This window comes from Lacerta agilis, chromosome 15 (assembly GCF_009819535.1).
Source record: "Lacerta agilis isolate rLacAgi1 chromosome 15, rLacAgi1.pri, whole genome shotgun sequence".
Taxonomy (NCBI): Eukaryota; Metazoa; Chordata; class Lepidosauria; order Squamata; family Lacertidae; genus Lacerta; species Lacerta agilis.
In genome coordinates, this window is record NC_046326.1 from 983,174 (window position 1) to 1,105,069 (window position 121,896).

The 121,896-nt window shown below is 44.5% G+C and overlaps 2 protein-coding genes across 10 annotated transcripts; one reads left to right on the top strand and one right to left on the bottom strand.

The window, feature by feature from the left end:
* Window positions 1-3,769: 3,769 nt before the first annotated feature.
* Window positions 3,770-22,002, bottom strand: LETM2 (leucine zipper and EF-hand containing transmembrane protein 2). Its single transcript, XM_033171987.1, is given in 12 exon segments — window positions 3,770-4,082; window positions 4,687-4,761; window positions 5,026-5,112; window positions 7,363-7,445; window positions 7,448-7,469; window positions 9,952-10,071; window positions 13,720-13,923; window positions 14,575-14,712; window positions 16,150-16,293; window positions 18,490-18,937; window positions 19,706-19,785; window positions 21,945-22,002. Coding segments are annotated over 11 exon segments (1,419 nt in total). The 5' UTR covers window positions 19,753-19,785; window positions 21,945-22,002; the 3' UTR covers window positions 3,770-4,031.
* Window positions 22,003-36,084: 14,082 nt separating this feature from the next.
* On the top strand, window positions 36,085-121,622 carry NSD3 (nuclear receptor binding SET domain protein 3). Of its 9 annotated transcripts, XM_033172074.1 has the most exons (24): window positions 36,085-36,278; window positions 53,033-53,754; window positions 66,231-66,302; window positions 67,411-67,570; window positions 70,608-70,759; window positions 73,750-74,262; window positions 75,070-75,196; window positions 79,115-79,215; window positions 81,564-81,609; window positions 84,462-84,592; window positions 86,224-86,352; window positions 89,473-89,599; window positions 90,076-90,273; window positions 92,754-92,927; window positions 103,759-103,908; window positions 107,038-107,194; window positions 109,201-109,403; window positions 110,735-110,847; window positions 111,431-111,700; window positions 113,924-114,040; window positions 117,113-117,254; window positions 119,321-119,427; window positions 119,812-120,016; window positions 120,996-121,622. In XM_033172074.1, exons 2-24 carry the CDS (start codon window positions 53,077-53,079, stop codon window positions 121,235-121,237), a joined length of 4,314 nt encoding a protein of 1,437 aa, XP_033027965.1. In that variant the 5' UTR covers window positions 36,085-36,278; window positions 53,033-53,076; the 3' UTR covers window positions 121,238-121,622. The 9 variants fall into 9 exon arrangements, 7 of the variants coding, with proteins under 7 accessions (XP_033027965.1, XP_033027966.1, XP_033027967.1 ...); XM_033172075.1 differs by lacking the exon at window positions 103,759-103,908; XM_033172076.1 differs by lacking the exons at window positions 84,462-84,592; window positions 86,224-86,352; window positions 89,473-89,599; ... (10 more) ...; window positions 119,812-120,016; window positions 120,996-121,622 and adding an exon at window positions 82,053-82,162 and having other exon boundaries at window positions 36,086-36,278.
* Window positions 121,623-121,896: the final 274 nt, after the last annotated feature.

Consider the following 121,896-nt stretch of genomic DNA (forward strand, 5'->3'; position numbering starts at 1 on the left):
GAACAAGATTTTAGGCATATGATGATTATGATTTGTGAGATTAAGATTAGTTGTGAGAAAATTAATATCTGAAATTGGAATCAGAAGAGATTCAGGCTACAGTAATCATAAGTTAAGTTAAGAGAGGATATAAGAAGTTGGAGTTGTGTAATGTTTTTTTATTAGGAACAAGATTTTAGGATATGATGATTATGATTTGAGATTAAGATTAGTTGTGAGAAAGATTTTATAATGTTATAAAGTTACTAAAGAAGATTAGAAATGAACGCAGAAGAGAGGATGCGAGGAAGTCCCAAAATAATGATTATAAAGAGGATAAGTTTGTGTGTAAGTTTTCTTTTTTGTATTTTTGTATTGTTTTGTAGTTTTTTTGTAGTGTTTGTATTTTGTATGTTTTTATGGTTAAAATCCAATAAATTCTTATTAAAAAAAAGGAATACTGTGTACAATTCTGGGCACCACAGTTTAAGAAGGATGTTGACAAGCTGGAAGGTGTGCAGAGGAGGGCAACCAAGATGGTCAAGGGCCTGGAAACTAAGCTTTATGAGAAGCGCTGGGTATATTTAGCCTGGAAAAGAGGAGACTGAGAGGAGATAGGATAGCCATCTTCAAATATCTTAAGGGCTGTCACATGGAAGAGGAAGAAAGCTTGTTTTCTCCTGCTCTGGAGGGTAGGACTTGAACCAATGGCTTCAAGTTGCAAGAAAGGAGATTCCGACTCAATATCAGGAAGAACTTTTCTGGAAGAGCTGTTTGACAGTGGAATGGTTTCCCTCAGAAGTTGGTGGACTTTCCTTCTTTGGAGGTTTTAAGCAGAGGTTGGATGGTCATGTGTCACGGATGCTTTAGCTGAGATTCCTGCATTGCAGGGGGTTGGACTGGATGACCTTTGGATCCCTTCCAAGATTCTATTATTCTATCTTATGTTGTTTATTGTACACACACACACACACACACACACACACACACAGGCAAATATGCCAGGTATATCTCCTACTATTTCCTAGCGAGCATGAACCACGAGCATTCCTTGGAGGAATCCCAAAGGTGTCCCAGCATTGCTTCTTGGTAAACATGTTAAGTGATAGTCCTGTCCACAGCAATGTCCACAGCAAGTCTTGTAACAATATATGCATACAGGATGAAATCCCTTGTTAAAACCTCTCCTGGGTAAGATCTGCTCAACAGAGTCATAGGGATAGTGTTGCAAGTGTTTACTGAAAGGGCCTGGGAAAGTACACAGGCTCTATGCCAGAAAGGAGCTTCCTCTGACTTCTCCAAAACAATTGCCAAAACCATTTTATTTAGAGTTGGTTTAATGATTTATTTATTTTTTGTCTATTCATGTTTGCTTTATTTATGCAATGTGTATAAAATTGTCTTGTTATGGATTGGGTTAGTTTTCGACAAATAGATTGATTTTTGCTTGTATCATATTATCTGAAAAACAATCAATAATGCTTCATTCGGATGAGCTTTGATTCCTTTGCAAGATGCAGTTATAAAACCAACAGGTTAAAGGCACAATATTAAATTTCACACACACACAAGTGCAGCTTTGTGGACTGGCAGAGCTACTACTGCATCCACAGCCCTGCCGCTCATGGTAGAAGGGGTGGAGGGAAACAAATCGGTCCTGGATTGGGCCTCATGCTATTATGCAGCGGCAGTGATATTGGCTCAAGAGCCCATGAATCTGGGGCTGGCTCAGCCCTCCGCTCAGAACACCTAATTTCAGGGGTTTCTGCTGCCTGCTACTGGGAGGCAGTGACCCGCCTGCACATTTAGAGGGCACAAGGGGGAGGTAAGTTTGGACAGGAAAACTGGGAGGAGGGACAATTTAACACCCACTGCAGCCAGGTGTAAAAAAGGTAAAGGACCCCTGGACAGTTAAGTCCAGTCAAAGGCAACTATGGGGTTGCGGCGCTTTCAGTCTGAGGGAGCCGGCATTTGTCCACAGGCAGCTTTCCAGGTCATGTTGCCAGCATGACTAAACTGCTTCTGTTGCAACAGAACACTGTGCATGGATTCGAACCGCTAACCTTATAATCTGCAAGCCCAAGAGGGTCAGTGGTTTAGACCATAGCGCCACTCGGAGGGGGCTGGAGGGCTCTGCCCATCTGTTTTCAAACTGGTGTCTGTGGGAAAGCTGACAGGAGCTGTAGTGTCTGGTTCAGAATGAATCTTCCCTAAGGGAGGATAGTGAACCATTTAGGAAAGCCCAAATGGGAGCAGGTAGAGCCAGGTAAGAAAAGTGCTGGGGGACATGACAGCAACTCTAAGAGGCTAATGTGCTGTAAAGTCTATGTGTCATACACTCTGCCCAGGCTTGCGTCCTGTGGAGGTCACCTCAGTGCTGCTAACTTCACCCCCAAGGCACACTCCATTGTCTCTCGAGGCAGATGGATGCCACAAGATTTGGAGAGGAACACAGTCTCTAGGTGTTTACATGCTGACGATAGAAGTCTCTGAGCCAAGATGGGTGAGCAGGCGTGCTTGGTGGAGTATTGGAGGTGGTACAGCTCTGAATACCAGTTGCTAGTGAGCCAAGGTTAAGGAGAGGGATGTTGGGCTCATATCCTGCTCACGAGCAGTTTGAAAACACGATGCTGGCCTAGATGGGCCTTTGGTGTGACCCAGCAGGGCTCTTCTTGTAGTCCAAAGAAACTGACAAAAAGAAACTTAAAGGTAGTGAAGATGTTTGTGTTTTACCTTTCTCAGTAACATGGAAAAATTAGGTTTCAAAACAGCTTTACGAGCCAAAGTGGTTGTCCATAGAATGCCGAGGACAGAGAAGATTCTCAAGAAGGGATGTACATGCATGCAAGGCAGGTTAAAAAGCAGACAGGCAAAGGATGCATTAAACTCCCAGTTAAGGCGTGGGAAGCGGCCAACTATTCCATATACATCACCAGAACTTCTCTCTTGCATCGAGTGACTCAGGACTGGATGTTTGTTTTCACTGCCTTCAGTGACAGTCACCATTCTTCTGCTTAGGAAATAGTATCTTTTCCCAGTGATTTGCAAGGATGACTCCTCCAAGAAATGTTGTACTCTGCTGCTCTCTGGTGATACTAAGTAGGAATAACTGTTCAAACAGCATTTTGAATTTCCTCCAGTGAGTAATCAGATGTTGTTGCTTATAGAGGGATGCAAATTATTTATTATTTTCATTCATTGTACCCCACCTTTGTAAAATAAAATAGTTACAGTAAAGCTGCAATCCTATGCATGCTTATTTGAAAGAGAAACAAAATAGAAAATTCTTTCCAGTAGCACCTTAGAGACCAACTGAGTTTGTTCTTGGTATGAGCTTTCGTGAGCATGCACACTTCTTCAGATACCACGAAAGCTCATACCAAGAACAAACTCAGCTGGTCTCTAAGGTGCTACTGGAAAGAATTTTCTATTTTGTTTCGACTATGGCAGACCAACACGGCTACCCACCTGTAACTGGAACTATTTGAAAGAGAGTCATCCAGAGCTTCCTTCTAAGGTCATTTCCACACCATACATTTAAAGTGCATGGCTTCCCCGAAAGAATCCATGTGATTGTGGCTCTGGCTTAAATCTGTTTAGACTGTAAATCAGTTTAAATTCAAGGTGTGTCAGGCTCTAAGTTGGGAAGCCCAAAATTATATACTGTAATGTCCACAAAGAAAAGTACTTGTTATAGTACTGGTGCTTGTCAGCTGTTTGCACACACACACAAAACACCACCCAACTAATAATAAACCAGTTTTACTAAAAAAAGAAATACAAATCTTAACACCTGACAAGACTGCATAAGTTACACCTTCTCCCAATCACAGCCTATGTACATATTTACAAAAAAATAAGTTAAACGACACAGAATAAAATAAATGAAGAGAGTGACACTGTATACAACATGCTCTTCAGCCTGGCTTAGATGCAAAGAAAAAGCATCCATATCAAATCAAAGGAGTGGAAAAGGGGCTAGTCTACAAAAGCTGCAACTTCAGAGAATGGAGCTTTTAATCCTAGAGTGCCCAAATATTGCTGGAGAACAGCTAGACTCCATTAGCGCTGGCTTTGCTGCTCCGAGAGGCTTCTATTTTCGTCTAGAAAAGAACAAGAGGCAAACCTGAGTAACAAAGGAAATGCTGCTGATGTACAGTTTTGGAATACTCATGCAAATGGTCACATTCTGATACAAAGCACTTGGAGATCAGTTCCAGAGGCCTGGCTTCCAAACAAGTGTCCTCAGGGAAGTGCATATACAGAGAGGGAGTTTTATAGCTACACAGGCCTAATACAGCAGCAGTTCTTTTGCAGTCCAGCATTCCACTGATTTCACGGTGGTTCAGTCTTGGGCAGCTGAAAATGCACTTCTTTCATCTGAAGAGCTTTCTAGCATCACCTCTCTCATCTTAGTCATTTGCTCCCTAACTGCATTTTCTAATCAACTTGTATGAGTGGTGATTTGTTAATAAAATGTTAAATCACCATGTTATATATGTTCAACAGGTCAAGAAAAACAACAACACCATATTGAGGTCTTGGTAATTAATGTGTATATTTTATCAGTAATTTAAATAACTATTTTGTTTGGTTAAGATGATAAAACAAAAAATCTATTTGTGTGGTACGTAGTCTTAAATACTGTCAGCTCCGGCAGTGTTTATTTACAAGCTGTAGTGCAAGAGCCAAAGAGGTAAAACTCACCTCTCCTGCAGGAGGCTTGACTGACACCTCAGGAACTGCTAATTTCTCTGTTGGCTGCAATATAAATTCTTCACTCTTCAAGAGGGAGAGGGAGAAATAAGGTCAGAGAACTGGTTTGTATGCTCCTATCCAAGATTCAGAAGGAAAAAAGTAGAAGAATGAACCCAAGCAATTTTGTTGCCAGAGCACTGGTGTTCTCAAGAAAGAAATGCTACTGCACCATTAGGGCAGCTGGTTTCTGCCTTATGTAGCTCATGATGAACACCCTTTTAGTTACTTATGCGCCAAATTACTGTAGAAGCTTTGAGAAAACACTCAAAGAGCACACCCACTTCTCACCTTTCTTTCCTGTACTTTGGGGGCAGAATCCAACAAGGTCTCATGCTCCTCATCATCTGTGTCTGCATCACCCTCAGTCTTCAGAGGCTAAGGCAAGAACAGAAAGCTTGGTGTCACTATTTGCTTCCTAGATCTCAGTGAAGCAAGACTTGCCATCACCCTAATTATTAAGGCTTTCCTGCAGTGCTAATTTCGGTTTGCAGCACCCGCCTCTGAGACTTGGACCCACAAGAAACAAGGTGTGTCACTTGGGAGTAAGGAAGAAGTCTGTGAAAGATTTTATGCATACTGAGATCTGCATTCTTGGGATAGCCTTGAAGGAAGCAGCAGTGCTGCAGATACCCATACAGAGGACATTATTGGTGGAGGCTATGGGAGAAACACGGGGTTTCCCAAACTGTCCTAATTAACCCCACTCAGGAGGTGCCATTTCAGTTTTCAGGTGCAGAGGAGGGAGGAGAGAGATTAGAGTTCAAGAGCCAGCTTTTGAACTTCACAGACACATTCAGGATTAAAGCTGCAATGCTATACACTCTTGGGAATAAATCTTACTTAAATGAAATTATGAGCCAACAGGTACAGGATTTGGCTGCAAGTTAGTTGGACTTCAGTTCCAATGACTTCAACAGGAACTAAAAAGTCATGACAAAACTGTCATTCAACTAACTTAGACTGGACCTAACAAGGTGTGTATTAAGAGCATTTGTTATACAGGTGATACTCAAAAAATAGAATATCGTGGAAAAGTTGCAGTACTCAATCCATAACACCTGCAAAGGGTTCCTGAGCCTTTAAATGGTCTCCCAGTCTGGTTCAGTAGGAATCACAATCATGGGAAAGGCTGCTGACCTGACAGTTGTGGCAGAAAACCACCTTTGAGACCCTCCATAAGGAGGGAAAGCCTCAAAAGGTAATTGCAGAAGAAGTTGGATGTTCCCAAAGTGCTGTATCAAAGCACATTAATAGAAAGTTATGCAGAAGGGGAGTGGTGTGGAAGAAAACGGTGCACAAGCAGCAGGGGTGACTGCAGCCTGGAGAGGATTGTCAGGAAAAGACCATTCAAACGTGTTGGGGACTTTCACAGAGTGACTGAGGCTGAGAGTTAGTGCATGCAGAGCCACCACACACAGACGGATCCTGGAGATGGGCTTCAGATGTCGTATTTCTCTTGTCAAGCCACTCCTGAACAAAGAAACAATGTCAGAAGCATCTTACCTGGGCTAAAGAAAAAGAGAACTGGTCTGTTGCTCAGTGGTCCCAAGTCCTCTTTTCTGATGAGAGCGATTTTTGCATCTCATTTGGAAACCAAGGACCCCCGAGTCTGGAGGAAGAATGGGGAGGCACACAATGCCAGATGCTTGAAGGCCAGTGTGAAGTTTCCACAGTCAGTGTTGATTTGGGGAGCCATGTCATCTGCTGGTGTTGGTCCACCGTGCTTCATTAAGTCCAGGGTCAACGCAGCCGTCTACCAGGAGATTTTGGAACACTTCATGCTTCCTTCCGCAGATGAGCTTTATGGGGATGCTGACTTCATTTTCAAGCAGGACTTGGCACCTGTCCACACTGCCAAAAGTACCAAAACCTGGTTCAATGCCCATGGGATTACTGTGCTTGATTGGCCAGCAAACTCGCCTGACCTGAACCCATAGAGAATCTATGGGGCATTGTCAAGAGAAGATGAGGAGATATGAGATCGAGCAATGCAGAGCTGAAGGCCGCTATTGAAGGATCCTGGTCTTCCATAACATCTCAGCAGTGCCACAGGCTGATAGCATCCATGCCATGCTGCACTGAGGCAGTAATTGATGCAGAAGGGGCCCAAACCAAGTACTGAGTACATAAGCATGCTTCTACTTTTCAAAGGTCCAATATTGTTCTATTGCAATCCTTGTTTTGTTGATTTCGTTTAATATTCTAATTTTCTGAGATTGTGAATTTGGGGTTTTCATCAGCTGTACACCATAATCATCACAATTATAACAAATAAAGGCTTGACATATCTCGCTTTTGCATGTCATGAGTCTATTTCATGTTAGTTTTCACCTTTTAAGTTGAATTCCTGAAATAAATGTACTTTTCCACGACATTCTAATTTTTTGAGTGGTCACCTGTATTTATTTCTTCATACCTTTTAGCTGTGAGTGCTCCTGAAAATAATCATGTGTAGTCTAAAACTGGGGAAGGAACAGTTCCCCACACCTATTGGTGGGTCTACCCCTCTTGTAAAAACTCTATTGCAGTGGTTCTAGGTCATCCCTGTTAGCCTCACAAACCCACTCCTCATCAGGAAGCCATCAGATCCATTTCCTGAACACTGCTGCTGTCGATCCTGCTCACCTCAGCTGGATTCACAAGAGGCTTGGGCTTCACCTCTGTCAAATATAAGGCACGAGAAAGTAGCAGCAGAGAAGGAGGAACATTTCTCTAAGATGCAGATCTAGCCACTGTGTAGCAGAAAGAAACAAGGAGAAAGACGGTGTCAGAGAACTTTGATTCAAACTGTGGTGGGGGAACTGCATTTAGTGAGCCTGAAAAATCCATACGCAAGTGTTGGAGCATGGGCCACCTTCCCACATGGACAAGCAACCTCCCTTTACATAGATATTCAGATAGAAGCCAGCATCTCAACTATCATTAGGCAGCCTGCCCATGCTTGCTTTATCTTCTGCCTGAGCCATATCATTCTTAATTTGTTTAAACTGAAAAGCAAATCCTGCAACATTCCTGTGTTCCTTTCCCACAATGCTTTAGAGTAAGAATTCAAGGCAAAGCAGGCCTCTGCAGAGATGGGGCTGCTGGAGTTTGCCCTGGAATATCCTATGGACTCGTGCTGGCCTGAGGTCAAGTCCAATGGGGAGTACACAGCAGCTCACCCAGGGGAAGGGGATACCTAAAGATGCCAGAGGTTCTTCAACGACATGAAAATATGGGGCTCCACCATTTCAGCATCCACCTGAGGCCACACACTTTCCTGTAAGCTCCCAGCAGAAAAGGCAGTGGGGACATGTGAAGGCCTCCTAGGGATGCAGGAGTGCAAAATTCCAAGGCAGGTTAAGCTAGCTTTCAGCAAGGTGGTGGAATTGGCTGATTAGCTGTGCAGATGTTGGAGCCATGTCTGTCTTGCTCAAGAGAACTCAGATCATTCAGCACAGGACCTAATCCTGGTACAGTCATACCTCGTGTTGCGAACGCTCCGTGTTGAGTACATTCGGGTTGCGTACTCTGCAAACCCGGAAGTGAAACACGGAGCGCGGACGCTTCTGCGCATGTCCGCGTGGTCTGTGGATGCGCAGAAGCGTTCTGCGCAGTTCACACATTCGCCTGGGTTGAGCACTGTTCGGGGTGCGAATGGCTCCCTGGAACGAATTACGTGCGCAACCCGAGGTACCACTGTATGCTGAATCTCCTACCCATAACTGCTGACTCATGTCAGATGGTACCCAATCCAGCTCATTTGGGCTCTCACCTCATTTGGAACAGGATGTTTAAATATGCAAGACTAAAGTCTGAAAATGGGGAATAGCACTGGGAAAGCTAAGTTGATCCAATTGGGATTTACCGTATTTTTCGGTCCATAAGGCGTTCCGGAAAAGACGCACCTGTTTTTTAAAGGGAAGAAAACCAGGAAAAAACATTTTCCTGGTTTTCCTCCTCTAAAAGGCAGGGAGGGGAGCGCTGGAGGGGGAGCCCCTTCTCCCTTCACAGCGGCTCATCCCCTCTTGCTTTAAAGGGACATGGGGACGAGGGAAGAACGCTCCATTTCTCCCCTCCTCCCCATGTCCCTGAAAAACAAGTGGGGATGAGGCTGCTTTTGGCATCGGCGTACGGGGCGCAGGATGGTGGAGAAAGCAGCAGCATCCCCGCTGTTTTCTCCACCACCCTGCACCTTGCACTGATCCCAAAAGCCTGCTTTTGGGATCGGCGGGCAGCGCATGGGGTGGTGGAGGAAATCCTCCACTAACCTCCCTGCTACCCGATCCCAAAAGCAGGCATCACAGCTGCCTCCCCCCACCTCCCGCCGAATGTGGTGGGGGAAGGGGGGAGGCAGCAGGAAGCGAAGGGGATCCAGCAGGCATCCCCTTCGCTTCCCGCCGCCTCCCCCCATCCCCCGCCGCGTTCGGCGGGAGGTCGGGGGAGGCAGCGGAGATGTTGCTGGATTGTGCAAGGAGCTCCGCTTACTGAAAGAAGCTTCTTTCGGTGAACGGAGGTGCTGGCATGAACACGGCCGGGGATGGGGGAGGCAGTGGGAGTGAAGCGTTCGCTCCATAAGGCGCAGAGGGATTTCCCCTTCCTTTTTAGGAGGGAAAAAGTGTGTGTTATGGAACGTAAAATACGGTAGCCATAAAAGCAGCACTACTTTCTGTTAGAGACCCTAAAGGTCCTGTTACATCAGAAGTTGTACTGTTATGACATAAGAATAGAAGAGCCTAGCTGCTGGATCAGGCCATTGAACACAGCATCTTCTAACAGTGACCAAGTAGATGCTATGGGAAGCCTGCAAACAGCCGTGTTGTCCCCCCTCTCGCAATTCCCTGCCACCACCTCACTGCCCACAGGGGCCAGCTCCTCTCCTGAATCTGGATGCTGCAGATATCCATGAATAGATCTCTCCTCCTCCATGAATCTATGTAAACTTGGGCTTAAGCTTTGAGTATATTTTGTGCAACTCTAGGAGATGCAGGGGGGAAATTATTCAGAATAATGAATGCTGTTCATGGCAACCTTGAAATTATTAGTTGTGAGGGGTAGTTGACTGTTTTTAAATGTTTTTAGCTTTCTTAATGTTTTGCATTATTTTAATTCTTTTGCTCCTTTGTTGCTTGCTGCCCTGGGTTCCTTTAGGAGGAAGGGTTGAATATTAATTAAATACAAAAGAGTAATTCTCTTCTTGGAGCCGACCCCCACCCTCCCTCATCCCCAACCTGCCTGTTTGAGTTGCTCTTTCAGCTGCTCCTCCGTGAGGCCCAAGGACCTCATTCCTCTGGCCCTGCAGGCACTTTGCAGCTCAGACACGCTCAAGCCATTAACACCTTCCTTGGCAATCATCTGCACATAGCAAAGAGAGATCAAATTAGCACCATCTCCTTCTTTCGGAAATCAAGCCACCATCCCATTCAGCAATGGTGAACTCAGAAGGTAACTCTCTCTCCCTGACACAAACTGAAGCACTAAGAAAAAAACATTACACCATTCCATTCATATGCCATGGAATGGAATGGCATACAAAAGATGAACAGGTCAAATACACTGGGCGGAAGACTTGGGACATAATATACAAATGATACACTGGGAGAGGCTATAGAAAACAGATCTGAAATTTACGGCATGTTCTTCACTGAAAGAAAACTATATTAAAATGATGTACCGGTGGTATTTGATCCCAGTAAAATTAGCAAAAATGTACAGTATAGAACAAGTACAAACATATGCTGGAAATGTAAAGAAAAAGAAGGTACCTTTTATCATATGTGGTGGACTTGTAGTTAAAAATTTCTGGGAAATTTTATATAATGAAATGGAAAAAAAATGTTTACAATAACTTTTGTTTAAAAAAAACCAGAAGCTTTTTTATTAGGAATTATACTGTAGGTACCAAGATTCCAAAGGGCCAGAAAAAACTATTCATGTACGTGACAACAGCCTCACGGATGTTACTAGCCCAGAGATGGAAAGAAGAGAAACCCTAACCAGAGAAGAATAGCAAACCAAGTTGATGGACTATTTATAATGTATTATTGTAAGCTGCTTAAAACATTGGCAGGATTTTAAGCACACTTGTAATGTAACAGAATGTATGGATAACTTAGAAAGATAAAAACAATTGGAGAGGTATTGATATGCAGTTGAAAATAGGATGGGGGGAAAGTCAGGAGATTCAGAGTAATCTCGATATTTGGATTTGGAATTGGTTTTGTTATATGTTTATATTCTTGAAAATCAAATATATATTTTTTTAAATAAAAATATTACACATGGCCTTACCTTCCAACAACAAATCATAGCTTTGGGTTTATTAGGTTATCGTGCTTCTGTCAATACGTCAAAAGTCACCTCTATCCAAGTTTTAGTAATGTGCAAGTTTAAAATCAGCCTACTGATTAAAAATCAAAATCTGTATTTGGTTCCGAGTCCTAGTCTTAGCAACTGAAAGCTGTAGTTATATCCAGCTGTGGTTATGCAAGTTTGAAAATTTGTGACTACAGATAGAGAAGAAGCGTTACTGACACACTTTAGCTGATTCAGTATAACTAGCACTCAATCAGTTTCAGACAAACAATGGGTGCCCCTGATTAACTAACCTAAAAGACCATACAGGAACTATTTCGGGACTGGGGTGTGAGTTTAGTGTTTCTGACCCACAACCAAAGAAGCAGAACCTGTGAGTTTAGCACCAAAGTAGTTGTTTAACTTGCTTGAAATGAGAATTTTGTGAAAATGCCATAAGGAGCTCTATGTAGCAGTGTGATTCACTCAAGCTGAAAAACTCTAAGAAACCCCAAGGTTTGTTTACTTTTGCTGCAGGAATTCTTCCTGCAATTATTTTGTATTATTATTATTATTATTATTATTATTATTATTATTATTATTACCCCACCCATCTGGCTGGGTTTCCCCAGCCACTCTGGGCGACTTCCAGGAAAATATTAAAATACAATTAATTCATCAAATATTAAAAACTTCCCTAAAGAGGGCTGCCTTCAGATGTCTTCTAAAAGTCAGATAGTTGTTTATTTCTTTGACATCTGATGGGAGGGCATTCCACAGGGCAGGCACCACCACCAAGAAGGCCCTCTGCGTGGTTCACTGTAACTTCGCTTCTCGCAGTGAGGGAACCGCCAGAAGGCCCTCGGAGCTGGACCTCAGTGTCTGGACTGAACGATGGGGGTGGAGACGCTCCTTCAGGTATACTGGGCCGAGGCCGTCTTTGCAACAGATTTTGAAACACAGGGTTTTTTTTTTTGCATGTTTATGATTTTTCACTGTTTAACATTTTTAGAATTATTCTGTTTATGTGTTTGAAAGCTATTTTTGTAACGCAGATCAGGCTGGAGCAGGGGTTGGCAATTTTTTTTAGCTGTGGGCCGGTCCACTGTCCCTCAGACCTTGTGGAGGGCTGGAGAAACGGCACCGGGGGGGGGGGAGCTGGAAGAAGAGACAAGGGGGGCAAGTAGTTAGTCCTCCTTCCCACCAGCACCCGCTGCGCATACCTTCCCAGGGGCTGCCGCTGCTGCTGCTTCTCGTGGGTAGGCAGAGCGAGCTCGTCCGCTCCGCTCTCTGGCCCACAGGAGCACCAGGGCGGCGATGGCAGAGGGAAGATGAGCGGCGTGAAAGGGCTGGCTCCAGAGAGGGGGTGCTTAAAATGGTGCTCAGCCAGCTCAACCCCCTTCCTCCTCTAGGCAGGGTGGGGAGAAGCCAGGAGGAGGGAGGGAGGAGGTGCCACCGTCGCGGTGTGTGTGTGTGGGGGGGGGGGAATGGAATGGCGCAGAAAAAAGTGGTGCAGCCTGAATGAACAGAATCCTCGTGCTGATCCACGGACAGTCCGCGGGCCGGATCCTGAAGGTAATTGGGCCTGATCCAGCCTGCGGACCTTAGTTTGCTGACCCCTGGGCTGGAGTATGCACCAAGAAGGAAGCAGGAGACCTGACGTAACCTTGATGGATTGGGAATAAGCTTTCACCATGTTGGGTTAAAAGTGTAATTGTGTTATGATGATGTTGGTAATGTGTGTTCTAATGCCTTTATTAACCATTTGTTTTTCTAAATAAGAGCTGCATTTGGTTTATCACACATGTGATGTCAGATGTGATTTTCTGAGGGGGGATAGTGCTATGGGTTTGCAACTATTTGACTTTAGAAGACACCTGAAGGCATTATTATCATCATTCTGTTGGGAGCAGCCCAGAGTGGCTGGGGAAACCCCGTCAGATGGGCGGGGCATAAATAAATAAATAAATAAATAAATAAGTTGTTGTATGTGGCCTGTCTTTTTAATTCTCCTCGCCATCTAACTTATTCACACCTGCAATATCTGCCTACACCTTGAATCTCTGTGCCCGCCTTGCCTTTTCCTGCCATTGGCTGAGCTGCTCTGACCTCACATTAAGACTGCATATGGGTGGGAATGAGGTGGCTTCATGTCTCCTGTCACTGTCATTGGTTGAACTGTTTCAGTATTAGCGGGGCAGCAAACTGATTAAATGTACCTTGGTGGCAGAGAGGATAGAACCACAGAATGGTAGTGTTGGAAGGGATCCTGAGGACAATCTAGTCCAACCCCTTTCAGTGCAGGAATATGTTATGGCACAGAACCACACTGCCATATCCATTAGAGGGTGACCTTGCAGACATCTGTATTAAATTCCAGCATCCATGGGCAACTTGTACAAAGCTTAACTTTTTCAACTTTCTCTGAACAACATAGGTTTTTAAATGAAAGCTTGTCATGTAGACCAACTGAAATATTCTGGAGTCTTATGATGGCGAGAAAGAAAATAGGCAGCACTTGCTGCTTCCTCTACATGAAAGTAATTGGGAGTTCAGACATACCACTTTGTGTTTACCTTCACAGATTGTGGAAAACATAATCTGTCAGCCCAAAGCACTGAGACTTGGGCATGATTACTCAGGTATCAGAAGAGAGAAATGACTGGCAGAGAGCTGTAAACAGGGGTTGTTGTTTTTTTGGTCTCTTACTTCATCATCTGTTTTGATAGACCTGAGCTTCATCAAAAGCTGGAAGCGGAGGAGGTTATTAGTGCCAATGGGCTGCAGTTCAAGCAATTTGCAGAGGACCACCAGCTGTGGCCGCTCCAAGTGTTCCAGGGTCAGCTCATCCTCAAAGAGCTTTGAAAACCGCACGATCTCCTTGGTGCTGGGCTGTTGGCCACTATGCCGAACCTGTACAAAGCAATGAATAAGATTCCAGCAAGAATGTGTCCTCCTCCTTCTCCTTCCACACATGCTCCACAAACAAGTGGAAGTTCTTTCCTCAGTGCACATAATGTTCAGGACATGCTGAATCTCTTCTCAAAAGGTCCTGAAATTTGGCAAGACCAACAGATACATTCTATGGAGGCCTCGGGATTACTCCATCTCTAAAGATTGTTGGAAGTATAAGCTGAGGAATGTGCTGCTACAGACACCCGATGTGGCATGTATGTACAGTACTGACTTTGAGTGCAACTGATATATTGCACTAAACCCATAAGTAATGAGTAAAAACAAAAACAAGAAAAGAGTGTTGGGAAGATTTCCCTATGCCTAAATAAAAAGCTTCTATGTGGTCTCCAAAACCTACCTACATTATTGTGGCGAGGGGATTCAAATACTTTCTGCTACAACAGGGTTGAGGAATCTCCAGCCTGCAGGCCAAATTTGGCCCACAAGGCCAATTTTGGGAAGCCAAGCCCAGCCGCCCTCAGCAGATGTCACCCGTGATGTCAGGTGGGGGTGGGGGAGTAACCACGGGGCGTCTGGTGGTTCCTTTCTTTGCTGAAGCAAGGCATGCTGCCAACCAGCCACCAGCTGATGGGCAGTAGAAGTCTGTACCTGCTGAACGTAAGAAGAGAATTGCTTCGTGGCTTCTCCAGTACTGGCTTTGTTTCTTCTGGCCAGCTCTGCGATGGTCTCCTGCAGGAATTTGGCTAGTTCCAACTTTGCACTCAGTTTCTTTTTCTGCTTTTCTTCCTTAATACAAATAATAATAAACATTTGCAGTTATCTAACGATTTTGAATGTTCAAAAGCTTTTTAAGTACAGTCATACCTCATGTTGTGAATGCTGCGGGTTATGCGTTTTCGGGTTGCGCTCCACGCCGAACCCAGAAAGAGTTACTTCTGCTTGCACATGCACAGAAGTGCTAAATCACGCTTTGTGCATGCGCAGAAGCACCGAATCACAACCCGCACGTGCGCAGATGCGGCACTGCGGGTTGCAGACGCGCCTCCTGCACGGATCATGTTCGCAACCCGAGCGTCCACTGTACTTCTTACAAGAACCCTATAAGGCAGCGTCGTGGGACAAGAAATAACCTGGGGTCCTAAAGTTGCTGTTGGACTCTAGTTCCCATCATCCTCAGCCAGCATGGCCAATGGTCAGGGACGATGGGAATTATAATCCAGTAACATCTGCAAGGCCACAGGTGAGCTTTCTGTGCTGTAAGATATGTCAATATTATCCTTTTGCTCACAGCTAGTCAGTTTCTGTTCCACTGTTATTTTTCATGGCTTAAATTTATAGGAGATAACAAGAGATCAAAGACTTGCTAGAGGTACTACTGCAGGTTCTTAATTAGCATGAACGCTAAAATTGCCTGGGAGATACAGAAGTACAGTTTTCCTGACTGCTGCTTTAACTGCTAGTTCCATCAAGGCAACCATTTTGCGTGCAGGTTCTGTTCCTGGCCCCCACGCACATTGGTGGAGCACGCATAAACCCACCTCATCCCATTCCACCCTCTTCTGGGTCCAAAGGGAGCTGCGCATCGCTGGTTGTGCATCAATTGAACGTGCACAAAATGGTTGCTGCCTATATTTTATTCTATGGTCTCATTCCCAAATCCATTGTTGGGCAATACTTTGGGTGAGTGAACAAGCTTTCGCGTTTCCCAGAACTCTTCATCAGCAGGATGCTATAAAAGGAGGCGGGGGGCTGGATCTTGGCGGCATGAAGTCTCCGTTCCATTTGAGACTCTATTCTGAGATGTAGATTGCACACCTAGATTGCTAAGTGTTGCAGGTATAAAGTTATACCTAGGATTCTCATCCCCACTTGTGAATGCATAATGCCTGGCACTTACCCATATCTGACTTATCCTTTTATTCCATCCTTCTTTCAGGAAGCTCAGAGCAGTGTATAGGATCTCCCACTCATCCATTTTTTCCTAAGAATAACCTTGTGGGTTAAGAGAGTGTACATGCAAGTGTGTCAGCCCAAGGCTGAGAGGATTTGAACCTAGGCCTCTCTATTCCCTATTCCCCTTCATAGAGCTTATGGAGACATTAATTCCCATATCGCAAACAGATGCAGCGGAGTTGGAGGCAGACAATTCCTGACACAGTGGCGCCACATCATGCTATGATACACTGTGGGTGTAGCGAAGGCTGAGCTGCTTTTCATACTGACCTTTTTAGATTCGGTTTCAAAGGTTGATGGCAGCATCTCAGGAAACAGTTTCAGAAATACAGGTAAGAGGAATTCCATGAAGGGCACAATGATGAACACCAAAAAGGGAACCAGCCGGAAAAGATCAGCAGATGTTCTCATCAGCTGCAGAGACACAAAGCAGAACAACAGAGTCTCTTCCTATGCATTAAACTTGTCAGCTGAGGCCCTGCTCAAAAGACCCAGGAAGGGGACATCAGCAAGGCTAAGGCCTTCACATAAGCGGCTTTTTGTTGCTCTGGAATTTCAGAGCAGCTTTGCCATGCACATCCCTACTTGTTTTTAAGATGTCATTCAAATAATTTTGTTGAGGCAGGACTTCAGTCTCCTATATAGCTGGAGAAATGTTAAGCTAGCTCCCATTTTCTTGTTTATGGCACTATCTTTCATTTTGCTAAAGCTATGCTGATATGATTTTAAAGTTATAAGCTACACTTATTTCAGATTTATTTCAGGCAAGGCTAGGCAATCTGAGAAGAAAAGGGCGCCTCAAACAGCATCTCCATATAAATATAAAATTGCACAAAATCTTGAAAGCATGAAATGGAAAAAGGAGTCTCTCTCTTTTGCAGGAGCAGTTAAAACTGAGTTATCTAGAGGAGAGGACCCCGTAGCTCTCCAAAGTCTGCTGAACTAGAACTCTCCTCATGTCTGATGCTTGTTGACATTAATGCAACATAGTAATTCACTTTTGTTGAAAGAAATGTAGCTGCACAATTCTAAATTGAGGTAAATCCACTATTGTTTTTCAATAAAAACTGAAATCTATCTTGTATAAGTAAGTTTTCCTTGTTCATACAAATCAAAATACTAAACTGGCATATAGCAGCTTTAAAATGCTTTTTATTTCAGTATTTCATGCTTGTCAAACAATGTTTGATTTGCTTAAGTACTATGCTTCAAAACCAGTACTAAACTGTTGAGATTTGACTTCTGTGAAAAGGTTCCTTCAAGAATTATAGAACTGGGCTTCAAAGAATAGGCCATCAAAGGTAGGTACATCCTTGCAACATACACTTTTAGGAGCTGAATATATACTGGTAATGAAAATTCTGCCAATTAAAAATAGGACAATAACATGTATTTGGCCCTGAAGAAGGGAATTTACCCTTTATTCACTTTAAATTAGCAACCTTAAGAGCCACATTAAAACAGCATTTCCCCTTCTACATCTTAAAATATATTTTAAAAAGCAAGCTCAGTTGGTTAGAGCTTGGTGCTGATAACACCAAGGTTGCAGGTTCGATCCCCGTAAGGGACAGCTGCATATTCCTGCATTACAGGGGGTTGGAGTAGAAGGTCCTCAGGGTCCCTTTCCAACTCTATGACTTTTTGCCTATGTCTATCCTTGATCACTGGCCACAGTCGCTGGGGCTGATGGGAGGGGTTGTCCAACAATATCTGGAGGACCAAAGGTTCCTTACTCTGTCCCGCAGGGATTAACTTTGATAGTACACAATATTTTTTAAAAAAATTGAAAACATTATTTTGTCGCAGCAAGCCAAATGCGCAATTTTATGCATGACAAGAAATCACAAATTGAACTGTCCTATAAATTAGCATAATGATTTCAGTGTGCTTTTTTCCTGCACAAGTTAAAAACTCTCAGGCTTATTTCGTTGTGTGGGAAGAGATAACAACATTAACTTAGGATTGTTTACATAATTGTGCCTTTCCCTGCTCCCCCAACAAAAGTAGCATTTGTATGTAGCTGACGTGTGAAGCATTTGAGTATTTGAGAAAGCAGCTGATCAGAGACCACTCATTTCTCATAGGCCATGCTGTGTCAGACAGTTTGCTCAGAGGTGCATGGGAGGGAAGGGTGACATTCTCCCCTCTTGCAGCAGCAATCCTGAGTTTCCCCCAAGGAGAAAGGTGAAGCCTATGACTTAGCATCAAATACTGGAAGCAAGACAGGGATAGAAGTCATCATCACGTCCTGCACGTGAACGCAGAGAGGCATCGGAGTATGTGTGTATGTTTGTGTGTAATCCGTATTGTGTGATTTCCACAATCAGCACATAGCTGACATCCTATGGTAAGCATAAGGTTGCCAGGAATGATTGCCTCTCTAATTTCCATACTCCCCCCCACATGGCAGCCACTTTGTGAGTGGCACCCCCAAATCTGAAATGTGCCCACTGAGCCGAAAAGGTTGGCAACCTTATCAGACTAGTGAACAAAAATTTGGAACCAGCCCACAAATCAGATGGTAGGGGCCAGTCAGCTCCAAAAATGCATTTGATTGCTTGGTCCAGTGGACTCCCGTCCACTGCTGAGGGCTGTCCATTCAATGCTCACCCTTCGCCTTTCCCTCCGAGTGAGAACTTGCCCATGTAACAGCCTCCACACCATCCTAGCAGCAACTTTTGTGTCAATCCAAAGCAGATGGAATCCATTGTAATAATGTTTTAGTTCATCTATAATCCTCTGGCGTAATGGTATCTTGGCAGTCTCTGTCGCTTGGTCCGCTGGAACCTTGGCCAGCTCAGTGTCCTTTGTTACAGTACTTTGGCTAGCCTGAGTTTTGTCCTGAAGCTCTTGGTGCCAGGAAGCTGACGTGTGAAGCATTCGCATGGGCTTAGTTAGCAACTGAGGTAACCCAATGCCCTGCTGTGCACCGAGGATGAACTGCTGGCTCTCAGAGTCCTTCAGGTATGTTCGGTTAAGGTGGGAATCCAACAGCTGGGCAAACACAACCGATGGGGAGAACGGGGAGCAGATGGAGTGTACAAGAAGATGAGGTCCCCTGTGAGCGGTAAGAGACAAAACAATAATTGCTGTAACAAAATACCAAAAATGCTGGTGCTGCCCAAATTTTGGGAGGCCTTTGGCATCAATTAAAGATGCACTAGTATGCCCATGCCTGTAGAGAAGGGTGATTGGAGTCTGATAGAGCAGTATTCCTCACCTGCTGTACTGTGCAATTTTGTGTGTGGGGTGTGTGTGATCTTATTCTGTACAGCTGTTTTTAAATGTTTTAATTGTTTTGTAATTGTAGTTTTGTCTGCATTGTACTGTACCTCTATGGGAGAAAGGGCACAGCAGAAATACAAGAACACATCTTTAAAATATTGTGATCAGTACTCACCCCTCTCCTCAGCTTAAGAAGGAAATTGGGTCTTGCCCATGCTGGGTTTCCGAGGTACCTGGAAGCAGAGTAGTCTTTGCTACTTCGGTGCATCTCTGAAGTCCAGTGCAACAGCATAGACAAGATCCTGCCCTTATCTGGAATCCTCTATCATTATATTGGGGTTCAGAGGTACACAGAAGTAGAAAGACTCCTTACTGTATCTACAAACCCTTGAAGCTCAGCACAAGATCAGGTATGAGCAGTATACCAGGCAAATACATTCATTGGCCCCTGAGTATTCCATTAATCATTCCTGCAACCCAATGTGTTCAATGAGTGGTGCTGTCTCTCAGTACAATGATGGCGCACTTCTTCCAAGCTTTAGGCAACTGAAACATTGATGTATTATAGACCACAAAATAATGTCAATAATTAATTTCTTACCTGGACCTAGCTACTGCAAGGAATACGTTACAGCTGTAGAAGGCCATGTTCACCTGGAGTCAGTCTGTTTGGTCTATGGCCTGACAGAATGAAAAACAACATTTTAAGCTAACATTTGCCTCTTAAAAAGGGAATTCACTCAACTAATGTAGCAGTAAACAACTTAAAATGGAAGTTCATTAAACAAACTACTCCTTTATGTAGACTTCAACAGCAGATATTATAACAGGTTAAAACAAAATAAAAAAATTCCTTCCAGTAGCACCTTAGAGACCAACTAAGTTTGTTCTTGGTATGAGCTTTCGTGTGCATGCACACTTGGTATCTGAAGAAGTGTGCATGCACACGAAAGCTCATACCAAGAACAAACTTAGTTGGTCTCTAAGGTGCTACTGGAAGGAATTTTTTTTTTTTAACTATGGCAGACCAACACGGCTACCTACCTGTAACTATAACAGGATAGTAAGCATTCTGCTTGTTACAGACACAGCTTCCATCTGCAATGGTATTTTAAGCCAATATATAGGATCAGGGCTGTTTTGCTCATTGTACATCAAGAAATGTGTTTTCCATTACTTAGTCATAAGGTGGGAAGCCATTACTAACCTGTGCTCTCTGGTTCTCCCAGCATGAAAAGAGCTCTAGCTCTTTTCCCTAGTCTTGCTTGCTAGGGATGCTCACATAAGATTTTGTTGCAACCCAAAAAGCCCTGCGAGATCTTGCAAGAGCATCCCAAAACTGGTGAGCAGAGAGGACGTTGCCTTCTTAGCGAAGCAGAGAGCTTAAAAGCTCTTTTTGGACCAGGTTTCACCGGCACAAAAAAAAGCTTTTAAGCTGTCTGCCTTGCTTTCATTTAACATGTTGAATTTCAACCAGCCGGCTTTCAACTATGTATAGTTGAAATCACACGAGTTAAATGCACATAACATGTGATCATACTGTAATCTAGGAGAGAGGCAGAAACCCTTTGGCTCTTCAAATGTTTTGGTCTCAAACAGTGATGGGAGCTGTAGCCCAACAATATCTGGAGAGCACCATGTTGACTGCCCCAGATCTGTATCGGCATGCTACACAGTGGTCAAAAACAAAAATGTGATTGCCCCAAATGAATTGGCCTTCATTGGTGTTTAATTCCAGCAGTTTGTTATGCTTTAACTCAGCTTTCAAAATTTGCCAAGCACTTTTTGCACCTGGCTATTAGCCACTTGCAACCAAGTGAAGCTGCCTGAGCACCAAGATGGCACCTGACATCTCCACCCTCTGTAGGTCCATGCCTGGGGATCCTTGGATCTGGACTGTTTTCACACACTAGCAACACACCCTGTAGAATTCTATCTGTTATATTTTATCTGCACAACCAGAATAAATTTCAGGAATCAAAAAATCTTATTGAAAAATATGACTTTTGAGCCTTCTGGCCCAAAAATGACAACTAGGTATTCCATTTTGGCGACTGCAACCCTGGTTTAAGGAGCCATTTGGCATCTAGCTCATATATCTGAGTTTCTAACACTGCATTAATTTTGCCCTGGGTTATCAGCTGCATTCTCCTTTTTATCTGTATTGACTTTAAAGTGGCTGCTATATTTTTATGTTGTGAACTGCTCTGAGATCTATGGATGAAGGGTGGTCTGCAAATTTAATAAATAATGTTGTATGCTGTCTTGAGATTGATAAAGAAGTGTTTTAATTAATAATAAAATTATTTTAAAAACCACCCCAAAGGATGGAATACACCAGAGGCAAGAACAGGACTGAGTCAAGTTCAAAATTAAACAGACACTTTTTAATATTGTGCAACAACCTAAAGCCCAGGATGCTGAAGGATAAGATATTCACACAATGTATCTGCATGAAAACCGCTGCTCAGTTTATTTATTCCTGCCATAATGCAAGTGGATCTGCACTCCAGTGAACAGACCCCGCCGCCCCGGTCTCTTCTCTCGGCAAGTCTTCTCCGGGAACAGCGGGGCTGCCCGACCTGCTTCTAGTGCGAATCCCCCATCCTCGGGCCTCAGAAGACACGGAGCCTTCTACGGGCGGGCCTCCCTCTCGCCTCCCCACGAAGACTCCGCCCTCACGGGACCCTGTTGCTGGAGGGAAGCAGGGAAGGGATCGCGCGCGGAGAGACGCGCCCGCCGCTGCCAAACTCCCCCAGCGCCTCCGGGCACCTCTCTCCCCCCGCCACACACGTGTATGTTGCCATTTAGCGTACACGTGACGCCGCATCCCCACGTACCCTCGTTCTGCATGGAGCGACCCGCCTCCTCTCCGCTGCCCGCGACGGGCTCCCCTCCCCCCGCTCTGCCACCGGCCGCTTTCGGCCCCAGACTCCCCCGCGGCAGCCGCAAACCCCCTCTTTTTCTCTCGCGAGCGGATGTCCGCCAATAGGGACGCAGGTCCAGGGATGGGAGGCGGGCGCTTCGGAGGGGCCAGGAAAGGGGGCGGGGCCTCCCTTTGGCCGGGCGCTGCCAGGAGCCGAGCGCGGGCGGCACTCATAGACCGAAGTGGAGAGTGACGCGCCAGAGCCCACTTCCGGGTCCTTCGCCAGGAATTTCTGAGGAGGTGAAACTGCCCCGAGGAGTCAATGGAGGAGGGCGAGCTTTCCTGCCCACGGAGCCTCCGCGCGTTCGCTCAGAGACGGAACGCGGCGCCCCACACAGCGAGCCCGGCTTTCTCCAATGCGGGTAAGAGGGCGGGCGGGGGAAGGCGGCGGCGACTCCTCTTCTTCTTCATCATCACTTTTAAAAGATTGACCTGCTAATGCCGATTTCAAGAAAGTGCCGCGCGGGGTGGTGAGAGAGTCGCTTACAACAGCCCTGCAATGTAGCACATGGCTGATACAGCAGGGAAGAGGGGCCGGCGGGCGGGCGGGCGGGGAATCGCCTCGGGCGGGCGTGCATTACAGAAAAAATATATTTCGGACTTCCAGCGCGAAAGCTGGACTTTGCCTATCGCTTTGCAATGCTACAATAGTGTTGTCGCCATTTGCTTTGTTCTGGGGCTTTTAAATCATCGAGGTTTTGAAATTTTGCAGGTTTAACATTTTTGTTTTAAGTTTTGTAGAATTTCATTGTTGTAAGCAGCTTTGAGACTAACAAGGGGGAAAGCGAGATATAATTTCTTTAAATAAACAAAATACACTGTAAAACAGTAGCTGCTGCAAATAGTTACTTAATTAAATGGTTACAGATAGTGCTTTTTGCATTTGCCATTTAATCCCACTGTTTACGGTTTGCCCTCTTTTCTGTTGCATCCTTTTGTGGGAGACGCACCTGTCATCTTTTGAGGGCCAAGCTAGATGTGCCTTTAATGTCTCTTTGCAGTTTGCATGCAAGAGCATCCACTGTGAAAGGGGCAGAGAACTCACAGGATGGCAGTGGTCAGGGATGGGGAGCTTTAGGTGATGCTGACAGCAATGGCTTCCCACAAGTTGGTATTCTTGGCACAAGGAGGAAGCCCTCCATTGGCACAAATATACATTTAATGTCACATGCAAGTTGGCATTTGAGGAAAAAGATTTTCGTCCAGGAAAGCATAAGCCATAATAAATGTGTTACTTTTGATGCCATGTGACTCTCTGTTGTTTTTTCTGCAGCCAACTTAACACAGCTACCCCTCAATTGTATGAACCAGGTTATTTGGCCGTTTTCATTCCTGTGTGTGACGGATGGTGACATTTTCCTCTAACAAGGGAATGTGTGATGTCGTTTCACTTTGCTACACTCCCATTCACCTTGTTTTGCATGACATTTTGTAAATTGTCATGGAGACTAGCGGGAGGGTGAACAAGTGAGCCAAGAAGGGAGCTCTAGCCAGGCCAGTAAGAGGCTTGCTGGTTGGCAACCCTCAATCCAAGCCAGTTGTAGACATATTTTAGAAACAACTGAGGATGATCCCATGTTTCGTAGTTCTCCCACCCATTCAGGTGCTCACGTATGCACAGAGGTGGCTTCTGACATGTACACGGGAAATTTGTGATGCTTGAAGCAGCCATTAGATAGCCATTTGGAAGGCATGACTGACGGGGTGACTCCAGCAAGCAGCAAAGGGATGGTGTGATGTTTTCACCCCGGCTGAATGTGTTTCAGGACTTTCAGCAGACTTTCACATACCAGTAATTTTGATTTGAATTGTGAGCTGGAGGGACAGTCAAGCAACTGCAACATGGCTACTTGGCTTATTAATCTAACCCAGGGTTGGGAATTCTTTTTGCATCCCAAGAGCCACATTTCTTTCTGGGCAACCTGCTGGTGGGTGGAGATAGATGCGAAAGCGGGCAGAGCACTGAATGTACATTTTACCTTTGTACAGTTTCCACATGCACTCAGACATCCCTCTTTAAATTCTGGTGAGGGAAGCCAGAGATATTGTAAGAGTTCAAGGATGCATTCCAGCCAGGAGGGCGTGCAGCAGCAGGGCTGGTGAGGGGCCTGGCCAGGAGAGTGTCCCTGGGGCCGGATACAAAGCCCTCACGCTTGAGATTGACCACCCCTGACCTAACCCAAATAAAAGCATGTATGAAAGCTGAAGTCCATGTTCCATTGCCAGTATAACTTCCTGAATTTCAGGGTTTCCCCAACGTGAAGAAGACTGGTCTGAAAGGCCAAGGGAAGGCTAAGTTGAGCATAATACTTATTTGGTCAATTTATAAACTGCTTCTAATGTATAAAATATCTCAAAGTACTTTACCATAAGCAGTCAAAGACTCTAAAGCATCCAAGAAATTCAGTACTGGATTCATATACAGATTACAGTGGTACCTCGGGTTAAGAACTTAATTCGTTCCGGAGGTCCGTTCTTAACCTGAAACTGTTCTTAACCTGAAGCACCACATTAGCTAATGGGGCCTTCCGCTGCCACTGTGCTGCCAGAGCAGGATCTCTGTTCTTATCCTGAAGCAAAGTTCTTAACCTGAAGCGTTATTTCTGGGTTAGTGGAGTCTGTAACCTGAAGCGTATGTAACCTGAGGTACCACTGTATATAAATAGAATCAGATCCCATCTGGGCATCTGATGACTTGAATGAGCCCACATGCTTCCAATAGATTTTGCTTGTCCACTCGTAAATAAACCATATCTTTCAAGGACACCCTTGTGACAAAGCCATGCCCACAACTGCATTGTGAGGTGGGCCAGTTGTATGTACAACTTACATTTTTAGCATGTTTTGGCCACCTCCTTTTCCCCTTAACTCTAACCATGAAAGAATGCCAGTGCCGTGAGCCAGATGCTTGCCTGGGCAAGACAGGAACCAGCTACATCTCTCATATCTCCACAGGATTGGGCAGCTTGTTTTCCTTGCATTTAGCCCTAGGTGCAATTAAGTCGTGTAACTCAAAGCTGCTTAGATAGTGTGGGAAAAATCCCTCGGGCTTGGGCTCACTCCAAAGTCCAATGCCAAGTTAAAGAAATTAGATAATTCAGTGTTTTTCAACCACTGTTCCGCGGCACACTAGTGTGCCGCGAGATGTTGCCTGGTGTGCCGTGGGAAAAATTGAAAAATTCAAGAGAATTACTTTATATATAGTCAATATAGGCACAGAGTTAATTTTTTTAACATTTTCTAATGGTGGTGTGCCTCGTGATTTTTTTCATGAAACAAGTGTGCCTTTGCCCAAAAAAGGTTGAAAAACACTGAGATAATTCAGACTAGGATCTAAAAGGGAAAGGCGAACAACACTTTAAGAAAATTAGAAACTGTTGAAGACATTATATATCCTACACAAGGAGAGATAGTATTCCTGGATGGTCAAAGGTGGTGGCAAAATGATACAATGACCATAAGTATGATACTTAAGCCTGGGTGGCCTTGACAACCCAATAACATACACTCCCGTATTTATTTATTTTTAGCTATCAAGGGATTGAAACATGAAGGCATTGAAAACTATTAGTATGTTAATTTTGGACATTGCTAAAGAGCTTTCTAGGGCAGTGTTTTTCAACCTTTTTTGGGCAAAGGCACACTTGTTTCATGAAAAAAATCACGAGGCACACCACCATTAGAAAATGTTAAAAAATGTTAAAAAATTTAACTCTGTGCCTATATTGACTATATATAAAGTAATTTTTCAATTTTTCCCACAGCACACCAGGCAACATCTCGCGGCACACTAGTGTGCCGCGGAACAGTGGTTGAAAAACACTGTTCTAGGGATACTTTCCTGGAAAAATAATTACCGTAAAGCTTTGAAACTGCCCAGTTTGACTGGTTGTTGTTGTTCAGTTGTTCAGTCGTGTCCGACTCTTCGTGACCCCATGGACCAGAGCACGCCAGGCACCCCTATCCTCCACTGCCTCCCGCAATGTGACCAAACTCATGCTAGTCGCTTCGAGAACACTGTCCAACACTGTTTGACTGGTACATGTTAATAATTTTTTTAAAGAGTGCATTTTTGTAAATGAAAAGCTTTTCATGCAAAAATACAGCAGTAGAAAAACATCCCATTATGCTGCATGTAGCTCAAGCAGATGCATGTTTGCTGAAAATAATCCCACTGAATTCTATGGGTTTCACACCTAAGAATGTGTGCCTAAAGGAGATAAATGAGAGTGGGGAAATGCTAAGCAATCGTGTATCTTCTGCCTCAGTACCCTATGTCAGCCTAGCTCTGCAGGGAGACCCTTCCAGAGGGGGAAGAGAAGGCAGTTCTCTATTTGAAGGGCTATCGGGTTCAACTCTGGTTCAAAGATAAAAAAGCCACCTGGCTGGAGCGTGTCCTCTAACTCTTGCTTGGATGGAGAGGGGTGTGGGTAGAAGCCTCCAACTTGTGGGGTTGTTTAAAGGTAAGAGTCACATCTGTGGCCCTACTCAACCTGAAGTGAATGTGGGCTGGAAAAGGTTTCCCATGCCCATGCAACCTATGCAGTTAATGTAAACCCCTGTGTCCTCCATGGTCCTATTTTGGGGTAAAAATTGTATATTTTGGTAATGGTCGTTTGTTCTGTAAGAACAGCAGGATGATGAAGGGAAGTCATTCCTAAAACACCCCAACCTATGATTTTAAAATAGAATATTTGCATTAAAATATGGTTACCAGATTTTTTTCAATGAATCCGGGGATACTTTTTTTTTTGGTAAGCTGTGCAGGCCAGTGGAAGTGATGATATTCCAGCTGAACTATTTAACATTTTAAAAGAGGATGCTGTTAAGGTGCTACACTCAATATGCCAGCAAGTTTGGAAAACTCAGCAGTGGCCAGAGGATTGGAGAAGATCAGTCTACATCCCAATCCCAAAGAAGGGCAGTGCCAAAGAATGCTCTAACTACCGCACAATTGCACTCATTTCACACGCTAGCAAGGTTATGCTTAAAATTCTACAAGGCAGGCTTAAGCAGTATGTGGACCGAGAACTCTCAGAAGTGCAAGCTGTATTTCGAAGGGGCAGAGGAACCAGAGACCAAATTGCAAACACGCGCTGGATTATGGAGAAAGCTAGAGAGTTCCAGAAAAACATTTACTTCTGCTTCATTGACTACGCAAAAGCATTTGACTGTGTCGACCACAGCAAACTATGGCAAGTTCTTAAAGAAATGGGAGTGCCTGATCACCTCATCCGTCTCCTGAGAAATCTCTATGTGGGACAAGAAGCTACAGTTAGAACTGGATATGGAATAACTGATTGGTTCAAAATTGGGAAAGGAGTACGACAAGGCTGTATATTGTCTCCCTGCTTATTCAACTTATATGCAGAATTCATCATGCGAAAGGCTGGGCTGGATGAATCCCAAACCGGAATTAAGATTGCCGGAAAAAATATCAACAACCTCAGATATGCTTGATGGCAGAAAGTGAGGAGGAATTAAAGAACCTTTTAATGAGGGTGAAAGAGGAGAGCGCAAAATATGGTCTGAAGCTCAACATTAAAAAAACTAAGATCATGGCCACTGGTCCCATCACCTCCTGGCAAATAGAAGGGGAAGAAATGGAGACAGTGAGAGATTTCACTTTCTTGGGTTCCATGATCACTGCAGATGGTGACAGCAGTCACGAAATTAGAAGACGCCTGCTTCTTGGGCGAAAAGCAATGACAAACCTAGACAGCATCTTAAAAAGCAGAGACATCACCTTACCGACAAAGGTCCGTATAGTTAAAGCTATGGTTTTCCCAGTAGTAATGTACGGAGGTGAGAGCTGGACCATCAAGAAGGCTGATCGCCGAAGAATTGATGCTTTTGAATTATGGTGCTGGAGGAGACTCTTGTGAGTCCCATGGACTGCAAGAAGATCAAACTTATCCATTCTCAAGGAAATCGGCCCTGAGTGCTCACTAGAAGGACAGATCCTGAAGTTGAGGCTCCAGTACTTTGGCCACCTCATGAGAAAAGAAGACTTCCTGGAAAAGACCCTGATGTTGGGAAAGATGGAGGGCACAAGGAGAAGGGGGCGACAGAGGATGAGATGGTTAGACAGTGTTCTCAAAGCTACCAACATGAGTCTGACCAAACTGCGAGAGGCAGTGAAGGATAGGCGTGCCTGGCGTGCTCTGGTCCATGGGGTCACGAAGAGTCGGACACGACTGAACGACTGAACAACAACAAAGCTGTGCAGCGACAGGGAGTCACTAGTGGGGATGGTGAGGCAAAAGACCCTGGGCCCAAGCACACATGCATATTGTATAAAGGTGCAAAGCCCTTCTTTTGCACCCTGTGAAACATAAATGCGCAGTTTTTTAAAAAGGGCAATGATGCGCCACCCACCCGTGACTCCCAAGCAGGGGCATAGCTAGCTGCTGGGCTGCCGGGGGCGGCAAGCCAAGCGGCACCCATGGGGGCGGGGCGCCGCTCAGTGCGCATGACGTCATGATGCATGCGCACGGAGCGATGCCTCCGTCCGGGCCAGCTGGCCCGCCCCTCTCCTTTCCCCGCGGGCTGCGCTCCCTGAGCGGAGCCGTCCCAGGGAAAGGAGAGGGGTTGGCCAGTCAGGGGGGTGTCATTGCCCTCGCTGGCCCGTCCCTCTCCTTTCTCCGCGGGCTCCACTCAGGGAGCGGAGCGGCGAAAAAAGCCGCTGAAAGGGGGAAAGCCCCCTCTTTCAGCAGCTTTTTTCACCACTAGCTGAAGGCGGGCCGTGCGCTGCTGCTCCCGGGGTGAAGGAGGGAGCGGCGGCGTGTGGGAGTGGCGGGAGGGGCCGCCGCTTGTCACCCCCACCCACCACTTGTCACCCCCACCCTCTCCTGTCGCCCGGGGCGTACCACCCCTACCGCCCCCCCTAGCGACGGCCCTGCTCCCAAGCCTCCCCCAATCTCCTCCCCCTTCCCCCTTTGTTTTGATTGATGGGGGAGGCTCGGGAGTCGTGGACGGGCAGCTGTTGCCCAGTTTTTTTAAAAACTGCACATTTATGTTTCACAGGCTGCGAAAGAAGGACTTTGCACCTTGCCTGGCAGAGAAACTGCACGCCTTGCGCCCCTGAAGCCAGCCACAGCCAACTGCGCTACCAGGCCAGCTCCAGGCTGCTGAGACTGCCGCTGCCATGTTTCCCAGGGACAGATTTGCAAATCTGGGGACGTTCTGGGGACAGAATTTGTCCGGGGACAGATTTGCAAATCCGGGGACTGTCCCTGGGAACTGGGGACGTCTGGTAACCCTACTTTAAAATGCATATTCATATAGTCTGGATTACCCAAGAACACATATAAGGCAAATATATTGTTTATTTGCTTGTTGTTGTGAGAAATAAGGGAAATGTGGAGATCCACATCCAGCCTGTTAAGCAAGTGATAAAACCTTTCATCTCTTATGAGAACATGTATCTTGTTTTCCCTGGCACTTTAGGTTTTTTATGATTATTTTGGAAACAGGTACCACTCTTTTCATGTCTCCCCTCCCCTCAAAACCAACATCGCTTTTTCCTTTTTTTCCTTTTTACTGTTGCTGGATGTAAGGTTTTTTCCCCCCTCCACACATGCCTCTTCTGCTTTCCTTTTGGCTTAGTTACAGTAGATTTCATTTCCAATGTATTTACTTTGGATGTTTCAGATTTGAGCAAGAGTGGAATGAATTGCAAATGATTTCCTCTGCATCTTGCATTCACGACTACAACAGAAAATGATGGTATTTATTCCCTGTCTCTTGCCCAGATGTCAAACCCCAGCAGCTAAAAGCAGAACCTGAGACAGATGCTATATCGATCCTCCAGAATCTTGCATGCTCCCTGTCTTTATGCAATGCATTAGTAATTAAATGCAATCTATTAGTAATTAACAGCATCCTCCATCTCTCTGTGGTGTGTGCACGCATGTATTTTCATTTAAAGAGAATGTAAATGGCTGTGCCACTGATTAGCCATTCTACATCCTGACTTGCTGTCGTTTCTATATCCAATGACAGGTGTGCATTCATTAATTCAGTTATATCTTAATTTCTGTTTCCATATGGTAAGGGTTTGACATTACCAGTGACTACTTTGCTCAGCCTAAGCAAACATTTAAGATTTTAGCCTTTTTCACACCTGAGCAGGTTATACCATTTTAATCATAGACTCACCAGAAATCAGCTTCAAAAATTTAAGAAAAAAAACACTGAAAAGCGTTCATCTTATCTTCTTTTCCACCTATTCCCAGGCTTGTGTGGAAGATCTCTCCTTGCTCTAAACCCAGGACAAAATAGCACACTAGTCCCCCTATTGCTGTGATTCCCAGTAATGAAGAACCCCCCTTCTCATGCTGTGCTCGGGGACATGTTAACCGCAGCAACACAGTTATTTCCTGCATTATTGCAACCCCTTACATAAAAGTCTCCACTGCAGGGAGAGCATCGGCTTGACATGCAGGGATCTGTGTACATGTGTGTGAGCATTCAGAATGACACCCCACCTACAGTTTCAGTCTCCTCCCCAGATGGCAACCATCCAACAGGTAGAGCTAGGAACTCAACAAGATGCTGTAATGCAAATTGATTCACCGGAATCTGGAACTGCCTTGTGTATAATACAAAATGAGTCTGTAGAATTTCTTGGCTACATCACTCCCACCCAGGCTGTGACCACCTCGTGTTGTAATGAGTAAGGATATACTAACACACTGAAGCAATTTAAAGCCCCTCGCCCCGCCCTTGGTGCTTCAGTCTACCTGCACCTCCCTCCAAATCAAGAAGCATCAGATGTAGCCAAAGCCTCCGAAACAGAAAAAAACACAACCTGCTCCTTAGCTTTGTTTATCGAAAGCATTTTATAATCTGCCTTACAAAGCAGTGTATAACTGGGGGAAATCCATCTGAGAGAGATGTGTGAGAAGTGGAAAACTGAAGACTCCAGAATAGTAAAGAAGCATCAAGTCTCAGGAATCTTTGACAGAAATAGCATTGTTTAAGAAAGGCAAATTAGAATATATGAAGGGACTTTCCAGGTTCTGTATGGAAGGGAATTCCATAACCACGGAGCCATCACTGAGAAGGCCCTATCACTTGTGGTTTCCAACCCAAGTATCCATTCTTGTGGGTGCAGGAGGAGGGCCTCTGTAAGCTGATCTGAATAAACAGCCAGGTTTTTCTTCTTCATGGCTTCCATCTTCCTTTATAGGTTGTGGCAGCCTAGCAATCCACCAGTCACCCTCTGAATCCTTAATGTTGCAACTCCCTCCAACTCCAGACCACTTCCCCCTCTTTCAGACTCTAGTGCAGGGCTGGGGAACCCTTTTCAGCCTTCTGGACAAGGCATGCAAGAGGCATCATCACCAGAGGTCAAGGATGCCTTCCAGCCAGCCAGAAATATTCCAGGAGAGGCAGCCCAAGCACCAGTGAGAGGTGAGGCCTGGGGAGGGCTTATAGTATGGGGAGAGTCTTGAGGGTCAGATAGAGAAGTTTGAAGGGCTGCATTTGGCCCTCAAGTCTCTGCCCAGCCTGCTCTGTCCTGAAGGGAAGTCTTATCAAGTCTATGCATATTCCACACGGTCATTTCTCCCACAATACCTCTTTTGAACCCCACTAAAAGCACATGCAGTGGAACTGCTTTGTAGAGGCCAATCTCCAGGCCTATCATAATTTACATTATGCATCACACTTTAGATTGTTTTTTCCAGTCAAATACACTCTACCAACTGTCAGTTGCTTCTGGCATGCTCAGATATTTCCCAACCTTTAATGTCAAGAAATTAGCATCCACTATAATTCTTATGAATATTTTCCAGATATGTTTTAATGGATTTGTTTTACAATCTATGCTTTGATACTCTCTGGAGTAACAGGCAGTATAGAAGTATTTTTTTAAAAATAAAATAAAAAGTTTAGTGCAACATTTTTACCTCTTAAAGTCTTTTGGTAGAAGAGGGGGCTGGGAAATCATATTTGAGAAATCCTGAACAGACAAGTTTAACTTTTTAAGGGCCGGGCTGTAGCTCAGGAGTGGAACATGTGCTTTGCATGCAGACAATTCCAGGTCCAATCCCTGTTGTTTCTAGGTAGGACTGCAAATGTATTCTTTCTGAAAGCTACTGCTGAATAAACTAGACGCTATTGAGCCAGATGGGCTGGTGACTGGTAAATGTTGTCCTAATCTTCTATATTAAAAAGTGGGTTTGGGTAAGAAAGTTTGAGAAAACCACAGAATCACTCTGACTGGGAAAGGTACTAGAATAGATATGGAGTGCACAAGTTGCTTATTTCCTCCTCCCTCACAATCAATTTTCCTTTTGTGTCATGCCTTTTAGATTGTAAGTCTGAGGGCAGGAACTCTATTATGTCTGTTGGTCTGTAAGCTATTCCGGGAGTCTTTCTGGGACTGAAGATCAAGGTAATTTTTTCAAGTAAATAACTATGCAGTGATTAGTCAGGGCCAGCATGGACTGTCAAAAACAAACCCTGCCAAGCTAACTTTATAGATTTTTAAAAAAATTGGGTTACTAGTGTAGTCAATAGTGGGAATGCTGTGGACATACTTTATTTGGATTTCAGCAAAGCATGGGGTAAAGCCCCCCCCCTGATATTTTGATAAGCAGCATACTTAAACACAGGCAAAGTTTTATCAATGACTTAGATTAAAGAATAGAGGGAACACATCACTTTGGAAATTACACAAAACCAGGAGGTATTGCTAACATCTCAGGAGACAGGAATAAAAATTAATAAAATGATATGCAGCAGAATGAAAATGCAAAGTTATCGACTTCCGGTCGTGTACGACGGGAGAATGGCTGACCCGTAACACCTGTGCCATCCATCACGAGTTAATGTGGCAGCTGCGATAGGAGTAAGCAGCCTCCCTTACCTCCCCGGGATGATGGGGAGGGCTGCCTCGCCCACAGGTGCCCCTTAACCCACTTTGATCCTTTGGGACCGAATGGGGGGGGGGGCCTGGGCGCAAAGGGCTCGTGGGGGGATGGAGCTCCCGGACGCTGGCCCTGTTTGTGCACGACTCCCAGAACTGGAAATATAAATTTGGTTAAAGGTTTTGGGCATGCCTCGGACAAAGGAGTGGGAAGAATGTTGCTAACAGTTCAGCCCTGAGCTGTTAAGAATGAAAATTGGAAGAAGATATGGACTTTACACTGGTATGTGAAAGAGGGAAAGGAAGGGGGGAGCCCTGGACTCTGCCTCAATATTTTACTTAACACGGGCGAAACCTCCCCCAGAAAATCCACTTTCACAGGGAAATAGCAAGCAGACCTTAAAGACTGAGAGTGAATTAGGCAGAATTGGACGTCATATATATAAACTGTATGGACTTGAAACAAGATTTGGAATGATTTAATAGGAATGGAGGACTTCCGGCTGGTAATGGCGCAGCAAAGATTGATTGTTGTGGAGAGCCCGTGAAGCTGAGCACCACTTCAAAGGGAGAAGCCAGCTCTGGTGGATGATTGATATTGGATTTTATGGAGGTGTCTGGCTCTCCTGGAAAGGAGTGGATGTAATGCGAGCGGGGGGAGCGGCTGTGCGAAGAAGTTTGGTTTGCAACAGAAGGAGAATATGGTGACGGCCGGAATGTGGCATTTGGAGAAGAGTGACCTTATCCATACAGAGACATTATTCATTATAATCTCATCTGCTTGCTGGCATATATCAGAGGCTGTGAAAGTATTAGGACTATGAATGCAACTGAACGAGAGGTGAAGATTGCTCCCGAGTCCGAGACATGGGGAGTCCAAAAAAATTGTAAAAATTTGGCATAATTGGAATTGTTTTAATTGGGAATTGTATGATTAATTTGGATTGTAATTTGATTGGTAATTGGAGATTTGTATTGGAAAATCAATAAATATGATTTAAAAAACAAAAAGCAAACTTATCTATTTAGGCACATGAACCAGGTGTATAAGAATGGGGGATATCTGATACAGCAGTAACATGTGAAAATGAGCTTGGGACTGTAGTCAGTCACAAGCTGAACATGGAGTTAGAAGTGTGATGTGGCTAGAGAGAAGGCAAATGAGATTTATGGCCCCATTAACAGAATCATTGTTTCCAAATCATGAGAAGACCTACTTCCACATCATTCAGCACTATTCTGAATACATCCAATGGACTGTGCCCAGTTTCTGGACTTGCATTTTGAGGATGTAGATGGATTAGAGCAGGTGCAGAGGAAGGCCATGAAGATGGCCATTGGTATAGAAAATAAATCCTGAGGAAAGGTTGATGGAGAAGAGATGACTGAGGGGAGACAGAATCTGAAGGGCTGCTATATAGAGGTAGGCAAAGGCTGTTTTCACAGAATCATAGAGTTGGGGGAAAAAACCAAGGGTCCAATTCCCCTGCAGTGCAGGAACCTTGACCCATTTAAGGTTCATATCCAATCTGAAACCATACCAGACATGGCTTAGCTTTGCAAATGTGCTAGCCGCTTTATTGCTGCATCAGGATGGGAAGGACTAAATCAAATGGGATTAAGTTATACGATGGTATACTATTTTAGCAAAACGTTAGCTGAAACCTTTGGACAGTAAGAACAGTTTGATAATGGAATCCATTACGCAGGGATGTGGAAGACTCCCTCACTGGAGGTCAAGCCACCAACACTTGGGTGGCTTTAAAAAAGAATTACTGTAGACAAATTCATAAAGGATAAGACTATTGATGGCTACTAGCCTTATGTCTTTGTTCCACCTCCACTGGGGCCTTGGAATGCCAGTTGCTGGGAAACATCCACAGGGGGAAGGAGAAGACTGTTGTGCTCAGGTCCTGCTTTGAGGCTTGCCATTAGGCACCAGGTTGGCCACAAGATGTTGCACTAGTTGGGTCTTTGGCCTGATCCAGCAGACGCTTACATTACTTAGTCAAAGCTGGCCAACCATCTGTTGGGGATGCTCTAAATTTGGATGTCCTGCCCTCAGCAGGAGGTTTGACTGTATGGTTTACATGCCTGCCTGCCTGCCTGCCTGCCCGCCTGCCTGCCCACCCGCCCAACGAGTATGAATCCAGGTATGCCTTAAGTTACTGACATGGGAGTATGTACATAGCCATTCTTTATTATGTTAGCCTTCTTTCTAAGTTCTGAATCTCATCTATGTCATTTAAATTTCTCTGTCTAGTTTCCAGAGTCCTGAAATCACAAGTCTGCTCATAAATGCCATTCTTGTCCAAACAAGACTTTAAGAGAGGTGACAATTATGCTTATTTGTTCTTAATTCAGCATTCTGTAGAACTGAGGGGAAGCACAGTCTATCCAGTCAAATGAGTATGTGAATTAAAACCAAAAAATCGGGCCTGCATGTTGGTGCAGAAGTGTCCATGCCACAGTTGGGCCTGTTCCCCGGAGCACAAACAGCGGATCTCACCCTTAGAGCTGCTGCGTCCGTTCCGTAGTGGAACAGTTTTGCGCCCGGGCACGGGGCACCTCGAGGGCTCACAGGGGAGTCACAGTCCTGTTGGGCCCACACCTCCGCCCGCCCACCCCACGGGGCTGCTTCAGAGACTGCCCTGGGCTATACCTGCGGCTTGCGCTGCCTTTTCCACCGGGACCCCGTCAAGCCTCGTGCCGCAGGCCAGAACCACGGCTTCCCTGTCCCCAAAGGCGCGTGCTTGCTGTTGCATCGGGCTGCCCTGCTTGTGCTTGAGGGGACTTGAACGAGCCACACAGAAAGCAGAGCCGCCGCCGCCGCCGCCCCCGGGACAAGAGCGCGCGCCCTCCGCCCGGCCCGTCCCGGCGCCGCGCTGGCCTCGTCCTGGAGGGAAACTGCAACTCCCAGCATGCCCGGCGCCTGGCGCAGCGCGGGCAGCCAATGAGGCGCCGCTTTCTTCCGGCGCTGCCTCTGAGGGAGCTTTGTGCTGCGCGAGAAGAAAGGCGGCGGCGAAGGCGGCGGGCAGGGCCGAGGCCGGGGCCTGAGAGCGAGCGAGAGAGCGGAGCGCCAGCGCCCCCTCTCTTCCCCGGACTCCTCGCCCGCCCGCCCCCGGTTGCTCCTCGCCCGCAGCCCCCGAGGCTCCTGCGCCGCCCGCGACGGAGGAGGAGGAGAAGGAGGCGGCGGCGGGAGCGCCGCTTCAATTGAGGCCGGGGATCGAGCGCGGCCTACGGCGGGGCCTGGCCCGCCCCCTTTGCCGAGCCCGGCCCGGCGAGGCCCTTTCCCGCCGCGCTTCCTCCGTTACGCGTCCCGGTGGCAATCGGTCCGATACGGCGGGGAAGTTAGAATGGAACAGACTGACGGTGAGGCGCCACGGGGGGGGGCAGGGGGCGGAGACGTCGCCTTGCGAACGAGCCTACCCAAGTTGCTAGTCCTCAACGTTCTTCCGTGTCCAGTATTTACTTTTTGGAGAGCCCTAGGGCCCTCCATTTTTCCTTTAGTTTTTCCATCTACAGGACCCTTGATGAAAACGTGAGCTGAAGTGTGTTAGGCTTCTCATGATAGAACGGTAGAGTGGGAAGGCATCGCGAGGGTCATCTAGTCCAACCCGCTGCAATGCAGGAATCTTTTGCCCGATGCGGGGCTCAAACCCACGACCACGAGAGCGTGAGTCTCGTGCTGTACTGACGAGAGCAGTTTTGGGCCCCTCATCCCCACCTGGTCTTCCTCCTTTGCTCCTGCATGGGTGACCTCCCTCCCTTTGGTATTGGCTTGGCAGACATATTTATGTAGCAATTTGGGGACCTAAAAAGAGAGGACGTGGGAACCCAGCGCAGGAAGCAAAAGCTTCCCTTCCCGGTTTCCACGAAGCAAACCTTACTCGGCACAGACAAGCACAAGTGGGCATTTTCAAGGTCCCCCCCCCCCCAGTGCTTTAGGGTATATCTGTAATTCAAAGTAGCCCTCAGCAATCTGAAACTCGATGTGGTGTGCATTAGGATCAGTGGGTTCAAATCCTCATTCAGCTGTTAAACTCACTTTGTGACCTTAGGCCATTCAATATTTCTCAGCCTAACACTATGTGTGCTGCCCTGAACTCTTTGGAGAAAGGGCAATATAAAATTGTGACAAATAACCTGTAGTTATTATTATATCAGTGGGACGCGGGTGGCGCTGTGGGTTAAACCACAGAGCCTAGGGCTTGCAGTCCCTGCTCCTGCCCACCTAGCAGTTCGAAAGCATGTCAAAGTGCAAGTAGATAAATAGGTACCGCTCCAGCGGGAAGGTAAACAGCGTTTCCGTGCGCTGCTCTGGTTCTGCAGAAGTGGCTTTGTCATGCTGGCCACATGACCCGGAAGCTGTACACCGGCTTCCTCGGCCAGTAAAGCGAGATGAGCGCTGCAACCCCAGAGTCGGACACGACTGGACCTAATGGTCAGGGGTACCTTTACCTTTACCTATTACTATATCTCAGAATTTGATCTGAGAGACGGTGGGTTGCTGAAAGACCACATAATGAGTTCATGGCAAAGTGAGATTTAAAATACTGTATGTAAGTTTCCAAATTTGGACCTAATAGTCCCTTAGCTCTTGGAGTGAGCCCCAGTTACAGGTAGGTAGCAGTGTTGGTCTACCATAGTCAAAACAAAATAAAAAATAAAATAAAAAATTCCTTCCAGTAGCACCTTAGAGACCAACTAAGTTTGTTCTTGGTATGAGCTTTCATGTGCATGCACACTTTTTCAGATACACTGAAACAGAAGTCACCAGACCCTTATATATAGTGAGAGAGTGGGGAGGGGTATTACTCAGAAGGGTGGTGGGAATGGGTGATTGGCTGATAGGTGTGGAAAACCTGTAGAGGACTGTTAACGACTGCAATTGGTCTTGCAGGAAAAGGCAAGGGGTGAGATGGCTAAAGATAGCTTTGTCATGTATAATGAGCCCCGTTGAGCTTAGTGGGCCTCTTGGAGAGATGTGTAGTAAAGGTAAAGGTATAATATAGTAGTGAACTGGTTAATATACCACCAATTGAGGGAGAGCTCTAAAGAGTCAGGGGGTCATGAGATGTGGAAGTAAGGACTTTTCATAGTGGTTTTGGCTCTGAATACCATAGTATTTGTGTGTTTGGTAGACATTTAGCAGTAGCAGCACCAAGAACTTGTAGCGAAAGTACACCAACAAAGTATCATCAAAACATGGAACACTTTATTAAAATACATAAAAACCTTTCCACAGCAGCTTAATCCCTGACAGTACAGTGGTACCTCGGTTTATGAACTTAATCCATTCCAGAAGTCGGTTCTTAAACCGAAACCGTTCTTAAACCGAGGCGCACTTTCCCTAATGAGGTTGAGGTAGAGTTCGCAAACCGGGACACTACTTCCGGTTTTGTGGAGTTCGTAAAGCAAATCGTTTGCAAACAGAGCTGTTCTTAAACCGAAGTACCACTGTATGTGGTAGGTAGTGCAGAGGGGAGGTATTGGGCAACATATATATTTTGGGGGAATGGGGGTTTGGTGAGGATGTATGGGCAGTATAGGACTCTGAAACAGATGGAGTAGAAGTGGGATGATGACTGGAGGCTAGATCTCACATAGAGCAATGGGGTTGTGAGGATGCCAGAGTTGGGACGAAGGCTGGAGGCGGGTTGAGGCATTATGATTATACTCCTTTAGGTTCCAGACAAAAATGTTCCTCTTCAATCAGTCCTTTGACTGATGTAACATCTTACAGTATATGCCTTTTAAATTTATTTGTGGGAGGTGGGGTTATGGTTGTTTTTATCATGTATTTTGTGCTTCATCTGAGATCTGCAGATGAAGGGCAGTGTACAAATTTAATAAATAAAATAAAATGGGATTTATGAATTGATGATTTGGTGATAAATAATAAAGTCAGCTGGTATGCAAGGAGGTTATAGTCCTATAGTTGTGGTGGTTAATGTTGTCAACATGACAATGGAAACACAGTTGCTGAGGCATTTTAGGTGGTTTGGAGTATTAGACTCTTCAAGACTGTTGGCTTAAGGATATGAGAAACAATATAGGAAAATACATTATGAAATAATTTATAGACAAAGTGTTGTTATGGTTTGTGTGTTGTGATCAATATAATAATAGAATAACTGTGCTGGAGTCTGGAGAGATGGCCTTAATGTAGTGTTGTATATAAGTGTGAGAATGTGGACTATGGGTGTGGAATTGGTTATGTAGCATGCCATGGGGTTGCTGTTTTGCATGGCATTCTAACTAGAAAGCCATAAATAGTCATGGGGTAGTGTTGGCCTTGGAGTTGTAGAAGTCTAATCTGGGACTGTTAATAACACAACCCTTTGTGTACATATATACAGTGCCTGCCTACACATATAAATTTGCATGAATGCCCTATTAAGGCTTGAACCTAGAGTTCTAGAAAGTGATCTCGTTGCTAAAGGGAGAGGCATCCTCTTTGTTTTTTGAGGAATAATTGAGGATAGACCAGATATTACAGTAGTTTAATGTGATGGAGGAGGGCCATTTGGATTTAAAGGGGCAGAGGCAGCCATGTTTGCTGCCATATACTGCAGTGTAAATCTCTTTAGATCCCCTACTCCCCAAAAGAAACAAGGCTTCCTTTGGGTTAACAAATGATCTTTAAGATCCTTCTCCTTGTTCCTTATTCTCTATCTTAAAATCATACCATTCTGAAATTTATCGTAAGCAGGCTGGGAAAGGAACATCTTTCCTCCTTCTCATTCCTTTCTGCAGCCAGTACTGCTAGGGGACTGTGGTGCAGAAATTAACCCTTTTCAATACAAATCTGCAGCAGGATTATACAGACATTTTCCTCTCCATTTTCATGAAGAATTAAATAGGTAGCGGGGCTTTCTCTGTTGTAAATGGCAGAAGGCTGAACCCTCTTCAGCAATTTCTTTAAGTAAACAAGGAAATGACATTGCCAAGGCTGTCGACAAAAGGCACACTTGTTTGTGAACAGCAAGATGAAACTTACTTACTGATTGTGTTTTAAATATACACGAAGGAATTTCCTCCTACATTTTTCTTAATGCTTTTTCTTGACTCTATTCCTGTACAGATAGCAAAGTGTTCCTTTATTTTAAGTGCCATTGAACTGTGCAGATGCTGTTGTTTGTATTTCATGTAAAGCAGACAACAGAGATGTGAGAGAAATTGCTGTTCAGGTATCTGATTAGTGGAAAGCAGGTATATTTGTGTGATGCTTTGATAATTTTTTTCGAATTGATAGCATTCCAGGGTTTTTTCTGCAGTGGAGAGAGGCTCCACATTCTGGTTGTATCTGTAATGTTTGTAGTTTGTTCATTTTGTTTTTCTGTGTTGATATGACGGAAGTATAAATGTGAATGTCTTGTCAATCAGCCACAATCTTTGCATGTTTGGATAAATCCTGTGTCAGTTTGTTTTAAAATCAAAGTATCATATTTTGATATGCTTGCTTCATTTTTATGCATCTGTTTACAGGCTTCTCAGTGTTCCTGTTTTTGCCTTTAAAAACGCTAATACTCTGGGGGCAAAATATAGTTTATTACTATGATTGGCTACAATGCTGCAGCTATATGCAGAATAACAATATTTCATTAACATTTTCATAACTGCACCATGTTCTGTGTAACACTAGGCAATGTGCAACTCTAGTGCTGTTCTTTCTGGTTACTATTTTCTCTAAGCAAGTCTTAGTAAAATATGATCAGTGGATGACATCAGGTGCTGTTGAATCAGTTAAAGCAGTGTTTTTCAACCTTTTTTGGGCAAAGGCACACTTGTTTCATGAAAAAAATCACGAGGCACACCACCATTAGAAAATGTTAAAAAAATTAACTCTGTGCCTATATTGACTATATATAAAGTAATTCTCTTGAATTTTTCAATTTTCCCCACGGCACACCAGGCAACATCTCGCGGCACACTAGTGTGCCGCGGAACAGTGGTTGAAAAACACTGAGTTAAAGTAGTAATGTTTGGCTTCAGTAGAGAGGACAAGTACGTTGGCAAAGGGGAAGTTTGTAACAAAATACTTTCTAGGAATAATTATTTTTCACTTTAAATTGATTACTTTTTTACTTCAGCGCTATGTGTATGTAAAGTTGGAAATGACTCATAACATTTTGTATGATGGCTAGGTTGATTAACTGCTTTGCTCTTCATAAAACTGTTTAGACTATGCTTTCTATAATATAAAAATACAAAACAACCAGAGCGTTGGCAATTTATGTGGAAATGAGAAACCCCAGACCCATGAGATGATGCCTTTGTTGGACCAGCTAGGCTTTAAAATACTTGAATTGAGCTTATTTTGAAAACCTAATTGATCTAGTGAAAATAGCATCCTGTGTTTCTCGTTACATGAAGATGGTAAAATTTTTATTTTATTTTGCAAATAAATATTTTGTATACTTGAAAGACTATATACATACATATGAAAATGGTAGGCAGCATGAAGGCCTTTATTTTCTTCTCTGCTTGGCTGCTTGTATGCATGTGTGATAGTGTTAGACAGCTGACACCTTAGCCCAGACACACCTCTTTTGAAAGAGGGTGTCATTGATTTACTGTTGAAGCCTACTAATGGAATCCTAACCATGTCTACTCAGAAATAAGTCCTATGGAATTCATTGGGGTTAAGATTGCAGATTATGTTGTCCAGTCTGCTCCTCTGGTGGTATTGTTGCTAATTATTGTGGTGTATATATAATTATTCGTATATAATTTAGTAGCTGCTCTCTCTGTTACTCTTAACAAGATGTGAAAAAAGTCTGTAATATGATACCATAAAAATAGAATGCCGCAAAGCCATAACCAGCAGTGTTATAATCAGAGTTCAATAAATAAGTTGACCAGTACCCAGGCAGTGTTTCATCTGCTGATGGAAAGTGTGCAGGGAGGTTGCCGCGTTGAACTCCCTAGTTCAGATAGTAGGGCAAGCACAGAAAAGCTTTACTGAAGGGTCTTAGATCCAGGAGTCCACTGCAGCCTTATAGTTCTGCCTGTCTGGTTCTTTTCTTTTCAGGCCACACCCCTTCTCAAGCCCACGTTTCTCACTGGCCCTGCTCCACGCCTCCCTCCTGTCTAGATGCAGTGTAATAATGCCTTTTGCTTGCCTGGATGGAGACACGCACATGTAGAAATAGCTTGACTTCTGAATGACTGGGCTGTAGCCTCCAGTACAAAGCTACATGTCATGTCCCTTGGGCTACCCACCACTGCCATGTGACCCCCCAGAAGGTTGCAGTGCCTTTACTCAGAACAGTGCACATGATCAAATTTAAGCAATTCTAAATTCCCATTTATTTTTATTGTTGGACAGCTAAGTACTTGCTGGGACTTAAAAGTGCTTAACCGGCTGAATAATGCCAAATGATAGATAAACTACAAGTTAAACCTGGGCTTACTTTTGAGGTTAAATTTAACCTTTTGTGTGTGTCTAGAATTGAAGTTGAGTAGCATTGTGTTTATCAGATTGGGAAAAATACTACTCTTTGGGTACAAACATTCTAATAATGAATTAAATCATTTGTGTACATTCTAGAAAAATGCAGAATTGTAATTACAGTCGTACCTTGATTGTCGAATGGAATCCATTCTGGAAGTCCGTTTGACTTCTGAAAACGTTTGACAACCAAGGTGCGGTTTCCCATAGGCTGCAGGAGCTTCCTGCACTCAATCGGAAGTCATGCCCGAGTCCGACATTTGGCTTCCAAAGAACGTTTGCAAACTGGAAAATTCACTTCCGGGTTTGCGGCGTTCTGGAGCCAAAACGTTCGAGTTGCAAGGCATTTGGGATCCAAGGTACAACTGTATGATGAAGGAGGATGTAAAGCTTTGTGTTGACTTTCCGATATTCTGTTTCTCTCAGTCTAACCATGTTGAATTACTGTACTAATGAAAGGGTTATGTTCCTTCAGTGAAACACTGGCTGTTTGCCTACCATCACAAAATGGGATGCTGGAGTTAATGCAATATAAAGGTGTTGCAGGGGGGGGGTCAGACTCTCTGTCCTAGTTTGACCATTTGTTGACTCTGCTTTTTGCAGCCTGTTCCTTTGGTATTGCATCATGTTCTTTTGCAGGAACATTAAATATAAAATGTAACATTTTGATGTTTTCTGCCTTGAAAGGAAGAGTGGGATGCAGATTAATAAATACCAATAATGTAAAAATGTGCTTAAAGTTTTCATGTTGTTTATAGTTGTCATGAAGTTTGCTTATTGTTATATTTTGTAATAATGTTTATTTAATTACTTTAGAGCATTAATATCTTGCTTTTCAGGTGATTTCTGAGTTGCTAACGTAGCTGAAATACTAAAAAAGTAATAGCTACAGAAAATGCATCCTATAACAGTAGCAGAACAATGATCAATAAGCCATATTTTAAAATTTCATAAAACCCAATATCTAAAAGGCCTGGGTGAGTAAAAACTCTCCATCTGGCACCAAAGGCATTGAGCTCTGTGACAGATGAGGCATCTCTTCTCACCTCTGGGGGACCTGAAGGAGGGCTTCTGGAGAGGATCATGTGTGTATGATGCTAGCATCCACCCACTCCTAACATCTTTGGTTAAATACCTTGTTGGAAATTCGTGGAATCTTGATTTTAGCTGAGTGTTTATCAACGCAGCTGCACTGCATTGTAATGTCTTCTGCATAAAGCAAAAATAAAAATAAATGATTAGTTGTCAGAGCAAGAAAGTGTGTTACTCTGGAAGCCACACATATCAGGAAATGCTCAGCTACCCTGATTGTAATATGTAGTTCTTTTTCTTGCCTTGTAGCAAAACACATCACATTTCTAAAAAGTAATTTTAATATTCACCAGAGATCACTTTAACATTTAGGACCAGCACAGTGTGGTGTTAAAGTATTATTATCTACAGTCAACTCAAGTGCTTGTGACACACTTCTCTACAGTTTACTGTCAGTGTGGAGCATCCAGTGATTGAGGTAAACATGAATTTGCTTTTTATCCTTTTGAGGTTTTACACTTGTCACTGAACTCCTGCTGATTTTTTATATTGGGCGTGTGTTGGTTGGCAATTTCACATCTCAACCTGCAGAAAGTATCCTGGGAAGAGAACTCTTTGAATGCTGGAGGGATGACTTTTAAGGGTGGACAAACAGACCAGGATGTTGAGTGTCTGCTGTAGATTGTGATAAGAAGTTCCCTCCTCCTTTCTTCCTTTGTTCTAGGAACAGGAATGTCAGGGCGATAGCAGTACAACTCCCCCTCTGCTGCTGCTCTGCCAAAACTGCTTTTGCAGAGGAAAACCAATCTGTCAGCAGCTGTGGGTTCTCCTTTCTAAGCACAGCAGCTCCTTTCCCTCCTCCAACTTTTCTCTATTGTAGAGCAGTTCAGAAAATGGGGGAGGCATTATTTCCTCTCTTTGACTCTTAAATGGTGCCAATTATGTACGCTAGGATTCTCAGGGACATGGAATTGAATAATCCAGTTCTTTACATTCCATTCTTAAAGGTTTGCTCTTTAATATTATTTAAATCAAGAATTGAAGCCATTTCCAAAACTCTAAATGACAGGAAAACCAACAAAAGCATGAACTCCTGTGGCCTGATCTTCAAACCAGGGATCTGTCTTAAGAATCTTGTGTTGCTTCTTCCTTTTAGAATTTATGTCACCCTTACAAACCGGGTTCCCAGAATGACTTTCATTTTAGTTGCAGATGTAATTTGCCATAGCTGTTGCTCTCTGTTTTGAGCAATTTTTCCATTTTAAAAAAGGTGTGTGTGTGTGTGTGTGTGTGTGTGTGTGTGTTCATTCTGTAATTTCCCTGATCCCAACTGTGCTGGATTTATATTTTTTAGAGATGAGATCTATTTTGTATTTGTGTCATTAGTAAATGGAATAGTGTATGTGTCAGGAAACCGCCCCCGCTGCAGCGGGAAGAGATCCCGGGGCGGTTGCAGTACAAGGAACCCCCATCTCCATTGAGCAGTTCGTCATCCTCCTCCAATGGGGGAAGCGACCGCTCTTCCAGCGGGGAGGGGGAGATGCAGACAGGAAGTTGGAGCAGGGGCTCTGACAGGGATGGAGAGCCTCTGCACCAAGTGGATAGAGGGGGAGAAGAACCCTTTCCGTCACCCCGTTGACGTGGGGGGGGGGTTCAGGATCCCGCGCCTTTTATGCTGGACAAAGAACCGGAAACGGACATTCCCGGACTCTGCAGAGGGATGAGCTGGACGTCTTTATTTTAGCTCCACTGTAAATATCTGCACAATAAAGAACTTAGTGTTTAGAAGTTCTGCGTTTGGCTGATTTCTCATGAGCAACCACTGAAACTCCTTACAGCAGTCTGGGAATCACTGCAGGTTGCTCGTGAAGGAATTTGGAGAGCTCCGAGAGGCACCATGAGTAAGGAAGAGGGTGCAGCGGGCGGAGGAGTCATCGATCGGAACCTGTTGCTGGCAGCAGCGCAGCAGATCACGGCTCTCACCAAGCGCAATGAGGAGTTGTAAGCACACACGGAGAAGCTCAGCGCGAGGCTGGAGGAGCGCCGGCTGCAGGACCAGGAAGTGCGCACGGGACCCGTGGGGCGTAAGCTGGTGGTGCTGGTGAGCAAATTTGGCGGGAACCCCGGGGACTATTTGAATTTTAAGACTGAGATGCAATATGCCCTGAAGCTGCAAGATGAGGAATTCACTCACGATAGACAGGGTTGCGTTTGTGATTACGCATTTGGAGGCGGCCCGGGACTGGGTTTGCCCATTAATTGCGTCGGGCAACGACGCGTTGGAAGATATCCGGAAATTTTTTGAGGCTGTGGACACGATGTTCACTTCAGAGGTCCAGAAAGATGTGGCGCAGCAGGAGCTGTTAGCCCTCAAGCAGGGGTCAATGACGGTGAGAGATTATTGGTCGAAATTCTTGATGCTAATTCATAGATTGAATTGGGACCTGCTTTCAGAACAGAGCCAGGCAATGTTTGTGGGAGGGGGGGCTCAGCGCGGAAGTGAAAGATGAGCTGGCGCGCTGCCCCAGGGCCAAGGACATGAATGAACTGGCGTGCAACTGTCTGGCAGTGGGAGTGAGGCTGGAGAAGAGAGCCCGTGAGAAAGGCTCACACAGAGGAGAGCGTTTCCTTGGCAACCGCATTCCAGGCAATTTTGGCTACATGCCCACAGCGCAGCAGCAGCAGCAGGGACCGATGAAGATCGGGGGGCCCCTGTCAAACAGCCGCAGGTGCTTGGGACTGTTCGCAAGGCTGAGGGGAAGACCATGAAAAGCACTCTTAAATGCTTTGTGTGTTCCCAGCCTGGCCATTTTGCGAGGGCATGCCCCCAATGGCGGGGGTGGCAGGGAATGGCGGGAACAGTCCAACTGGAGCAGAGGAAGAGGCTGAACCGCAGGGAAATGAGGCAGCCTGGCTGGAGAAAGGCGGGGCCAGCAGCCAGGCAGAGCAGCAGTAGAGGTGCTCCGGCCAGAGTCACCGAAGCCCAGCATCGTGGTCAGAGTTATGCTGGAGCTTCCTAATGGCCATCCATTGGAAGTGCAGGCCTTGTTGGACTCGGGCGCGAGTGCCATTTTTTTCAGGAGGGACTTTGCTCTGGAACACTAGCTGCATTTGCTCCCTTTGGACTTTCCCTTGCAGGTGACCATCATTGACGGCAGGAAGTTGCTGGGTGGGGAATCACCCATCAGACCCCCCCAATGCGCATGCGGATAGCTGGGCATGCTGAAGTCATTGCTTTCCATGTGACCATGTTGGCGGGACCACCCATTATTCTGGGGATGAGCTGGCTCAACCAGCATGACCCAATCGTGGCCTGGCATCAGAGATCCCTAGCCTTCGGGTCTGCCCACTGCGTGGAACATTGCTTGGGCGGGGGGAGCTCTATGCCATGTCTGACCAGGAGATGGCGGACCTTAAGGAGTTCATCGACAAGAACCTTCGACGAGGGTTTATACGAGAGTCACGGGCAGTCGGGGTGAGCCCGGTATTCTTCGTGGACAAGAAAGGCACCTCCCAGCGGAGGCTGGTGGTGGACTTCAGGCGTGTCAACTCCATGACGGAACCCCTTACGTTTCCGATGCCTCGCATCGACGATTTGTTGACAAGAGTGCGCGAGGGCAAGATTTTTACCAAGTTGGACTTACGAGGGGTTTACAACTTGATACGAATGCGAGAGGGGGACGAGTGGAAGACCACCATGTTCACCCCCCTGGGCAGTTACGAGTATTTAGTCATGCCTTTCGGTTTGCAGGCCGGAAGCCTGTGTTTCCAGGCATTTATGCACCACGTGCTGGGTCCCCTACTGTACAGGAATTGCGTCTGTTATCTGGATGACATCCTGATAGAGAGCGAAGAGGAGCACGTTCAGCATGTATGGGCAGTCCTGGAGAAGTTGCGCGAGCACCAGCTATAAGTCAAGCTCGAGAAATGTCAGTTTCATACCAGGGAAGTGGACTTCCTGGGGTACTGCTTGTCAGACAAGGGCTTGGCCATGGACGGGGAGAAGGTGAAGGCGGTGCTGGAATGGAAGAGTCCTAGAACCAAGATTGGCGGCCTTGCGCCTTTCCCCCCAGGAAGTTGAACAAGTCCGGGCGCAACTACACGGTGTGGGACAAGGAACTGCTCATCATCTATGCGGCTTTCAAGCAATGGAGGCACTTTCTAGTGGGTGCCAAGCATCAGATCCAGGTCTATACTAACCACAAGAATTTGGAGTACTGGCGCACCGCCAGGGTGCTGAACCAGAGACAAATTAGGTGGGCAGAGTTTTTTGCAGGTTTTTACTTCAAGATCCAATACGTCTCGGGGGAGCAGAACGTCAGAACGGATGCCCTGTTGAAGAAGCCCGAGTGCATGGCAGATGAGGGAGCTCCGGAGCCGCGGCACATCTTTGGCCAGCAGCAGTGGGCCTGCGGGGGGATCTTGGACCTCAGGGGGGAAATTGTCAGGCTGACAAGAGACGACGAGTTTGCCCGCAAGCAGCTGCAAGCGCTCAGGGACGGCAACCCGGACGGGGACTTCACAGAGAAAGGGGGTTGCTGTTTCGCAAGGGGGCGCTTTACATCCCGGGTGGGGGGTTGTGGGCCAAGGTACTTTGACAGATGCATGACACATCCACTGCTGGGCACTTTGGGCAACGCAAGACCAGGGAGTTTTGGTGGCCGGGGGTGAGGGAGGATGTCAAGGAGTATGTGCAGGGATGTGACATGTGCCAGAGGGCCAAAGGGGAGCGGGCGGCACTGGCAGGGCTATTGGAACCCTTGCCCACGCCCAAAAGACCTTGGGAGGCCGTATCGATAGATTTTATCACCGATCTGCCAAGGTCTCAGGGGCAGACAGCTGTTCTGGTGGTGGTAGACCTATTCACCAAGATGTGTCACTTCGTGGCATGCCCGAGGGCGGTCTCGGTGGAGGAGACGGCCAAGCTATTCCTCAAGCACATCTTTCGCCTGCACGGCCTGCCGTCGAGGCTGATCTCGGACCGTGGAAGGCAGTTCACCTCACGTTTTTGGCGCAAGCTTATGGACTTGTTGCAAGTGGAGGTGACTCTGTCTACGGCCAGGCACCCTCAGACCAACGGTCAGGCGGAAAGGGCGAACGGGGTGTTGCAGCAGTACCTGCGTTGTTACGTGAACCAGAGACAAAGCGACTGGGTGGACAAGTTGCCACTGGCGGAGTTCGCTTATAACAACACAGAGCATGTCACCACGGGGATGAGCCCTTTCATGGCTAATTATGGAGTCAACCCCAGAGCCTTTCCGGGGAGGGATGAGGAGGTCCTGGAGGTGCCCGCGGCGCAGGAGTTGGCTGGGGAAATGGTGCGGGTGCACCAGTAGCTGGTGGACACGCTGGAGCGGGCCAAGGAGGCTTACAAATGGGGGGCGGACCGGCATCGGAGGGAAGGGGAGCAGCTTTAGGTGGGTGATAAGGTGTGGCTCTCCTCGCAGGGGCTGCCCCTCAGGGGGGCCTGCAAGAAGCTGGTACACCGAAGGTTAGGCCCATTTGAGGTGCTGCAGCAGGTGAATCCCGTCACGTTCAAGTTAAGGTTACCAGAGCACATGCGGATTCATCCAGTGTTCCATCATTCCCTCCTGTCTAAGTATAGAGAGAGGAGTCGTTTTCATGGGGAGGCCCGAGAGGAGTTCTATAATGAGGCCATGGAAATCCTCGATTCCAGGTGGAAGGGAGGGGGGTTGGAGTATCTGGTGGCGTGGAAAGGGGAACCGGAGTCCCCCAAGAACAGTACTTCTGTCTTGTCAGGGTTCAACCTCAATCTGTTAGCCGCCATCCATTCTCCAACCGCCTCCAGACACTCACACAGGACCTTCACCGCCTTCACTGGTTCTGATTTAAACGAGAGGTAGAGCTGGGCATCATCCGCATACTGCTGGACACCCAGCCCAAACCCCCTGATGATCTCTCCCAGCGGCTGCATGTAGATGTTGAAAAGCATGGGGGAAAGGACGGAATCCTGAGGCACCCCACAAGTGAGAGCCCTGGGGTCTGAACACTCATCCCCCACCACCACTTTCTGAACCACCACTTATTAAAAAGGCACTGCTGATCAAACATGAAGTTATAAGCTGTATGCATAGTTGCATTTTGGAGTTCATTTTCCCAACTGTAATAATAAGTCTGAGTGCGAAACGTATATTGTTGAATTCAAAACACCAGCAAGGAAGGAAGCATTGGGATGGTGGATATATTGTGTGTATTTAAAATGTTTTTTAAGCGGAGAGGAGGGAGAGCCATTATGCTTATTCTGTGCTGTATGTCCCATTGGCCTGGGATCAGCAATACATTACAGTACTGTAAAAGCTTATTCTTGGATCTGGTGTGTAGAGTGCTAATGCAAGCTGGTTGTTGATGTTGTTGTTGTTGTTCAGTCGTTCAGTCGTGTCCGACTCTTCGTGACCCCATGGACCAGAGTACGCCAGGCACGCCTATCCTTCACTGCCTCTCGCAGTTTGGCCAAACTCATGTTAGTAGCTTCAAGAACACTGTCCAACCATCTCATCCTCTGTCGTCCCCTTCTCCTTGTGCCCTCCATCTTTCCCAACATCAGGGTCTTTTCTAGGGAGTCTTCTCTTCTCATGAGGTGGCCAAAGTACTGGAGCCTCAACTTCAGGATCTGTCCTTCTAGTGAGTACTCAGGGCTGATTTCTTTGAGAATGGATAGGTTTGATCTTCTTGCAGTCCACGGGACTCTCAAGAGTCTCCTCCAGCACCATAATTCAAAAGCATCAATTCTACGGCGATCAGCCTTCTTGATGGTCCAGCTCTCACTTCCGTACATTACTACTGGGAAAACCATAGCTTTAACTATACGGACCTTTGTCGGCAAGGTGATGTCTTTGCTTTTTAAGATGCTGTCTAGGTTTGTCATTGCTTTTCTCCCAAGAAGCAGGCGGTTGTTGATACAGAGGGCCAAATTGCCAGCAAGTAGTTCACCTGAACAGTTTGTTCATAAAACCATCACAATGTGTGTCAAATTTAAAGGAGTGTTCTTCAGACTAACCTAGATTTATTTTGCTATCTTCATCTGCATGCTGCCTGAGGAGGTCTTTAAACATTTTCTGTACGGAGTCCTTCAAAAGATACCACCTTCCTAGCCTGGATTCTTACTAGGGAGCAGGGTGGATTTGATTTACATCAAACTGGTTTAAATCACTAGTCAGTAAGGCTCAGGGTGGATTTAAATAAAAAAAAATTCCGATTTAAATCAAAAAAATCCCATTTAAATCAGATTTTTAAAAAAATTTAAATCCACCCTGAGCCTTACTGACTAGTGATTTAAACTGTGATTTAAATCAGTTTGATTTAAATCAAATCCACCCTGCTAGGGAGAGAGCAAGACTGAGCCTCAGGCTTGTGCTTCCTATCCAGTGCACCTGTTTTTCTCACTGCAGGAGACATGGCTGCCTGAACAAAGAGGTTTTGTGGTTATTGCAATGTAGAATCTTCCCTGATTTCAGGCAGATAAGCACTCTAACAGTGCTTGGTCTCCCAGAGTAAGGAAGATGTACATTCAGATAATTAAGACCTAAGTTGGATGTTCTGCTCTTTCCCCATTAAGAATAGAAAGGGAGGGAGTGCATGAGCTGTCAGCAGTCCCTGTCCAAAATGGGATATAGGTAACGTTTGAATAAGGGATGTGGGTGGCGCTGTGGTCTAAACCACTGAGCCTAGGGCTTGCTGATCGGAAGGTCGGCGGTTTGAATCCCTGCGATGGGGTGACCTCCCGTTGCTCGGTCCCAGCTCCTGCCCACCTAGCAGTTCGAAAGCACGTCAAAGTGCAAGTAGATAAATAGGTATCACTCCAGCGGGAAGGTAAACGGCGTTTCCGTGCGCTGCTCTGGTTTCGCCAGAAGTGGCTTAGTCATGCTGGCCACATGACCCGGAAAAACTGTCTGTGGACAAACGTCGGCTCCCTCGGCCAGTAAAGCAAGATGAGCGCCGCAACCCCAGAGTTGTTTGCGACTGGACTTAACTGTCAGAGGTCCTTTAACTTTTTAATATTTGAATAGGTCCTAGGATGTTTTTTGCTGTGAGATGCCTCCACTTAATTTACCTTTATTATACAGTGGTACCCCGTGTTATGCACACAATCCGTTCTGGATCGCGCTACGTAACACGGGCGTGCTTAACACGAACGCCCCTCCCCCAAAAGAAAAAACCCGGAAGTAGCACAATTTGAGCGCTTCTGCGCATCCAGGGGGCGCGCGCACTCTGGAAACGCTTCCGGGTTGCGGGCATTCTTAACTCAAAGGTCCGCAACCCAGGGGGTGTGCAACCCGGGGTATGACTGTATATGCATGAATGGCACGGTTGTGTTTTTACTTCCATATCAGTGATTTTGTAAAATAATTTGCTGCTTCCTTGTCATGCCCACCACACAAATGGAGTTGCTCACATCAGTATGTAAGAAAACTCAGTTTTTGGAAGAACATGTAGCATGTATATACTAATGTAGTTTCTCTTGTCTAATAGATACATTCTTTATGCAAGATAAAAACGGGGGTATACTGGGGCAATGTATAGGTAGATAACTCTTGACTGAAAAAACAGTTCAGCCAGTGCCCTTCGCTCCACAGAGATACAGTAGTCATATTGTTCATGGTTCTTTTGGCACCTTGAATGGCTTAGAGATTTTTAATCCATTTTACACAAATAGGGCTGGGTGAGATCTGGTTTTCAACACCAGCTAACCATCACCATATACCAATATATCATGATGTCTGAAATAAGGTGGGGAAGAAGAAGCAGCCAAGGGTTGATTCCTGGATATGGACTTCAAACCGGTTTTGGACGATACATCACCCAGACCTTGTGTTGTAATCTGGTCTCTGCATATCGGCCATGCAAGACCCAGGCAGCTACATGGCAGGGTTCTCCACTTCTGTTGTGCATAAGGAGGGAGTGGACAGGAGGAGTGACCAGGAGGAAGGAGGCAGCCCACTTGCTAGGATATAAGCAGGTGGGCCGGGCGGGAACTTTCTCAAGCTCCCTCTGCCAGGAAGTGAGTGGGAATTCATGATATATTGCCAAGTCAAAAATTCTGAAACCATTATCGTAAACTGGACTCCTAATCAGTTTTGGATGACATTTCAACATGTCTCCCAGGCCTCCACACATGGGTACAGAGGGAATAAAATAAGCAGTGAGGGAAAAGGCTAAGAAATGCAAGAGATTCTAGACATGCATTTTTTCCCCTTTGTAACTCTCTCTGTGTTGTGTGTAGAGCAGAACCATCACGGCTATGTATTCTGTTATTGGAGGCAGTGTGTCTCTGAATGCCAGTTGCTGGAATCACAAGTGGAGAAAGTGCTGTTTGCTTGCATCTGACTGGCCACTGTGAGAACAGGATGTTGGACTAGAGGAGGCCAGAAGCACTCTTCTTAGGATCTTATATATACTTTTCTAACTGAAGGTAGCACTTCATGCATCTGATGAAGTGTACACTAAAGCTTATGCCATAAAACGTCTGTTAGCCTTTGAAGTGCCCTAAGACTCATTGTGTTAGCATGGAGGGAAATTCTTGCCCAGTCCACTTCCAAGCACTTGTCTTGGCTTCTTAAACTTTACCAAAGAACTTGCATCACCAACTGCTTCATCTTTTCACTTGTTTCTTTTTTAGGCCCTATGAGAAAAAGGGAAAGCTAAGGATGCTGGAGCAGAACAATGGATTTCTCCTTCTCTTTCATGCAAGGGATCATGGGAAACACAATTCAGCAACCACCTCAACTCATTGACTCGGCTAACAACCGCCAAGAGGATGCTTTTGATGCCAGCAGTGACATCACTGAAGATGGTAGTCAGACGCCATATGAAGCTGCTCTTGCCTTGCAGCAAGGTTTTCAGTACCCTACGCCAACAACGGAGGATCTTCCACCCCTCATTAATGGATTTCCACCAATTGGCATGTATGAACCCCAAGCCAAATATCAGCCATATAGTCAGTATCCTAATGGTTCAGCCAATGGCTTTGGCACTGTTAGAAACTTTAGTCCACCAGAGTATTACCACATGGAGAACTCTAGCATAAGGCCACATGAAAATCTGGAAAAACCATCTCCTCCACAGCAGCCACCTCCTTCAGTATCCCAAACGGTGATTCCAAAGAAGACTGGTTCACCAGAAATCAAATTAAAAATAACCAAAACTATCCAGAACGGCAGGGAATTGTTTGAGTCCTCTCTGTGTGGGGACCTTTTAAATGAAGTACAAGGAAGTGAGTATACGAAGTCAAAACATGAAGGGAGAAAAGAGAAAAGGAAAAAAAGTAGCAAACATGACTCTTCCCACTCAGAAGAGCGCAAATCACATAAAATTCCAAAACTGGAGCCAGAGGAACAAAATGTAAGTGAAATCTGAATTTTAGCCTTTTCCCCCAACACTGCTTTTATTTTCTTTGTTTTTGTATACATGTTGAAAGATTGTCAAAGCATCTACAGTTAGGCAGCACAGTTAAGATTGATTAGTGGTTTTCTTTCCTGAACACTTCACCATTATGGATCCCTCATTTTTAAATTATTTTTTTATCTTGGTGGATTGTTCTTTATTGCAAAAACAGAATTTGGATTTTCTTTGCGTAAAGTATGCAAATTCCCATAATGATTTGTCAGAAGCTTGACATCCTGACAGAGTAAAATTATCCTGATCAATGACATAATTTTTCTTTCAGTGATTTTATTGTTACTGAGTGAATGACTCTCCTGAAGCTGCATCAAACTTTTTCTTTAAGAAAAGTTTGGTATTTTTAGATTCAGTATAAATCACTTCAAGCTTTCTGTCTCTTAACAACCATTCCTTGCCTTCTCTTCTTGTGTTAATTAATACATACATAGGGTAGCTCTGTATGAAGGAAGCCTCTTCTAATATTGTAAATTTATTTCCTCTGTATAATTAACAGAAGATACCACAGTTAATTTAGACTTGTTTCATGTGATAAGAACTGCTGACTTTAATGCAAGAAGTCGTAAATATAATCTTCTGTGCCAAGGGCATTAGAATAATATTCTGTAAGATTCAGTGGAACAAAGGAGAAGGCAAGGGGGATTTTGGAGCAATTCAGAGCTTTTTTCTATTCTGTAGTGTGATGCTATGCATGTTTACTCACGACTCCTATTGTATTTACTGCGATATGTTCTCAGGTAAGTATGTATAGAGTTTTGCAGCTAGGCTACTTGTTTGGTGGCCTTGACTTCGGGGCTCCAACTTTTCATTTTGATGCACAAATCCATGAATGGCTGACCTGAAGCACCAAAGCCACAAGTCTGTGGCACCTTTGAACTGAAGCAGGTGCACTTCTGGCTTTCCCATAGTCAGGCTGATGCCTGCTCCTTAGCTCAGAAGATGAAAGGAAAAACCGGCCCAAGGCATGGGTGGGGAGGGGCTGAGCTGTATAGGAACTGTAGTTTGGACTGGAAAGGCATTCTTATACAGTGGTACCTCAGTTTAAGAACAGTCTGGTTTAAGAACAATTCGGTTTACAAATTCCGCTAAACCGGAAATCGTGTCCCGGTTTGAGAACTTTACATTGGTCTAAGAACAGAATCTGAATGGCGGAAGGGCACCAGCGGCGGGAGGCCTCATTAGGGAAAGCACGCCTCGGTTTAAGAACAGACTTCAGTTTCGGTTTAAGAACAGACTTCCGGAACAGATTAAGTTCATAAACCAAGGTACCACTGTACTGTAAAATGGACTTGTGGTACACATAGTTGGCGAACCATGTTTGCTACCTCCAGCTGTTGCCCAGTTAGTGTTGACCTGTGACAGGACCTTCTCAATGTTCATTCCTCATTTGTGGAATGCCCTTCCTGGTGAGATGTTTCTGTAATTATTATTGACTTTAAGGAGAAATTTAAAAACACCCAGGTAATTGATGGCTGAAAGATATTGGCCATTACAACTTTGAAATTGGTAATTATGAGGGTATGTGACTGCTTTTAGATGGTTTTTAAATTGTTGTGAACTGTTTTAAATAAGTTTTATTTTATTTTAATTTGTATTGTTTTAACTTTTTGAAGTTTGCCACCCTGGACTCCTTTGGGAGGAAGGGCAGGATGGAAATGTAATTAATAATGACAATGTAGTTATGCATATGGAGCAGGGGTTGGCAAGGTTTACCTCACCTGGGCCAGTTCACTCCAGCAGAGATCCCTCCTTGGACCGGATAGTGTGCATGCGTCCACGATTTCCAGTGTCTGCACAGATGCGATTTCCGGCGCCGCGGAAGCGAGTCCCCGCACTGTGCTGTGCTGATTTAGCGCAGCATGCAGGGACTCACCGAGTGGATGGCTTGGTTCGGGGGCGGCTTGGGGGCCAGTTAAACGACCCCTGTGGGCTGCTTGTGGCCCATGGGCCTTAGGTTGCCGACCCCTGATAAGGAGTTTATGGTGGGGTTGGGGATGTGTAGTACCTGGGGGGGGGACACATCGTGCTCCTTCCGGGGTCATTGGTGTACCTTTGCTTCACACTCTGCACTCACCAGTGTGTTCCTAGATCTCACCAGTGACTCCTAGAAGCTGTCAGCATGCAATAGCGGCCACAGTGCAATAATTGCTTCACCTGACCAGCTAAACCAGGTGAGGGTAGCCAATGGGTCTCAAACCCTCAGTGAGTTAGGGGCTTCCTCTGCATGTGAAGACAGGCTCGGACGGATTCAGCAAATGAGACCAATAGTGGGCTGAACAGTTAAGAAGACAGATTCTTCCCATGCTATAAAGGGAAGTGAGGGGGCTCATCAACCTGGGAAGGTAGCCCATCTAGGAGAAGGAACACTCTGATTCCAAACCTCTGCTACCTTGCAGAGTATCTTCAGGAGAATAAAAAGCTAAGGAGTAAACCCTAAACAAATCCAGAGTGGAGCCCCTAAGACGGTTGGATGGTGCCTTGTATGCCTCCTTCTGGCAAGTACTGTAGCCCAGGACACAAGTGGCACTGTGGTCTAAACCACTGAGCCTCTTGGGCTTGCCAGTCATAAAGCCGGGAGTTAGAATCTGCGCGGTGGGGTGAGCGCCTGTTGCTTTGTCCTAGCTCGGGGGTCAGCAACCTGCGGCTCCGGAGCCGCATGCGGCTCTCTGACAGGTCTCCCGCGGCTCCGGCATGCCCCCTTTCAATGCCCTTTCAATAATAATTAAATGGTTATCGGCACAAAAAAGGGCCAAAAAAACCATGAATAATCCACATCAACATTGAACAGCTGGGCGGTCTTTCTCAGCCCTCTCGGGGTTCCCGAGGACAGACCCAAGATTGATGTCCACCTTGACCACTCCCAGAGAGAGGAAGCGACTTCTTCACACCAATAAGCGTGTGGGGAGGGCTGAGCTTTTACCACCTCGGCGTGCCGATTGGCAGGACAGATCGCCCGCCTTGGCGCATAGGCTCGGAGCCGGGGCCTTACCGCCGAGGTAGCCACTGAGGATGAAGGCGGGAGGCGGGCACGGGAGAGCGATGCTTCGTCCGGCCAATGAGCCGCCGGGATGCCTGTTCCTGTTTGAGGGGAACATGCCAATGAGGGTGGCGTTAGGGCGGGGAGAAGAAGGAGCTGGGCTTTGCGAGTTATCGAGAGAGAGAGAGAGAAAAGAGTCGGGATAATAAAGGCAGTGGGAGGTGGCGGCAGCGATTGGAGCGGCCCCTGTTCTGAGCGGCCCCTGTCGGGTGGAATCCTTTTCAAAGTGGCCGCGCGGAGGGCGGAGCAGGCGGGCCAGGCGTCGCCGTGATGGGAGGGCGGTGATGGTCGCCGACAGGATGAAGTAGAGCTGCTTTGGGGCGGCGGCGGCGAAAACGTCCGGGCTGCTTCTGAAACCTCCGCCAACCGGTGCTTCGCCAGCGCTCGCTGCGGGCGGTGTACATGCTCAAGACGGCCCCAAGGGCGGCTCGGGGGCCCGGAGCCCCGAGGTCGGCGCACTGCAGTGCCTGGCGTGATTTCCTCCCCCCAAACCTGTTTTTTGCTTTTTGGCTTTTTGCCTTGCTCTCCCACCCCCCCTCTTTTTCTTCCTCCCCTCCTTTTTTAATCCAAGGGGAGAAATCCCATTTTTAAAACAAACAAACAAACAAACGAAAAACAAACAAACACCCCTCACAGCTGCTGCAGCCACTCTATTTGAATTTTTATTATTACCCCTTTCTCCCTCTATCCCCCCTTTTTCTTTTCTCTTCCCCTTTTGTTTTTGTTTTCAAAAAAAGGAAAAAGAAAAAGATTTTCCCCCTTTATTTTTATTTTTTAAACTACTACATATTTTTAATAGATATTCTCCCCACCCCACCCCACCCCCAATTTATATTTTTCCACCCCACTTTTCCATTCCCACCCCCCTTTTTCTTTCTTTATTAGTTCGCTTGCCAACCTATCTTAGAGGGGGAAGCCCTCTCTCCCACCCACCACACCCCCCAAAAAACAACTTTGAGCTGAACCCCCAAAGACGGGGGTAGATCACTGCTGAAAGTAGATCACAGTTTCTTAGGAGTTGGCCACCCCTGGTATAAGACATGTAACTAGAATAAAAATTTAAAAAAACCAAGCAAATAATTGTAATAACTACTGTAATAAAGCACTGCTATAATTATATATAATTTCCCTAAAATTTTGGTTTCATTCGCCTTTCCGTGCTGAAATGTCACAACCTGAACGACCATGACTTGCCCCCCCCCCTAGTTTTGATCCTGGGTACACCCCTGAGTCAATGCAAAAAAGTAATAACTTATTCTTGTTGTTTTTACTAATTATACTTTGCATTGGCTCCTATACGTTATTTATTATTATTGCATTAAGGTAAGAAACAATATATGCAGCGTTATATTTGTTTTAAATGTCGCAATGGTTTTGCGGCTCCCAGTTGTTGTTTTTCCCTTTGGAAACGGGTCCAAGTGGCTCTTTGTGTCTTAAAGGTTGCAGACCCCTGTCCTAGCTCCTGCCAATCTAGCAGTTCAAAAGCATACCAGCGTGAGCAGATAAACAGGTACTGCTGTGGTGGGAAGATAAGTGGCATTTCCGTGCCCTCTGGCACTCGTCACGGTATTCCATGGGCCAGAAGTGGTTTAGTCATTGTAAGGTCCTTGGATGGTTGCTCATGAGTAACCAGGCAAAACTCCAGCCGTTCATTTAGTAGTTTTATTGTGCATACTATGTACAGTGCAGAGCTTAAAAGTTCATGTCTGTATCAACAGTCTGCAGAATCCGGGAGTGGCCCCTTCCGGTTCTGACCCCAACATAAGAGCTTCGGTATACGAAATCCCTGCCTCCCTCTTTTCGTTTCACCCCTCTACGCATTTGGGGCTACGGAAATGGTGTGTCTCTCCTCACCCTCTGCATCAGGGGAGTGCAGGGTCTCTCCAGCATTCCCAGAGCCTCAGCTCTCAGTTCCCTGGGCTGCCTCCCCCTCCCTACTGGAGACATCGCTGTCTCCCCTGCTGGAAGAGGAAGTACTACTGGTCAGGTGGGACTGAGGCTCTCTGTAGCATCCCGAGAGGCCTTCCGCCACCCTGTGCTGAGCCTGGGACAATCCCCTGACAGTCATGCTGGCCACATGACTTGGAAAGCTGTCTGCGGACAAACAGCAGCTCCCTCAGCCTGAAAGCAGTGATGAGTGCTGTAGCTCAAAGTTGAATCCGACTGAACTTAACATTCCAGTGATTCTTTACTTTTATCTTTACTGTCGACAAGTTGGTCCCAGTTATACTGCTCTGCTTCCTTTGGACTACATCGGCGAGGCTAAGACGTCTGGGCAGCCCAGGCCATACACACTGCACCATAGAAGGTCATTTCAGTGCTGCTAACACAGCAGTTTGACTCCCCCCCCTCCAAAGGCGCATTCCATTGTCTCTTGAGACAGACAGATGCCAACAACAGTTACACATATGCATGCTTTTTGCAGAAAGTAGCCTTCACAATGAGCACAGCATGATTGTGCCACGTGGCATTGCTAAAGCTCCACCTGAGGTTGTTTTGATTGTGGGTTTTGAAAGGGCAACTTGGAAAGTTGATGCAGTGGAACTTGCTTTGAGAGGTACTCCAGGCTCCATTTTGCATTCTTACACACCACTGTTCTTTGCCACATTTAGGAGAACGCACAACAAACATTTTATATAGTAACTCATGCTTATAAGAAAACAGCCAGTTCAGCATAGCTTCACAAAACAGGTAGCAAAATCTGTTCTTTGTTACTCTTTAAATCAGTGTTTTTCAACCTTTTTTGGGCAAGGGCACACTTGTTTTATGAAAAATATCACGAGGCACACCACCATTAGAAAATGTTAAAAATTTAACTCTGTGCCTATATTGACTATATATAAAGTAATTCTCTTGAATAGGAATCAAATAAACACAATTTTTCCCACGGCACACCAGGCAACCGCGGAACAGTGGTTGAAAAACACTGCTTTAAATAACCCTTTAAATTATAACAAAATAAAAAATAAAAAATTCCTTCCAGTAGCACCTTAGAGACCAACTAAGTTTCTTCTTGGTCTCTAAGGTGCTACTGGAAGGAATTTTTTATTTTGTTTTGACTATGGCAGACCAACACAGCTACCTACCTGTAACCTTTAAATTATGGAATCTCCACAGCTTCATACATGTATATATTAACTGCCTCAAAGTTTAGGGGAAAATTTATCCTAACTTAGAATCATAGAATCATAGAGTTGGAAGAGACCACAAGGGCGATCCAGTCCAACCCCCTGCCAAGCCAGAAACACCATCAAAGCATTCCAGACAGATGGCTGTCAAGCCTCTGCTTAAAGACCTCCAAAGAAGGAGACTCCACCACACTCCTTGGTAGCAAATTCCACTGCCGAACAGCTCTCACTGTCAGGAAGTTCTTCCTAATGTTTAGGTGGAATCTTCTTTCTTGTTTTAATGTGCTGCCTTTTGCACTGTTAAGTGGACAATTGACGGTTAATGAACCATCCTCTGTGTGGAGCTGGAGTGATAGAATCTGTTGATCCTGTTCTTTTGCATTGTAATGTGTTTAGTGAGTGTAGAGAGGTTGATTCTTTCTCCACTAAGAACTCTTCTGGGAATACCTCAAGATTTGGTGTTGTTCTGCTTAAGGGATGTTTCCTCCCATATTACTGAGCAGGTTGCCAGATTTTTTCTGACTTCAGTGCAGATAAATCTTCTCCTAGCTTCTGAAGAGAAAAAATACAGTACAATTGCATCATGTGTGAGGGGTATGTTCCAGGTCTGTTCTTTTGACTGGACTTAATTGTTCAAGGGTCCTTTACTTTTTACCTTATATGCGAAAGCATGTATACTTGGACCACCCACTTAGAACTCCCCCCCCCGCATGATCACCAGTACCTTTCCAGAGCTGTACGCTAAGTGGGCCTTGTCCCCTCCCTCGTCCCCAAGCAAGGCAGAACACTTTTAGGCTCTCCACCTTGCTTACCTGGTACACGGATGCTCTCATGGGGCTGTTCCTGTGAGAACATCCCAGAGCCCAGTAAGCAAGCTGGAGAGCTTAAAGTCTTTCTGCACCAGGAAAACTGTGCACAAAAAGCACTTTTAAGCTCTCCTCCTTCAATTTGGGAAAGCCGGGTTAAGAGTTCTGCCTGTGCCAAGATCTTGTTTTGTGACCTTCATCAGTTTGCTTTCAGCTCAGAAAACTGCAATAGGCTCCAAAGAACTGCCTATACTGGCCCAGTGTCACCCCCCAGTACCATGGTACAAAGCAAAACTTGAAATCCCCTGCGTTTTAGAAGTAATTTGACTTCGGTTGCTGTTTGGAGAAAACCACGTCTAAAGTCTCCTAAGCATCACAGTTTTTTGGACCCCATAGTAGAACAAAATGATGATTACCCGGTAAATTACAGAGGTTTTTTGTTTTGTTTTTTAAATTCAAAATATACAGAATTTATAGTATTTCTCCCCCCCCCCCTGGGCTGTGGCAGTCAAGCCAGTTTCAGGACAGTTGAATTAACAGCTTAGTTAGCCCTGCAGTCTCATAGCTCCTTTATAAGGTTCACTTCTTCTCCAGCAGGATACAGTCATACCTCGGGTTATGGCCACTTCGGGTTGCGCACTACGCCGAACCTGGAAGCACCGGAACGGGTTACTTCTGGATTCGGCGCTTTGCGCATGCGCAGAAGCGCTAAATCACGCTTTGTGCATGCGCATAAGCGCTGAATTGCGACCCACGCATGTGCAGAAGCGGCGCTGTGGGTTGCGAACATGCCTCCCACACGGATCATGTTCGCAACCAGAGGGTTCACTGTATCTGAGTAATTCAGTTCCTTCCCTTCAGTCTTAATATGTTCACTGCTAAACTGTTGCTGCTTCAGGGAAAGCTGGACAGTTTTTTATTTTTTATTTTTTATTTTAATAAGAATTTATTGGTTTTTCCATAACAAACAACACTCCAACACCTTCACCAACATTAACCCCAACACTTACCCACCACTATGACTAAACACATACAAATACACCAACGATTCTTCTTCTTGTTCGATTATTGACTTCCCCTGCTTTCTCTCCTTCGGCTCCTATTCCAAATTTTACTTTAATAACTTTAATCTCTAAAATTAAATTCATTTAAAAATTCAAAACTAAACATTCTTCTTAAAATCTTGTTTTTTAGTTTACAATAATATTTCACTTCTTATCTTGGATAAAATCAAATCATATTGTAGCTTCATATAACTAATAACGAAACTTCATATCTTAACATATTATTCTTCATCTCTAAATATATTGTTATCATATCTTAACATATTATTCTTCATATCTTAACATATTATTCTTAAATCAAATCATATCTAACATCTTCTTCCCCTTAAACTGCTGCTAATAAAAGAAAAACAAAATATCCCTTTTATAGTCCAAAAACTTAAAAGAAACTTGACACACCGGCTTCAGGATACCAATACATTTCATCCTATCCCACTTCTAACCATTTCCCCTTTCCATCTTACGTCGGAACCACTCCTCAAATTGTCCTCTTTTCTTATGCATCCACAGATCCAGACACAGTTCACAGCAATCCTTGCATAGAGCATCAGGGTACCCAGTTCTTCACCTTCCGGCTTCTCCATTTCGACATTCCATTCTTCTTTTATTTGTAAACTTAATAGTTTTTTCGCCATTACTTCCGAGCTCTCACCCCAGAAGTTGGATATATATAACCTCCTCATCCTGGGTCTGCCACCCTCACAGGACTTTTCTTGTTCTTCTCGGAGATGCCAAGCCATTTTACTCTGTTCTTCCATAATCCCCTTCAGCTCTTTGCCAAGGCTCTCTTCAATTGCAGCCATATCCTGAAAAGTCTCCTCTGTGGGTAGTACTTTTCCTACCATATCCCGGTTCAACAACACCAGTTTCTGGTTAAGTAGTTCCAACCTCCAAAAAATAATCCTTTGTTCATCAGTCAATCCAGAGTCCAAGACCAGTTCAAAAACGAAACCCAGCATGGCTGAAGTGGGCATAGGTGTCAGATTTCAATGTTTTTCTAACTTAGTGCCAGTACATTTCCACTCAATCTCAAACCTTCGCAGCCATTTTTCCTGGAGCCAGGGCGCAAGGACTGTAATTTCAAAAAGAGATATTCTCCACCGTTTTATCCCCCAAAGGGAGATCTAAACAGTCTCACTTGTCAAAACTCAACACATTGTAACCATCACTGTAACAGCAGTCTGTCAAAACAGTTATTTTCTTTCCACCGAGGGGAGGGAAACAGGCTTCCTTTCCGTAATGCCTCCCGGGTCGTTAAATGTCAAAAATAAGTCCAATCCGATACTCACGACCACCGGGCTTCCTTTTTTTTAACTTCTGCAGGGAGAACGATGTCGCTCACCGCGAGCGGCAGCCGCCGCTTCGCCGTCCCGGTTGGGGCATTTCCCCTATAGCCCGGCTCCGTAGTCCCTTCACCCCCACTCCCCCTTTACAGGGGGAACGGGGGAAGGGTTCGGAGCCATAATGGGCCCGCCGGGGAGCCCGAGGCGCGGGACGCTCTTCCCGCGCCTCACCGGAGCCCCGCTTTGCAACCCACGACCGCCCGCGATGGCGTCGCCGCCGGAAGTCGGACAGTTTTTTGTTTTTAAAGAGGATCAAGACTAAGGCAACTCATGAGGAAGAGAACCTGGGTTCATGAGTGGGGAACCTTTTTCAACTCAAGCGCTGCTTTTTTCTGGGGCCATTTTTCAGTGCTGGGTGGGGCCAGAGGCAAAAGTTGGTGGAGCAGTGAATGTAAATTTTACCTTTGTGCTCACACTCTCACACACCCCTCTATCCTCCTTTCAGGTAGCCTAGACACATTATCGGAGCACAAAGACACATTCCAGCCAATCCAAGGCATTCATGAAAGGTGCAGAACCAAACGGGTGAGGGGCATGGCCCAGCGAGAGGGGCTGTTCCTAGGATGGAAGTGTGGCGGGAGAGACGCTGAAAGGCCAGAAAGAGAAGCTGCCAGGCTTAAGGGTTCCCATCCCTGCTTGAGTTAGAGAAACATCAAGGTTTATTTTTGTTAAGGTGCTCTAAAAATTGTTTACTATGAAATAAAAGTGAGTATTGGCATAAACTGGGAATTATATGTTCATAGCTTAGCTGACTAGGCATATGGCTCTTGACAAGCTACAGTAGAATTGTAAGACATTGTCAAGAGTTAACTTAGAATGTAGATTTTAAGCAGTTTGTTGTGTGTAAATACGGAACAGTATTATTACTGATGGTGAATAATCTCTTCTGCTGACTTTATTATTATTATTTGCATGAACCTAAGCTAGTGGTAACTAACCCTCGCCAAGTTTTCTTAATTTAATAACAAGAACAAAGGTTTATACAGGCACTGTGATTCTTGGGCAAGCAATTTGGCCTGCCTGAGATTACACAACCCCATGGAAACAAGGTGACAATACATTTCAACACAGTGTAGAGAAATTCAGCCAGAAAAATAAATTTTCAAAAGCTTGCAATTTACCTTTCCATCTCCAGTAACATTAGACTGAGTTGGCCTCAATTGCCTCTTTACCTATTCATGTTTCTAAATTTATGTCCTGCTCTGCTGCTACAACTAATCCATGTTTATTGATACTCCATTGTGCTCTACAAATACCTTTAAAGGGCTTCTGTGGGGTTTCATAGGACCTCTTCATATCTAATCACAATGGACTTTCAGCGTGGAAACAGGCTGTGAGTTTAGATAAAGCTGACATTGCAGTTGGTTGTATGTCCTGTTTTTATTGGGAAGAGCAAGGTAAAGGGGGCCTGTTCCTCTGTAGCATCAGGAAGAAAATTGATTGTACATAGAGTGCTTCAAACTAAACTCAGGTTGAACGCTGTAATCATGTGTGCAATTTGTACAGTGCTGCTAAACGGAGCTCAAAACATAAACGCTGTATCACAATCATAGTGAACTTCCCATTGGCAAAATAGTTCTTAAAATTTTAGCTGAACTGCCTGTCTGCCAACAAGTTTTTCATTTGCAACAGCATGCTCTGGATATGTTGAATTGTACGGATGCTTTCCTATCTCTTAAGTTCAAGTAATTGTTTGTTGAACTTGCAAGAAGGTTGTCAAGTCCGGCCACATTAAATTGGATTTCTGGTTCAAGATGTGATAGTTCTAATCAGGGTGGATAAAAATCAATGATTTTAAAAAAAATAATCGGATTTTTTTAAAATTTAAATCGGATTTTTTTAAAATTTAAATCGGATTTTTTTAAAATAAAATGCTTTTTGGTGAAAATATATTACCATCCAAAGGTTATTCAATAATGAAATAAAGATTAGTTTTTTAATTATGTAGAATCAGGCTGTATATGTTTAATTTTTTTGGTAAATAAATTCCATTAATCCATTCACAATGTCATTTATGCTCTTCCAGAGGTTTTTGTAAAATTATTTGGCAGTTTCTCTGCCTACAAGATATTATCACATATGCTTGGTTTACTTTTGCAGTTCTCAAAACTGAATTTGACTCAGCAGAGATCACATGCCTCTTCTTCACAGCAAAAATGTTATAACATGAACAGAGTTGAGAAAAAGACCTTAATCCTATTGTTCTACAAACCTGTGAATATAGAATCAACCCCTTCAGTGTTAAGTTTCAAGAAGTTCAGTGAATAGAATAGAAACAATATTTTTCTGATTGTTTGGAGTGGAATGGATCTAATAAATCTATTTAAATTGTTATTATTAAGGTAATGATTATTTTTCTCCTTCCTAAGTACAACAGAAAAGTTGTCCAAATATGAATGATTAACCTATTAAACTGGGGATAAAAAAACTAATATGAAAAGTTGTTATTCTAAAAATCTTCATCTACTTGCATATTAAAGTTATACCAGCAAGTTTTCTTTATGTAGAAAACTGATTTAAATCAAGCCTTACTGACTAGTGATTTAAATCGTGATTTAAATCAGTTTGATTTAAATCAGATCCACCCTGGTTCTAATGACTGAACATACTGAATTTAAATCCAAATACAGTTAGCAACCTTGTTTAGAAGGTAACTGCCTTAGGAAATTTTGAATTTACCTCAGTCCCCCTCTCCCTGTGGTTGGCTTACATCATGCATGCCGTTCACTTCTCTGTGTGCTTCAGTGGACTTCATTGCCACTGACAGTGACATAACCTCTCTTCTCAATATGTATGAAAGTGTGTTGTCCAAAAGAGAACCTTTTTTGTTTTAAATGTCAACAAATTTGCATATAACAGTTCAAAAATATAAATGGCATATCAGCTGTGGCTCAAACTGAATTCTAAAATAGACTGGGACATCACTATTGAGGATGTGACCCAGACTCTTCTGATTTTGTTTCTCCTGTATTTTTTCCTTTCTATCTTCTTCATTGTTGTTCCATTTTGACTCTTATCTTTTTGTTTCCCTTTGTTCACAGAGACCAAATGAAAGGCTGAGCACATTGTCTGAAAGACCAAGGGAAGAAACTAAGCTGACAGATGAAACCCTGGTGAGTAGAATCTGGAGTTCTGACTGCAGAATTTTCAAGCTGATGCAGGGGTTGGAGTAGCCTTTCTCAGCCTTGGGTTCCCAGGTGTTGTTGGATTGCAACTCCCATCACCCCTGACTGCTGCCCCTGTGAAGCCTGGGTTTGAGTGTTGGACTGTGATCTGGGAGACCCCACTGAGCTGTGAAGCTCACTGGGTGACCTTGAGCTAAATACCATTTCTCAGCCTAACCTACCTCACAGGGTTGTTGTGAGGATAACATGGATGGCAGAGAAGAACCCAGTACACCATCTTGAGCTTCTTGTAAGAAAAGGCGGTATATAAATGTAATAAATAAATAAATCTGCTATCAGATAAAGGGCTTCATTGCCAGATGCATGGGTAGCCTGCAGGACAGAAGCATTTAGGTAGGGTGTGGAACAAGTCAGCCTGGGTGAAAATGGAGCAGTGTTTCTCAAAAGAGTGCATGGCAGGAGAAAGAATGGAAGACCAACATCTGTTCTTATATGGTACATGTAAATACCGTATTTTTCGGTCCATAAGGCGCTCCGGACCACAAGACGCACTTGTTTCTTTCGGTGAACGGAGGTGCTGGCATGATCCAGCAACATCGCCGCTGCCTCCCCCCACCTCCCGCCGAACACGGCGGGGGATGGGAGGAGGCAGTGGGAGCGAAGCCTTCGCTCCATAAGGCGCACAGGGATTTTCCCTTCCTTTTTAGGAGGGAAAAGGTGTGTCTTATGGAGCGTAAAATACAGTATCACTTCCGCACCATCTTAGAAGAGGTTGTCTCTCTTCGTTGCACACAGTGGTCAAATAAGTGTGGGTACCTTTTTCAGCTTCAGTCCTAATTCAGTAGGACTTCAGTGTAGACATGGTGAGTTTTGCAGTATAAGTTACTTTCAGTGGCTTTAGAATGATGAATCTTACTGAAGAATTGATTAAAGACTGTAGCTGTACTAAAGGAGAATGAGGGCAACTCCACAGAGTTTTATATACTCTGCTTACTTGCACCTACACCAGTGGGGGCAGGGAGAGAGATTTTTGCTGGGCTGTTCTTGTGAAAGGTCTGTTCATTATCTGGTACACAACTTTTCCTTTTTTGTGCAGATCCAGCAGATCTCTCCTCCTCTTCCAATGCAAGTAGCAAGCGATATCAAGTTTGAGGTTGGAGATCTGGTCTGGTCCAAAGTGGGAACATATCCTTGGTGGCCTTGCATGGTTTCAAGTGATCCACAACTTGAAGTTCATACCAAAATTAACACAAGAGGTAAGTAACTAAAACTGAGTAGGTATGTTAGAAACTTGTTTGGAATTGCTAATGCACTTGATTACTTTGTTAGGGCTTCTCTTATACTCAGATTTAAAAATTTATAAGTTGTTTTCACTGCTAGTGCCACTCAGAGTAGACATGTTGACATTTACACACATGGGGCTACGCTGAGTAGAAAATAGTGTTATACAAACCCAAGAGAATTTGAGTAGCATATCTAAATGATTGCCTTATTGTTCTAGTGGCCCTGCAATAAAACTGCTAGCCCATGTGCAAAGCTATGCAGGGTCCTGTATGGTTTCAAATTGGATGGGGCACCTCAAATGGGTTGAGATTCCTGCATTGCAGGGGGTTGGACTAGATGACCCATGGGGTCCCTTCCAGCTCTGCATATTGATGATTCTATTGGCTACATAGGAATGAGATTGGCTGCAGATGATGCAAAGAATATGATAATACATTAGTGATAATGATTAATTATACTTGAATGCCTGTAGTATAATGCTCAGATTACTTTATATACATTGTCTTAATATTTAAGTATATTTATAGCCTACATTTCTTCCATTTATGGAACTCAGGGTGGCATATGTGGGGCTTAATCACCATCTGTTCATTTGCTACTTCTCCACAAAATTGCGCTTGTAGCATATCAAATGAACAATACAACAATTCAGAAACATATTAGAAACAATTAAGATTTGTCATAATATTAATAAGTACAAAAAGTCAGTCCCTATAACAATGTATAAAAGCAATACAAATAGGCTAATCCAATTTAAATGCTTGAACTATAAAAATTGCATAAAACACAAAAAGCAAGCCTAATTAAATAACTTAAACTTAACAGAACAATCTTAAACTGAACAAAAATTGAATAGTAGCATATAAAGTATCCCATATTTCAGATGGTGCCTTTGTATCCAGTAGTTTGCTTCCCAGACTCAATTTTCAAACCCTGGGCTACTTGCTGGCATTCCCAGCCAGGCTCTCATTCAGAAGGGCATTTTGCCCACCCATTATTGTGGGCTCTCACCCCTCACAGCCCCCAGTAAATTTCCTTCCACAGTCTCCTATCATCCCTGCTGAGGGCCATAAACAAGGTCTTGTGAAGTGGCACCTTTGCATCTGTGGTCAGCCCCAAGCTGGTGAATTCAGACAGTCTCCTATCCAGGCGCCAGCTGCACTCTCAGCTGCTTAGCTTTAGCAAGGTGGCTGCTTCATGAGTTTTCAGACCACGCAGGACCAGTTTTTGCATGTAGCACAGTAAAGACAACTGCACAAAGTGGGGATGGGCAACTTGTAGCCCCTGAAACTGTTTGATGTGGCTCCTGAGGCCTTTCCAAATTTTAGATGATAGAAGGATTGCACACCGTTCCATTAGGAGATGGGTAGGAGGGTGGAATTGACAAATATCCTGTACTTTATTGTAGCTCTCTTAGATTTCATAAGCAACTGATTACTACTGTGCAGTTCTCTTCCTGAGCTACATAACTGTGAAGCTCTAAAGCCAGGAGGTGCCAACTTTGTTATGGAGCCTAGGCTATTTGTGAGGGGATTGATTTGGTGGTATCTGACTTAAAGCATATTCCAGTATTAGGCATGCTGTGGCCTGGCTATTGCATTTTAAAAGCCCAAATATACTTGCCTTTCTTGCCACAACTCAAAGTTGGATCAGTATTATTATTCTCAAATTGTAGATCGAAGACCTGTGACTGAAAGTAAGTGGAAAAAAAATAAAAAATAAAAAAAAATCCTTCCAGTAGCACCTTAGAAACCAACTACGGTAAGTTAGTTATTGGTATGAGCTTTTGTGTGCATGCACACTTCAGATAAAGTAAGTGGTTTGCTTAAGAGTCCTTAGTGAATTAAATCCGACTGTAGAGCCTTTTTGCTCCTTGCTCCTTTGTAAACAGTTTTGGGAGATGGTCTCACATTTTTCCTTGGATCCAGGGGAGTTGAAGGACCTCACAGATCATTCCCTGAAGGCTCACTTTTTAATGGGCATGTTGGTTATGTAAATAATACTAGTTTCTGGAAACCACAGGAGGGGGAAAGGGCTCTTGTGCTTTAATTCTGCTTGCTGGTTTCCTACAGGCAACTGTTCAGCTACTGTGAGAACAGGATGCTGGACTAGATGGGCTATTGGCCTGATCCAGCAAGGTATTCTTATATGTTCTTAACAGTCATGGGGAAGCCTAAGAAGCTTCTAAAATTAACCTCTCTGAAGCAGGTATTTGCATTTCAAGGGTGGACCCCTTTGGCACTGATGTGATCTTCCTTTAAAGTCAAAAAGCAGTTTCAACACCCCTTCTCTACCACCAACCTCATGTCCCAAGACTTAAGATTTTTCTGTGGCTGTCCACACAATGAAAATGCATGTTGATAACATTCACACAATGTTGTGTCAAGTTTGGCCCACAAGAGAAATTCTGTCAAGACATTTTGTCAGGAGTTAAGGAGAGGAAGAGGGGGTGGGGGTGTTTGATAGCTTCTCCTTGTCCACCCCTTGTTGCCCAGCAACTTATTGGCCTTGGCTTTCCTTGGCTGTTGCTGGGTTTTACCTCCTGCAAATCCCATAAGTAGGAAGTGGAGAAGGCTGAAAACAGCTGGCCCTTATCAGGCTGATTGGCCCACAGGCTGATAAGCGATGTACTGCCAAGGTCTCTTCTCTGGTGAAGTGCTGTCTGGACATTAGCCATGATGCCAGGAAAGCAAGAGCTGAGGGCTTCCACCTGGCCCCTCCCATAGCCCCACAACACCATGGCCTTGGTTGTTGCTGGAGTTCACCTGATGCAGTCTCTGAGAGATTGGGCTGCTCTTGAGTTATGCTGGGTGTATACTTCCAGCTTAGCCTCTCACCAAGAGGCCAGGTATTGCACCTTGTGAATGTTCAGTAAAAATCAAAACCTCCCAACTATCCATTATTTTCTTTGCAGCTTAAAAAATGATGTAGAGGGTATTTTTTTCTAGAAAGTGATGGGAGATTTGTGTTGATGGAATTTCTGAGCAGAATGGTTTCTTTCAATTTCAGGTGCACGGGAATATCATGTCCAATTCTTTAGCAACCAGCCTGAGAGAGCATGGGTGCATGAGAAGCGGGTGCGAGAGTACAAAGGACGTAAACAGTACGAACAGTTGGTGGCAGAGGCTGCTAAGCAAGCCAACCACTCTGAAAAACAGAAGGTGTGTACAGTCTGAAATGACAACAGCTTATTTTACCAGCGGGTTGAGAGGATAATTGTTGGGACAGATTCAGATTGATGCTGTTTTTCTGTTTATGCATTGGCAGCCAGTTTTTTTACAGGGCTTGCAAATTGCTCCATGGCCTTGCTGTCTTAGGGAAGAAGAGCCAGGAATAGTGCCAGCAGCCCTTAAGGCAAAGGAAATAGGAAGACATGGATATGGTGATGGTCAGCCCTGGCTCACCTGGTCTCAAGCCCTACATCAGCTGTGGCTCAACATACGTAGTTTGCCATTTGTATTGTATTACATACAAAATAACATTAAAAAATACTTAGACAGCTTTGTCTGAGAAATTGAGAAAACAGCCTTTTAATAGAGAGAGGCATTACGAGCTTGTCTTACAGTGACAGGACATAAGGGCTAGATGGGATGTGATCCAATCTCATAGAGATGTTTATTTGAATTGCAAATGTCCAGTCATTACTGCCCTCTGTCCTGTATGATCGTGGCCTGGTTTTCCACCTTTACTATTCTGAAAGCAATCTACAACATTTGCTGTTTCCTTTAAAGTTAATTTTACTGGTGCACATTCCATATGTAGCTTTTTAAAAATTAAAAGCCATATGGATGCATCTTCCATCTGTCTGCTGGAGTAATTTCATAATAATTTAATGAAGGCAGTTGTGATTTGGGTAGGTCAGGGAGGATATTTAGCAGTCTGTGGGGATGGTTTCAAGGTACAAACAACCTTTGTACCTCATCGTAGGTACAGCCTAGATTCAGCCTTCCCAGACTATTCCTTAAACTTAAGTTTTGAAAACTCACCCTGCCTACCCTGTTCAGCAGCAACACTGATTTATAGTTTTATCTAATATATTAATGTACATATGTTTCCAATCAGGGATGTTATCAAAAGTATAGTTATCTGGGTACTTGAGTCAGTCCACTACTACCGTGTTTCTCATAAAATAAGACGTGCCTATAAAATAAGCCATGGCAGGATTTTCAAGCGTTCACAAAATATAAGACATACCCCGAAAATAAGCCGTAGTGCTGGGCAGTTCTGGAGGGCGCCAAGGAAGAGGAAGAGGTCTGTCGGGTTGGCGCCCAGAACCGGATGTTGCTGCTGCTGCAGCCCCGATCCAGGGGGACCCAGCAGGAGCTGCAGCGCGCGCCGCGTGGATCCCCGATCCAGCGGGACCCGGCAGGAGCTGCAGCGCGCGCCGCGTGGATCCCTGATCCAGCGGGACCCGGCAGGAGCTGCAGCGCGCGCCGCGTGGAGCCCCGATCCAGCGGGACCCGGCAGGAGCTGCAGCGCGCGCCGCGTGGATCCCCGATCCAGCGGGACCCGGCAGGAGCTGCAGCGCGCGCCGCGTGGATCCCTGATCCAGCGGGACCCGGCAGGAGCTGCAGCGCGCGCCGCGTGGAGCCCCGATCCAGCGGGACCCGGCAGGAGCTGCAGCGCGCGCCGCGTGGAGCCCCGATCCAGCGGGACCTGGCAGGAGCTGCAGCACGCGCCGCGTGGATCCCCGATCCAGCGGGACCTGGCAGGAGCTGCAGCACGCCCCGCATGGAGCCCCGATCCAGCGGGACCTGGCAGGAGCTGCAGCGCGCGCCGCGTGGAGCCCCGATCCAGCGGGACCCGGCAGGAGCTGCAGCACGCGCCGCGTGGAGCCCCGATCCAGCGGGACCTGGCAGGAGCTGCAGCACGCCCCGCATGGAGCCCCGATCCAGCGGGACCTGGCAGGAGCTGCAGCGCGCGCCGCGTGGAGCCCCGATCCAGCGGGACCCGGCAGGAGCTGCAGCGCGCGCCGCGTGGAGCCCCGATCCAGCGGGACCTGGCAGGAGCTGCAGCACGCGCCGCGTGGATCCCCGATCCAGCGGGACCTGGCAGGAGCTGCAGCACGCCCCGCATGGAGCCCCGATCCAGCGGGACCTGGCAGGAGCTGCAGCGCGCGCCGCGTGGAGCCCCGATCCAGCGGGACCTGGCAGGAGCTGCAGCACGCGCCGCGTGGATCCCCGATCCAGCGGGACCCGGCAGGAGCTGCAGCACGCCCCGCATGGAGCCCCGATCCAGCGGGACCCGGCAGGAGCTGCAGCACGCGCCGCGTGGATCCCCGATCCAGCTGGACCCGGCAGGAGCTGCAGCACGCGCCGCGTGGAGCCCCGATCCAGCGGGACCCGGCAGGAGCTGCAGCACGCGCCGCGTGGATCCCCGATCCAGCGGGACCCGGCAGGAGCTGCAGCACGCCCCGCATGGAGCCCCGATCCAGCGGGACCCAGCAGGAGCTGCAGGGCGCGCCGTGTGGAGCCCTGAGCCAGCAGCAGCCGCAGTGTGCGCCACGTGGAGTCCCGAACCAGCGGGACCCAGCAAGAGCCACTGCGTGTGCCGCGTGGAGCCCTGAGCCAGCGGGACCCAGCAGTGCTCTGTACGGTAGCAATTTGAATCCTCCTCCTCCTGTTGTGGCTCGGGGCGATCCGCGCGGCGCTGCTGGGCGCTTTGTCAACACTTCAGCAGCAGCAGCAACAGCCAGTTCCGGGCGCCAAGCCATGGCAGGAAGAGGAGGAGGCTTGCCGGGTCGGCGCCCAGCAGGGCCGCGCGCCCCGAGCCAGCTGGACCCAGCAGCAGCAATGCTGGACACAGCAGGAGGAGGCAGGCGCCCAGAACCGTACGGTACTTAATAAAAAATAAGACACCCCCGAAAATAAGCCATAGGCTTATTTTCCTGAGTAAAATAAATATAAGACGGTGTCTTATTTTAGGAGAAACACGGTATGAGAGGGGCATAATGGGTATTTTGAGGTCTGAATACTTTAGATGCTTGTAGTGCATTATGAACATGTCCGACATTTCCTTCTAATGTTTCCCACTTCGTGCTATCCTGTTAGTGCTGATGGATTCAGTTGTAACAAACAAAACAGCAGCAGTTAGGCATGCTTTGTAGGTGAAAATGAGTAAATGCAATAACCCTATCTCCTTAATTTTAAAGATTCGCAAACCAAGGCCACAGAGAGAACGTGCACAATGGGATATTGGCATAGCTCATGCTGAGGAAGCACTGAAAATGACTCGAGAAGAGAGGACGGAACAATATACCTTCATCTATGTAGATAAAGAGCCAGAAGAGGCTTTGTCAAAAGCCAAGAGGACTGGTGCGCCTAAGACCGAGGTGAAAAAAACCCGTAGGTCTAAACCATCGCCTAATGCGCAGCCAGAACACACCAGTGAGGTTTTGGCTGTGTCCTCTCCATCCAATACTGAAGTCCAGAGGAATAGTCAGAGAAGGCCGTCAAGTGTGGATGAAGAGCCCCCTCCTGTTAAAATAGCATGGAAAACGGCTGCAGCCAGAAAATCCTTGCCAGCATCCATCACCATGCACCAGGGAACTTTGGACCTTCAGAAATGTAATATGTCTCCAGTTGTTAAAATTGAACAAGTGTTTGCTCTACAGAATGCTGCTGGGAATGGAAAGTTCATTGATCAGTTTGTTTACTCTACCAAGGTAACGGCACAAATATTTCTTGAAAGGGCATAAATGTGCAGTGAATTAAAAGATTTATTCTTGTCTACTCACCTTTGTCTCAGAATGTGGTCTTTGCAAGCTTGTGTAAAATATTTTGGTGAATTCTTTAGTCTTAAAATGTTGGGAGTTTTCATTATCCCATGCTTGCTAAGCCTGGTTTCTGAACTAAAATGTAATGTGAAATCAGGTACCTTTAGTGAGAGTTGTTCAGTTTGAGCTAGCAGTTATTATGGGCCTAGCTCTCGCAAACAGCAGATGAGAAAGTAAACTTGTGGGGGTACTCTGCCCAGTCTCCTTAAAAAACATAATAAAAAACCCTTCTCACTTCACATCATCACACTTTCTGATGTTTCCTGTTCATACTCCCAGCCTAGCCTTCCTAGGAAGAGTGCTAAAAGTCAGGTCAGGAAAACTGTGTGAAGTCTGTGAGACACTTGGCAGCACCGGTGGCATGCATACCCCCCCCCCTTAGTCTGTGTGCAGTGCCAGCTTCTGGAACTGCAACTATTCTGAGGATTAGAATCTTGCGCAAACTGGCTAGCTGTCGGCTATTTGAGAAAGCAGAGCTGCTGGACATCCCCCTCACTATTTTTTGGAAAAGCCTTGGCATTCTCTACCCTTAGCACAGTTCTGCAGCATATAGGATTATTCTCCCACTTTGGAGGCATTCAGTTTAAATACAAAATTTATAACTGAGCAGTTGAAAGTGTTTATTTCATAGATGCAGCAGTTAACCCAAAGGACTAATCCAGTAGTTACTAACTCAGTCTTTCCTATTCATAACAGGGTATAGGAAACAAACCTGAAATAATCATCAAGGGGCAAGACAAACTCACTTCTGTCTCAAACCAGCGAAACGAAAGAGCCTCCTCACAAAGTGCACCCTCTCCCGAAACATCTTCTGGGTTGGCAAGTAGGTAAAGTTTGCAACTCCTGGGTTATATCCAGTAAATCAAACCACCTCCATTGGGGAAGTCTTCAGAATACAGCAGTCAGAAGCATCACTTTACTATGTAAAACTGACTAATGCATTATGAAAAGCTTCATTGAAAAATTATTTTGGGGTGGTGGTCTGTGAGGTCGATATGCTGCAGCAGTTTAAGCAATGCAGGAATTCTCATTTTAGTCATAAACTCTTAAACTTACAGAACACAGAAAACTGACAGAAACATTTTGTTACATGTTTGTCTCTCAAGAGACTGATCATCTTACTCAAGACTTCCCCATTTTTACATACACAACATCCCTGTGAGGTAGCAGGGGAGTTCAGAGGGGGAAGCCATAGTATTATGTTGTAGTTGTTTTGATATTTTATTGTGCCTTTAATTCTGTTGGGAGCCGCCCAGAGTGGCTAGGGAAACCCAACCAGATGGGCTGGCTATAAATAAGTTGTTGTTGTTGGTTCTGGGTACAGTGGATCCTCCGGATACGAACTTAATTCGTTCTGGGGATCCATGCGCAATCGGAAAAGTCTGCAACAAGAGGCGCCGCTTCTGTGTATGTGCGCAGAGCGTTTCTGCACATGCACACGTGGCGAAACCTGGAAGTAGACACTTCTGGGTTTGCCGCATCGTAACCCGAGGTACCACTGTACTCCAGTCCACAAATACTTATGACATAAATCTGTTAGTCTTTAAAAAGATGCTACAAAACTGTTTGTTTTCTCTGTGAGGTATGTTAAGTTAAAAGATGCTTGGTGACCCAAGTCACACTTTGAGCTCACACTTTGACTTTATGGGGATTTGAACTTTGGCTTCCCCAGTCCAAATCTAACACACTGTCCACCATGCTAGGGGTAGCTAAGGTGATACTCTTCAGACATTGTTGGACTACAACTCCCATCAACCCCAGTCAGCATGTCCAGGTATGATGGGAGTTGTAGTGCAACAAGATGTGGAGGCACCAAGTCAGCTACCCCAGCACTTCATCGCATGATGCTTCTCCTTTTAGGCTCATCTTGCACTCTGGTACTGATTGGTACCATGGATTCCCCACCCCAAACTTCCTAGATGTCATAGCACATTCTGGATCCTAAAACTGTTTCACAGGATGGCAGTTGTGTGTTTGAAATCTCATTTTTTTATTGAGTACATTATTTGTAGGAGCAGATGCAGATTCATATATAAAAGCCATCTTAGCCATTAATTTTGTCCAGGTTAGCACAATAGAAAATTTACTGCGTTTAATTTGGGCTTGAATTTTAAGTAGTATTTGTGAAGTATCTTTAAAAGGCTAGAGTCATAAAGTTAGAGGGTTTATGCATTTTGGTTTAATGTTCCCATTATTATCCTAACACAGGAAAGGAATTTTAGCCAATATCTTGCATTTCCAAAACACATCTCAGAGTATGATATAGGCTAATGCTACTTGGAAGGCTCTGGGAGCATTTACAAGGAATTCCCTAATACTGTACAGAGGCAGACCAATGACCTGGTTATCTCTGTAAAGTCCAACTCTTATCCTGTGCACACTCCTGGCCAAAACTTTTAACTGGAAGTATTGGCGATTGAACTTCAGGCCCCATGCATGTGAAACATTCTGTTTGCTGCTGCTGTTATGTGTTTCCTTTTGTGGGAAGAAATGTTTCTCGGTGCCTCTGCATATCCAGCCACAGGAGGGAATAGCCGTGTACCACATAAACAGATGGACTGATGGGTAAACCAAACATAGGCTGACCTTTTACAAATGGAAAAAACCTCCAACCTACTCCTACTCAGACTCCAATGTGATCATATGTTTAATGTCATGTCTTAAGCATTTGTCAGTGAAGCACATCAGATCTGAATCTGGTATTTTAGATGAGCGAAGATTGAATAAGGCCTTAATCATTTTCAGTACATTCAACCCAATGCCCTCTTTGAAATGAATGGGAGTTGTGCAGGAGTGCAGTTGTATTCTCACAATGCTTCTAGTCATTTTTACTTGCATTGTGCAAAGAAATGATGCTCCCAGTGGATTTTTCTTTAGTTATGTGACACAACCGTGTTTGTTTATGGGGGGGGAGCCCTTTGGTATATTCTGTGAGGGTCACAGCACCAACAGAATTCTATAGTATTTGAATATCACTCATTTCCAAGATGCTCTATTTTCCCTATTTGTCACCATTCAGTGGTCCAGACCTTGGGGTGATCTCTGTCCACTAGGAGGCAGGTTCTTTTAGAAGAAAGACTGCAGGGTTTGGACTAAGAGGCTCCTCCCTAGAGCCAGTCTTTCTCCTGCCTCTGTGCCCAATGGCCATGGACCACTGCCTGGTGAACAAGTAGGAGGAGAATCCACAGGTAAGCACATTCTAAGTTTTCACATGTGTCTTTCAAAATGCTTAGAAATGAGGCTCTGCTTGTCTCCTCATGTTCATACAGCTGATTCACATGCCATGCTAAGCCATAGTTTGTTTTAAACCATGGATTAATCCTGCAGCATAGCCTCCTTCAGGTAGCATGGCTTCTTGTGTTCTGCAAACCTGAATCATAGTTTTTTTAAAAAAGAAACACAAATGTTAAGCCAGAAATAAGGTAAGATTTTGTTTTTCACTTGTTTCTGGCTTAACATTCATGGCATGCTTCAAACAAACAAATCAGAGTTGCATTCACATGACACAAGAAGTCATGCCATGGCTTATTTTTGCTTCTCGCCGCACCCACAGAGGCAAGCCATGCAGGGCATGCCATGGCAGCCATGTTCACTACTAATCCATGTTTTAAAACAAACTGGCTTATCGTGAAGACACAAGATCTTCCCAGAGTATGTGAAGTAAGTGATGCATCTGAGCAGGTTCAGGATGCCATTCTTGTGTATCACTGGTTGGGGCCACATGACTTTCAGGCAATTGGTCTTCTAGCATAGCTCCTTCTAGAAATTAAGCACTGACAATAAATCTCATTCGAGTCTTGTCTATTGCAGTCCCTTGATGGGTATCAAAAATTATTGCAGAATTATTTTATACCTGTTAAAGTTTTCCCCAGGATTCTTAAATGTAACTTTTGCTCTCATTGATTTTTAAGCCCTTTTGAGTGAATTGGGGTTTTCATGTGCTGAGCAGCACAGGTTCTTTGATGGCTTTGAGTACCCTAATTGCCGTTATTGATATTGAGCCTGGGTTCCATGTCTTGAATGAACAGCCCCATGCTTGGAGAATGCATAAGAGTTCTTTGTTTCTCATCTTTGACTTACTCTAAAGTGCCCTAAAATATTACACTAGAATATTATATGTTGTACAATCACCAAACTTGCAGGACAGGAATTGGGGAAGTTGTGGGTTCCATGTGTTGCTGAACATCACATCTCACCAACATTCAGGGAAGAGGGAAGTTGTTGTCCAGCAACATATGGAGGCTTTAGGGTTCCATCCCCTTCTAGGACTTAGATTCAGACAGAGAGAGGAATATGATGTTCATTTAAAGACATGCAAAAATATTGCCTACATTGGCAAATACTTTGAAAATAAAATTCAGAACATATTTGTGTCCTTGGTGTGGTTGGTAACCTATGAAATTTAAGCAAGTTCCTGGTTGATTTTAAAGGTTCTGAACATGAAAAGTCACCCCTTCTTAATACTTTGAATTGTAGACTTCTTTATCTTCATATTAAAGCTGGTCTTTTCCCAAACTCAGGACTCTCCCTGAAGCACTGAGATGTATTGCCTGCAGCCAGAACACCAGCTGGCAGATTAAAGTCTATGCACTCAAAGAAGAATGTAGGGAAATCAGGACTTTGCTATTGAATGTCACCCCTCATTGAGGAAAGAGAGCAGACAGACAGACAGACAAACAGACAGACAGACAGACGAACAGACAGACAGACTCCTGTAATGGAAACCATTCTGTTCCCTCAGGTTCTGTAGAAAAGAAGCAACAGAGAAGATCAATACGAACTCGCTCAGAGTCTGAGAAATCCACTGAAGTTGTGCCAAAGAAGAAGATCAAAAAGGAGCAGGTTGGCTTCCTCCATGTAGAGAGTTAAAATATACTGTATACATACTTTCTGTGGCTTAATATTGATGCCTTTTTATTTCTACCTACCCACTTGCCCCTCTATATCCCCCATTGGGTTTGCTTTTGGACTTCCCCTCCTGAGATCTTCTCCCTCAGTAGATATTGCTGTTAACTGATAACCCTTTTCAGCATCAATCACGCTTTGGATAAATGGGAACACAGTGACCTCTTCATGAGCTGATACATTTACTTTGGCTGTTTCTGTTACCAGCATAGTGATTTTATGTTTCAGTGTTTTCTCTGGAAATGCTACCAGCTTCTTTCTTGTCTTACCCTTGGTTTAGCTGCTGGTTTGTACTGAGGTTTTAGTTTGTTTTCAAAGAAAAGCTAGATGGATTTGTTTGGTTACTCTTGAAAATTTACTATTAGCATAATCATTATTTAAAGGCTATAGCCTTTTATGTTAGCAGAAGGGGAAGATCATCATGATGGGTTGATTTTGTTTCGTCCTTTAAGTAGAACCAACATGTACAGGACATTCCTTTTTAAGGATACTGCTTTTGAAGCTAGCCAGTTGTAAGTGAAGAGGAATAGGCAAGTTGCATACCACCCATGCAATATATGGATTTTGCAGGTTTCAAAAAGGTTATTGTCACTGTTTCAACTGTTTCAGTATGCTCCCATTTTAAATTTAAGGGCAACCCACCTTGAACCATATGCACTATGTAATAAAGATTCTCTAACACGGTTATTGCAAGGGCCAAGTAATGTTGGGGGGGAAACATTTCTTGCAATTACAATTCTAATAAACTTTAAACGTGTTGCACATGATTTCTTGGTTAGCTGAAAGTCTTGAAAATATGCTTCTATTTAAATATCCACTCTGTTGCTGCCCTGTTCAACATTTCTCTTGTCAGATTTCCAAAATGATGGAAGTTAAAGGACTATGACTTCAGTGCAACTTTTCCCCTAAAGTAAATATTAAATATTGGGAAATAGCATATATAACTCTTGGCATCGATTATTGCAGTTTCCCTTTTTAAATATGAAGCTGTAGTAATTTATATATTTTGAATTAACCATGGTACAAGAACCACATGCCATTGTTCCCCAAGTAGTCTTGCTTGCTTTATACTATGTAGCTAATTAAGACAACATAGTATATTGTACTCATGTTTTTCAGGAAGAGCATATGGCCAGCAAAACATAATGGTCAGAGATGCACTGTAATGCATAAGCTTGGATGTGATATATGTTGAGAAAGGCGTCCTGATATCTTAGGATTCTGCAACCATATTTGTTTCCCAGGGTCGAGCTTGTTGCAGTGAATTTCCAAATTTTTTCTGCATCCTTTTGGTTTTAAAATTATAACTGGAATTTTAATTACAAATGAGAGACGCAATGTTAATTCTGTTGCAGTGAGTGGTAGTGAAATACAAGTGATTGTTTAGATTTTATATTTGTATTATCAATTGTATCCTATACAAATCCTTCTATTGTATGTTTTTATCCATTGTACAACGAAATAAAATATTTTTAAAAATTATAGAATAATCCTTAATAAATATCTATGAGACGTGTTTCTTACATGTACATATAACCAACCTGTGTAGATTTATTTATTTATTTATTTGTTTATTTATAGCGGCAATTTTTAGCCTAAAAGCAAGATCTTAGCAAAAGCAGCTGCTTGCAACTACCAAATTCACAACTTGGGTGTACTGTGGAAGAAAGCTTGCCTTCCAATGTAGGATCCAAGACACTGATCCTGGAGGCCATGAAGTGCTTTCACAAGGTCGCCAACTTGCCTACCCAAGCACTGTGCTGATGTTGCTGTATAGAGGCCTGCAATGCACTTGCTCTGCCTTTGCAGCACTCTATACAGAGGAGCAGCAGCCCATGGCCTCAGAAGCTCAAGTGCTTGCTGAGTGGAAGTGCCTTTTAAAAAAATGGGGCAGTAAGTTAAGCGTCACATGGAACTTGAGTGTCCTGTTTCTCTTTACTTTTCTTAGCCATTGTGGGGGTTTTCTGTAGCCCAAGGAGTGGCTGCTAAACCCCCTCTCCTGATTCCTGGAGCAAAGATAAAGCCATCCCATCACTAAGTACACAAAGTGAATGATTTCAAGTAAACACAGTTCAGGGAAGGCGCCTCGTCACCCAGTGCAGAGAAGGCAGCGTCACTTATATGCGTAAGAGGTGGATCAGAAATGACTTGCGGGGGTGGGGTGGGGTGGGGATGGCAACATGAGTTTCCCTTTTGCTAATTGCTTGCATTGAAGTTTTGTTTCCTCTTTTATACCAGGGAACAGGAAATTCCTCTATTAATTGCTTGTTTTCCTGTCCAAACAGGTAGAAACAGTCCCGCAGACAACAGTGAAGACTGGATTACAGAAAGGTGAGTGGTGCTGATTATAACCCAAAAGTTAGTATACAGCCTATTTCATTTTTACTCATCTATGCCTTCCATGTTGTGTATGTAAGTAATCCATGTAGGCATTGTAGCCCCACATCTAACAACCACCTGCCTAACCACCTCTTGCATATACTTCATTGCCACAAGTCCTTCTTGTCCCCTTTTCCCATGCTACTTTATAGATTATTGGAGTGGTTATTAGGAAAATAGGGCTGGGATTCACAGATTTTGCCCTGGTCTGAAGTCATTGCCAGAAGAAGAATTTGCTTGCCAACTGGCTTATTCACCTATTGCCCAGCGGTAGCCGAATCAAATAAAAAGGGAATGAACCAGGACCCTGAGCATAGGGACAGCAGCATGCTTTTAAAGTTCTTTTTAAAAGCTTGCAAAAAGCAGGGACACTCCTTAATCTCTTGCATTAACAGTTAATGCAGTGAACATAAGAGCCCACCTGGATCAGACCAGAAGCCCATCTAATATTCTCACAGCAACTGATAATTCAGAGACATCCTACCTCTGATGTTGGAGGTAATATTTATTTATTATTTAAAGAATTTTTAACATGCTGTTCAGCCGAAAAAGGCTTCTAGAGTGGCCAAAACATAACCAAATATAAGAAATGCTCTGAATCTAAAAGACAGCAACTCAAAAGGGATTGGGTGGAACAAAAAAGGAAAGCCAGGCATTCATTCGTAGAAGAATGTTCTTGTAATGACTGGCAGGAATGGAACGATTTGGAGAGGAGTTGCTGATCTTTCAGCAGATCCCATAGAGAGGTTCTTTCTTTCTCTTTCTTTCTCTCTCTCTCTCTTTATGGGATGGCTGTGGATAGATGACAGTTGAGGGAGGAGCCTGATGGATCTGGTCTCTCAGCAGAGTGGATGGAGAGGCCCTGCGGTCCTGTCTCCTTCTGCTAGATCAATCAGGGCTGGTAGCGTTGGATCTGTTGCACTGACCTACAAGAGCTAGGAAAAGTTTGGCGGCCAGGTAGGGATCAAAAGAACTAAATCAAATCAAAAGAGCTTTGTCACTGGTTCCATGAGCATCAGAAGCCTTTGGGCTTGTGTTTCTCAAACACTCATCTTGTATGTCACATGGAAAGCTGATTTGGTGCGGAGGTCTTGTTTCAGAGGAATGGGGTGGGTAAGAGTTTAAAAGAAATTCTTTAGGCTTTCTTAAGTAATTTGATAGATTTTAACCCTTGTCGCTGGTGGAAAGGCAGGGACAAGACTATTATTTCCAGCTCCTCTGTCCCCATTAACTGTCATTGAAATAGTTATGACCTTGGTCTTCTCCATCGCACTATGTATGAACAAAAGGATGTCAATTTGATATAAGCTGGGAAATGTGTGTGGTGATAATTGCTTCTGGTGCAGCCTTTTGTGTATAAGAGCGGACAATTTGCAGAAAGTGTAAAAAGTGTCCTTGCCAGGGTGGCTCACCGTGACAACTATAGGTCTGTTGCAACATTTCCCGGTTCGGAGGGTGGTGAGAAGGCAGAATACTTCTTTCTGTTGTCTCCCTCCCCACCATTTATGGAATGCTCTGTCCTGGCAAGGCGCCTCTGATGCCAACATGAACACCCTTTCAGTGCCAGGTTAAGATGCCTATCTTGCATTTGAGGGAATGTGATTACCACTCTTACTACTGCTTCTGTGCAAATATTATTTGGAGGGGAGGGTGGTATTATTTTATTCTTAAATTCAATGATGTACTTTAAAAAAATCATGTAAGTAAGTCATTGAGACATTTTGTTGTTGTTGTTCAGTCGTGTCCGACTCTTCGTGACCCCATGGACCAGAGCACGCCAGGCATGCCTATCCTTCACTGCCTCCCGCAGTTTGGCCAAACTCATGCCAGTCGCTTCGAGAACACTGTCCAACCATCTCATCCTCTGTCGTCCCCTTCTCCTTCTGCCCTCCATCTTTCCCAACATCAGGGTCTTTTCCAGGAAGTCTTCTCTTCTCATGAGGTGGCCAAAGTACTGGAGCCTCAACTTCAGGATCTGTCCTTCTAGTGAGCACTCAGGGCCGATTTCCTTGAGAATGGATAGGTTTGATCTTCTTGCAGTCCATGGGACTCTCAAGAGTCTCCTCCAGCACCATAACATTTATGTACCAGGTGACAAATAATCATTATAATAACATCAATATGCCATGCTCTAAGCCTACTGAAGAATAGGGTAAAATATATATATAAATAACACTATGGTCAACCCCCCTTTCTTGCTGCCTTTTGAAGCATGCTTTGAATTTTAGTTCATGAGGTTTTGTAGGGTTGAGCGTCATTGCCTCTTCCCTGACTTTTATGCACTGTGTAGCATTCAACTTCAACTGTTTTTATTACTGTGTTTAGTGCTTATACTGTAAGCAGCCTTGAAAATATTTCATATTTAAAGAGAGGTTATAGATGAACAAAATAAACACTATACAAAGCACCCTCACCCCCTGCTACTCCCTTCTTCTCGCTGGTGCCTCTCAGATGTTGTGGACTCCCATCCAGTCCAACCAGCATGACCTTTTGATATTCTGATATTTTATATTCTCAGGGCAACAGCATGACCAGCGGTCAGGAATGAGGGGAGATGTAGTCCAAAGCACCTGCAGAGCACCCTGGGGGCTCCCTCTGATCTATTCAGAACTATTGGTTAGAGTGACAATCTTTCGAAGAAGTGGAGTTACCTTAGTGGAATAGTTGCAATTTTAAAAGCTTTTAAACTAAGTGTCTTGTCAGTTCCATCTCTGCATGTGTCTACCCAGCCCCTTAGTTTCTCCTTCAGTGTTTAATACATTTATGAGATCATTTAAGATTAATTCCAGTATGTTGTATTCAAGGTGCCAGTGAGATTTCAGATTCTTGTAAGCCTCTAAAGAAAAGGAGTCGTGCCTCAACAGATGTAGAACTGACTAGCTCAGCATACAGAGATACATCTGACTCTGATTCAAGAGGTCTTAATGATCCACAGGTACATGCTTTGTATTTCTTGATGGGCTTTGAAATGCGCAAATAACTGATGATAGTGAACTATGCATAATTTCTGCTTGATTAGTCAGAGCATTTTACGTTGAAAATGGGAAATGTAGGGAGTAGAGTGGTGTTATGGACAGAGTTGCATATTCCAAAGATGCAGAAAACATCCTAGCTACAACAATCAACTTACTCAAAATCTCAGCTACTGCTCCCTTCCTCCCTCTCTCTTAATTTATTTAGCAAGGTCCTATGGTTGAGAAAATACTCAGTTTTGCTCCATTTGCTTCGTCCAACTGGCAGATTAAATTATTCAAAATAAGATGCTAAGTTCCATGCCACACAATTCAGCTTTTCTTATTTCAAATTTTGGTGCAGCCCCCCCCCCCCCGGGCTGTGAGGTTTTCCTCATTTACGCATTGTATTGAGACAAATTTGGAAATGGCAGGACATAATTTAGTGTTGATCTATAATAAGAGAGAAGATTTTATAGAAAATTTCAATGTCTATCATATGATTATGGTTTTCTCTTTCAATCAGTGGCATTTACATTTACTGTATTTTTTGCTCCATAAGGCGCACCTGACCGTAAGAGGCACCTAGTTTTTAGAGGAGCAAAACAAGAAAAAAATATTCTGAATCAAATGTTGTAGGAGAGGAGTTTTAAGTGGGGAGGGAAGGAAAAACACCGAAGGGGCAAGGAGCATGTGTGGGGTGTGTGGAGAAAGAGGTGGCTAACAATGCAGAAGAGGGGTTTAAGGGGAGGGATGAAAGGAAGGCAAAAGTTCTCTCCCCCCTCCAAGCCAGCTCCCTCCCTCCCTCCCACATGCATGTTTTCCAGCTGCCTGCGCCTGGATGCAGCAGCAGCGGAGCACAGAGAGGAGGAGGAGGTGGCAGCTGTCTGTTGCACTCCTAGCCGCTGGAAGCTGGGGTGGACTGGAGCCTGCGCGCAGTGCGGCTAGGAAGGAATTAGCAGGAAGGACATGATCCTTTCCCCTCTGCTTGCCACAAGAGCAGGGGATTTCCCTGCTCTTTGTTGCATTTGTCTGCCACCAGTCTGCTCGCTGCGAGGTGACGCTGCTGCGGCTGACGCTGAGCAACAGAAGGGGAAAGGATCATGTCCACCTGCTAATTCCTTCCTAGCCGCAGACGTGCTGAGCAAGGGTAATGGGCCATCGCTGGCCCGATCGGAGCAAACACAGCAACCAAAAGAACAAGAGGGTGGGCAGTAAGACCCTGAGGCAGAGCAGGAAAGGAATTTGCAGCAGCTGTGTGCTCCCTGCCAGAAAGGGACAAAAGCAAAAGGAGGGGAGCAGCAGCTGTTTAACCGCCAAGTTAAAACCATACGCGGGGAGCTCAAAACAAAATAGGAGCTCGCCCCAAAGCAGTGTGTAAGCGGCTCCTGCCCAGCCCCGCTGCCCCAAAGCGAGCCGTGGAGAAGGGACGGATGGGAGCCATGGCTCCCACCCCTCCCTCCTCCGCGCAGCATTCGCTTCATAAGACGCACAGACATTCCCCCTACGTTTTAGGAGGGGAAAGTGCGTCTTATGGAGTGAAAAATACGGTATCTTTTGTAGCATTCCTTTTAAAAAGTTAGCAATATAAATGGCTGTGGGCTTTTTCTTTTAGGGTAGCTTTGGAAAACAGTCAGACAGCCCTTCAGCTGCAGCAGATGCTGATGCTTCTGATGTACAGTCCGTGGACTCAAGTTTATCAAGAAGAGGTTCTGGGACAAGTAAGAGAGACACAATATGTCAGGTAAATAAAAAGTGTGACAAGGTCAAGGCTGCAATCCTATACATACGCTCACAGGAGCAAGAGTAAGCGAGACTTACTTCAGAGTAAAAATGCACAGGATTGAGCTGCACTGCTTTCAGCTAAAACCTTTTGGACAACACAAGGTCAGCACCATGCTATATTATGTTTAAATCCCAGCATGGACTTGAAAGCTATTTAGCTGGTGCAAGCCTTTGTTAAGAAATACCTCTCAACCTTCTTACATACCTTTGACTGCATTTCCCATAATATACCTCCTGCTAATTTTCTCTGCATTTGTACCTCTGGCAAAATTAAGGATTTGCCTTGCTTCTGATACTCTGTAACTCTGAGTGCCCAGGATAAGGTCTTTCCTGCTTTTTTTGCTTGCAAATTAAGCAGAAAGTGGCTACTTTGCATTAGTGCTGGCCAAAATGCAATTGAATCACAGCTGTTCAGAACATAATCAATTCCCATTTATTTTAGACCTCTATAGATCCACAAAGCTTGAGGGCACTGACTCTGAAATTCCACATTATTACTATTATTATCATAATCATAATCCACATCCTTTTTAGGGGGAAAACATTTAGTTGTTGCAACCATATGCTGCAACAAAAATTAAGCAACCATAACGATTTTTAACAGAATGGAAACAGGTCAAAATGCTCACCTCATTGAAAAATCCAGGTACTCTGCTATTGATAAAAAAGTAGCTGTTGTTGTTACAACAGTAATAAAAACACCTTAAAAATCTAAAGCAATTCCCACTTGCATGTCATCAGATTGTCCTCTGAATCAATGAGAGACTATAAAATACCCCACCTTTCCTGCAAAGAGCTCAAGGTGACACATGTGGTTCTCCCACTTCTCTCTTTATTCTCTGTGAGCCTGAGAAGCAGCAACTGGCCAGGGTCACCCAGTGAGCTCTAGGGTTGAGTGGGGATTAGGATTTGAATCTTCCAGGTCTCCCAAGTCCAACACTGGTTGTCTTAAGGGAGGCTGGCAAATTCCAAGAGGCAAGCACAATAGGCATCTTTGGGAACAGCAACCGCAGGATACAATATAATGTGAATACAGTCTAAGATTCTAAGTTTCCTTGATCCTGGTAGTTGTATCTTAGACAGAGACAAAACTCTCCCTTAAATGCTTTGGCCAAAGGTCACTTGGGGTTGCACCTATTACAACGTATAATACAGATTTGTGATAGTTTTCAAGCACATGCCTACCTGTGCCCTCTCAAAACTAAGTGTCCTACTGAGTTCAATGATGCTTCCTTTCAGGTAAGTGAGTATAGGCTTGCAGCCTTAAAGTCATGAATTGGGAGAATAGCCTCTGATAGGTCATATCTAGAGTAGGGAAGTTTGAGGAACTTAGTTTTTGTGAATTTGGATGCAAACTGATACACATTTCCTGCACTAATAGGTGGATTGGAATATAATTAGCCTTCAAATTTAGCACTTCTTTGAATTTTGTGATACATTCTTTGCTCAAAAAAGGTGTTAAAATATGTATCTTAGAATAAAAGATGTTTAGAATGATGTATATTTGAAAATAAATTTAAATATGCATTTTCCTGTGGATTCTAAACAGGACTTACAAATGAACACATGCAGGATTGACATGGTCTGGAAATAGACTGTCCCATCCATCCCTCATTTAGAATACAATCAGGTGCTGAGAAAGGGGGGCAGTGAGAAGAGATGAAGGAGAAATGAATAAGACTCTAGTGGATTCAGTGCACTGAAAGGAAAATATGGGGAGTGGATAACAGTAGAAGGGGTGGAAGTATTAGGCAAGACTCCAGAACTAAGCAGGTTATGGCAGGGTGTCAAGGGATTGTGCCTATAAACCTAATTATCTCAGCTTGGTAATGGTCTTAGCCAGGCACTACTTTTTAGAAGACTTGACATTTAGAAAAAATGACATTGCAACCTTACCTGAAAGGCGCTGGGCATAATCTGCAAAGCAGCAGACTTGAATCCAACAGAACTGAGTTGAAGACCAGAATCCTTACATTACATTGACATTGATGGCTACCCTAGTAATCAGTATTTAAAGACCATTTTAATGGTGAACTTCAAGGGATCAAATTACTTTTGTTTAGTAATCCTTACAATAGTTCTATAAGGCTAGTTAGCATTATTTTAGTTAGTATTGTGGCAGCCCATCACGTTGATGGGCTGCAAAACAGGTCATATGCTGACATTCCATCTGATAGGAGGCATTTGAAGTTGTGCAAATTTTATAAAGTGGAAAGTGTGACCTCTAGAAATAGGGAATGTAGGGATTGGAAAAAAGATTGAAACTTAACTAAGGTAATGACATCTGCACTGCATACGTAGCAGCATCACAGGGGTTTAGCCAACTAAGTTCTACTCACAGTAGACCCACTGAACCTAAAGTCTTGTCCTAATTCCAGTGAGTTTACTCTGAGTAAAGCTAGCGTTGGCTACAACCCTCAGTGTTGGACTCTGCATTGGGTCAGTCTGGAAGAATTCCCAGCCACTGACTCTGTACTCAAGTAGAAACCATGATTCACCTTATAAATGTTTGTTAAAAGAGTGAAGAAAATATTGCTTTAATCACATTCACCCAGTGATAGGAGTAGAGCTGAAGCGGAGTAGTGTTACCAGGTTCTTGACATCATTACTGCTCTGGAGTCTGCCATTTGTCCTTGGGCAAAGTACCCAGGGTTACTAACGGTGTCACAAGGATCTGCGAGGGTTGCCCTCTGCCTTGGTGTGCTCCTCATGCCTTGCAAGCTCCTGACCATGGGGCTGCCTTATTCCAGCAATGCAGGACTAGTTTCTTTCAAATGCAGGGACTTGAAATGGGCTTACTCTGCTCCCTGTTTCTGGTGTCCCAACTGTTGGTCTTCAAGCCTCCTCCCATCTAGCTAGCCCAGCCTCTTCAGCTGAAGAATCTTAGTCACACCAGCCCAGTACTTTCAACCAATGCTTCTTGACATACCAAAAAAATACGACCTGTAGAAGAGTCCTGTGCTAGACAGTGATGGAACCTTGCAGGGTTGTGTGGTGTCCCCCTCTTTTAGCTTTAGCTCTTATTGAACATTTAAAACCTCTGGTTGTTATGATCACATATTCATTATTTTCTCTTAAGATTTGTGAAAGTTCTGGTGAATCTCTGGTGTCCTGTGAAGGAGAATGCTGCAGAGTCTTCCATACAGAATGTCTAGGATTGAGCTCACAGCCTGATGGGAAGTTCGTCTGCCTGGAGTGCAAAAATGGTAAATGAGGGAATGACTTCTACCTTATGAATTCTCCTGGTAGGAGTTCTGGAGGCTCCTGCTTGCCATTTGTTCAGCTTGGCTGTTGTGTTCCTGTCCCGGAGGGTTCACTAGCAAATATTTTGGTTTCCCATGTGTGTGTGTGTCAAAGCACATTAAACTATTCAGGTTTCCCAGCCTGGATCTTGCTCTGTGGCACTATCTTGGCTAATTTGCTCCTTCTCTTCTAGCCACCGTCCATTAACTCAGCTTCCCCCCTCGCCACCCACCGAGTAACTGGGGGAAGTCGCCTTGATGGTCAGCTTCCTCAGCCTCAGAAAGCTGGCAGGAATATACAGTTGTCTTCCTTTCCTGTCCACTCTGTCTGAAGAAGTCTCCAGAGACCTAGGGCAGCTACTACCTGTCATGGCTGCTTTGTTTTACGCTCTCAGAATGTTTTACCCTAGGCTGGTCCTGTTTATTTCTCTTTTCTAAAGGACAGCATGCGTGCTTTTCCTGCAAGCTGCCTGGCAAAGACGTGAAACGCTGCTCTGTCAATGCCTGTGGCAAATTTTATCACGAGGTCTGCATCCGCAAGTTTGCTACTGCTGTTTTTGAGTCCCGAGGATTCCGTTGCCCCCAACACTGCTGTACTGCCTGCTCCATGGAGAAGGATATTCATAAAGCAAGCAAAGGTAAGATTGTTACTTGTTGTCTTTGGAGAAGAGCAGGAAACTGCAGGCTCTCTGATGGATAGCTGTCAACTTTCCCCTTTAAGGGAAATTCCCTTATTCCGAATAGGATTCCTCGCAAGAAAAGGGAAAAGTTGACAGCTATGCTGATGTGTTGCAGCAACAACCCCAAGGCTCTTAGACTGCTGCAGTAACCACTCAGCCTGTTTAGCTTGACCCTTGAAATAGGGCTAGGAAGAGCAGCAGCAGGGACTCTCTTCATAGCTGCCATTAAGGCAACCTGATAACGCTGGCCCAGGTATCCTGATACAAGGCTTCCCTGTGGTCACTGAATTACCTTGGGGAATGTGCTGTTTTATTCTCCCATGGCGCAAGGGCAGCCTGGTGTATCCTACCTTGACGTTCATGCTGTGATGAAGGGCAGGTCAGAAATCTTTTAAATAAATAAAATAAAAAATGGTGTTGCTGGCCTTGAATTGAGGCTACCAGTTCCTGCAGTTGGCTTGTGATGGAGGAACCCATTGCCAAGACCTGAAAGTGGATCAGCACATATTAGTCATACTCATTAACTTCAGTGGGCCTGTTTTGAGTAAACCTGAGCTGAGTACCACCCAAAGCCACTTAGCAGTATATTTGTTTCACTAGTGAAATGTTTACTTGTTGCATAACAAGTTTTCACTATCCCAGCTGTTTTGTTGGATTCTTGTGCAACTTTCAAACACCCATCCACTAGTGCAAGACTTCGTGTGCTGGTGGATGGAGGATGCTTGATGCAACTTATAATGTCTGTATGTTTTCCTACTCGTGCACCAGACATGCAGGTATGCTGAGCTAGCCTCAGATTGTTAACACATCAGCAAGAAACTCAGCCAGACACTTAATACGGGTGGCCATATTTCTGTTCTGGTTCTATCCAAGGAGTGAAAAGTCGTTACTGTATTAACCTGTCTTGATGGCCTCTGGCTGTTTCTCATTGCTGTTGGCAGCGAACAAGAGAAGCCAAATATTATTCCATCAACAAGTATAGCAGAGCTTGTTTCATTTTATTTTCAGTTACTTAACAGAATTTGCAGAGACCTTTTGGTACAGCAGACATAAAACCTGTACAGTAGGATGTGAAAAGAAGATGTGACGTTATATTTTGCTTGGTTATTGATATCTTTTGTGTAAAACAATCTGTGTACCCTGTGTGTGCAGAAAAGTGGAGCTTCACTTAAAGAAGAAGGGGTAGCTGGAGGATTGCTCAGTTGGGTTGAGGTACAGAAATACATCTGCCTTACAAACATCCATTAGCATTCCTAGCAGCCTTTATTGAATTATGCCTGAGTTAGCTAGAATACATTTGAGATAAGCTGTAGAGCAGGGCTGGGGAACCTGCAGCCCATGGGCCTAATAAGGCCCACCAGGCCATTTTGGCCAAGCCATGCCCCCAACCCTACACTGCACAGCCCTTTCCAAGAGCCAACAACCATCTGATTGCCAGAATTTGGTAAATGCCACACAGCTGTGTAAGTCCCAACAGTCAGCTGATTGTCTGTGTGCCCACCTGTCATACTTTACATTGGGGGGGGGGGCGGCGTAGAGATAAGGATCCAGCCCATCAGCCAGGTTTTGTTCCCCACCCTTGTTGTAGAGCATATGAATTCTCAGCAACAAAAGAGACACGTGGGATAGGGACTCTCAAGACTTTGCTGAGGCTGTTTTAGGTTGAAAGGGAGGGGGGATATCTCAGCCTCATCCAGAGTAGACAAAGCAAAGAAAAGGTTGACTCTTCTGCTAATGGCCCTCACTCTTGCAGCGGTGGAGCCATGTGGACAGAAAGGGTTTTACCATGCTTTTGATGTGCAGGTGAAAGAGAGATTCTTTGGGAAATACTGGTGGAATTCACTGTTCCCTGTGTTGACAACCCAGCCAGCTGTTCTTCATTGGTGCTATCAAAATTAACAGGCAGTTCGCTTTTTGGGGAAAACTGCCTTGCACCTTTTAAACTATTTTGCATAACTGATTGTGTTTTTCTAGATGTGAGAAAGGGGAAGGCCAGAATCAGGGCATGAAAGCCTCACTTTGCAAGTGTGTGTGTGTGTGTGTGAATCTGATTCTGAGTTTGCAGCAGGTGTTTCAAGCTGTCTTCATAGACATGAGCATTAAAAATGTCTTTATTTATTTATTTATGGAAGCTGAAGTTCTTGGGAAGCTGACCTCTGAGCCTGATATGATGATCTAGATCTTTTCTGCACGCCTATGGAATAATCCCAATATGAATTTGGCTCTGCCCATTTATGGCTCATGTTAGGATTATCCAAAACAGGTTCTCCCCAGGGTGTGGGTGGAGTTGCACCCCTAGGGATGCAAAATGTCATTGCTTTTTGAAAACTGTTACATCATTAGATATATCAAATGAAAATCAAAACTTCGTTGCAGACTTTGAAGTCTGTAGCCATGTTCTAAACATACTGTCCTATGGTGCATTTTATATTAAACAGGTCGCATGGTGAGATGTTTGAGATGCCCTATTGCCTATCACTCGGGAGATGGCTGTATTGCTGCAGGAAGTTTGTTTGTGTCATCCCACATTCTCATCTGTAGTAACCATTCCAAAAGGAGCAATCACTCTTCATCAGCTGTAAATGTAGGCTTTTGTTTCGTTTGTGCAAGAGGTGAGCTCTGTTTTTTTGTCTTCCTCTGTTTATATCTTTGGTGTTCAGTCCTTGATTTTGTTAAAAACTGAACTGTGAACCCCCACTCCCACCCCTTCTGTTCTGGGGAAATTATTTTTGTTCTCAAGTTTCCTCCTTAGCTATTGGATGTAGCATATTAATTTTCTACAGACTTTTAGCTGCCAGTGCCCATTCTTAGACATGTTAGGAAGGATACTAAGGTGGTGCCTTCCACTTCCAGGTGAGGCGGGGCGGGGTGGGGTGGGGGGAGCCTGTGGCAAAGTCCCTGATGACAGCAGCTGGAATTCTCATACTGACTTTTTCAGTCACTTTTGGCAGCCATGAATGTGTTCAGTTCATCATGTAAATCAAAACTGATCCTGCAGGTGGGTGGGGTTATTCATAGATTAGAAAAAGGTCCCTTTTCAATCATGAAATACCTTTAAACATGAGTTAGAGGAAATGCCACTTCTTAAGTTAACTTTAAGTAGGAAGAGACTTTAGTTCTCTAATTCTAGTAGTTCTGAACCCTCATTTACAAATTTTACTAATTTAAAGCATGGAGACTAGAATTGCATACACTTTGCTGGGAGTAAGCCCTATTGAATTCAGTAGGGCTTTTTAGCAAACATGGCTAGGATTGCACAGTACGTTCTTCATCATTTACTTGTTTTAGTCAATGAGAACCCAGCAAGATTAGCTGTATAGATGTAAAATGAGCTTATGTATAGTGCATTTTAGTATACCAGCAATGTGGTAGTAAATTTCACATGAGCAGTTATGGAAGTCAGTTCTAGGAAGAGGGAATAACTGAGCTGTGACTCTTAAATTGTATTCAGTGGATACAGGCAGTGATTTGGACTAGAACAGGCTTCCTCAACCTCGGCCCTCCAGATTTTTGAGGCTATAATTCCCATCATCCCTGACCACTGGTCCTGCTAGCTAGGGATCATGGGAGTTGTAGGTCAAAAACATCTGGAGGGCCGAGTTTGAGGAAGCCTGGACTAGAATCTAACAGGTACTGACAGCAACTACCTTGCCCTGTTGAAATGAGAATAATATGTGTACCTGCAGTGCCTGGTAGGATGCACCCTTTTCTGCTTGATTCCCCAAAGTTTGATCAGTAGATGTCCATTAAAATTATTTTTCTGAATGTTGTTTGTAAAGGCAGGTGAATGGGGTTCAAAGGGAGAGAGACAGACATACAGAGACAGACAGAACATAAGCAGAAGTGGTGGAAATAACTATTTCCTTTCCTCCTTGGGATGTATTACATACAGGAGAGGCAATGAAGCTGACACAGGGCATGAAGGTAAACAGGAGACAAAGTTCATGTCCCTTTAAATAAATTTAATTTTTTCCAGAGGAATGGCGCCTGAAGGCTCAGAGGGAAACAGTAAGTTTTAGAGTGTTGAGCATGAGCAGGGGTCCTTGGAACAGTGAGAAAACCAAATAATTTCCAACACCTGGAGTGGAGAATGGATCTAACTCCTTTTCAGCATGTTGTGACTGTCCTAAGCAGTCTTAATACCAATGGAGTCACAGTTGTGGGCACAATTTATTTACATATCTCTAGCGTTGTTTGCTTCAGTTTCCTTTTACCTGTTGGGGTTGGGTTTACTTCTTAGCTCCCTTTTCCTCCAACTTTAAGGTTGACTTCACTTTCATATTTACAAGTTAGATTAAAAAAAAATACACCTGATAGGTCATCAAATTTAAAATAGCTAGAAATAGCTAATATACAAGACCAAAACTTCTTAAATGGGTTGGCTTTTGCTAGCTTTTCCAAAACTTGTAGTTCCAGCTCTTTTAGATTCCAGGTCTTTTAGTGTTCAGAAAGGCAGATGGCCACCTTGGTCGTTCTACACTCCAGTCTTAAGTTAATTACATCACACTATGATTTCTGCCTACCCCTCTGGTCTGGGTTGGGTAAATTCTCCTGAACTTCTACTTCAGGACAGGCAGAGGGAGCAGCTCTGTCGAAGATCAAAGTACTTTTGAGGTTTTATTCTTATATCAAATGGAGAATTAGCTGATAATTTAAATGCTCTTAAGTAGCTAGTCATTTTAATTACTGTTCTGTATTGCTTTCAAAACATTTTTATGTTCCTATACACTGTCCTGATGTTTTGCAAGGGGGTGGTATGTAAAAAAATCTATAAATAAAGAAAACGAAACATGAATTCAAGCAGCCAAAAGGCATAGACAGCCACGTTAGAATAGGACTTGGTGCCTCAGCTGCCGCAGGGCTCAGGTTTCCCTCTTCATATGGGAAGATGCTGCGCATGCTGTGGCATTGAGAAGCTTTCACATGGGGGCTCATAATCTTCATGGGTTGCCCCAGTTCACTGGAGAACCATTTGCCAACCTCCTGATGTGGAGACTGTCCACGTGGTTGAGCCAGTGCCCAAGGCAAGGCACCATGCCGACACTTTTTGAGCAGTTTCTGTCTTTGAGATGAACATTTTGTCTGAGAAATTACAGTTGGCCTTCAGAATGGTGAAATTTGCTCTGTTGCAGTACTTGTGCAGTGAAGGAATAGCTTATAGATTTCTACTTCCTAATTGAAAATTCTTTGCACTTTTAAAGATATATATACACTATTTCTGAAAAGTTTTGTTGGATTGTGGGACAGAAGGTTTGTTGGATTGTGGGACAAGGTTTGCAGGGTGAGTTGTGGTTGCTACAGTAAAGTGCTGATGCAAACAACAGTGTATTTATTAGACATGCACTGCATTCTGACCATGAATGGGTTCTGACTCTCAAACTCTTTGCTTTGTACCTAGTTGCCTACCTCTGATTACTGTTCTTTCTAGACCGTTGCCTTCTCAGGTTCATAGTTTAGGTTGTCCTTGGAAACTTTCATGGGGTGAATGGGGATGCTGGTACATTTTGTTCTCTCTTTCATACTTCTAAAAGTTGTTTCCCTTCCCAAATTTACTGGTTTTGATGTTGAGCAGTATTCTTCAAAAGCACAGTGATGTCTATTGTGTTTCAAAATGCTCTGTCTGCTAGGACACTCTAGTCTATAGGTAAAAACATTAGATGTGCTATTAATCATTGAAGTGTAAGGCAAATAAAAAAGGGAAAGTGTGGTTTTTGCCAAAAATTTGTTACAGTTGACATTTTTTAGTTTGGGGCAAAGGAAGCATGCAGAGTGTGGGTTGATCCCTTCTACCACCCAGGAAGGCAGTGGACATGTGATCAAACTTTTCATCCTAGCCTTGTAGATTCCTCCTCTGCTTGCTTCCTGCCTTTGTGCAGCCAACTGCTGGGGTCCTGTCATGCTAGAGACTGTCACTACAAAGTTTCAAGGCCAGTCAACAACAACAACAAAGGAAGAAGAAGATGAAGAGTTTGGATTTGATATCCCGCTTTATCACTACCCGAAGGAGTCTCAAAGCGGCTCACATTCTCCTTTCCCTTCCTCCCCCACAACAAACACTCTGTGAGGTAATTGAGGCTGAGAGACTTCAGAGAAGTGTGACTAGCCCAAGGTCACCCAGCAGCTGCATGTGGAGGAGCGGGGACGCAAACCCGGTTCACCAGATTACAAGTCTACTGCTCTTAACCACTACACCACACTGGCCCTCCAGCTCAGCTGATGCAAAGGGATAGCAAAGCAGGAGGAAGGTGCTCTCAGCACCATTTTCTCAGCCTCAGCATCTTTGTACCAGGTGTCATCTGGAGATGGGAAAAAACATTTATATGGCAGTCCCTTTTCAGAGGATGGCAGGGCATCAAGCAGCTAACTCACATAGCTCCCTGCAGCTGACTTTAGCAGAATGCAGTTCCTTTTCAAAAATGCACCACAACTGCTCAAATGCCACACCCCATGTCTTCTTTGGGGTCTCCCTCAACTTCCAGCCTTTTTTTTAAACTGAGGAACAATTTATTCATAGAATTTATGGGGCTGTTATTGATGATTTCACCAATTTAATGTTAAAACAAAACAAAGTAGATAGAAAGAAGATAAATTTCAAAAACACTTTAGAATGGCATCAGCACGTTCAGAGTTTTCTGTCTCCCCCAGACAGGAGGGATAGCTGGAAGCCAGACAAAAGCCCCCAGCTAAACAATCCATGCTGCTTGTTCACTGTTTATCAGAGGAACCTAACCAGTATTCGCCTGAACTCACACCTGCTGGCTTTCTATCCTCCTGCAGAATGTTGCCTCTCGGGGCTCCCCATACAGGCACCTCGTTCTCCCCTCTTAAGCAAGGGGACTTCCAACAACAGAGTAGCTTGGAGAAGGAAGATGGAGAAGGGTCACTTGGCAGTATAACTGATGGGTAATCCACTACCAGACTTACTCATAATTATGGTATTTTGCCTTTATTAGCAAAAGCCTTATTGTCACTTGGTTTACAACCTTGGCTCCTCAGCCATCTCAAATGAGTTCCAGAGGTGTACTGGTGTTTTCTGAGTTCTGGTCAGCCTCCACAGAAGTGCTCTTCCTCCTCCTCCTCTTCAGATGGTAAACTTGGAATGGGCTAACTCCTTACAGAGCAAAAAGGCTGCTAAACTAGCTCACAGGTTCTACACTCTTTCTTCCCAACCAATGGAAAAACTAGAAATCCCAGTAGTAGATTCCTTGGGGACAGTCTTCTTGTCAGGTGCTGTCTTACCTAAAGATAATGAATGTTGCATTAAGAGCCTATTGGAAAAAAATCCCATGTGGCAGTCAAGAAATCTCATTCAGATTTAGCCCTGGCTTTAAGAGCCACTTCTACTTTCATTCTTTAATTATCAGTTTATTTCTCTGACTTGCAAACCTTCAAAACAAGGATTTGGATGATAGAATCCTCCATAGAGCATTGACAAGGCAGGCCAAGGCCTTGGCATTCATTGTAGATCCCACCCTGAATGCTTTACCATTTTTCACCAGGCGATCACTGCTACTCCGGTAGAAGGAGTTCACCACCCACCTCCCATTTTAATCAGTGCCCTTTAACGGGATTTGTCTCTTTGGTGATGTGTATTCAAGCAACCCCTTGTAGAAACAAAGGACAAATGCATCCCAACATGGGAGGGGCAGCCTAGATATACTTATTACTCATTTCACCTCAGTAAAAGCTCATTTCACCACAGGGATTATAGAAACCGAAGCCCATGTGGTGACACATATTCTAGGACAGACCTGCTGAGCTGCCAGCCTTCCTCCAGTAGGAAGAAGATTGATGTTGTTTCTCTTCACCTAGGAAGCCTAATTGGACAACTGGGTGTTAAACCCAGTCACAGAATTTTAGTCCAGACCAAAAGACTATTTTTGACCATGGCCAGCCTTCTGGTTGGAGGTGAAACAGGTGATAACATCACCCAGAATCTGTTAGATATAGGGGTCATTGAGCCAGTTCCCTCAGAGGAATAATTCTCTGCTTTAGTCAGTCATCTTTGTTGACCCAAAGAAAAGAGGGAACTGGATGTCCATATTGGACTTGGAATATGTAAACAGTGTCAGGATTTATTGCAAGTTCAGGATGGAGTCCCTCAGGACCACCAGGGAGGCACTTCACAAAGTGGACTCCATAGATTTAACAGGGCCATGCCTTCATATCCCCATATCCTCTCCGTTTGGGCCAATCCTGAGATTTGTATACCAGCAGACAGGTAGACACTGATATCAGTAGCATCCTTTCACCCCCTGCTCTTTGGGTTTTTATCCAGGAACAGAGCACGACAGGACTTACAGAAAACTTTGGCTTCATTATAAACAAACAGAAAAGCCATCTCTACCCACCCAGAAGGGAGCAGTTCTAGACCCAGAAAAAAGAATTTGTCCACTTTTTGCAGGAGAGAAACCAGAACTTTCTTGCAAACGTTAGACCACTGCTATTTCTAGCAGTGCTCCTCTCATAGAGATTTGCAGGGCAGCCACATGGAAATCCTTCATGTTCACCAAACATTTTTGCCTCCACTGAGTTGGCTTTGGGGGAGAGAGTGTGCTAGCATGTTCTCCCTCTGCTTGAACTTCAGCCACTGTTCATTTTCTGTTTCCCTCCCTAGTGATCAGGGCAGCTTTTGCACATATCACACTATCGGATGCTCCTTTACTATAAACTAAGAAAGGAACTTAGGGCACTTAATCTTCTTTTGAGGGTGAACAAGGCATCCAAGGCTCACTCTACTACAGCTGACCTATAGCACTTATTAGATACTCCTGAGCAGTTACACCCCCTGAGGCATCAGGTCCCCTGTGGCTTCAGTTCTTTACACTTTTCAGCAAACTCTTCCTCAAGCTTGGCCATAGGGCAGAACTGAGAAGGAGTCTACAGGATCAGGCTGAACTGCAAAGGTTTGCTCACATGTTCTCTAATTGTCTGGGTGGTAAGAGGCAGCCCATCTGATTGGGTGTTTTCTTCACTCCAAACCAGAAGGAACCTTCATGGTAAGTGTCCAATGTTCCTTTTGTTTTAGTGAACATAATAATGTGACTCCCATCAGCTCCAACTAGCACAGCGGGCTAAATGGGCTCTTGTGTGATCCAAAAGCACACAGGATGGTACATTAATACCCTGCCTGCTCCCTGACTAACGACATTCTGTCAGTCCCATCAACCTCACAAGCACGGTTGGGGGTGCACCAGAGATAGAGATTTTTCTGTGGCTGGTCCCATATTGTGGAATTCCCTCTCAGGAGAGGCTAGACTGGCTCCCTCCTTGCAGACAATGCTAGTCACTGGGCTGATGTAAGGGCACACCGGATTTCAATTGCTACTTCTAAATGTGTATTGATATATTTAAACTACTGGGTTAACTAGTTAATTTTTATGACTGTATTTTGTGATGCTATTTTTAAATCTTGGAAGCCGCCTTGAATCTCAACATGAGAGAAAGGTGGAATATTAATACATTGAATAATAAGAATAAGAATGAGAAAAAATACTTTCTTGTAAGTTAACTTGTTGATCTGGTTTTCACAGAGATGTATTTCTTGAGGGTTCTGTAATGAAGGCTGTAATCCAAGACACAGTTACCTTGAAGTAAAGAGGGCTTACTTCTAAGTAGGCATGTTTAGGATTTTTTTTTAAATGTATTGAAGAATAGCTTTCAGTACATTGCAGCTATATCCTGCATTTATGTTTGAGAAGTATTGGTCACTGTTAGGAACACGTGTTTCAGAGACAACAATTTTGGAAGTGTAGCAAAGCTTTAAGAGAGTATAGTGTAGTCTTGCCGTGTGAGGGTATAAAATGGAGACTTGTCCCAAATCTGTGTAAAATGGATGAATTCTTAGCTTTTGTACTAAAATTTTAAGATTCCCAAAGTGTTCTGTTGGTTATCATGTGTGCCTTCTGTAGTTTGAAGACAAAAGTTTATGTTGGCCACATTTCCATATAATGCTCACCCCAAAATTCTGGAAACAAAATAGAAAATTATTTCCAAGAACAAACTCAGTTTGTCTCTAAGGTGCTACTGGAAAGAATTTTCTATTTTGTTTCGACTATGGCAGACCAACACGGCTACCCACCTGTAACCCAAAATTCTGGTTAGCTTTACTCCTTTTTGTTAGCAGCAAAGCACCCCAGAATTCTGCACTTAACCATAGTTTCCTATGTTACTTGTGAAAACAGAAATGATAGTTAATTCAAAACATGCCAAAATTTAAAGCCATGGTTTTATATCCTGGCTTGTTTTGAAGCCATTAGTTAAAGTTTTGGGGTTCACATGTAACAAGAAGCTGTGGTGAAGTGCTTAGTCCTGGCTTGTTTCGTTGCTCACTTGAAGGGATGAACAGAACAGCCTGCTAGTGTCTTATGCTACAATTGTGGCCTTGGCGTTATGTGCAAGTGCAAACCTTTGTAAACTCAGTGAATTCTTAAAACAGCTGAAGCTATTTCTTGCTTTTAGAATAATGTATTATGACATTATTCCAGTGGTATGCCTAGCTCAGAGCCGAATGGTAAAGAGAACTGATACTCAAGCCTGCATTTACTGTGTTTCTCCTAAAATAAGACACCGTCTTATATTTTTTTTCCCTCAACAAAACACAGTATGGCTTATTTTCAGGGGATGTCTTATTTTAACCGCGTCACATCAGTACGCTGCATAGCCACGCCTCTCCAGGCTGTTTTAATGGGAGGTACCACGTCACTATGGCTTATTTTCGGGGTATGGCTTATTTTCGGGGAACGGCTTATATTTCGCAAATGCATAGAAATCCTGCTATGGCTTATTTTATGGCTATGTCTTATTTTAGGAGAAACAGGGTACAAGGGGTCTCATATATGCACAACTGTAACTTATTGACATGAAGCCAAACACATGAATTACCGGTAGTAACTACAGTGGTGCCCCGCTAGACGAAAATAATTCGTCCCGCGAAAATTTTCGTCTAGCGGGGTTTTCGTCTTGCGGAGCGGCAATGGGAGCCGCGCTCCGCAAAAACGAAAAAAAAAAAAGACGAAATTTTTTCGTCTTGCGAGGCAGCCCCATAGACTTTTTCGTCTAGCGGGGCAGCCTCCCGCTAGACGAATGCTTTCGTCTAGCGAGTTTTTCGTCTAGCGAAGCATTCGTCTAGCGGGGTACCACTGTACAGTGTTGATTTTGCTGCATGGTTTATAATGTGTTAGGTGGGGATGAAAACTTTGTGCAGTTTCTGTCAACGTACATGATTTCCCCCCCGATCTTTCTCTGGATTTGCCTCCTAACTTGGCTGATAACAGTTCTAGTAAACACTGGGGTCCCTGAGAACAAATACAATTCAGACACCTCATTATAACTAAAACAAAATCGAAAATTCTTTCTAGTAGCACCTTAGAGACCAACTGAGTTTGTTCCTGGTATGAGCTTTCGTGTGCATGCACACTTCTTCAGATACCATTATAACTGTTTGTGCGTACTCCTCAACATACGTACATTTTTGTGTGGGAAACCAACATTTAATGTTGAGACTGCAGTATGCACTTCATAACGTAAGCTTTTTAAATGGGACTGGCATGCGTGGAATGATTAACTTAACATGCCTTGCCTCCCTTGCCATAGTCCTCAGAGGAATAGACTTGAGGTTCTTCCTATGAAGCATTTAGCACATTCACAAATTTTATAACCTTGATGGCTTAGAATCTTGGGGCTGGATCCAGTGTTTTTCCTACTCAGTAACTTAGGTCCATTAATTTCAGTGGGTATGCTCTAACTGAATTAGTTGTATATGGCCCTTTTTCTTGAAAGATGGTGGTCTCTAGCATCTAGATTCCATGCAGCATAGATGTGCACTGATCAATATGTATGTTTTACACTTTTAATTTGTGTAAGGAGGAAGAAGTAAAGAAAGAAAAAGTTCTGTTGAAGCTGGAAGTCAGGAGAAATTGTCCCCTTTGCCTAAAGAGTTGCCAAACCTAGGATACTTTGGTTGGGGAGACTTTTAGTTAAATCATGATTTGTGTCCTGCGGTTGTTTCTGGAAAAGTCATATTATTATTTTTCATCCCTTTTGTATACTGTATTGGGGTCTTTCCTTAGTCACTGGAGACTGGTAAAAATTAAGAGAAACTGTGCTCCAGTGTTAACTTACAGGAGAGAAAACTCAATCTGGTGAGACTCTCTTAAATATATCTGTGTGGGGGTACTGTGGAGGGGTCCTGTCCACCTAGCAGTTCAAAAGCACTCCAAAGTGCAAGTAGATAAATAGGTACCGCTCCTGTGGGAAGGTAAATGGCGTTTCCGTGCGCTGCTCTGGTTTGCCAGAAGCGGCGTAGTCATGCTGGCCACATGACCCGGAAGCTGTCTGCGGACAAATGCCGGCTTCCTCAGCCTATAGAGCGAGATGAGCACGCAACCCCAGAGTCATCCGTGACTGGACCTAACAGTCAGGGGTACCTTTACCTTTACTGGGGGGGGGGAGTAATGGCTGCATTTTCACATGAATGGTTTGCTATGTATGTGCAGATGACTTGTGCTTTGCTGCTCCACTAGTGGCTACAACAAATCACAATCCTTGTGCAAGGTTACCTTCAATCTGGGGGATGTGCTTTGTTTCACTCCAGACAAACCATGATCTGAAGCTGAGGTTTGTTCCTGTCTCCATAGGGGTGGTTTGTTAGATCCCTGGTCTGGACATAATGCTGTTCCCATTCCTGCCAGGGCAGACGTGAAGCAGGAGCCGCCTGCATGTTCCATGGCAAACCACTCACGATGGTTTACCATGACATGTGAAATGTCTGATCCCTGTTTTACTGCATTTATTTGGCCATGATGCCTCCCTTACACCACAACCATCCAACCCCCCTACTCATTCTTCCCAATGATGATTTGGGGTAAGGAATACTCCAATAAATGTGGCACATCAATCAGATGTTTCACCAGGCTGAAATGGCTCCCGTGAAGCAACATCTAAGAAGGGCATTGATTCAGGACTGCATTGTGCAGCAGAAGATGCAGCCAAGCTCTGAATCCTCTCTAGGTGATTCTTCACATGGCTGTGGCTTACGTGTGGTTTTATGTTCTTAGCCCCTGTTGATGGGATTGGCAGCATATTTCCCAGTTAGCTGCCTTTCCTTTTTGAGGGTAGATCGGTTATAGGGAAAGTCACAGATGTGGGCAGGTTAAAATACAGCACAGGTGAAAAACAGTTTTGGACCTATATCTTATCTTTAATCCTATATACTTAGGCACATAGATGCTATCTTATTCAACATAACAACCTCTCCGTAGACATAGAACCTTTTTCTCTCTCACTTTTTCTTTTTTCTCATCACATCACTTTTCTTTCCATACTTAAAAAATAAGTAAAATATGCATATTAGGTGTTTAATTTGGTTTTATTTTATTTTTCTCCTTATGGAATCATGGGTAGCTTCATTGCAACTCATTTCTTTCTGTTTGTTTCGTATAGGGCTGATAGTGCAGGATCATTCAGACCCCCTGTTCAGTTCATATGCCAATAAGTCCCACTACCTACTGAATGAATCAAATCGTGCTGAGTTGATGAAATTACCTATGATTCCTCCTTCTTCGTCAGCTTCCAAAAAGAAATGTGAGAAAGGTAACCAAAATAGCTTCTTTCTCTTTTTAATTTTCTTTCACTTTCCTGCTTTTCCTTTCTTTTTGTTTGCTTTTAAAAACAAATCAAGCTCTCTGTGCTCATCCAGCACCTTCTTGTTGCGCTTGATAAACTTCACTCATTGCTTATTGTGAGTGTGCATTCATGTTGGCAAAAATATTACAAAGGGGCTTAAAATAATTGCTAAATTCCGCTCTGTTGCTGAGCTGCACTTTACCAACCAAATCTAATAGACTTTCCTGAAAGCCGTGAGACAGAATCTGTTGTGTCTTTGTGTTGCATGTTAACCACACTAAATGAGATAAATGCCCATTTGAGCCTCGTTCAGACCTGTTTCACAGCCGGAATGGGATTGCCTAGAGGTTGCAAGTATGTTGGCCAGTGACTCCAGGAGCAGATTTTTGGTGCCGTGATTTGTAAGATCCCTAAGACCCCTTTTCGAGCCATTGATCGTATGGGGCTGCCATGTATTTGAACCAATCCTTGCCATTCCTGCCTGGATGGCTTTCACATTTCTCAACTGCCTTTTTTCTGTTGAGAAGCCTTTGCTCCACTTATTCATTCTCCATGAGGAAGAAGGCGGCCTTTTAATTGCTTGTTGATATTTCCTTAGGCAGCTGGATAGCTTTTGCTGGTTTAATTCCCAGGAGATTCCTTCTGACCACTTGTAGCCACTTAAGGAGGATAAGGCTATCAATAACTATTTATTGCCTCCAGCATCTCAGGCAGTGTGCCCTCTCAACAGCTGAGTAGGAGAGGACTGTTGTGCTCATGTCCTGCTTGTGGGATTCTCATAGATACCTCACTAGCCACATGAGAACAGAATGCTGGACTGCCTGAAATAAATAATACCCACACCTTTGGCCTGATCCAGCAAAGCTGTTCTTACGTTCTTATCCCCTCATCCATTTTCATTAATGTGGTATAGCAGAATGGACATATTACACACAGCTGATTTGTTTCTCTACCTCTCCCTGGAACCATACTTCTCATGGGGGTTCCAAAGAAACTGCTTTTGAAGGGAGCAAGTTTAGTCCTTCCAGCAAGAGACAGTTGGGAACAGGAAGGGTGGCTTTAAAAATGTGGTCACCTGATGCTACTGAATAATTCTCTTAAGGGCTTCACATGTAGAAATGACTCTTGCACAGTTGTAATCTTTCTTTAAATCTCAGAAGGTTCAAAATTGCTGGGGTTTTTTAAGACTTAGACAAGACAGAAGACCAGCCAGGTGACAACTCTGCAACAGTCCTTCAGTTCAAATGAGAACAAGAGTAGGACACTAGTTTTGAAGGAATTTGGAGAGGTTCCATGCATGTATAGACCCTATCTATCCACAGGAGCTTACCCAGCCATCTTCCATGTTCCCTGCCTTCACTTCCACTTGGCACATATAGCTCTTAGGAAAACATGAGGTTGCATTCAACATGAGACATACTCTAAGTAGATCCACTGAAATTAATAAACATGGCTAGCTGAGGTCTGTTAATTTCAGTGGGTCTATTCCAAGTAGATGCTATTTGGATAAGAACCCATAATGTTCACTATGAGGACTTTGGTTGGGCCTGCCTCCTCAACTGCATGTGAGCTGTACACAGTTGGAGCCTTGTCCAAACTAGGGCTTTTGTCTGTGAAGTTTGGAAAACAGCTTCTATTGTTTGTGAGTGCTTGAGCTCTCCAAAAGAGTGTTGACCTGGTTCCCCTTGCTAATAGCTCACTCACCTTGTTGCTGTTCTTAGGCTAGTCTCCATCACTGAGAGACTTGAGACACTCAGAATTATTTTGAGCCCTCTTTATGCTTAGCTTCAGCAAATCTTACTAATGCATTGTAAAAGCCAGTTTCCTGCTTAGCACTGGAAAATTTTGTGTGTGTGTGTGTGTTTTGTTGGTTGTTTGCTTTGGTTTTCACATCTTTTTGACATTTTACCTTGTTTGGGTATTTTTTTCAATGATTGGGGCTGTATTTCCTCTGAAATGGTGTTTTCACTTTTAGAATTAATTGTGGGATTTTGAAATGAAAGGGAAATCAAACATTTTAGTCTTTATTGCATCCACAGCAGAGGAAATATAGTAATTATTTTATTGTTGTTTTAACAAACTCTTTTTTTGAGCTCTATAACAATCAGTGCAATCACAGCTTTGAAAGTCTATAGGTGGACAAGATTTTCTGACAGCCTTTTGGAAAACGTTAATCCAAATTTCTCCAGATACTATAAAGTCCCACAAAAGCAGCTTAATGCTGTGTCCTAAATTTTGAGTGCCCCCCCAGCTTTGCAGGAGTGGTTGTTTTGCTATCAACAACATATTTGAATGAAAATCAAGTCCCCACTTGCAAATATCCCCATCCATTAGTAATAATATTTAACTACTCCAAAAGACAGGTAGCTCGTGCAGATGTGATGTTCCTGATCACACAAGTTTCCCATAGTAAGAGCCAACCCTGGTGCAGATGTCAGGCTGCTGTGTGGTTTGCTCCAAAAACAGAAAAGTAGAGAAAGTGTTTGGAGGGAGGGATGCACAAGTGAGTTTAGCCTGCTGTGCACTTTAGAGAAGGGAATTGCTACATCTGCACAAGCCATGTAGTGCAGGAAACCTTTGTTTTGGAGAGTCAGCAAAGATTTGCAATTTAAAGATAATGGAATTTATTTTTCTCTTGCATCATTTTTGAAGCAGAAAAAAATTGATCAACCTATAGGCTGACTTTTATGCACTAACTGATTGCTAAGGGATTCAGTCATGGCAATGCTGGTTTAAAACATTTCAACCAGTCATTTATCTTAAATATTGGCATCTCTTAATATTAAGACTGGCTGGGAAAAGTAAACTTCCACATAGTTTTTTATATTCAAAAGTAGGTCTGATTTGGCTGTGTAACATAAAAAGTTGATGTGCTTTAGCAAATCACTTCGCTTGGGAGGTTTTTTTAATTAGTCTTGCACATACAGAATATGTTTTTTTTTAATCCAGCATTGTAAATTTGACTTGATCCTTTTGTTTTTTGTTTTGCCGTTTGTATTGTAGAGTTGGTAATCCTGGGCATATTGCACTTAAGAGAGACGGTGAATCCTGCCTGACGCCTTTAACTATAAACTGAGCAATGTTGTTTGTTTAAAGGTGGGAAACTGTTGTGCTGTGAATCATGTCCGGCGTCCTTCCACCCGGAATGTCTCAACATCGAGATGCCAGAGGGCTCCTGGAACTGCAATGACTGCAAAGTGGGCAAGAAGCTACGGTACAAGCAGATTGTTTGGGTCAAGCTGGGAAACTACAGGCAAGTGAAGCCCAACTCAAAATACTTTGTGGTTATCACATTATTATTGTATTCATGCAGCCTCCTTGCAGCTTCTCTTCTCCTCCTTCCCTCAGCAGCGTTCCTCAGTCATCTTCTAGCTGCTGCCGCCGCCACCACATCTCCTTCCTTGACTGCTGCTGCTCTTTCTGTTCTATCCCTGCAAACCCACAATTTATTTTTTTTTAAAGAAGAACATCTTTACCCCGCCCCTGCTCTGCTTTCTGTTTTTTCCTGTTCTCTTTGTAACTGGAAAGCCCAGCATGGAGAAAGCTGTTAAGCCCTCCAGCTTGCCTACAGTAGGGGGTCTCTTAGCAGCTTTTCCCACACCCTGTTCTCCTTCCTGGGGCTGCTGGGCTCTGGTTACCCCATGCAGAGGAGTCCAGCCTGAGGGACAGGATTTGTGTGAGTCACTGTTTCCGAGCCATCCTTGCAGAAGGGAAGAGGAAGAAAGGAAGGGGGTGTAGGGGGGTTGCTGCTCTGCCTGGACTGCCCACTGGCCCTTCTTTCTGCCTGCTCCACGCACTTTGTATTTAATTATTTTCTGGCCAAGCGTGCAAAGCTGCAATCGCATAAGTGGAATTAGCAAAAGATGTGAGTTACCTGTACAAAATACTTTGCAGATTTTATTTTTCGTCATATTTGTATTCTTCCCCTCTTCCCCAGAGCTTAGTGCAGCTGGGGGAGGTGGCATTCCCTCTTTTTATTTTCACAGTAAGGGTGAAAGATAGGTTATGTTCAGAGAACAAGACCTGGCCCAAGAGAATTTAAGGAGCTTCATGATGCCTGGCAGTCTGAACTCAGGTCAAGTTCCTTAAGGTTCTACCAGCCACCCTCCATACAGTGGCAGGATGGACAACTTTGTCTCCAGCTGACCTTAAAGGAGAGGCAGAATTGTATGAGAGGAGATGGCCCTTGATGCAGCCTGGTTCCAAACCATTTAGGACTTTGAATTGTGCTGCAAAATGAACCAGTAGCCAGTGAAGGTGATTTAGAGACCTCACATATTCCATGAAGCTGGTTCTAGTCAGCAGCTCTGCTGCTGCTCTTTGTACTACCTGAAGCTTCTGAACATTCTTTGGAGCAGCTTCACTTAGAGTCTGTTATAATTATTCAGTTGGGATATAAATAAAGCAGTTGTGACTCCTTGGCCTCAGCTGTGCAGTGGCACTCTTGGCCACAATCCAGGAGGGAAGATGTATTGAAGAGGACCCCAAAATTGCAAACCTTTTGAAGAAAGGTTTGTGTTGTTTTATGGTACCTTATGTTGTGCACTGCCTTAGTATTTTATGTGAGCTGGTGGTGTATAAATACTTGTACAAATAAATATCTAGTCCGTTATTGATCTCGGGCTACAGTTCAGGATCTCCAGAGTCTTCCCAAACCTGAGATGGAAATAGAGCAAGAAAGATGTGTCATTAATATCTTGATGTCACCAAGTTCCAGTTCTCCAGATAATCATTTAAAAATAATATTCTTCTAAGGAATTGCATGGCTTGAAATGTGCTAAGATATTGAATATGTTTGTGGGTTAATAAAACTTTTTGCAGCTTTTAATAGTATTCAGTAATGTTCTTTCTCTATCTTTTGACTGGTTGTCATATTTTTCTGACCTAGTTATGTGAATTGGTTAGTACAATGTCTTGTGGACTAGTACTGTTGGTTGACATTTTCAAAATTGAATTATTGTTGCCTGTTTTCTGCTTACAGAGCTCATATTCTCTTCTAGGATATACCACTTTTGCACAAACTCATTGAAATGAATGGACCTTGTGCAGCTGGACTGCTGGGTGGTTAGCTCTTAAGCGATAAGGAGTTCACTTGTATAAGGAATTTTCTAAGATTGTGACCTACACTAGGAATAATCCTGCAGAACATAATTTACTAGCAGAGAGATGGTTTGAGAGCTGTAAGACAGACAGTATGCCTTTTATTTAATGAATTTCTTTCTTTAAACCCTCTCCCTTTTCTCTCCCCATTATTTTTAGGTGGTGGCCAGCTGAGATCTGCAATCCCAGGTCTGTTCCTCTCAACATTCAGGGCCTCAAACATGATATCGGGGACTTTCCAGTATTTTTCTTTGGTTCACATGACTACTATTGGGTACATCAGGGCAGAGTATTCCCTTATGTTGAAGGAGACAAAAGCTTTGCTGAGGGGCAAACTAATATTAACAAGACCTTCAAGAAAGGTAAACTCAAAAGACAGTTTTTAGTGGTTTAATGACAAAATGTTCCACATTTTTGTGTTTCCATCATTACTTAATCACATGGAAATTGTGGTTGTTATGTTTTGTGTCCTGTGTGAAACTCCAGCTGAACTCTACTGAGAACTGGTTTAAATGTTTATAACTACCGTATTTTTCGCTCCATAGGGCGCACCTTGTTTTTAGAGGAGGAAACAAGATATATATATATATATATATATATATATATATATATATATATATATATATATATATATATATATATATATATATATATATATATATATATTTGGTTTTCCTCCTCTAAAAGCCCTGCTTTTTTGAGGATCAGCTCAAAGTTTTGCAGCTTTTTTGCAAAGGGAAAAGCCCTGGTTTTTTTGAGGATCAGCTAAAAGTTTTGCAGCTTTTTTTGCAAAGGGGGAAAAGCAAAGCTCCTTTTGCAAAGGGGGAAAAGCAAAGAGGAAAAGCCCCATTTTTATGGGGTTCAACTCACATTTCTGAAAAATCTTAAGGAAAGGGAGCCTTTTCTAGTTTCCAGACAGATAATCTAATCAGCCAGTCACATGTCGCTGGGGAAACAAACAACCTCCCTCTGCAGCACATTCAACAATGGAGGCCTGGGCAAGAGGGCGTGGCTGAAAGGGAGCCGGGACTCTTATCTCTCTCCCGATCTCTTGCTGATCAGCTGCTGAGCGGGGTCCTTTCCACACACCCTTTTCTCTTTGGAAAATAAAAAGCATGATCCTCTTTGGAACCACCATTTGCTCCATAAGACGCACAGATATTTCCCTTTACTTTTTAGGAGGAAAAAAGTGCGTCTTATGGAGCGAAACATACGGTATATGCGACAACAGTTCTGGAATTGTTTTCTGTCTAGAAGGTAGCAATACCTGTGCATGTTTGGTAAAATGATAAAACATTAATATTAGTGCTGCAACATTTAATTGATTAGTCTATCAATTGATTTAAAAAATTGGTTAAAAAATCTTTGATTAAAAAGATGTTCCTGATTATTGTTCAGCAGTTTCTTTCCCTTAAATACATGGTGGGGGGCTGGTTCTTTGTGCCATCTTGAAATAATGTGCATGGGGTATAAACAACAAGAGTATGCTTCCCTACGCCCCTTTATACAGTTAATCAATTAAATGAAATAATAGATTTTAAAATTTGTAAGTTGGAGTAACAGTTCTAAATATTATCTGATGGTTTAAAACCATTTTGTTCTGGATTTCCAGAGCGTAGCTATTTGTGGAGTGTTCCCTCTGTACCAGCTGCTAATACTAACTCCTTCCTCCATTTTGGGCTCCTTCACACAGCACTTGAAGAAGCAGCAAAACGCTTCCAGGAACTGAAAGCACAAAGAGAAAGCAAAGAAGCACTTGAAATTGAAAGGAACTCAAGAAAACCACCTCCATATAAACATATTAAGGTGAGCCCCTTTTCTTGCTCTTATATGTGTTGGATGTGTTGAGCACATGAGCACTTTACATCCACAGCGAGAAAACGTTTTCTCCCAGTCAGCCAGGTCTGCATCTGCCCTACTCCTCATGGACCAGACTTGACATGTGGGCAGGGCTACCCACTGTCAATCACCCAGTGTTATGATGACATCAGCTAACCAGCCTCTCTGGGGGCATGTTTCCTGTAGGCTTGCAAAAGAGATCCCACAGCTACAATAAACCTACCATTAAAATTATGGACTGGTCATTTCTTCCTCAGAGGGCAAATGGGCAAATTTAGCAGGGGATCAAATACTTTCCCCCTCACTGTGAATACAAAGCATGCACTCTGCCACTGTGCTGTGGTCTTTCCCCAAAAGTAGCCATACGAAAACCACAAATGCAATTTCAACCTTGGTACTTTTTTGGGGGGGGGGGGTGAATCGGCTGCAGGTTTACCAAATTCTGAGAGTGCAAGTGATGTACATGCATATATGAACCAAACCTTTGTGTGTGTTTGCGTGCACGTGTTAGAATTACAAATTTTATCTCTTTTTTTTTTCTGTTTCACAGTCCAACAAAGTGGTAGGGAAAGTTCAGATCCAAGTTGCAGACTTGTCAGAAATCCCTCGATGTAACTGTAAGCCAACTGACGAAAACCCTTGTGGCCTGGAGTCAGAGTGTCTGAATCGAATGCTGCAGTATGAATGCCACCCCCAGGTTTGCCCTGCAGGAGAGCGCTGCCAGAACCAGTGCTTCACCAAAAGACTCTACCCAGAAGCAGAAATTATAAAAACGGACCGGCGCGGCTGGGGTCTGAGGACAAAACGGAGCATTAAGAAGGTAACATATAGGATGAATGCTTTTGAACTGTTGCATTGTAGCCCATACAAATAAACTTTGAGATCGAGTAGGTGAAAACTAATTCTTGTTGGTCAGATTGGTTTTAAATGTACAACTCAAATATTCGGGGATCCCTACTGTTAATAATAAGTTTTATTATTATGACAAAAGCAACAGTTGGCAGACAACATTGCCATTCTTCCTATGTCACCTGTAATCTGCAGAAATGAAATTTCAGATTAAGCATAAAAGAATACAAAAAGTTCTCACATAATCTTGTTTTAGGACAGTGTTAGCCAATGTGGTGCCTCAGAGATGTTGGCAGACTGGAGTACACCCACACTGGGTTCCTCTGTTTTATGGGGGCGCTTTATTGATTTAATTTTGATTTTTCGTATTTACCACCCTGGCAACTTATTTGGATAAAGAGTGAGGTTAAAATATCTCCAGTAAACAATACTGGAAATATTTTTGACTCACCCATGGTCACAAATAATTTATTCATCATACACATGTGATGAATAAAATATTTAGGCTTCAGCAGTCTTCCTAGAGCCCGTTGCCCAGTGACAGTGGCTAAACTGACTTTGCTGAGCTATCTCCATCAGCTGCAGCCAGTATGGCCAGGGGCTAAAGATGAGGAGAGCCACAGATCAGCAACATGATGAAGGAAGGAAGGAAGGGGGGTGCACAAGAGTCCCACCCTGTTTTAAAAGCTATCTACATTTTTCCAGTAAACGTGCCAAAAGCAGGCTCTTATAAAATAAAAGGCAACTTTTATTGAATTCTCATCATTACTATTAATAATAGTATTTATTTAATTTATGATTTGCTTTCTGTGAAACACCTTGAAGTGTTCTAGCAATACAATAAAACATAATGAAGCAGCTGCATATATTAAAAACAGTTGAATGGTTTACCTGCTACAGGCACAGCTGAAACTGCCCCAGATAAAGTTTCGAATGTCTTAAGATGTATAGAGGCCCTGTTTCAGGCACCCTGCATTAGGCTTCTACAAGGTAGAGGGCAGTGTTAGAAACTGAAATATGAAAGCTAGGAGCTAAATGGCATCTTTAACCGAGGTTATGGGCACAACAATGGAATGTCTAGGTGCACTTTTTTATAACAATACAAAGCTGAAAATGAATGAACTGCAGCAAAAATCTTATATTCATTTTCACATGGTCTAGTCCCCATCTGAAGACTGCAAAAAACAAAGCCATGCTTCCCCTGCCTGCCACCTAATATTCTTAAGAGGGCCTCTTTTCCAGTCTTCAGAGAGTGGCTGGAAGTGGGGAGGCAGAAAAGGGTCCCCTTCTCCTTCCACTCTGCAGTTTTAATCTCAAATCTTAGGCGCTGTACTGCACCCAGAGGTCAGAAACTGCTTGCACTAATGTAATACCTTGTCACAAAATGCGCCTAGGACAACGGGAGCTTCGGTCACTGGAAGAGGGCCCTTTCTGCTGTCACACCCCAAGTTTGGGATTTCTTCCCCAAGGAGTTGTTATTGGAGCTGATACTGCCAGCTTCTTGAAGGCTTTCCTATTTGCCCAGGAATTTTTAGGTTGTAGTTGGATTTTTGTTCTCATTTGTTCTTTAGTGGTTTGGATTGTAACATTTTATTTGTCTCATTGTGCTTAATTTTGTTTATTTACTGGTTTTAAATTGCATTTATATCTTGTCTGTGAATTCATTTTTCTTCACACTTTGTACACTTCCTGTTAATCTTTTGATAAAGGGAGAAATGTTTTAAATTAATTAAATAAGCATGCTTAGTAGAAGCATATTTCTTTGGGTTTTAAAAGGCCTGAAGCCACTTCTTAATGACAGAATTGGGAGGGATCATAAAAAATTATGTTAGAAGGAAATGTAGTTCTACTTCCGTCTTTAATACAAGTATATGGCCCTTAAGCCGCTGCAAAGTTTTCTGTGGTCCCATTGCTTGCTAATTCACAGATGTGTATATGCTTTCCAAAATGCTTAGTGGTTTTTATTGAATTAACCTCTTCAGTGTTATTTTGTGATGGCACTGTAACCTTTTTGCAAACGACTGTATTTAGATTATCTTACGAAAGGCGACCCAGCTCATTTTAGTGGTGCATGATTCAAGTTTCAATCTCTTTTTCTGCTGTACCACACTGCTTGTCTCCTAACAAGGGATTTATTTTTGGTGTTTATTCCTTGCAGTAATTGCCAGCATGCATTTCTTTTGATTCATTTCAGGGTGAATTTGTCAACGAGTATGTTGGTGAGCTAATTGATGAGGAAGAATGCAGATTGCGAATCAAACGAGCACATGAGAACAGTGTGACCAATTTTTATATGTTAACTGTTACAAAGGTAAAAAGAAGACATTCTCTCTATATGGGACTGGTTCATGTAATGCCATCTCAGTTTTAAATGGGTTACACTTTAAATGCCACTGAAATCCCAGTAAGTGACATCTGCTGCATGGGCTATCACAATGAGTTACATTGCAAAGGGCTTGAAATAAGCCCACTCAGCCTGGCTGGCTGCTCCACCATATCCCTGCAGGGAGTGTGGTGATAGTAACCTTTGGGTATGTGGGAATCAGGCAATTACCGTATTTTTCACTCCCTAAGACGCACTTTTCCCCTCCTAAAAACGAAGGGAAAATGTCTATGTGTCATATGGAGCGAAGGCACTGCACGGCAGCGGGATCCTTTGAGCGGAGGGATGCCTCTGCCGCCAGAGGCATGGCTCCCAGCGGCAGGGAGGGGGAAGCAGCCTGAAATCGGGCTTCTCCGCCCCCTCCGCCAGCGGCAGAGTGACGGGGGAGGGGGAGCAGCCCAAAATCGGGCTTCTCTGCCCCCCTTTGCCAGCGGCAGAGCAGTGGGGCTGGGCAGCAGCCTTTTAGCTGCTGCCCAGCCCTGCTGCTTTGGGGCAAACTGCGAGGGAGGGCTCTGTTTCCCTCCCTCGTAGCTTACTTTGGAGCAGCGAGGCTGCGCAGGAGACACTTAGCTCCTGCCTAGCCCCGCTGCTTTGGGGTGAGTGGCGAGGGAGGGCTCCATCTGGGCCGCTTTCCCTCCGCCCACCCCACAGCGAGCTGGGGAGAAGGGAGACGCGGTTGCCCCTGCGAGAGGTGGCAACGGGATCAGCGCCCCGAAAGCACTCCTCCCCCTTTCTTTCTTTCTTTCTTTCTTTCTTTCTTTCTCTCTCTCTCTCTCTCTCTCTCTTCTCTCTCTCTCTCTCTCTCTCTCTCTCCCTCCTTCCTTCTCTCTCTCTCTCCCACCCCTTCCTTCCTTCTTTCCTTCCTTCTCTCTCTTCCCTTCCCTCCCTCCCCTCCTCCTCTCTCTCTCTTCGTCTCATCTCTCTCTCCTCTCTCTCTCTCTCCCCTTCCTTCCTCCCTCCTTTTCCTCCCTTCCTTCTCTCTCTCTCCCCTCCTTCCCTCTCTCCTCTCTCTCTCTCACCCCTTCCTTCGTTGTCTCTTTCTTTCTTTCTCTCTCTCTCTCTCTCCCCTTCCTTCCTTCTCCCTCTTTCACTCTCACCCCTTCCTTCCTTCCTTCCTTCCTTCCTTCCTTCCTTCCTTCCTTCTCCCTCTTTCTTTCACTCTCTCTCACACCTTCCTTCCTTCCTTCCTTCCTTCCTTCCTTCCTTCCTTCCTTCCTTCTCTCTCTCTTCCCTCCCTCCCTCCCGGCCTAAAAATGAGGTGCGCCCTATCGTCCGGTGTGCCCTATGGAGTGAAAAATACGGTAGAAACTGGATTGAGATATCCATGAAACCTTCATAAACCATGAGGCCACTCATTCAGGTGGAATTACAAGGGCAACTACTTGCCTGTTGAATCTGAAATGCAGCGAGTAGCAATCCGTAAAAAAAGGTTATAGCTAGGAATTGTCCTTAGGGCTGAGCAATGTCAGCTTTTCAAAATCACGATTTGTCACCAGCCAAACATCACAATCTGGCTGTACACCGCAATGTTGAAACAGCAAGCTGTGTTGGCCCCAGCCCTGCAAGGCCCGGGGTGACTGCTGCCACTCTCCCCGCAGCACTTTGCGGGGTCAGGGACAACGCAGCTTGTTCCCAGTGCCAGGCTCTGGGGGTGGAGGGAATCCATCCTCAGCGTGCAGGGGGAGCAGGCTGCCTCAACCTCGGCTCCTCACTGGGGCTTCCTTGCACTGCCCAGCTGAGGGAACCCTGATGTCTCTCTGGCTTGTGCACAAGGCATTGGAGCTTGCTCAGCTGGGGGAGGAGCACTTTAATGGAGCCGGCCCCTTGCCTCTGGCTCGTGTGAGCTGGAGACGGGATGGGGGCTTCTTCAAACTTCTCCGCTGAGGAACACATTGCTGCCCAAGCCTTTGTGGAGCAGCTTAAAGAAGTCAAGGGAGAAACGAGTTGTATCGCTCTGGAGATACAGTTTGCTCCTCCCCTCTGCAGTATGAGGGGCAGAGCGCGATGGCGGCTTCACCCGGAAGTATACCTTGGGTGAAGCCACCACTGCTCCTGAGTCCCTCTGCTACCAGCAGCCCAATGTTGGAAGCAGCGATGTCAACAAAGGGACTTGGGAGTGGCATCGGTTTCATCCACTGTGTGAAGCCGCCATCGCGCTCTGCCTCTAATACCAGGCCTAATTGGCCTTGGATAATGTGTGCCCCCAAAGGACCCCTCACCCTAAGAAGTCACACCTGCAAGCACACACTCCCCTCTTTGTTGAGGTCTCATGCTAATCCACTTGCTGCCCTTCAGCCTCACACTTAGCAGAGGCCTTGTGCTTCTGTGCTGTGGTCAGCATTTGGCAGCAGCATGTTGGTGTGTGCATGCTCCGTTGGTCCCAACTGCTTTTGGGGGAGAGGCGACAGGGATTTTTCTTCGCTTTTTGCTTGTTCATCCTAATAGTAAGGACCAACCCATTGCCCTAGCCCCACCCGCTGGTTCATCTTGACATGAGCCACGAACCTTCGGAATATATGGAGTTCACACATCTATCTCAAACTGAGGTAAAGTTGGTGCTGGGAGACATACCCTGCAGAATCAGGCAACAGACCCACCATGTGCAGCATGCATTCTGTTCTTACGGGGGTCGCATGTGGGATGCCTGCAAGTGGGACCTGTGCAGTCGCAATCTCCCCTCTGGCAGTGCTTAGCATTTGCCATTCAGAATTGGTCTGGGCTTTCATGTGGTAGAAGCACTTTGTATTTCTGGGCCAGTTACTTCTCTACAAACACAGTTCCACATTGGTTTATGCCTAAACTCTTTCCTGTCTCAGTGAATGTTATCTGCAGATAGTTTATATAACAATTATCTGGCAAATAGATTTGTTGAAACTTTGAAGAGTCTTGCGGTAATTTAATATCTGGCGCAAGACAGTGTGTTGCTTTTTGCTGCAACAGGATGGATTCAAACTTAAGTCTTAGACATGATTGTGTCTCTGTTCTTTGGTCTTTTTGAAGGACCGTATAATAGATGCTGGTCCCAAGGGAAATTACTCTCGCTTTATGAACCACAGCTGCAACCCCAACTGTGAAACTCAGAAGTGGACAGTGAGTGGAGATGTCCGAGTTGGGCTCTTCGCTCTCTGTGATATTCCTGCAGGTAAGAGTGCTTTGGCGTTGCTCCATTTCCTTTTAATGTTACTCTGTATTCCTCACCTGCCTTGTAGCCTTTTTCTTGAGGATCCGTAATACTGCAAATTGTTGCTCTGTAGTGCTAATATAATCGGGTGATGGTCCTGATCCTCAGGTAGGAGATAGAGAAGTGGCAGCACAACAGCCACGTTCTGCAGTGGAATCAGGCCTTCTAAGGCATCTACACACATCAGGAAGGGTCTGCAGTGGTTTAGACCATTCTCACACTTTGGATCACATGAGCACTGAAGGGGACAGAAGGCCTGTCACTGCCATGATTCAAGGCCTTTTGCTTTAGACAAAAAGGGAGGCACAGTGTCCTATTTGGAATAGACCCACTGAATGTAATAAACAAGACTAAATTAGGATCATTGGTTTTAGCTGGTCTACTCTGAGTAAACAAGGTGAGTAAGGTGCAGCACGAGAGAGGTGTATAAACTATGTGTGGTGTGGAGTAAGAGAAGTTTTCCTTACTCTCCCATAATACTAGAACCTGAGTTCTCCAATATAGCTGAATGTTGGAAGACTTAGGACAGACAAAAAAGTACTTCTTTGCACAGTGCATGTTTAAACTACAGTGGTACCTTGGGTTACAGATGCTTCAGGTTACAGACTCCACTAACCTCGGGTTAAGAACTTTGCTTCAGGATGAGAACAGAAATTGTGCTCCAGCAGCAGTGGGAGGCCCCATTAGCTAAAGTGGTACCTCAGGTTAAGAACAGTTTTAGGTTAAGAATGGACCTCCAGAACGAATTAAGTTCTTAACCCGAGGTTCTTAGAATTTGCTGCCATGAGATAGAGTAATAACCACAAACTTGGATGGCTTTAAATTTGACAAATCCATGGAGGATAACACTTTCAATAGCTGCTAGTCGTTAGGGCTGGGCGACATCTGGTTTTCAAGATCTAAATATCACCATATACCAATATATCACAATGTCTTGTATGTGTCTTGGTTGCTTCTTCCTCTCCATCTTAGGGAAGGAAGACACAGCCGAGAGACATGCCCAGCCCTGCTCAGCAAGCCCTGATACCTCTCCAGCTCACATGAGCCAGAAGGATGCAAGAACTTCCTTAAACTGCTCCACTGGGGATGGGAAGTCTCCTGCCCCTTAGCTGAGTGATCCCCATATTGCTCTGACTCGCGTGAGCCGGAGGGGCAGGGGGATTCCTCAAAGGCACAGGCAGGCAGAGCCCAGGAAGGTGCTCTCCCAGAACCCTCTCAGGCTCCATCTGCCTGCGCCTTTGCTGTCTGCAGGCAATTTGAGCTGGTGTGATGTATTGCCAGCTCAAAATGTCTGAAACTGGTATCACGATCTGAACACCATACTGGTTTCAGATATTTCCCCAATATATTGCCCAGCATCTTCTCGTCATGATGGCTTTGTACTCCAGTATTGGTTGTGGTGTTCCTTCAGTCTCAGTTGCGGGGGGAGAGTGCTCTTCTGTTCATGTCGTACTTGTTGGCTTCCCATTGACATTTGGTTGGCTGCTATTGTGGATTCCCTCTCTGGCAAATTCATGGCACAGTTTTTGCCAAATGCTGCAGATGCACCTCTTTACCCTTGACATACATGTGTGATACAGACCCACTCTAGTTGTCATGGTAATTCATTCTGAACTGTTTTTAATGCTTTAAGGATAAGTGTAGAAGAATAAGTGTGGAATTCACATGTGCACACCATATACTGATGTGTCTCCATTGTGCCCATAAGGTGTGAGACGACATTGACACACAATATCAATTGCAGGGCATGGAGAGAGGGTGATTCTGGTGCTGCCATAGAAATAGAGCGGGCAAGGGGTCTAGATCCTGCAAGCCATAAGACCAGGTCAGTTTAGAAGAAATTTCTTGGCTGAAATGCTCTGACCTTGATGGGCAAGGGGAGCAATCACATTTTAAAAATATTTTGCTTGTCCAACCTCTTTTAAGATTTGACATGTGCTGGCGCATCATAATTTTCTGAAATACACTTGATGCTGACATTGTTTCACAAACAGCTAGTGTGTAAAGTGCTTCTTTTGAACTTCTAGGGATGGAATTAACGTTTAACTATAATTTGGATTGCCTGGGGAATGGCAGGACAGAATGCCACTGTGGAGCAGATAATTGCAGTGGATTCCTAGGAGTGCGGCCAAAGGTTAGTTGTGCAAGCGGAGTAAAGCCCTCTGGGACAAAATCGGCAAATAGAAACCTTCATGCTTCATGTCACACGGGATGCCCAAATCTTCCCAATGTATGTAGTAAAGCTCATTGTGGGAGAAAAACAGGACCATCCTTCCCTGTTCTTTCTTGTTATAAACACACTCACAGTGTGTACAAAACATCTGGTGCCTGCTTGGGTCTATTTGGGTGATGTACTACTTTTTGTTACTGGCTGCTGGTGTCTTCAGGTGTCAGTGCCAGAGCCTGAGAAACAGAAGGAGGGGGGTGGCTCTTCTTTTTAATGGTTAAATGTAAAGGACCCCTGACAGTTAAAGTTGTCTAATCCAGCGACTCTGTGACTCTTTCCTCCAACTGCTAGACGGCATGTGCAACAGCAAATGAAGAGAAAGCAAAGAATGCAAAATTAAAGCAGAAGAAGCGGAAGATAAAAACAGAGCAGAAGCAGATGCATGAGGACAACTGTTTCCAGTGTGGAGATGGGGGTGAATTGGTCATGTGTGACAAAAAAGACTGTCCCAAAGCATACCACCTCCTCTGCCTTAACTTGACACAGCCACCCTTTGGTAGGTGCTTCCTGACTTGACTTTACGGGTTTTTCTTGGTAGCCATGATTTGGGGTCTGTGTGGAATTACTAAGAGCAGGCAGCGTTCACCTGTTTAACTTTGTGACACCTAGGAAACAGTTTGATATTCCAACAACATCCCAGGGGGAGGGGAGGGGGTACAAGTTCTCCATCCCTGGCATATATGATAAGAATGGGACCAAGTAAAGGTGAAGGTAAAGGACCCCTGGATGGTTAAGTCGCGTCAAAATAGACCATGGGGTGAGGGGTTCATCTCCACTTTCAAGCCAGGAAGCCGGCATTTGTCTGCAGACAGTTTTTCTGGGTTGTGTGGCCAGCATGACTAAACTGCTTCTGGCACAATGGGACACTGGGACAGAAGCCAGAGCGCACGGAAATGCCGTTTACCTTCCTGCCACAGTGGTACCTATTTATCTACTCACGCTGGTGTGCTTTTGAACTGCTAGGTTGGCAGGAACTGGGACAGAGCAACAATAGCTCACCCCATTGCATGGATTCGAACCGCCGACCTTCCAATCGGCAGGCCCAAGAGGCTCAGTGGTTTAGACCACAGCACCACCTGTGAGTGGGACTAATAAACTACATTAGCATGTGGTTTATTAAAGTCTTGTTTTCTTTTTTATATTGAGAATAGAACTGAGTTAAATTGTTTCCTCAAACTTTGCCACTCAGATTCATATCACAGAATCCCCTTGTTTAGAGCAAGCAGTAGTTTGCCATTTCAAACATTGGTTTATGCTTTAAATCTCACCCAGGATTCTTAGGCAGCTTCAAACCAGTGTTTGCTGGATAGGACATCAAACTGTGGTGCATGCTGCAGAGAAGGTGATTAAAGAACCTGGAGTGTACAAGAGGAGAGCAGAAGTGCCAGAGATAAAATGTGGCTTGGCAATCTGGTAACAGGATATTTGCTTCCCAGTGCCTGCACTAATATATATCTCCCCCCTCCCCCTTTCAGGAAAATGGGAATGTCCGTGGCACCAGTGTGACATCTGCAGCAGCCCTGCCTCTTCGTTCTGTGAGTTCTGCCCCCATTCTTACTGCAAGGATCATGAAAAAGGGGCCCTTGTGGCCTCTGGCTTGGATGGGCGTCCATGCTGCTCTGAACACAACCCCAAGGCTCCTGTGGCACCAGAGTATTGGAGCAAGATCAAACGCCGATTGGAACAGCAGAATCCTGAGGAAGATTCGAAGGAATAAACTTTCCTTTCCTTAAAACAACAACCCACCTTGCCCCCTGCCCCACTGAGTGGCACATTATTGTGAATTTGGATAAAGTGCCATGGCACCCTCCGTTTTTGTCTTTGGAGTGGCTTCCCTGGAACTCAGACAGGGGCCACCTGAGTCTGTGTGGCCATTGGCAGCTTGCAGCATCTGCGCTCCAATCCATTTGCCCTTGAGAAACAGGAAGAAGTGTCTTGGCAACCTTTTGTTGTTAGAAGAGGAAGCCTTTCTGACATTTTTTTGTGGGGGGAGAGACATCATGTTTAAAGTATCTTCTCTGAGTGTAGAAACCAAACATAGCAAAATATTTATTTATTTAAATTTTAATGGACTTTGAGGATTTTGGGTCCTACTACGGTCAGTGTGTCTAAAGAGTAGCAACACCAGCCTGGTATCTATGTATGTATCTGTAGGGTTATTTTCCTGTCTAGTTTTAGAAACATGAGAAAAAGCCTCTGCACACCAATAGCCTTTTAGATAAATCTTATTAGTACATTCACCATGAGAAAAAGTTTTGAGATGAGGGTTGGTTTATGTCACTTTAACTGAGTGAAGGGTGATCATGATACTAGAGGTTCTCCCACAGCAAACTAGTTGTGATCTGCTTACTCTTGAAGTGCATTCTGTTTGAAACC

Bases quoted from the DNA above. Each gene is read 5' to 3' on its own strand.
- NSD3 (XM_033172074.1), top strand. From the start codon at position 53,077: ATGGATTTCTCCTTCTCTTTCATGCAAGGGATCATGGGAAACACAATT. The intron at 89,600-90,075 runs GTAAATGAGGGA...TCTTTTCTAAAG, and splicing joins CTGCCTGGAGTGCAAAAATG to GACAGCATGCGTGCTTTTCC. The intron at 111,701-113,923 runs GTAACATATAGG...GATTCATTTCAG, and splicing joins CAAAACGGAGCATTAAGAAG to GGTGAATTTGTCAACGAGTA.